General features: G+C 37.1%; 6 protein-coding genes and 1 long non-coding RNA gene across 15 annotated transcripts; 3 read left to right on the top strand and 4 right to left on the bottom strand.

Moving 5' to 3' along the window:
• Window positions 1–13,431: 13,431 nt before the first annotated feature.
• On the top strand, window positions 13,432–13,929 carry LOC147513819 (uncharacterized). The gene has a single exon (XM_086598964.1). The coding sequence runs from the start codon at window positions 13,432–13,434 to the stop codon at window positions 13,927–13,929; it is 498 nt and encodes a 165-aa protein (XP_086455090.1).
• A 15,966-nt stretch (window positions 13,930–29,895) lies between these two features.
• On the bottom strand, window positions 29,896–108,457 carry LOC147513820 (cell division control protein 2 homolog). Of its 4 annotated transcripts, none has more exons than XR_015215682.1 (14): window positions 108,336–108,453; window positions 38,011–38,050; window positions 36,166–36,296; window positions 35,924–36,097; window positions 34,244–34,283; window positions 33,435–33,587; window positions 32,769–32,856; window positions 32,650–32,703; window positions 32,450–32,520; window positions 31,657–31,789; window positions 31,171–31,261; window positions 31,044–31,098; window positions 30,613–30,879; window positions 29,896–30,490 (listed from the first exon to the last, which is right to left on the bottom strand). XR_015215682.1 is itself a non-coding variant. In XM_086597118.1 (14 exons), the coding sequence occupies exons 1-6, from the start codon at window positions 108,385–108,387 to the stop codon at window positions 33,538–33,540; spliced, it is 471 nt and encodes a 156-aa protein (XP_086453244.1). In that variant the 5' UTR covers window positions 108,388–108,457; the 3' UTR covers window positions 29,896–30,490; window positions 30,613–30,879; window positions 31,044–31,098; window positions 31,171–31,261; window positions 31,657–31,789; window positions 32,450–32,520; window positions 32,650–32,703; window positions 32,769–32,856; window positions 33,435–33,537. The 4 variants fall into 4 exon arrangements, 3 of the variants coding, with proteins under 3 accessions (XP_086453244.1, XP_086453243.1, XP_086453246.1); XM_086597118.1 differs by having other exon boundaries at window positions 36,166–36,280; window positions 108,336–108,457; XM_086597117.1 differs by lacking the exons at window positions 31,657–31,789; window positions 35,924–36,097; window positions 36,166–36,296; window positions 38,011–38,050; window positions 108,336–108,453 and having other exon boundaries at window positions 33,409–33,587; window positions 34,244–34,889.
• LOC147513821 (uncharacterized) lies at window positions 96,325–98,575 on the top strand. Its single transcript, XM_086597110.1, has 2 exons — window positions 96,325–96,474; window positions 96,973–98,575. Exons 1-2 carry the CDS (start codon window positions 96,419–96,421, stop codon window positions 98,468–98,470), a joined length of 1,554 nt encoding a protein of 517 aa, XP_086453236.1. The 5' UTR covers window positions 96,325–96,418; the 3' UTR covers window positions 98,471–98,575.
• On the bottom strand, window positions 99,153–108,916 carry LOC147513822 (uncharacterized). Of its 6 annotated transcripts, none has more exons than XM_086597111.1 (13): window positions 108,477–108,916; window positions 108,309–108,395; window positions 106,473–106,587; window positions 106,231–106,404; window positions 104,557–104,596; window positions 103,747–103,899; window positions 103,081–103,168; window positions 102,962–103,015; window positions 102,767–102,837; window positions 101,480–101,570; window positions 101,354–101,407; window positions 100,920–101,188; window positions 99,153–99,702 (listed from the first exon to the last, which is right to left on the bottom strand). In XM_086597111.1, exons 6-13 carry the CDS (start codon window positions 103,845–103,847, stop codon window positions 99,624–99,626), a joined length of 807 nt encoding a protein of 268 aa, XP_086453237.1. In that variant the 5' UTR covers window positions 103,848–103,899; window positions 104,557–104,596; window positions 106,231–106,404; window positions 106,473–106,587; window positions 108,309–108,395; window positions 108,477–108,916; the 3' UTR covers window positions 99,153–99,623. The 6 variants fall into 6 exon arrangements, with proteins under 6 accessions (XP_086453237.1, XP_086453239.1, XP_086453238.1 ...); XM_086597115.1 differs by lacking the exon at window positions 99,153–99,702 and adding an exon at window positions 100,203–100,797; XM_086597113.1 differs by lacking the exon at window positions 108,309–108,395 and having other exon boundaries at window positions 108,711–108,916.
• An 8,003-nt stretch (window positions 108,917–116,919) lies between these two features.
• On the top strand, window positions 116,920–120,321 carry LOC147513823 (uncharacterized). Its single transcript, XR_015215683.1, has 5 exons — window positions 116,920–117,001; window positions 117,083–117,168; window positions 117,803–118,693; window positions 118,788–118,931; window positions 119,997–120,321. It is a non-coding gene; the product is annotated as an uncharacterized LOC147513823 (long non-coding RNA).
• A 3,493-nt stretch (window positions 120,322–123,814) lies between these two features.
• Window positions 123,815–124,656, bottom strand: LOC147513824 (uncharacterized). The gene is made up of 2 exons (XM_086598965.1): window positions 124,183–124,656; window positions 123,815–123,889 (listed from the first exon to the last, which is right to left on the bottom strand). Exons 1-2 carry the CDS (start codon window positions 124,654–124,656, stop codon window positions 123,815–123,817), a joined length of 549 nt encoding a protein of 182 aa, XP_086455091.1.
• An 8,842-nt stretch (window positions 124,657–133,498) lies between these two features.
• LOC147513825 (cell division control protein 2 homolog) lies at window positions 133,499–136,933 on the bottom strand. Its single transcript, XM_086599573.1, has 9 exons — window positions 136,859–136,933; window positions 136,472–136,683; window positions 136,188–136,302; window positions 135,946–136,119; window positions 135,502–135,689; window positions 135,313–135,406; window positions 135,184–135,237; window positions 134,820–134,890; window positions 133,499–133,865 (listed from the first exon to the last, which is right to left on the bottom strand). Exons 2-9 carry the CDS (start codon window positions 136,657–136,659, stop codon window positions 133,859–133,861), a joined length of 891 nt encoding a protein of 296 aa, XP_086455699.1. The 5' UTR covers window positions 136,660–136,683; window positions 136,859–136,933; the 3' UTR covers window positions 133,499–133,858.
• Between the last annotated feature and the right edge of the window lie 4,251 nt (window positions 136,934–141,184).

Here is a 141,184-nt window from a genome sequence, read left to right on the forward strand (position 1 = left end):
TTGACATTCTTTCCATGAGACTACTTTCATCTAGAAGTCCATTTTTCAAGGTAGTATGTGGGATGTTCGTAATCATTATTCTTTTCTCCACATACATGAGATAAAATAGTAGACCATCTTCTGAGAGATTTTTTTCTGAGAGTATGACCGGTGAGGATTGAAAGTCGAGATTATCTTCCTGTGGTAAACTAGGGATTCTGTTTCTTAGATAGGATAGTATAGGAGATTGATTGAGTACACACATAAGCCTTGATTAAGAATTTTGTCAATTTTTACTATCTCCCATCATAATCTATGAGTCTTTTCACCAATGTAGTTAGTAATGGAGACCGTCTATTAGAGTAAGCACTAAGTGGGTATGGAATTTCTCTCTCTGAAAAATACTATCATTCTTGAACATGCTATTGATTGATTTGTGGGTATATCACCTAAAAACCCTCACGAGACTATAACTCGTCCTTTTTGGGAAACTTAAAGGTTTAAAGCCTTGTCGTATATGGTAAATGCAATCGCGATGCCTGCGAAAGTGAGTTAGGATTTTATTTTTGTTATTAGGATGTGATTTTGATCACTTATCTCTTTTTATCTTATTTACTAAGAGACTAGCAAAATGCTAGTTGGGGTTGTGATAAGTGCTCAAAAAGTATTTTTTAACCCTCGATTATACCTCTTGTTTAGCTATCTTAATGGACTAACAGTGCTTGTAAGTTATGTTTTATGATTCTACAAGTGAAAAAGAGAGTTTTGTAGAATATTAGAGAAAAAGGGGTAAAACGGAGCAATTCGGAGCATTAAGGATCACATGGGAAGACCGTGGACAATCATGGAGAAGGCTAAGGAATTGAAGCTATGAAAGATGCGACTTTGACTTGTTTTAAAGCTTATTTGGAAGCCCAAGGCAAAATGGTTTGTTGCTTGGACTAAAGCCTGCAAAAGAGGAAAGAAGGATGGAGCAAAAAAGGAAAAATAGACTCTTGCGTCTGAGACACAAGGCCTGTGCGTCCAAACGCGGGCATCTGGGACGCAAGGTCCATGCGTCAAGACGCATGAACTGACACTGTAGCCACCTCTTTTACTATTTCATAAACAAATTTGGACTCTGAAAGAAGTTGATTTATAATAGGAAACAAGTCACGATTAGGGATGTTTCTAGAACTCATTGTAACCCCTATAAATAGAGGACCTAAGTGCCTCATGAAAACCGCCAATTCACTTATATTCTTGTCTCCAGAACTTGAGGCAGAGAGAGATTAATAATAAAAGATTCGGTTTTAACTAGTCGAGTCTTGATAAGTAGTCTTTCTAGTTTATTTTATGTTCTTCGACTCTTCTTCTTCTCGTTCTTCGTGTTCTTCCTTCTTCATGGAAAACTAATCTTCTCTTTCAAGGGAGAAGATGAAGCCGGTGCTTAGGGTTCGGTGATTCTTCTAGTTCATGGTGTTCTCCAATCAGGTTAGTTCTTTATGTTTTTAGTTATTAGTTCCATTGCCCACACCAGGGGATGGAAGTACAGAATAGGGTTTATGTTTTGCAATATTAATATCATGCTAGTGTTCTTTACTTTTCTTCTAGTAGTGTAGTTCTTTTGAGTTAGGGAAGTATTCTTTGTGTTGCCCTAGAAGGAATAGCTCAGGGAGTGGCTGCCTAGGGGAAGTATTCTTTGTGTTTGCCTTAAGTGGTGATTCATTGAATGACCGCCCTATTAGGAAGTACTCCTTGATGTTGCTATCGGTAATACATTGAATGGCTGCCCGAGCTTACATAAAAGGAGAGAAGATACTAGTAACATAAACATAGGAACAATCTTAAGTAGAGTTAATTGTTAATAATGTTTCGTCCAAGAGGGCATCAGCACTCGCTCGATTGCCTAATTGTAGTACTTGTGATAACAACCATAAAATAGAAGGTCACAGATCAAAGGTAGTGGTGGATTCTAATCTCTTGAATTCACTCTCTTATAAATTCTCAATAGTTTAGTTTAGTTTAGTTTAGTTAAACAATTTACAATATCTATAATCATAGTTTTTAATCCCTCAAATCCTGTCCTTCATATAGCATACACTTAAAAGTGGAACGATATCCTACTCATATTTTACTCATTGAGGGATAATTAGGTTTTGATACGCTTCTGTTTTGTTCAACGACCATCATCCATCTACACATCCATATACCATCTCACACACACAAAAGGAGCGTGTGTCATATGTTTAACTTGGCCGACGAGGAGATTAATTCCCTGGTTCAAAAGAAACACTATTGGGATTCCAACTTCTAATTATTTATACTTACTTGAGAGAGGCATTGAAGACTTGAATAGTGTGAGGAATGAATGGAAAGAGTGTAAACCACGTTGTCTCATCTAGCTCCTCTTTAAAACTCATCCATCTCAAGAGCCGCATAGTAACAAAGGAAGTAACAACTTTCTCTTACTCGTAATTCTTGCAAGACCGACAAATTTTTTGTTACCACCTAACCTTGGCAAGCCCTTAGTCGATGCCTTAGACGAAGCTTTTAGCTAGTATCATTCATTTCATCGACCAGAGAATGGATTCCTTAGGTGTTCAGAACAAGTACAAAAGGAGGCTTGCTGAAGATTTGTGGATGGGTAGAGACATAAATAACCATTGGTTTGAAACGAAAGTTATCAACCACTTACGGATGAAGTATCCACGACTTGTCAAGATTTCCTTAGATGCAGATTTCCTAGAGTCTCAAGCGCAAGATGTCCCAAATAATGCACTAGGTATTATTGAAGAGTTTGGAACGTTATTGAATCTTTTTTTCCCTTCAAGTGAATGTCTAGTCATAAAAGATTTCATTGAGAATGTAAAGTGTAGGGGATTTTCCGAGTATCCTACAATCCTCCTCTGTGTCGTGTGATGAAGAACTTTGGGATTAATGATGGAAAGGGGACGAGATGTTTGAATGATCAGGGTTGAACCACCCTACGGCTACCTACGTATCTTCCTATCTGTTTAGAAGAATCAAACCCTATTGCACGTAGTTCCTAAGAGCGAATTCCTATTGTTTATATAGGAGGAGCCTTAGGAGTCCTAGGGTTAGGGTTAACCTCACCGCTTGTGAGTTTTCTTTCCTCTTTGGACTTTGCTTTCCTATTAGGAATCCTCTCTTCTTGGAAGTCTGAATCTGGACCATATCTTATCAGAGGTAAGTTTCCTTTTAGGTCATAATAACCCGTCATGTAAAGGAAGATTAGGCCCAAAAGGTAATTCTTAGAGATATGTCATTTTAATTCATTCCTTATCATCAAGGACCGTCCTCCTCAGTTTCCTTATGTTCAGGAACTGTCTATATCAGTTCTTAACAACTTAGAAAACTGTTATGTCCAGAGGCGGTTTGTCACGTGACTAGCACATGTTTATGAAACACTCGTAATAAACACAAGATTACTTATTCCCAGAACTAATCTGATGGTTCTCATCTCATTCTGGGTATTTATAGTTCCAGGTCATTTCCCGTCCACGTGTCATTTAGTTATTGACGGGAAATCCCCCTTACATAAAGCATGGACCATTCAAAGAGCTATATGAAGGAATGGAGCAACTATTAGTTAACAAGTTGTCTCTCTTTCTCATTGAACTCCCAAATGTCACACTAGAGTATGTTCTCCAGAGCCCCGCCAGGGAAGTTGAAGAGAGAACGAGGAATATTGCTCTACAATTCCTGTACAAATTTGAGCAATTGAAGTCACAAATCTCGTGGTTATCTCACTTATCTGTCAAGAATAACGTTAGAAATAAGAGATCAACGGACGCTCCTAGTCCTGCTACAAATACTCATGAAAGTGCACCAGTAGAAGGCAACGAGGCCACCATGGTCGCTCCTTCTGGCACTATAGTTGCCGATAAAACTGTTCTTGTAGCTCATGGTGTAGAAATTATTGAAGTACATCAATAGACAGGTCATGTTCAAATAAATGTAGAAATGGAGTGTGTTCTATTTTTTTCTTTTGTGAAAAAGAAAGATTCCGACTTTTTTGTACGTTGAAGGACCAGTTGGCAAAATCTATCGAAAAAAGAAAAAGAAAAAGAATCAGTTGGCGAAGTCAAAACGAGGGAGACGAATACAACCTTCCTAGCTAGTCAAGTTTCTGACTTTAACATTACTGAACTTCATGTCTTCATCTACGGTTGGGATCTATATTTTAAGTTGTAAATGGATGGTTTTACATGTCGTGTGTCAATGCCTCAACGGGGGATTGCAAATCACAAGCTTGGTCGTGAACGAAAAGTTGGACTAGACCCTTCACCTGCCCATCTTTTTTTAAGGTGTTTGTTACTGCCGGACCCATATTATGTTGGACAGACCCCAAAAATTAAAACACTTATTACAAATGTGCCATTGGTTCCAAAAGTTGTTTTGTATTGGGCAGACCCCAAGCCAAAGTGAATTTGACTTGTTGCAACCTTTTCAGCCCTTCTCTTCTATTCTCTTCTTTTCCACCATAAAAAACCATAAACCCTTAAACCCTTAAATCCTAACACTAAACACTAATGGAAGAGCCCCACCCCATTTTAGAACATGAAGATGACGAAGAAAATGTAATGCATCATGACCCCATTCAAGAAGAAAATATAGAACAAGTTCCAAGTGACCCCATTCAAGAAGAAAATGTAGAACAAGTTCAAAGTGAAGAAAATAGAGGAATGGATGATGATGCATTTAATAAGAATAAGGTAAATCTAAATTAAACGTAATTATGCATGTAGTAATTATGCATGTAATAATTATGCATGTAGGAATTATTGATGTGTACAGTGATTATACATGTAATAATTATGCATGTAGTAATTAAACGACGCGACTAGGTCGTTTGTATTTCACACCAACGAACCGGGTCACACCGTGCTCGATCGCGGTCCAAAACGATGTGGCTATGTCGCTTTGGGATTTGAATTTGGAAAAACGATTTGTCTGTTTTTGCGACTTGAAACGGTGTGGCCACACCGCTTATAGTTTAGTCTAAAAGCGACATGGCCACACCGTTTGGACTAGGTCCCAAACGGTGTGGTAATGTCGTTTTAGATTTGAACTTGAAAAAGACTTGTTTTTTGCGACTTGAGCGGTGTGGCCACACCGTTTGGACTTAGTCTCAAACGACATGGCCACACCGCTCAAGACTAAGTCCGAACGGTGTGGTCATGTCATTTGAGACTAAGTCCAAAACGGTGTGGCCACACCGTTCAAGTCGGAAAAAAACAGACAAGTCATTTTTCCAAGTTCAAATCTAAAATGACATGGCCACACCGTTTGGGACCTAGTCCAAACGGTGTGGCCATGTCGCTTTAATGGCATTTGGTACTTAAGCCAAACATCAATTAACAACTCTTCTTTATTTAGGATCCTTCGCGTTTAGAGAACTCGAAACTTCGAATGACGCGTGGATGATGTTCAACCGCTTTCAATGGATACAAATGTAAATATTTACTACGGAAGAGGTACATAGTAGGCATTGTTTTCACTTGTTTTATTTTCTAAATGAAATTATATTAGTTTATTGATTGTTGTTTTCTTTCATATCTTTAGGTATTTCATACACGTAGTGACGAATTGGTTGGGCAACCGCCGGGAAAACAATGTAATGTGGTTGTGGTAATTGGGAAGTCGCAGAATGCTAATCTGAACCGAAAGTACCAAGGCTGGATTTAGATTGCGAGTTCGGGCGTATCGCGTTCACACAAAAAGCAGAGAAAGTTAATAAGAGAAATACGGGAACCATGAAACGTGGATGTCCATTTAAGTTAAGATGTATTTTCCAACGCAAGACCGTCGATAGTTGGAAAATTGTCGCTCTTAATGGTGTTCACAACCATCCATTAGCGAAGACCCTTGAAGGACATGCATTTGCTACTCCGATCGCTGTTCCATAATTCGAAGTTCTTGTCGAGATGACTCAAAATGGAGTTAAGCCTAAAGAAGTTTTGAAGTCCATCGCATATATAGGTTTCGATAACCTATCTAGCATATATCAAGTCTACAATGCCAAGCACAAGGTGAGGACATTGGATATGAACGGTCGCTCGCAAATGTAGAGATTGCGTGAGTTGTTAGCAGAAAACCATTATTTCGAGGAGGTGAGAGAGGATATGAATACGGATGAGATAACGGGATTGTTATGGGCCCATCCGGACGGTGTTAAAATGGCTCGGACCAAAAGTTTTCATCATAGACGCGACCTACAAAACCAATAAGTATCGGTGGCCTTTTGTACAGTTTATGGGGGTGACTTCAACCTGGAAGTCTTTCACGGTCTGTCAAGTGTTGCTCCAGTTCGAAACAGCGATAGACTATGAGTGGGCTTTGCGTCAGTTTAACGGTTTGCTGGGTGAAGAAAGGCAATTTGTGATCGTGTCTGACAGGGACTTGGCCTTGATGAGTGCTGCTGATATTGTGTTTCCTGACGCGCACAAGCATTTTTGTAGATGGCATATCTCTATGTGCGTCCTTCAGAAATGCAATGATTTTTTCCCACCACGTAACTAGTAGATAAAGGCCGCCTCGTGGAACACCAGTGAGTGAAATCGAACCGAGGATATCTTCAACCGTAGAATTGCTTTGCTTTGGAAAAACACTATAGGATTGAGTACTCTAATTTTGTTAGTTATCTGCGAGAGACTTGGTTGCCTTACAAGGATCGATTCATATGTTGTTGGACGATCAACACATTCACTTTGGGGAGTACAAATCCACCAATAGAGTCGGGGTCTCATCTCATGCTCGTGAAACGTGTTCTAGGAAACACAAACGCATATGATTTTCTAAGTATGTTTTACTTGATCCAATCCGATTTTAGAGATCCAAATTGCCCGAGAGATTAGAGGTACGCTCGAAAGAGTCCGATTGTAACCCAAAGACCACCACCGGATTCCTTTATTTCGTGAACTCAAAACCTGATCTCAAGCAAATATTTGACTTGCTTTATGAAGAACTAGATACCCGTAAGTCGTGGCCGCTAAAGACTCGAAGTTCATTTGTGGGTGTTATTTGCGCACTATCATGGATTGTCATGTGCTCACGAAATCATTGAACTTCAAAAGCAAGAACGTTCCATATCTTTGAGTGTTATCGATCCCTTTTGGAAAACTCAATACGCTTTTCCAAGTGTGTCGGTGGGTGTTGGTCCCGATTATAGACCTTCGATGGATATGTTTATGAAAAGGTATGAAATGGCTTCAAGAAGAAAGAGAGGGTTATGGTTAGAAAACTTATGGAGATTGTTGTGCCGTAAAGTACATGGCTAGAACCACCTCATGAGGAGGCTAAAACCAAAGGTCGGCCTAAGGGGTAGCTGCAAGAGAAAGCTTCCAACCGAGGATGAGAACTCTTCAAAGCGATTCATCCGGTTTTGAACATTCCCAACGTGAGCATGAAGAGTGGGTCTCGTCGCAACAATCGGAATGTACGCCAAATTCCAAGCCTTCTCATAAAACACCCACACCATCGAAATATGCTACTCCAAACCCACCTGCAGAGAAGTCTTCTCCGAAACCACCTTTGCCACCAAAAAAAAACCACACCACGGAATAACTCTTCTCAAAAGTCACCTTTACCACCTAAAACAACCACACCACGGAATAACTCTTCTCAAAAATCACCTCAAAAGTTAGACATTGGCATCCTGAGGGAGCCGAGACATTACGGTTTGGACATTCCAAAAGAACTGCACAAATATATTGTTAAAGTCGATGACCCTGTGGGTGATGGCAATTGCGGGTATAGAGCAATGTGCATTGCACTAGGAAGAAGTCAGGAAGAGTGGCCGTGGATGAGAAATGAGTTGTTACAAGAACTTAATGACAACCTCCCCCTATACTGTACATTGTACACTCACAGTGAGATTAGGTACGTGAAACCTACAATTTCCCATGAATGCGGTTGGGCACCCCCTCGTAAGTGGATGAGCATGCCCTTTGCTGGATATATATTTGCTTCGAGATTTAATGTCGTCCTCGTACATTTAGGAAGTATGTACTACAATCTTATTTTGCCACTGAGAACCCAAGCAAATCCTGAGAGAGTAAAGAAAGTGTTGGGTACCGCTTACGTACAGGGATGTCATTTTGTCCATGTTGAACTTGTTGATGATTGTCTGGTTCCAAAACCGATCTAAAGATGGCGTAGAGCTCGACACTTTAATTGCAGATAGTTGGGATACTACATTACAAGCAAGACAAAGCACTAATTTACTGCATTGAACATTCCCAATTTAGTATTGGAAGACGAGCACACTAATGATGGGTCCGAAATACTAATAATAGATGTTGACTAGGAATAAGTCTATGTAATTAATGTTCATGTGGTTGGAATTGTAATTTGGTTTTTGATACAATTTTCTTAAATTTGATGGTATTTTTTTGTCGAATTAATTGTATGGATGTATGTATGTTTGTTTGATTTTGGAAAAAATGACTTTTGGAAAAAATGACTTTTGGCAAAGAGATTTATCTGTTTTTTTTGGCACTTGAACGGTGTGGCCACACCATTTGGACTTAGTCTCAAACGGTGTGGCCATGTCGTTTGAGACTAAAACTTCGGTGGACTTTTTTGTTTTGCCTCTTTGACGGTGTGGGCACACCGCTTTGGGACTAAGGCCAAACGGTGTGTCCACACCGGCCCAAGAGGCAAAAAAACAGCAAAATCATTTTTTGGCATTGATCCCAGGGAAGTTAATGTTCCAGCCGTTGGAGGTCATGCGGGAGTAACCATTTTACCTATTTTATCACAGGTTAGATAGAATAACTTTGTTTCAAACATGATAGTTAAAGGAAATTTGGAAATTGTGTGAAAAGATACACCGAAAGTGGAGATATACTTTGTCATACCTTCAAATCAAGTACATTTTTTATATATTTTTGCAATTTATAAATTCAAAATGCCTCAAGCCTTCGAAGACTTGAATTAGAGGGATAATGAATCAACCAAACGTGTCAATGGTCTCATCAACAAGATATGTCTTCAAGCCACGACCACCCTTAGATGGATGTGTTTGAACTCTCATTGACTAGTTATCCGCTTACGCAGTGAAACCTCCGTGCTCTTTCACTGCAGAAGAAATTAACTATCTAACGGACGATACGTAATGGTGGAAATGTGTTGTTGAGGTAAATGGTAAACCATATTTGAGACATGTACAATTGAGTGCTACATAGTAGTTGCTATAAATCATTTTTAGAACATTGAACAACATATTCTTCTTTATTGCTGTGGGTAACGTGGTGTTATACAACCTTATAAATTCTTTGTACAACTAAATGGCTATTGATTAGATGACTTCTTGCCTAAGTCGATCTGATCAGCTCTAGTTTTTGGTTTTTTTTTTCAGATAGAGATATCAATGTCATCATTTCTCTCCAACTCATCCTAATTGATTCTACATTTTTGTAATGCCTCACCTTATACCTCGCACAATAGCTTTGTGTTTCTCCAGAAAGTTGGTAACTCTACATGACTACCAGCTTTAGCACAAAATTGAACACCCTTGATGATCCTTCATGCCTCCTTCCACCCACCATTACCTGAATTATGAGCTACTGATCCCATTGCAGTTGATCTTAACCATAGGTAGGTTTCTGTGGATGGTCTTACCCAAGTTCCATAATATTGTTGGTTATGACTGAACTTGGCAAAAAGATTTCTCTGTTTTTTTGGCATTTGAACGGTGTGGCCACACCGTTTGGACTTAGTCTCAAACGGTGTGGCCATGTCGTTTGAGACTAAAACTTGGAAAAAAAAATGACTTTGCTATTTTTTTTGCCTCTTGGATGGTGTGGGCACACCGTTTGGGACTAAGTCCAAACGTTGTGGCCACACCATCCAAGAGGCAAAAAAACAGCAAAGTCATTTTTGGCAAAAAAACAGATGTTGCGTGTTGTTTCGTGTTTTGGCAAAAAAATAGATGTTTCGTGTTTTGGCAATTGATCAATGTTTTATACATGGCATAAGAGAAATGAGAGTGGAAAAAGTGAAGAAGATATTCCAAAAATTTGACAATAACAAAGACGGAGGACTCAACACAAGAAATGTCATATCTGGTAATCTCTGTAAACGGACTAACAAAACCTGCGAAGTCGAATATGAAAAAAATAACTTCTATTTGGTTGGCAATGTAACTCCATAGTGAGTAAAAGAAGCATTTAATGAACAAAATCTTATTAGAAATAATACTGCAGTTCTAAGTTACAAAACTTAGATTCAACAAGTATTCCACATATCCCACAAAAATCTCTGAGTTTCAGCAACAATAAAATGTTATCACTTGATTTTTCTCTATAAGCATCTTTGTTACAAAAGCATAAGTAAACATAACAATAACATAATTAAAACTTCAGAAAATGGTGTCAAGAAAGACACTCAATCTCTTAACCAACCCCAGACTCAAAAATTAGAACCTTACTCCTCTTCCTCTGGAGTAAGTTATCTTCCAACACAAGACTGCCAATGCTCTATAACACATTTCCAACAAGACTGCCAATGCTCAACACAGTAAACCCTAAACTAACCAAATTCAACATTGCTAAATCCAATGCTCCTTAACGATATCGTCCGCCAATGAACTTGCACCGGTCAAATTGTATGCCTCCATGAACTCGTTCCTGCATCGTCTGAATCGCAGCCCCACCCAATTGCGACCTTGATTGAGCAAACGAAATTTCATCAACGACGGGTGTCTTGTCAAAATTAAAACAAAAACTACATTAGTATATACATTTACATTTATAAAATACCAAAACAAAACAAAACAAAATAAAAAACAAAAAAAACTAACGTTGTAAAGTATTAACTCACCAGATTATGATATGGAAGACTCTGTAGGGAGTAGAGATTAAGATGATCAGGGTTTATCATTCGAATATGACTTTTGTTTTCGTACCAACTCATGTATCTACTAATACACTCCCATGGATAAGACGGAATGGGTCCTCGATGTTCAAGTTGTATCAAGTGATTCTGCCATTTACTCCAATAGGAAGCCGCAACATTAAATTTCACATCGTACCCGCGTCCGGAAGTAGTTCGCGTCGAGGTCTTTGGTCTTGGGGGATCTGAAGGTACAAACTGCATATGCCCAACTGACGCACAACCCTCGAAACATTGTAGATCGCTTTCGACATTATCAAGAAAGCATATAAATCCTCTCGAAAAATGTTATTTCATCCACCGGCCGATAGCTCGGACTTCAAAGATAGGGATACCATTCAACCTATCAAATAGCATATGATTGAGGAAATTAATCATTAACCACATACTAATAATATCAATTAATAAATAAAATTATTTATATACAAAAATGCTTACATTGATACAAGTCATATTATCAATCATCACTCGGGTATGCTTCAATGCAGCTGTTGTGCTAGCATAAAAAGACTAAGTAACTGAGTACTTATGAGTACGCGACATGCTCAACTGATAGTCATCGTTTGGGAATGGCCTAAACACCGGGAAGTACTCATAAATCCATGCCTAGATTAATATAGACACCCAGTTAATATTGTAATAGATAGATAAAATTGACATTAAAAAGAAAAAAACAAAAAAAAACTAATACCTGTAGGAGAGTGAAATAGCCTGAAATACCCTTCACCTTGGCACTTGTGGCAGTCCCAAGACCCCTGTACAAGTAAGCCAATAAGGCTGCACCCCACGCGTAATCTCTCGATCTCGCAAATTTCATAAGCGCCTCGTGTAACAAACGAGAACCTAGCCTGCACGTTGGTGAAGGCGGTACATCTAAAGAAAAACAACAAATAAACTCTCACAGCAAACCGCAACTCTTTTTGGGTTGACGCCTTCTTCACAACAACCCCATTTTCATCCCGTAAATCTTCATCCGTCACCTTCCCAGCAAACTGCTTCATCAAGAAATCCATCCTAACTTTGGAAGTGAACTTATTGGATTTCATCTCCGCATCTATCTTGTCCATGGGTATGCCAAGACCTTGGTGGAGGAGTATTTTTGTCTGTTCCAGGGTCAAATCAGTGTCCCCAGTCACTGCTTTGCCTCTGATCGGAACTCCTAAGAGTTGGGAAACATCGTCCAACGTGATTGTCATCTCACCCCACGGCATATGAAATGTGTTGGTCTCTGGATGCCACCTTTCCACAAACGCAGAGACCAACACAGGATCATGATGCCTATATACACCTAAGACCAGAGCACATAAGCCGGTCCTTTGAAGCTCCACATGAAAATTAGAACAGTCTGAACACTCTCCGACGATATCCCATTATACCAACTTGTTCAGGTGCCCATGACACTTCAACACCCCTCGCTCCGCCTAAAACAACAAAAACTTAGTATTAATGTATGCACAAGGTTTCAGTAATACAAAATTTAAATACTAATAGACAATATATAATAATATTACCTGCCCTCCCAAATATCATGAGCCACGTGCACCGTGATAGTCATATAACATATGTGTGACACACGAGGGCCACCTCCATAAACACCTCTCTGGAACTCCAAGTCATTGTTGGACTTTCTCACAATATTCACTGGAGGTACAGGTACAGGGACTTCCTCGTCATCATCATCCTCCTCCTCATCCTTCGTGTCCTCCTCATCCTCCGCGTCCTCCTCTTCTGCATCATCAACACCCTCTTCATCATCTTCTTCACCATCACCTACAGCTACACTCTTCCCACGATCCATATTTACATCATCTACATCTACATCTACATTTTCATCTTCATCTAAATCTAAATCTAAATCTACATCTACATCTACATCTACATCACTCAGAACTGTCTGCTTTCTTCTCTTTTGATTTCCTAACTCTATACCACTTACTACATTACCGATCATCCGCTTTCCGATCCCCTCTACTGACCGATGCCGAGGTAGTTGTTGCCACTTTCTCTCTTTTCTCGTGCTCCTCATGACCAACTACTACTCCCCCCACCTAACAACTTCTTAGCACCCGTGGAAAACACACTTTGCTACATTCTTCACATTCACATTCTTTGTTCGAGGCATTGCTACAAAATAAATAGGAGTTAAAAATAAGACATTCAACTAATTCAAATTGTTTATTAACAAGCAAATTCACAACTTCTAATACTAACAAGCAAATGCACAACTTCTAATACTAAGACATTCAACTTGTAAGTGTTTATTAACTTTGGAGTTCACTAACTAAAGTCTAAAAAAATGCATATCCATAGCTTCCTCTAATTCTATGGCCAAACATAGTCTACAAATACTGAAGCCTTCTCTTTAATTTTACTTGTTTGCTTCATCATCACCAACAATTAACAAAGAAAGTTTGTTGTGGTAGACCGGTAGTTCTTTTGAGAAAGTAGTCCAAACTTGCAACTTCTCCACTATATTAACACCCCTTTGGTGCCCCATTGTAAACAACATCTCCTTTTCATTCTAAACACACACTCGCAGAAAAAAGAGAGAAAATGGTTGTGATCACAGAAGAAATGAGAGCCAAGGCTGACCTTTGCTTTGGAGATGAGGAAGGAAAAGAGAGAAGCAAGTTCTTGCTCAAGGAAGTGGGACTGCCCACTGGCCTCCTTCCATTGAGAGACATACTAGAATATGGTTACATGGAAGATACTGGCTTTGTATGGCTAAAGCAAAAGAATAAAATAGAACACAAGTTTGAGAAGATTGGAAGACAGGCCATATATGGTACAGAGATCACTGCCTATGTTGATAAGTATAAGATCAGGAAATTGACTGGTGTCAAGATAAAGGAGATGTTAATCTGGGTTAGTTTGAATGAAATGTCTATCGACAATCCTGTCGATGGAAGGATTGATTTCAAGGGATTGGCCGGTCTTTACCGGACTTATCCATTTTCAGCATTCGACAACCCTGAAGTCAAGATACAACTCAAGTATAAGTTACCACCCAAGATAATTGACAATGTCGAGGTAGCCGAGGAAGTAAAATAAGCTATGGTAGCCGAGGAAGTAAAGGAAGCTATGGTAGCCAAGGAAGTGAAGGATCCCATAGTAGCCAAGGAAGTGAAGGAACCCATGGCAGTGATCAAGAAAGTAGAGGAACCCATAGTGGCCAAGGAAGTGATAAACTTGTAAGTGTTTATCAGTAAATTGCTTAGTTAACAAGGAACAAGAGAAGATAGGAGATGTCGAATGGAATGGTTAGAAAAAGGAGGTATGAAAGCCAATATCAAGTTTACAACGCCACTATTAAACAAAAATATTTTGTGAAAGGTAAAACTTACAGGAGTCAAAATCAAAATTGGACATATATACATTCTAACTTATGGACTAGAAGAACAAGCTCTATAAAGTTTTGTGTTTGACAAAATCATGAGAAACAATAATAACAATCATATAAATGAGTGAACATAATCAAATTTAAAGTCAACAACAAAGCCTCAACTTTCTTCTCCGTTTAGGAAGCGAGCAGTAATTGAAACCACTAATTGATCGAGATCGAGCAGTAATTAAAACCACCAATTGATCGAGATCGAGCAGTGATCGAAATCGAGCAGTAATTGAAAGATACCTAATTCGTGGGTTTGATCAGCTTACCAATAAAAAGATCGACCTAATTGGTGGGTTTGAAGGATAGCTAATTGGTGGGTTTGAAGGATACCAATAAAAAGATCGAGCTTACCAATAATAATTGAAAGATAATGAAATATTTTCTTAATTAACTAAATATAATGAAATACAGAAGAGATAAAGTGATAGTGAACGTAAAAGAAGAAAAAATATAGAAGCCAAAAAGTAGTGAATGCATGAAAATGATTCTTCATATTGCACCTGATATTCTCATATACTATGATAATAATGTCACCAAACCAAATGCGCCTAGGTAAATATACTACTTGTTACATGTATAAACTAGAAAGCAGCCATGTCAAATACGAATACGTAACATTATAATGTCAACATACACACACCATTCTTATGGTCTCTTAAATAATCAAATAATGAACATGGCTATGCAAACAGCATTTTAATTTCTCTAATGAAAGTGGTAATTGAGTGGCTTACCGATTCCGCATTCGGCTCGTAATCCGTAAAACCTTATTAGAAGAAATAAAAAATAAAAAAAACTAATGTTAGAAGCAAATGAAATTAGTAATTGAAAAAGCAAATGAAATGAGTATTGATAATACCAAAAAAAGATCGAGATCGAGATCGAGCTTGATCGAGATCGTGGGTTTGATTTTGGTGAGAGAAATTTGATTTTGGTGAGATCGTGGATTTTGGTGAGATCGAGCTTGATCGAGATCATGGGTTTGAAGGATCCGGTTTCTTGGATATTTGGTTGGGGGGTGTACGAGTCCAAGTTGTGCCCAACACAAATTGGAGTCTGGCAGTAACAGGACCCTTTTTTAATCACAAAGGCAATAATTTGAGCTTATTCATGACATCATGGGAGCATACAAGGGGATTTTTCACATATTTTCATTTGGGGGGGGGGGATTGTGGATATATATCAGTGTCCCCGAGTCTTTTCAATATATTAATAGAATTAACACTTCATATAAGTTCGGGTTTATAAAGAAATTGACAATTTAACTTAGTATCAGAGTCTCTCGTTTCTAAGAGGTTTTGGGTTCAACTCCTGCCAGGTAAAGATATCCAGTCCTTCTACTTGTGTATTTCCACTCCTGCTAGATGAAGATGGCAGAGTGTCCCCGAACATCATCTAATATATTAATATAATTGATTATTCACATAAGTTCGAGTTTATGGAGAAATTTACAATTTGACGAGGGGGTTGTTGATATATATATGAGTGTTCCTGAGTCTCTTTCAATATATTAATAGAATTAACCCTTCACATAAGTTTGAGTTTATAAAGAAATTGACAATTTAACATGGTATCAGAGCATCTAGTTTCTGAGAGGTCTTGGATTCAACTCCTACCAGGTGAAGATATCCAATCCTTCTACTTGTGTATTTCCACTCCTGCTAGGTGAAAATTGCAGAATGTCCCCGAACATCATCTAATATATTAATATAATTGATCATTCACATAAGTTTGCGTTTATGGACAAATTTGCAACCAGGGGGGGGGGGGGGTTTAAAAATTTTGATTAGCGAAAAAAATGTAGTTTGTAATTTTTTTTTGAAAAAAAAAAATACCTTAGCTTGTATGTAAGTTTTGTGATTCGAAGCTTTTTACTAGAAGACTAAGGTTATGGGAAAGTTGTAATGATTTCATATCAATGGTTTCGTTAGGGAGGTTGTCGTAATGAATTGTTGAGATTGTACCACAAAGGCTGCCTACATATCCAAATCGTTCTCTGGAATCAAGTCTCTCAAATGAACGTAGTTCTTTGTTTAAATGGAATTGGATATTTATAGGATAGCAAGAAGAAATATCATTTCTTTAATTGCTAGAATATTTTCCTTAATTATGTAAAATTTTAATATGGAAGCATATATTGACAAATATGTTTTTAAATATGAACCTGCCATATCTAGCTTATTGTGCCATAATAGTGGGCAGCGTTGACACGCCATAATAGTGGGCAGTGCACACATGCTATAATAGTGGGCAGCGCTGGCATGCCATACTAGTAGGCAGTGCAAGCACCCCATAAATAGTGGGCAGCGTTAGCACGCCATAATAGTGGGCAACGCTGGCATGCCATACTAGTGGGCAGTGCACACATGCCATAATAGTAGGCAGCTAGCACTGGCATGCCATAATAGTGGGCAGTGCAAGCATGCCATAATAGTGGTCAGCGTTGGCATGTCGTAATAGTGGGCAGCACTGGCATGTCATACTAGTGGGCAGCGCAAGTATGCCATAATAGTGGGCAGTGCCGGCATGCCATGATAGTGGGCAACACACATACTAGTGGGTGGCGCTATAATGGTACCCAACGATGGTCGTTTATAGGGGTGCATATACGGTGGTACATACACCGCCCATTCTTCGCTAGATGGAACTAGTTCCTTGTGGTGAAGAATAAAAAATCGGTTCGAAAAGAATGCGAAGGTGGAGAAATAGACGAAGGTGAATATTGTGAAACGAAAGCAACCAAAGGTATGAATGTTAGGGAGAACGAGTAAAGGAAACCCAAGGTTGAGAAAACTTAACATTCTGTCCCCATAGTTAAAGCTCACCTTGGTACCCATAGCAAACTCCATAACTTTTTTACGCGTGAAGTAAGGTATTGCAAATGCAAAGTCCACGATTTTGGATGCGTGGAGTAAGGTGTTGCAAACGCAAACTCCACGACTTTGTGATGCGTGGACTAAGGTATTGCAAACGCAAAATCGACGACTTTGGCTGCGTGGAGTAAGGTGTTGCAAACACAAACTCCATGACTTTTTGATGCGAGGACTAAGGTATTGCAAACGTAAAACCCACGACTTTGGATGCATTGAGTAAGGTGTTGCAAACGCAAACTCTACGACTTTTTGATGTGTGGAGTAAGGTGTTGCAAACGCAAACTCCACAACTTTGAATTTGTATAGGTTAAACACTCACATCACCTAAACTAAAGTAATGGTGACATTCCTGTTGAACGCTTTGGGGTTGTTCTATATGCCCATAGAACGGCTAGTAACTATGTTGTCCACTTGACTTTAGCTTGCTCGAGACGATGTTTAAGGATTGTTAAGATGGATTTATTTGTCGCTTCAGCTTACCCATTCGCTTGGGGGTGATAGGGTGCGGAAAAATTGTATTGAATATGAAGATTAGCACAAAGCCTGTGTATTTCTTCTACATCAAACTGCTTTCCATTATCTGATATTAACTCGGCGGGGATACCAAATCGGCAGACTATATCCTTCCATATGAAGCGCTTGAAGTTCGAAGCTTGTATGTGCACCAAGGGTTGTACTTCTGCCCATTTGGTAAAGTAATATGTAGTGATGAGCAAGAAACGAACATTCCCCCCAACTCTAGGTAGGGGCTCAATGATATCTAAACCCCATTTTGCAAATGGCCAGGGCGAGAAAATTGGGTGTAAATATGATTCTTTGGGAGTACCCATATGGTAATGTTTCTGACAAGGGATGCATGTCTAAGAAATGTGTTTCGCATCTAATTGCATTTGAGGCTACCAATATCCCTGTGTCATTGCCTTATGAGCCAAACTTCGACCGCCTAAGTGATTGCCGCATAACCCTGCATGGATTTCTTGTAGCACGGCTAACCCTTCCTGTAATGTGAGACGCCTCAGCATAGGAGATAACGAATTACCCTTCCTGTACAATTGCAGAGTTCCTGACGATGAAGATACGAGTATGAATTTCCATGCATCTCGTTTGATACTATTTGCAATGTTAGGCTCTGATGGGACTATTCCATTGCGTAGAAATGCTATAAACGGTTTTCGCCAATCGTCTACATCTACCATGACTATTGGAAGAGTGAAGAAGCCTGGCTCTTCTACAAATTCATCATCATCTTGATCGTGATTGGCAGGTACAAGGAAATATGTATCATTTTCTTAAAGAATCATGCTTCTATTTTTCTGGGAGGCTTCTGAGCTGGGGTTGTCTTGTAGGGGAGTATTGTACTTTCTTTTCCTTGTGTTGACAACATTAATGTTTGATGGTAGTTGTTCCACAACAACACTGAAAAAACAACACACATTGATGTAGATGTATGTGAGTTGTTCTATAGACAAGTCAATGCTTGGGTCTTGCTGGAAATCAACATTAACTTGTCTTGGTCCATCAATATCAACCGCTGCGGATAGATATGCCAAGGCATCTGTATGTCTATCGTCATTCTGAGGCCTATGTATAATCATGATGGTTTCAAACTGGTGAGCGAGTTTGTGAATTAGATCTAGGTATGTCGTCATTCTATCGTCTCGGGCTTCAAAGGAGCCAGAGAATTGCCCTGCCATCAATCGTGAGTCAGTGAAAATTTGTAATTTTTGAACTCCTAAGTCCAAAGCTGTGGGCATGGCGTAAAGAACTGCTTCATATTCTGCTACATTGTTGGAGGCCTTGAACCCAAAACGAACTGAGCGCTCAATGGCCAATTTATCTGGCTTGATAAAAACACATCCTAATCCAGAGCCAGATTTATTATGTGAGCCATTCGTGTAAACAATCCATTAATCGGATGAAGAGTCAGTATCGGATGAAGGTGCCTGTGGCGGGGTTTCCTCGCCCCCAACTGTGGCCAATTCACTAGAGATACCTTCGTCTTGGTTGATTTCGGGGACAAAATCATCGATAGGGAAATATGTCATTAGGGATGTGAGTGCATGACTCTTTTCTGAAATGCGAGGTTCGAAGGTAATGTTATAAGCACTCAAGTAGATGTCCCATTTGGCGAGTCTACTTGATACCTGAGTACTTCGAAAAACTTTGCGAAGAGGATATTCTATGTATACTTTGACCAGTCTTCCTTGGAAGTACAGCTTGAGGCGCCTGACAGCATGAACCAATGCTAGAGCGATTTTTTCAATTCTCGAATATTTGGTTTCCGCCCTTGTTAGTGTCTTACTAATGAAGAAGATCGGACAGCCGTCTTCTTTATCGACGAACAATACTGTACTTACTGCAGTATCTGTAGCGGCCAAATAAGCTCCAACAGGTTGCCCTGTAGCTGGGTTGGCCAAGATTGGTGGTGAGACTAGGTATTTCTTGATTGATTGGAAGGCATTTTCACGGTCATTATTCCACCCTTCTGAGTCTTTTAAAGTCTGAAAGAAAGGACGACATCTTTCTGATTACTTCAAGATGAAACGGTTTAGTACTGCTAAGCGCCCTGTGAGCTGCTGAATTTCTTTTTTCATTTTTGGAGAAGGCATGGCTTGAATGGATCGGATCTGTTCTGGGTTAGCTTCGATGCCTTGACGAGTCATCAAATACCCCAGAAATTTCCTTGATATTAGTCCGAAAGCGTATTTTGAAGGATGTAGCCGCATGTTGAATTCATCAATTATGTTAAAAACTAATTGCAAGTCAGAGCTGTGATCTCCACTGTGCTTGGATTTTACAACCATGTCATCGATATAAGCCTCCATTGTATTGCCCAACATATATCCAAATATGGTGTTGATCATCCTCTGATAAGTAGCCCCTGCATTTTTTCAATCGAAAGGCATAACTTGCATGATAACAAAAAATCCCTTGGTCAGTTATAAATGCAGTTGCTTCTTGATCCTTAACAACTAGTGGGATATGGTGGTATCCCGAATAAGCATCCATAAATGATAATCGTGAGTAGCCAGATGTGGCATCCACCAATTTCGATATTCGTGGAAGAGGGTAGGGATAAATCGGGCAAGCTTTGTTAAGGTTCTTGAAATCGATGCACACTCTCATTTTACCATCTTTCTTGGGTACTGCAACCATGTTAGACAACCATTGCGGATATGAAACTTGTTGTATAAACTTAGTTGAGAGTAAACGATCAATTTCTTCTTTGACTTTGAGTTTTCTATCCGGGGCCATATATGCGCCTAGGTTTCTGCCGCACTGGCTTGATGGTAAGATCAATGTCAAGTGTGTGGCATGCAACTTTTGGGCTAATTCCAGGCATCTGTTCAACTAACCAAGCAAAGATCTTTTTGTTCTTTTTGAGGAGTGCTACCATTTCCTTCTATTCATTTTCCGACAGTTCTGCTAATATGAAAGTTGTTTCTCCACTTAAATTCCCAATCTGTACTTCTAAGAGGCGGTCTACATAGTCGGTGGTCCTTCATTTCATGAACTAGCAATACAAATACTATGTGGGACCGATTTTGATTTAGACACCTCTCTTGCGAATTTTGAGAACTGTATTTCCCCGCATATCAGACTGACGATATTCCTCCAAGACCTTGTTGTGACAACTGTGGGAAGCCATCTTGTCGCCCCGCACTTTACAAATTTTGTCAAGAAATGGGAACTTTACTGCCTGATGAAAGGTAGAGACTACTGTGCCCATGTTGTGGAGCCAGTCCCTTCCTAGGATTGCATTGTAAGGGGATTTGTAGTTCATCAGAAGGAATTCAATGTTTATTGACTTGTCCATGAGCGTAACTGGTAAAGAGACTCTTCCTACTGGGGCTGTTGCCATTCCATCAAACCCAATTATTGGATTATTTTCTGCAACGATCAAATTTTCTGACAGCTGCATGTTCTTGTAGCAACCTGCAAAAATGACGCTGACAGAACTTCCAGTATCTATCATTATGCGCTGAACTCGCCATAATCCAATGAAAGGTGAGATGACGACCGCATCATAATGAGGATGATGGATGTCAATTAGGTTTCTATCACTAAAACATAGGGGGCAAGGCTCTGTAGTTTACGAATGAATTCCTTCAACAAAATCAATGCTATTGACGTGATAAAATTCATGCAAGAAACCAAACTTGGCTCTCTGTTCACATTTTTGCCTTGTTCGTGAAATTCATTGATTTTGGCATGATCAGCTAGTATGACACTGTAGCTAGTCATTGCTAAATTTTGCTTCACAGTTTTTGAAAGTAAAAACTCATCTAACTGTCCCTTTTCGATTAGCTTTTGTATTTTTCCCCTGAGGAATCTGCACTCTTTCATTTCATGACTAAAATCATTGTGAAAGTGACACCAAAGGTTTTTGACACGTTTAGACTTAGTGTTTTTAGGTAAGGGCATCGGAGGAAAAAGTAAGTTGCGTCCTTTGATCTTCTCATATACCACAGCATTCTTGAAATTTAATGGAGTGAGCTTCATTTCCTCACGAACCGTGTTTACCTTTTTGTAGTCCTATTTCTGTTGTTGCCCTTCCGACATGTTTTGCTTATGTTTTCCTTTACCATCGTTTGAATATTTACTCTGAAAATCTTTGTCTCTGGAGGCTTTTGATCTAACATCTTCCTCAACGTTAATGAATTGGTGCGTTCGTGCAAACAAATCAGACTTTGATTGTGGGGGTTCCCGTACAAGGGAGTTGTAAATTCCATTTTTATCGAAATGGACTCCTTCCTTGAATGCATGAATAATCATTATGTTGGGGACATCAGCAACCATTGCTTGCACTTGGCGTAAACAAATTAGGAACTTTGCCAGTGCTTCGTCTTTTTTTTGTTGATAAGTAGAAATTTGGTAGACACAATATCAATACGTGAACATTAATACCTAATCTAACAAACACGTGATTAGATCAATACCTCTCTCTCTCTCTCTCTCTCTCTCTCTCTCTCTCTCTCTCTCTCTCTCTCTCTCTCTCTCTCTCTCTCTCTCTCTCTCTCTCTCTCTCTCTCTCTCTCTCTCTCTCTCTCAAGTAATATAGGTCTAGTAAAGGTTCAAATCCACTCTTAAACTATCAAGACTAAATAGAATTTAACTAATTAAATCAAAAGTGACAATGGTGAGAGAGTAATATGTTGAGTGAAGAATTATACTACGATTATACTAATGATTCCACTTTATTCTAACTTAACTAAACAATATCAATATGAGAATCAAATATAGAAGAAAATAAAGGGAGTTTGAATCCACTTAAATGAATACTTAACATGCTAGCATAAAGTTTGTTGCATGCGAATTGACCTTAATCTTTACGTTCAAACACAAGGTTCAAACATAAAGATTAGACCTTTAATTATCCCTAATCAATTATGGTATCTCTAGTCATAACTAATTAGCATGAGAGAAAGTTTGTTTTCCATTCTCATGATAAAAATCACCATTCTCTAATTTAGATTAAACTCTTCTTATTTCTAAGTAAAAAAAAACCTAAACTTGAAGTTCTAACCAACAATTCTACACTACTATATCAAGTCCTTATCAAAGCTTCAATCAAAACCCCTCTAATGGAGGTTTGGCTATGATTCATTAAACTATCATGCAACTAAGAATGAGAAGAAGACATAGTAATAATAAGAAATTATATTAAACTAAGAACTTGAAGTGTTTTAATGATGGCTAAAGGCTAATAACATAAACCCTAAATTATTCTAAACTAAGGGGAAGAGGTAGGAGAGAAGGTGAAAAAAAGTTTAGCCTTCATCCTCTTTATATAAGAGAGGATTAGGTTTACAATTTCGTGCATGGGCTTTGGGTCGAGGCTTAGTTTATTAGAAAGCTCTTTCCGAGACGGTCGTTTTGACATATAATAGGCCCAATTCCGAGGTATGAATCCAAAGATACGGCCTGTTGAAGTTCTGTTGACTTTTCAGTTTTTTTCTGCCCGCGTTGACTTTGACTTTTCAGCTTTTACTAGGCTTTAAAAAGACTTTTTCTCCTTGAAACTTGGTCTTTAATCATAGAACTTCTCTAGCAAGCAATTCGACTCCTTTCTCTTTCAAAAGTGACGTATTTCTTCATATAATTGATTCCAAGACCTGAAATACACAAAAACACGTAAACATTACTAACTCTTATTTATTATAAACATAATTGGCCTAAATGTAATACTATTAAGGGGTTAAAACTACAGTTTTAAGCTCTTATCAAACCACTCCCAAACAATATTTTGCTTGTCCTCAAGCAAATATGTGAAATTAAAATAAGTGGCCAAAAATGTATTCCTAACTACTCTCTCTTTGTTGAGTGCGATTGCATTGACCATATGTAATAAGACCTTAAACCACTAAGAATTCTCTAGTGGACGAGCTAAAGCCTCGTGAGAGTTTTCCAGAGAAGATACTCACAAACTTCATTTATATTACAATGACTAAGAAATAAAAGTAATTGTCCCCTAATTTTATCTCAGAATCTATATATCTCACTAGTAGTTAAATTAGGATCATCAATCTAACTCTTAAATTAATACATACATAATAATCAAATTATCTTAAACTATTCTTATTTCTAAGTCAAGAAAAACCTAAACTTGAAGTTCTAACCAATAATTGTACACTACTATATCAAGTCCTAATCAAAGCTTCAATCAAAACTCCTCTAATAGAGGTTGAGCTATAATTTATTAGACTATCATGCAAATAAAATGAGAAGAAGACATAGTAATAATAAAAAAATATATATATTAAACTAAGAACTTGAAGTGTTTTAATGATGGCTAAATGCTAATAACATAAACCCTAAATTATTCTAAACTAAGGGGAAGAGGTAGGAGAGAAGGTGAAAAGATTAGACTATCATGCAAATAAAATGAAAAGAAGACATAGTAATAATAATAAAAAATTATATTAAACTAAGAACTTGAAGTGTTTTAATGATGGCTAAATGCTAATAACATAAACCCTAAATTATTCTAAACTAAGGGGAAGAGGTATGAGAGAATATGAAAAGAGTTTAGCATTCATCCTCTTTATATAAGAGAGGATTAGGTTTATAATTTCGTGCATGGGCTTTGGGGCTGTGTTGTGGGCCACTAAATCAATCCCAAAATCTAATTATGTAAGTCGATCTAAAAAGGGTTTTTCTGTTGAAATTTACTACAACACCCTTTTTTTACACTTTTACTGCTTTGATTGGGTCAATACTTGGACCATTAGAAAGCTATTTCCGATCCAGTTGTTTTGACATATAATAGGCCCAATTCCGAGATTTGAGTCCAAAGATACAACCTGTTGAAGTTATGTCGACTTTTCTATTTTTTTTCTGCCCGTGTTGACTTTGACTTTTCAGCTTTTACTAGGTTTTAAAAATGTTTTTTCTCCTTGAAACTTAAGTTTTAATCATAAAACTTCTCTAGCAAGCAATTCGACTCTTTTCTCTTGCAAAAGTGTTGTATTTCTTCACATAATTGATTTCAAAACCTGAAATACACAAAAATATATAAATATTACTAACTCTTATTTATTATAAACATAATTGCCCTAAATATAATACTATTAAGGAGTTAAAACTACAGTTTTGGGCTCTTATCAGTTAATTATTTGGTGTTTAGCAAGATATTGACACACTTAGGACGTATCCAATTATGGTTAAACCAATCTATGAACTGGTTTGCTAATTCTTGGAATGTCGTGATAGATTGAGCTGGCAAACCAGAAATCCAACGCGTTTTCGGTTTTACTCCTCCATTCTCAATGGATTGTGTCAAGTCTTTGCAATAGAGCAAGTCTTCCATTTTGGCTTTCTAAATAGTGTAGTTAGCTCTATTCAAACTAGTAATGCGAGTGTTTACAGAATGGTCCATTTCTACAAGCTATTTCAACTCAAACCTTCTCTCAGGAATTTTGTCAAACACCTTCCGAGCAAAATTTGGATAACAATCTAGATTAATCTAACCTAGCTCTTGATACTACTTGTTGGGGACAACGATACCAATCGATCCCCACTAAGATAACTTGCACTTTGACAAACTACTACTCCCGACAAAAAATCTAAACTTTCACTACAACCAACAACAAACCCAACCTTTTAAGCAATCAACAATTATCACAAACAAGTAATAATAATGCAAGAAAAGTAAAACATACCACAACACAAGATGTAACGTGGTTCGGCCAATGATGCATACTTCCATAAAAGATAATCATTTTATAAGTATGGGAAGGAAGATTACAATCACTCCTCTCAAGTCTCTCCACCTTACTAGATCACTCCTCTCTCCTTACAAACTTTTCTCTTTGCAAGGGTTATCTCTCAATTTTGATTGCTCTCAAAATTAGGTTTCTCTTTAAGACTTTGGTTTTCCAAAACCTTGTTTCTGCTTTATACTCAACCTTGCAATTTCGCAGTTACTGTAGAAATAGAAACTAACGAGTTTAGGCATGAGCGCGGGCACGCTCTCAGTAAGGCAAAATCAAGTGCACGCGCGCCCTTTTCGATTTTCTTCAGAATAGTCCAATAGACTTGTTTCGGAAAAAAGGTTGAAAAAAACTAACTTCTTTTTCTCTCCAAGGGAGCCTTGGGCAAGACCATTTCTGAGCGTGCACTCGCTCAAACCTCTTCACACAAACAACACCAGATTCTCTCATTCTTCCTACTGTGAGGGATAAATAAAAAATGAAACACACCACCAGGAAAAAAATTCTACCCTGGTTTTACGAACAAGCCGTTGCCATTCTTTTCAGCTTCTTTCATGGACTGTAGTACTTGACTACTTGAAAAGTGTGTTTAGTCAATTACCTGTTTGACTGGGAATTTGGCATATAAGTTTCTATTTTATAAGTGTTTGAACAAAAAACGTTATCTACAAGTCTACAACACGGTGTATGTCAAGGTCCCTAAGTCAAGCAAGATGACAGCTTAAAAGCCAAAGAAATAAACTGAAGAAGATGACGCTTGGTTGAATGCACATAACGCTAATGGAGAAACACCAGTGTGTAGGGGGGATATTAGATAACAGGTATGCTGCTCCACTGCCAGTTATTGGTCTGTATATCACCGCAGCCACTTTGGTATGTTTACTCTTAATCATTTCTGATGTATATCTTGGATATCGTCGAAAACAACCATGGTTACCTTGTAAATATTTCTCACTCAATTCATTGACACTCTCTCTTCTTGCAATTGCAACAAAAGTCCCATTTGATCTCACTACTCCAATGCCTAGTCCACAGGATCAACTATCTAAACTTTGTGGTACTACTTTAATATGCATTTCAATGGGATTTTTCCTGCCTTGCGTCGCCAATATGGAAGGTTCTGAGTTGTTTGTTAATATGGCCTCCTTGACCATCCTTGTGGTTACTGTTATTGTTAATACTTGCATACAAATGGCTACAGGCGTGATATTTTCCGTTTTTTTCGTAGAACATATCTTTATTTTGCTATTAATGCTGGTAATTCTTATCATAATGTGGTATTTTACTTTTTACTCTGGTTTAATTGCCGACGCATTCAGAGAGATTTGGAGAACAAAACGAAAATATGCATGTGGCCTAGAACTGGGGTATAGAGAACAACTTGAGCTGCATTTTACGGCTATTTCCTCTAATAACTCTCAATTGAGCGTGTGCTTCGTTGCACACTATCCTTCTGTAGGCCTGCTTTGCACAATTTCTCCGCTGGTTTTCCTAGAAGTTGCTTTTCGGACGTTTTTTCTCAAGCACTTGAGGTTTTGTGAAGGAGTTTCGGATTATAAATGGTCTGTTTGGGTTGTCGTGGTGTCACAAATTATCACCTTAGTGTTGGGTACGTTGGCCATCACTTTTAGGTGGTTTTCGTCGCAAATAATTGAATCCCTTCAAACCTGAAGAAGATTTATCATGGATCGAATGGAGTTGCGCCCAATTTCAGGCCTTTGAGGTGTTTTCCAAATTGCTATTAAATTGGAAAATGTACTCTGGTATCATGAAAAAATGCCAAGTAGAAGATACTGTCATTGGAGTATTGTTTGCAACAGAAATCGGTCTCAACCGGATGAATAAAGTGGTCATATTTTTAACTTGGGCTATGAAGAAACTAATTTCCTGGTTCAAAAGAAATGTCCTTGATTATCTTGGTGAGAATGCTACTGAAGACTTGACTAACTGGAGGACAAAATGCCAGAAGGATGAACCACGTTGCCTCGTTAATCTCCTATCCAGAACTCATCCATCTCAAGAATTACATAGTAACGAAGGAACTAACAATTGTCTCTTACTTGTAATCCTTGTAAGACTGTCAGATATTTTATTACCATCTGAATTTAGTAGACCCTTAGTTGACGCTTTAGATGAAGCTTTTAGTATCATTTATTTTGTCGACAAGAGATTGGATTATTACGGTGGTATTGTTAATATGTACAAAAGAAGGCTAGCAAAGGATTTGTGGATGAGTAGGGACATCAGTAATCATTGGTTTCAAAAGACAGTAATCAACCCTGTGCAAATGAAGTATCCCCAGGTTAAGAATATTTCCTTGAATACTGTAGAGTCTCATTCGCAATTTGTCCCAAATCATCCACTACAGGTTATTAAAGAGATCGGACAGTTATTGAATTGTACCCTTTTTATCGATTCAGATGAACGTCTTATCATAAAAGATTTTATTGAAGATGGAAGGCATGGAACATTCAAAGAGTTATATGAACGAATGGAGCAACTATTTGTTGACAGGGTGTCTCTCTTTCTGACTGAACTGCAAAGTGTGGCACTAGAGTATGTTCTCCAGAGCCCTGTCAGGAAACTAGAAAAGAGAATGAGAATTGCCTTACTGTTCATGTACAAATTTGAGCAGTTACAGTTAAAAGTTCAGTGGTTATCAGATGGAAGTAATGCTGCAAGCGAAAGATCAGCTGATGGAAGGGAACCCATGGATGACAATAATGCTGCCGTTGGCGCTCCTTCTGGCACTGCAGATGTCAGTACACATGTTCATGTAGCTAATAGCGATGAAATTATTGAAATTCATGAATAAACAAGAAACGTTCATTAAATGCTTCTTTATCGTCTTTTCTCTTTCTTCGGTGCCAAAGACGTGTTTCACTACTCACAAAATGCTAATGTCAAATTTTCCTTCAGTCTGATTGAACACCTATGGTCTGCCCATCTTTTTCTCACGAAGTCAAATAATCTGTTTTTCTCTGGTTAACATACTTTTAGTGAAAAATCTTCATGACATCATGGAAGCATACGAAAGAATTTTCACTGTAAATTTTGATAAAAATACCTTGTAAATTGCAAACTCTGTCTTTTGGAACTGTCTAGAAGACTGAGGTTATGGGAAAAGTATCCCTGTGCACTAAAACACCACCCATCTACCACGCTGCAAATTAGCATAGAAGACTCTTTTTTGAGAGTGGAAAAAGTATACCGGTGTCAACATTCTCAAAAGTCAGATAAGCTAATTAGCAGCTTCAATATCAAAGGAAACTGAAGAAGAGGCTTTGGTTGAGCGCACATAAGGCTAATGGAGAAACAGCAGTGTCTGGGGGGGGTGGTTCGTCAGGCACCTCCGGTTAAGGGAACTGTTTTTGAAACGTTGTGGCCGAGCAAAGAAAATTGAGATTTCTTGTATCAACCTCACTACATTGGATTTCTTCCGCAACCTGCACAAATTACATTTTATTGATGTTCCGTTACTCAAGGATGTATTTGTGTATCCATCTCTCAAAGATTCTATCTTCAATGGGGATGCAGACGATCTTCCTCATATTCGAAATCTCAAACAAGTTTGATGTGTTGCTCGGGTGAGAAATAAGTACACATACACACGCACGCACACACACACAAAAAGAAAGGTCTCCAACTTTAACTATTTGTTATGAATGATAGTAACATGTGCATTTCTTCTTTTGCTTTTAGGTACGGCCAATACCTGCAAAAGAAACTTCCCCTTAGCCGCATAAATCACCTCGCCTCGGTCATTCTATAGAGCTGCTGCCCATCCTCTTTGGCTTCCTTGAAGTGTGCCATCAGTATTGAGTGTGTAGTACCCATGCTCGGGTTTGGCCCAAGTGCAATATAGATCCTTTTTCTCTTCTATCTGGATGTGAATGTTCCACCTTTGCATTTGTTGCTCTCTCAGGTCCCTCTTGCATTTTGTAGTTGACTGAGTGAAGCTTAGTCCGAAACATCTTGAATAATCAAGTTCGCCAACTGTTGTAGTACAATTCTTACTACTGAAAATTCTTTGGTTCCTCTATGCCAAACACCCAATACATGATTAAAAAATAATAATAAAAAAAAACAAATAAGTAAATACATGTAACCATTAAAAATCAAACTGATCTCATACCCAAAAACAAGTTACAACCCTCGAAAATCATTACTAAGAATAATTGGGAGTGTAGACCTCGAAAAACATTACTAAGAATAATCGGGTGTGTAGACCTAATTCCGTCTCAATGTCTATCAAGTTGATGGCTTTGATTTGTACGCCAGATTTTGAATTTTGATTTTCGCTAATCTTTTTGTAAGAAAGTGCCTGATATCAAATATAGAACGAGACACTTCAAAAAGAACATTCACACATAGGAAACACCATACCATTGGTGATTGAAGAGGAGAACAATGCTACTTGATTTTCCATTCTCGTTTCTGACCCTTACCCATTTTATTTATCTTTCCACTTTTCTTAACAGAAATAATAAAAATAAATGCTTAAACTATGGTTTCAGTTGTTGGACCAATCAGCCTTGGATGTCCCCTGAACAGGTTTTGAGTGTCCAGAAATTCATTCTCTTTGTTTATATTGAAGCAACAAAGAAGATATGAAGTAATATTTCTCTTCCTACAAAATATTCAACACTACATTGCAAAACAAAAACAGCAATTTCATATCTAATGCAACCTAAGACAGTCAAAATTATATCAATAGCATATTCGCAAATGCAGAATCAAGTTCAAAACTATACAAGTATCTTCAAAAGTGAGAGTCAGTCAACCATCTTCAGAACAATCTACAGTATCTACTACTACCTACTACGAAAACAGCATCACAGATTCTCTTGTCTACTCCACAACATAGTAATCAAAATTCTTATGCCTCCACACGCAACAAACATCAAACCCTGCACTAGGTACTTGTTTTCATTTTTTAATATTTTACACAGGTATATAGACCTTACACGAAGTTTTTTCATTTTTGACTGAACCAATTCAGTAAAGGTAAATTTTGATAATCCACCTTTTTTTCATGTTACTTTGTTAGAAAAGTGCCCCAAATTCTTTCAGTTCATGTGATGCTGTTTCCGTAGTAGTAGATACTGTAGATTGTTCTGAAGATGCTGTTAAACCTGTTAACAGGTTAAGCAACTATTAGAACGCAGGTATAAGGTAACACAACAACAATGACTTAATTTATGTTCTATTCTTTTGTGCGTGCATGTGTGAAGATGTTAATGCCAGATTCACACACCCGTTGAAATATGGATGATTCAGAGCTGCTTCTGCAGTGATTCGATACCAAGATTGAGGCAGTGTGCATGTGTGAAGATGTCAATGCCAGATTCACACACCCGTTGAAATATGGATGATTCAGAGCTGCTTCTGCAGTGATTCGATACCAAGATTGAGGCAGTATGCGTGTGAAGATGCTAATGCCAGATTCACACCCGTTGAAATATGGATGATTCGAGCTACTTCTGCAGTGATTCGGTTTACCAAGATTGAGGCACAGCATCCTCTGTAAACAAGCAAAGTACTATCATATGATATGGTTCATACCCCTTCCTCGAACTGATAACCAGCATTCTCATTTCAAAACAAAGAATTATTATCTAATTCATGAATTATTATCTAAATCATGTCCTAATAATAGCTTTATAACAGTATATATAATTAACTTACAGATAGCAAATCGACTCCTACTTCACCGAGTGTCGGAAATTTATTCTAACAGTACCTACAAAATTCACTATGTTAGTTTAAACATATAGATAATTGAAAATTGAAAATCAAATCATTGGGTTTTTACCTGTCCATCAAAGTACCGAAGAAGGTAAGACGGATAAAATTTCCAAAGAATCACCCCAGGCCAACTCGTCTCGGTGTGAGAGCCCAACAAACTAATTTAAAGGACATGACATTGATTGTTAGTGTTTTATTATAGACATTAATGACCCAAAAAAACAAATTTCACTACTTTACATTAAAATTTTTTATCTGAAGAAGCTCCCATACCCTTTCAGTTTAATGACCCAAAAACAAACTTCACTGCTTTTTACATTAAATACAATTTACCACCCAACAAATTCTTTTATCTAAAGAAGCTCCCATACCCCCGTGTCAGCACTACCCGATTAATGGAACTAACCAATGCCCTCAACTCAAAACATAGAAATTAAAGATGAAATTGTTGAACATTTCAAAAGGTTGGGAAGAAAAAGGAAAAACTAATTTTATGATTTTTCCTTGGACATTTCAGTCATATTAGAAAAGAAGTGTCCAACTCATCACCAACCTGAAGACAGTCAAAATTATATCAATGGCAGAATCGCAAATGCCAAGTTCAAAACTATAAAAGTATCCACCGCTAAAGTGAGTCAGTCAATAATCAACAGTCCACACACAAATCAACAATGTACAGTCAAACCCTCATCACGGTGAGGAAACATAACTAGGTCAACAAAACCAAATTTCACAAGAATTGTTGCTATAAAATATAAACACTAGACTTAAAGAATAGGAGAAATTTGAGCTGATACTGCATTCGAAATTTGGACATCCTAAAAGGACCTGCAAGATGCCAAGATTCCCCAGTAACAAATTGAAACAATAGCCTCGATCTGTCCATCATTGCTTCCTTACACCAAAGGAGATCCGCAAGCATCAACGACAAATGCATAAAAAATACAAGTCCCCACTCATTACACTAGTTCCTTTTACTACAAATTGTTAAGATCAAATCTCTAATGTGACTCAGAAAAAGGATGCATTTTCCAACCCTCTCAAAAGATGTGCATGCATGACATGAACTGAAAGAATTTGGGGCACTTTTCTAACAAAGCAACATGAGTAAAAGGTGGATTATGAAATTTCACCCTTACTGAATTGGTTCAGTCAGAAATTTAAAAAAAAAACTTCGTGTATGGTCTATACCTGTGTAAATTATTAAAAAATGAAACTACTAGTTTAACAGGTTAAGCAACTATTAGAACGCAGGTGGAAGGTAAACACAAAACAACAATGACTTAATTTATGTTCTATTCTTTTGTGTGTACGTGTGTGAAGATGCTAATGCCAGATTCACACACCTGCTGAAATATGGATGATTCAGAGCTTCTACTGCAGTGATTCGGTTACCGGGATTGAGGCACAGCATCCTCTGTAAACAAGTAAAGTACTATCAAATGATATGGTTCATACCCCCTTCCTCGAACTGACAACCAGCATTCTCATTTCAAAATCAAAGAATTCCTATCTAATTCATGTCAGGTATATATAATTAACTTACAGATAGCAAATCGACTCCTACTTCACCAAGTGTCGGAAATGTATCTAGCAGTACCTGCAAAATTCACTATGTTAGTTTAAGCATATAGATAATTGGAAATCAAATCATCGGGTTTTTACCTTTCCATCAAAGTGCCGAAGGTAAGACGGATAATATCTCCAACGAATCACCCCAAGCCAACTCGCCTCGGTGGGAGAGCCCATCAAACTAATTTAAAGGACATGACATTGACTGTTAGTGTTTTATTAAAGTCATTAATGACCCAAAAAAACAAACTTCGCTACTTTTTACATTAAATACAATTTACCACCCAGCAAATTCTTTTATCTGAAAAAGCTCCAATACCCTTCAGTGGCAGCACTACCGTGATTAATGGAACTAACCAATGCCCTCAACTTAAAACATAGAAATTAAAGATGAAATTGTTGAACGTTTCAAAAGGTTGGGAAGAAAAAGGAAAAGCTAATTTTATGATTTTTCCTTGACATTTGAGTAGAAAAGAAGTGTCCAACTCATCACCAAAATCGGAGAAATGAGAGAGTGCAACACACATGATATTTTCTAACAACTAATTCGCGTACCATCCGAGCACAAACAAATTGTATTGATTTTAAAAAAATTGAAACTATCATGTATTTTTAGGCAAGAAGAAAAGTATATTGTATTTAATGTAATAAATAGCTAAGTTTGTTGTATTTTTAGGTCATCATGTCTCTATTAAAAAAAGAAAACACAAAGAAGAAAAATAAATTAAAAAACCTGTAAATCTCAGTTAGCACTTTCACCTCTTCAGCCCTGTCATTCTTGACAAATATTGGTAGGCAGTTCCAATTGGCCATTTCACCAAATATACATCCCAAGGCCCAGATATCAGCTGGGGTGCCATAATCAACAACCCCCAAAAGTAACTCGGGCGCTTTGTAGGCCCCGGTCCCAACCTACAATAATACTGTAAATAATTACAACTGATCATAAAAATAACAACATATGAAACAATACAAGACTTCTACCAGTAAGTTTAAACATCATTATTATACTAGTATACTGCATTGCAATAGGGGTGTGAGCGGAGCCCCTGCGTATGCTATGGTTATTCGACAAATTCACTTTCCCAACATTAGACTACATGCAAAGAAGCTTGATATCAAAGCATAACCAAATAAACAAGAAATTAGATATTGCATGCACAGCAGACTGAATATACCCAACAATAATGTCAACCAAGTTTAACACACCTAAATAAATTGTACGGTAAGATGTACTCAGTTTTTACTGACATGCTAACTAGTTCCAATATATATGCAACTTAACAAGTTCCAATATATGCAACTTTCACCCGGACTCAACTATAAAATACCAAACTTAACTTCACCACCTCCCAGGTATAACTTATTAACCCCATTACCAGTTACCACCAAGACTTAAATCGTAAGTCAAAGTCTTCAGTTCTCCCAGTGAGTAAGAATATATATATACACTATCCTATATGAGTAAGAACATACAAACTTTTCTTTGTTCACAAATTTTGTTAAACAAGAGGAGAACTATAGTAAAACTTTATAATTATAGAGAAACAAATAAGGATGAGAATTACCTTCATTGTGAGAGGAGAGATCATTATAACTAAAAAATCCCTACAAAACAAAATTTAATATAATCAGTTTTGAATAGACTTTGTGAGAAAAACATGTTAATATATGTTAATCTTACCGTGCTGCATGTTGAAGGGTAAACAGTTTCTGCTATTCTTTCTATAATAATAATATCTTAGTAAGAACAAAAAAAGTTGGTGAAGCAGTCAAATTTTTGGAAATTCTTGGGAGTTTGTGAAATGTGCTCAACTTTAGTCAACGCAAAACTAAAATAGACTTTTTTTTGTTCGAAAGTCGAAACGACTTGAAGGATGGAACAACATATCGATTCAATTGCTATTTTAATTTGAACAAAATTGGAAACCAAAGCTACAAAACCCTTAATTAGTGTTCTACTTTGAAAGAACAAATCAACTAAAATTCGGAATTAAAAAGTTATAAACACACGTGAATCATACGGGTTAAGAGAAGAAACTCGCCAATATTTGTTGCAAGATCCAAGGAACGAGATAATGTTGGGACCGAGTGAGAGGAGACCAAGAGAGAGATAGAGGAGTTGAGACTTGAGAAAGGAGAGTTTTGGCGGAGAGAAAAGCATACAGGCAGACATAAACCTTCCAAACGACATTTTGGGCCACATACCCCCACCCCACCCCCACCCCCCCCCAGAACGTTCGCTCCGCTCACTTGATTAAGTTTAAACATCATTATATATGAAAAGAAAATCAACGACTTAATAAACAACAATATCAAATAGTGCTATAACGAAATGTAATTTCAACATACTAATCATAAAAGAATCATCTCACATAATTGAGAGCACAGTCAATAATCCACACAAGGAACTAATTATCTAACAAAAACAAATTTGATGTCAAAGACACAAGGATAAGACCATAGTTCACATATTGGTATCACAAGTCATAGATGTACCATATAAATAAGTAAGACTTCAACTCAAATTACATCCAAATCATTATTTAATCAGGACCATGGTAATCCACACAAGGAACTAAATATCTAACAAAAACAAATTTGATATCATAGACACAAGGATAAAACCATAGTTCACATATTGGTATCACAAGTCATAGATGTACCATATAAATAAGTAAGACTTCAACTCAAATTACATCCAAATCATTATTTAATCAGGACCATGGTAATCCACACAAGGAACTAAATATCTAACAAAAACAAATTTGACATCATAGACACAAAGACAAGACCATAGTTCACAGATTGGTATCACAAGTCATAGATGTCCATATAAATAAGTAAGACTTCAACTCAAATTACATCCAAATCATTATTTAATCAAGACCACGGTATTTCAAAAGTAGATTTTCATCTTAACCATGGCAATACAGCAAGATAATACATATAATACGAAGTAAGGATTACACCCAAATTTCATCTTAACCATGGCAATATAGCAAGATGAGCCAACACCCTTTTTTGAACAAAAGAAAAAACAAGTTCTATCTAGGAGTTTCAACTTGAATTCGGATGAAGGTATTGTCACCTTAATCCCAAGTAATTGGGCTGTCCAATAGCCCAAAAATACACTAATGGACCTCCTCTTAGTAAAACCAACTCAATGCCCATCAATTAATTTAATGCCATGAAGCCAAAAATTTCCTTAACAGATCATTAATAACAAATAAAAAAAAAATACATACGAGGGGAGATAGGTTCAGATTCAATAGAATCTTAGCAGATCCAAAATCAGCAATCTTCACCCTATGCGGTGTAGAATCAGTGTCAACAAGTATATTTGACGCTTTGATGTTACGATGCATTCCTCTTTGGTCATGAATATGAGCAAGTCCAGCCGAGAGTTGTTTCATAAAAACCTGCCAAAAGAGACATGTATTTAGCTGATTTCAAGACAAATGGACACGAAACACCACCACCTCCTTACCTTCACCATATCAGGACATTCTATTTCAAATTTCATTATGTAAGCTGTCAGGTTCATGTTCATCAGCTCTGTAACAAAACAGAGAAAGTCCTCTTCGACAAATACATCTTCACACCTGAAATTCAATGGAACTGGTTACCATATTCTCTACATATTTAGATGTAGGTCCAAAGTCATCTGGTTCAATACATATTTAAATGTATTAAGGAGTGAAAATTAGATTAGTCTATTGTATAGTTACAACCTCTACGGTTCTGCCACAGCAGTATCTAGATGTATATTCTCCACTGTAATTGTGGCCTCTAAGCCCAGCAAAAAATAACTCATGACCTCCCACTTGAGTCTCGTGTCTTACACAAATACTTGGTGCATTTGCAAATCCTAAGGTCTTACTCAGCTTCAGAACAGGGCAGTAGCTCATGACATTGTTTTTCCTAGCCTTGACAGCTTCTACTTTTGCCAGTAAAACTTAATAACAAAAAGGATACCACTGTATGGACACAGCTTGACTATAGTATGAAAGTTTTCCATACACGTGATTGAACAAAAGCAGTTGGGGAAAAAACTAAAGAAGGGCAACTCTTTAACTGTAAACTCAAGTATCAATTTATGAGAAAATAATGTGCAAACGATGGCAATGAACGTACAGTTTCAATGAGCAAAGGACTGTTAAACCTTTCATGAACATAATTTTTCAAGTTCTCATTAAGGTTCTAACAATTTTCATCTTTTAGTAACTAAACATTATAATAAGTACAACAATTCATAACGTGAATATGTTGCCTATCAAAAGTCACCTAGAGCCTATTCTTCATGAATTTACCTCAGAATGTTTGGATGAATTAGTTATTAGTTCGCATATTATACAATTTAGGGGAAGGACCATATGGCATAGTTTATTCTACATGGGATACTAAGCAACAGAAGTTGGTAGCTGTGAAGAGAATGCCAATGGATGAGGGTGGGATTACAAAGTCTACAGTGTGCTAACTAATTCATCCAAACATTCTGAGCATAGACTTTGTAATTCCACCCTCATCCATTGACATTCTCTTCACAGCTACCAACTTCCGTTGCTTAATATCGCATGTAGAATAAACTATGCCATATGTTCCTTCCCCTATCGCCTATCCCTGTCTCAATTACCTTCCCATGTTCAAAAGCCTAGACAGTAAAACAAAATTTCATGAAAAAAAAAAAAAAAAAAATACTTGAAACATTATTATGATTACAGTAAAAAAACGAAGTATGACATTATTATGATTACAGTAAACGTCTGATAGTTATGTTCACAAAATAAATTTACTAGAAAAAGCAATGGAAAAAGCAATCTTAATTTTCGGCAGATTTTCTGTTTCTTTTGATCTATTTTCATTCAAAAAGCAAGCCCAACTCCTCACAACAGAAAAATAGCTTACGATTAAACATCAAAGGTTAGAATCACAACAATAACCAACTTATTTTCAATCTTAGCAAATAGTGAATCCCAATCCCATCCATCTCATTTACATTTACAAAAATTACATAAACTTCAATTTTCTACACACTTCTATATTATAACCCTACCACTATATCCAAACCTCCAATTTCAAAACCCACAAAAACATAACATTTAACAGGAAAAAAAAAACAAAAAACAAAATTCAAAAAAACTGCAAACAAAACAGAATTTCCACAACTGAAGTGCACTAGATCTTCAATTTCATTTAGCTTACAAGCATATTCCTCAATCATTGGTCCTTCTATTGTTTCACTAACACATAAATGTAGTGTTTTAAGGTACTTCTGCAACGCATCATAAACACCGGTACAAAAGAACAAAAGAAACAAGGCAAGGGCTCTTACAATTGGCCAATGCAATTTGATGAGTGCCCGATTAAATCACCTTCAATTTTGATGACATTAAGTGCATTTACAGAAGAAAAAGTAGCAATTTATAGTTTATAAATCTAGTTTCCTATGCTACTAGGTCGTGCGTTCCTGAGCCCTTACTGGCGTTACAGATTTATGTTGGGCCAGATCTTAGTCACACAAACCGTGGGAAGTGGTCCTCGCTCTCGCTCTCAAACCGCGCTCTAGCGATTTGAGAGATAAAGCTCCATAAAATCGCGATCTGTGAAACTAGAAACCGTGCTTCGAGATTTCCAAACCGCGCTCTAGAAAAAATGGGCAGAAAGCGTCTGTTTCTCAGCATAAAAGTTGCAAAACATAGTTTTTAACTTACTTCTTTCATCATCTGTTCATCTAATGAGCCCAAACCAAATAGTATTTGTGTTGAGAATTTGAGATGTTAGATATATTATAATAAAAGACTCTGAAATGGCTTCTTTAACTGGTTTTTAGGTTGCTGGAGTTGAGGACGAAGGAAGATGAAAAGTTGACCGAAGTACTGATAAAGCTTTAGAAAAGAGAAGATAAATTAAGCTTGGGCAGTGGGGAGTGAGCAGCTAAAGATAGAGTTTGCGGGGAGAAAAGGAGAAGATAAAAAAAAAAAAAATATTTTTTACTTTTTGGTTCTTGTGATTAATATTTTTTTTACTTTTTGGTTAAAAGTCACAAATCAGTACCTTACCAAGGATTTTACACGTAAACCATGAGATTGCTGCAATTGTATAAGTGGGTTTTGATTTTTGTTTGGACTCAATCTTAAACCAACCTAAATAAAGTATTATTCTTAATTATGCAACACCATAAGTCCGTGACAATATGGACATACTCATTACTCACGTCAATATAAATTTCCTTTTCATATGAAAAATTAAGATAATTCATATTTTTTTTTGTTTTTAATTCAAAATTTATTTGACTAATTCTTATGATAATATATACAAAACATATTGTATTCAACATTTATTGGCGCTCTGAAGACGCTCTAAAACATAGAGCTTCCCAACATAGGCGCTCTCACGATCCTGCTTCCGCTCTCGCTCTCGCTCCCGCTCTACGATCTGGTGACTAAGGGCCAGATATGAATGTGTGCATTTAAAAGTTACGTGGTCTAGTATTCTGGGCAGATAGTACGTGATTGTAAGAGCATCTTCAATGGGGGGTGTAAACCGTATAGAGTGGAAAGTTTACACCCCAAATGTCAAAAAATTATATCCAATGGAGGTGCTAAACCGTAGGTAATAGACTATTAGTTGATACTGAAAAGGGAAATTCCCCATCTCGCTATCACTTGATAAATAGCCGCGACACTAGAACATACGTCCCAACAAAGAAATGTTCGGACGCCACTTGAGCGTCGTCCCTATCTATTTCTAAAGTCATAATTTGAAATTTTTAAATTTAACGCCACTTCAAGTGTCATCCGAGTTTAAAATTGAATTTTTTCACATTTCTCCATTGGGAACAATAGAGAGTGGATATTTATGGGCTATACAATAATTTGCAATTGGAGTTGTAAAATCCTAATGGCACCTAGGTGGAGCCTATGTGGAAGTGTAATTTTACACCCCCCATTGGAGATGTCCTAATGAAATTATTTTAACTTTTAAATCTATATCCATGTATCACCTCTCTCTATATTAAAGTAGAGTATGTGGACAATCTCTATCCTAGGTGGCACTCTTCCAAGAGAAAGTAAAGCCACGTGGACATGGACAATCTCTTTAGTAGGTGGCACTCTCCCAAGAGAGAGTGAAACGACGTGGACACTCTTAATAATTATATCTTTGTGTATTTAGTTTCCTAATTAAACTATAACTTATACTAAAAAAAAGGGTAAAAAAATATAAGCACGAATAGAAATCAATTCTAATTTGGAAATAAATAGATAAATACATGTACAAAGATGTTCCATAATACACGTTCAAAGATGTTCAAAGATGTTCAAGTTGGACCTCACACCGAGAAGCAGCATACTGGAATGGAAGACGGTAGAGGGGGTGCTTGTGCTCCCTAATGCAATAAAAATTGTCGTCAGAGAGAAGAGGATATCCCGTATCTGCGGACAAACCGAGAAAAGGATATATTGAGCACTCCCTAGATCTCTTATATGTTGTAGCAATGAAGATATCCCCCCTGGTCTGCCTTTGGAGTCTACGTGCCAACCTATGAATCAAGAATAGCAAGTTAAGATGAGGGTAAACTATATATAACAAGGGGAGAATAGTTATAACTCACCCCCAAAACGGAATTTGGAATAGTTCAAACGAACTCAAGGTTCAACTTCTGTAGACTTCCAGCTGCTGGACAAATATAAAGGAAATAATTCCCAATCTTTATCAGAGCCAGGGAGATTTAGTATAAAAGATCGACTTCCTACCAGAACGAGAGCAGAAATAGTGGTAGCCGATGCCCTTGCCTTTGGTGGTTCTATTCAAGTAGAATTGGAAGATAGGCCGCGACAACTAATCTTAATAGAATTATGTTCATTGTAGAAGTTGGCCGTGAACAAGACTCTCCAGAAATTGCCAGTCCCTTGACTAGGAGATATACCGATAGAAATTGCACGCTTCACGCGAATCAAAGGTCGGGTTAAAGAAAGCGCAAGGCCGCAATATGTCCAACAAGCATACCAAAAAGGCGTCCCCATTTGAAAAGGGGCTAAGTGTGGAAATTGAGTTAATTTGGGCACAAACTTCGACTCCAACGCCGCCGAGATTCCAAACGCTACACAAACAGCCTCAAGGTCAGGCCATCTAAGGGTGGCAGCCGGTGGTTCGATGACAGATTGGTCTGAAGTAGATGGATTCGATCTCGAAAGGGAAGGGGGTGAAAGGTCAGCCATGAACTAATTAATTAACAGCCCTATTGATTGCAAAGGGACAAAATGAGACGGCGGATAGCAACTACAAAGCCAAATACTAAAGGGGCGGCAGCTAGTGGATAATGAGTTATTTGGAGAGAGAGATATATATACTTTGATAAAAACAAAATAGATGAAGCAACATTAAATTAAAACAATGAAAAAGGAGCAAGATGAACAAATATAACCTTGGAGCAACTAAGAAGACTTGAAAAACTTCATTCCCATGCCGGGAAAACAAGAGAGTTCACCCAATGGTTTGTTAGACGAAATAATAGGTGAGGTTGAAGAGGCTTAATGGAGTTTGAGAGGAGAAAAAGAATGAAGAGAGAAGAAAGGAAGAGGTGAAAAAGAATGAAGAGAGAAGCAGGGCAAAAGTGAAGAGGTAATGGAGGCGGGGGGTTCCCTAGAGGGTTTTTCAAAACAACCTAAGAAAAAGTGACACATAGCTTCAACATTAAAAAGAAAGTCATTTAGTTTGGTAGGAGCAGTCGGGTGTTGTTGGCACCGCAGCCCAACAGTGGTCTACGCACCTAAGAATGGGCAACTGTTATGGACCGATTTGGGATTAATGGACCCCAAATGTTTGGAAGAGCCCATGGATTGATGGATCGTCGCGGACTGGGAGTAGGCAGCAAGCATGAAGCAAAACTAGAGAGGAGAGCGCAAAAGGCGAGGGACAGGTGTGCAAAGTCAGAGAGAGCGCAGACTATATGGAGGAACCAAGTATGGAAATAAAGGGGAGAACCCTAAAGGAACCAAGTATAAATAAGAGGGGAAACCCTAAAAGAGAAGAAAGCACTAGAAAAAGAATCAAGTCACAACAATTAGCGCTTTGTGAATAAATTTGATCAATTTAGGCACACGTCACGATTGCCCAAAAAATAGATTGATATATGCCCAAACAATGTGAAGAACTCCACCACAAAATTAATGGATTTCTTCCTCGGTAAGTTTAGCGTACATCTTTGTATGTATTGGAAATAACAAGAGTTCAATTAATTGCATTAAGTGAAGGCATGTCTTAAGTGAATATATCTTCAAAACTATCATGAAGTCCTCTTTGTTGAACACAACATATTACAAAATTTGAGGCATACAACATATTTGATTTTTTGCTACAGTTACGTATTGATTATTTGACCGTATCCCTCTCTTACAGGATCTATGGAAGGCAGCCGCAATCACATGTTTGGTTGCTGTTTGGAGAAATATAAATGGGGTCTTATATGGCAGCAAGAAGTCGAGTATAAGTTCCGTCATGTTTCAAGTTCGAGGAGTGGTCAAAAGAGCATGTGAACGATCGAAGAAACACATGAATAATTCCACCAGAGACTTGGAAGTTCTGAAGGCCTGGAAGTTACCGGTCAAGCTAAGGAGGCCTCCACGCATCCTTGAATGCTATTGGGTAGCACCTCCCAGTACCATGATAAAAGTGAACATTGATGGCTATTCACGAGGTAATCCTGGAATTTCAGGTTTGAGCACGCTTCTTCAAGACAGTACCGACAAGGTTATTGGTGCATATATAGGAGGCCTGGGTATTACCACAAACTTTATAGCGGAGAGTTTCGCGATAGTGGAGGGCATCTCAAAAGCGGTGGAACTGGGATGGAAATATATCTTGGTGGAATCCGACTCTATTGCGGCTGTGAAATCTTTTCAGAATGATCAAGTACATTGGCAAATTCGAGCAGCTTGGGACAAAGTGAAAGGGCTCATGGATCCTGATCATTGTGACTAACACTTGGCGGAGGTTAACTTTGATGCGGACATTTGCTCCAAAGAAGCAGCTCACACTTGGCAAAGGGAGAGAAGAAGTGTGGGATGGCAGCCCCGCGATTCGTGCATAGAATTGAGGATATGAACACCACGCACTATAGATTTGTAACCGAGCTTTGAGATAGTGATTTACTATCAATCCTATCTATTATTTGTACTTTAAAAATTTCTTATTAATACAATTACCCCTAGCAAAAAAAAAATTATATGGTCGCCTCCATACACTTTCTCCTTAAAAACTGGATCACTATGATAGTTTTGTTGTTGCATTCAATATTAAAGACGCATTGTTGTGTTCTTACATCTTCGCTCATAGTTTTACAAGTCATTAGTTGTTTCCTCTGACTATCATGAACTTCTTCTAGCATGTGTGTTGCAAATGAACATCCTAAACCGAGTGTGTGTTGATGGAGCTTTGGTGTAGTTGATTCTAGCTACTACAACATAGGCAACAAATTTTCGGGATAAAGGTATGTATATGTTATGCATTTCCTATTAGCATGTGAGTCTTTATGTTATATTATTCGATATATAAGAATATTGCTCTTAGTGTTTTTTTAATTTTTTTAGCAAGTTGAGGAATAATGTTCTTAGTTGAATCCTCTTGCAACTCAACAACCTTACTAAACCATGATAGTAACCATTATTGTGTTAACCCTATTAACACGTTTCACCTAAAAAAAAACATTATTGTGTGTACTGATGTGTTGCATTAGTGTAATTAGTTGGAGTATTTTTTTTTCATTACAATTCATTAGATGATCGAACTATATATCAGTTATTCAAACAAAATATTGAATACTATTAACTCCTTATTAAACAATCAAACCTATATTAGAGTTTCTCTGTTAGCTTTTTCAAAGAGAAATATAAACATTGAGTAACACAACATGCATTGCCTTAAATATTTATAGTACATATGAGTTGGATGGTCTCTATCTTAAGTGGAGTATTCTCCAATCAATAGAGTTCCACGTAAGCACACTTATCCCACATGGATCAATACTATTCTCTCAATCTTATTGTTCGCAAGGAAACGAAAAGCTTCATCGAAAAAAAAAAGTTCTTACTACCAAATACCAACTCCATCTTTCCTCCAGCTGAGTGTATTTGCATGACGAATTTATGGCTATGTTTTAATTATTTATTTCGATTGACTTATCTCTCGAGTTGATTGATTGAACATGTCAAATCAAGTTCTCTAATTTTATATATGTGTTTCCGGCTCTAGCTTTTAAGGAATCTCTTACCAAAAAGAGCTCCAATCATAACAGATGATGTAGCTAAGCACTAATTGCAAGCCAATGTTTGCTTATGGCCGGCGCGCCAGGTGTTCTAGAATTAATATCGTAATCAATATGAAAATTCCTTACCTTGATTTGCTATTTTAGATTACTTGAATAAAGCAACACACACATAAAATAAATCTAAGTTACATTATTTGGATTCATATTAGAACATGTATGCAGTATGTAATAAGTATTTCACAAACAGAATTATAAGAAAATTGTTAGATGTAGCAGATTTAAAATTGTGTTTCTTTTCAGTTTTTTCTCAAAGAGATTCGCTTCTTAAGATGTAATTTGAAAATTCTATGGGATTCCATGTAATAAGTAGAACAATTTATACGAGTTATTTATTTGGCTTTGTTTCTCAATCGTCGTCTGACATATTCATTACATGCATGAATTACTCATGGATGAATATCTTTATAATAGAAATTACTTTATTGGTTTAAGATTATTTGTGATTATCCAATACATACAATATGATATTGGCTAATAATTTGTCTAACTGAAATATAATAGATCGAATGTATAATTAATGCCTTATTTCTCGCTTTGACTATTGAATTGAAGAAAAACAAAATTCATGGATGTATTATCCCCACATTTTGAAATGTATTATGGCTCAAGTCAGATATAATGGATATAGGCAGTACTAGTAATTATGGGTCAAGAAGTATTTTTGAATGTTTGATTCTCGATAACTAAAGAAGACCCTCTACTCAAATATGCATTACTACTTTCGAAAAATAGGTTTGGTTTGGCTTACTCAAAAGGATATTCTTATTATGCATAAAATCTATAAATATTCAAAATATATGATTGCAAATTTGCATAACAGAATGAAGACATGAATTATCAAAATTTTGTGTAAATACACAAATTATCAAAAAGAATCCGGCCATATATTTTGGGTCAAAACTTTGTTAATATTAAAGCTCCCACAAAGAGTATTTTTCTAGCTCTATTAAAATTCCACGTCATCAACTCCTATTAAAATGGAAAATTTTCTCCTATTAAAAAAAAAAAATACTAACACTTCTAATTAAAACGAGACTCCTACTCCTATTATAATAGGAATTATTCCTCCCTTATTGCAAAATAAATATAGCACTTCTAATTAAAATGAGAATCTCTCTCCTATTAAAAACGGGAATCACACTTCTAAATTAAAATGAGATCCCTCCCGGCCCCAATTAAAAAACAGATTTTTAAAACTTAATTAAAAGCGGGTTTTAAGACTTGATTAAAACAATTTTTGTTAGGAAATTAAAATGGGTTAGCTTGACGAAAACAAAAAATCAGGATTTGTTAAAAAAAATCCACATGTATATATAGTTATAAGCATTGAACAAGTTTTTAAAAGAGTCGGTCGATACACGGGTCTATTTTATAATATTAATATTAAAACTCTCACAATGGGTATTTTCTAGCTCTCTCAAAATTTCATGTCATCAAATCATATTAAAGCGGAATTCCTCTCCTATTGAAAAAAAATTATAGTACTTCTAATTTAAAATGAGAATCATTCTCCTATTATAATAGAAATTATATTCCTCCCTTATTGAAAAAAAAAATAAAAATCTAGCACTTCAATTAAAATGTGAATTATTCTCCTATTAAAATGAGAATCACACTTCTAAATTAAAATGGGATCCCTCTCCAAATTAAAAATAGATTTTAAAACTTAATTAAAACAATTTGTCAAGAAATTAAAATGGGTTTTAAGACTTTATTAAAACAATTTGTTAGGAAATTAAAACGCGGGTTAGCGGCAACAAAAAATCAGCTTTGTTAAAAATGTCTATATGTATAGTTATGATTGTTGGCAAACAAAAGTCCTTTTCATTACAAAAAATTTACAAATGAAAATGCAAATAACCTTGCCTCAACAAAAATCTATATACCACCCAAAGGAAAACAAAGCCTATCTTGAAATGCAACGCTTAACGAAAACCACCAAAGAAGAACCAATCTTCTTCAACACTAAACCTGTCAAGACTTATCAACTATGTTCATTTATCGAACACACCGATAAGCAAACATGCAAATCGGGTCAAGATTATAAAATGCTGGTGTGAGTAGCTTTAAAATACAACATATACTTATACATATACATACACAATCATTAAAATGTTAGTTCCTCCACCGAGGCTTTAACTTTTAACTACTAATACAACATCCTTAAGTATAATAAGTAAGGCAGGGTTCCTCCACCGAGGCTCTTTAACTTCCCACTAACCACACAACAAACATACGCGATAATAAAAGGCATGTAGTTCCTCCATCGAGCCTTCAGGTTCTAACTAAACAAATACTCAACCAAGCATATTATATCCGTGCATCGCGATTTCATGCTCAATTCTGAGTAGGTCGTCTCGCCAAGTAATTAGTTTGACCCACACTTCTGCAAAGCCATATACAATCATATATTTAAAGATATATAGTTAACCAACATATTACCATAATTATATTATTTACGGCTTTCTTTGCGTGTCCCTAAAATTACGTCGTATCTATGTCTTACCTAGTTTCCCTGGCTACCACAATCCCTTCCCAACGCCGAACATGTACATCCACATGCCTCCCCTTACATAATGAACCACTCCGTGTGTAACTACCCTGACCGGGATGCCGCACACCAGGTAACCCTCACACGAAAGCCATTATGCAAGTACTGCCACTATTCGGCATAAAATATTGCGCGTCTCGTTCTATTTTGCGAACGGAATAATCAAGCCACTATTCGGCTACGCTAGAAGGTCCATTCAGATTCACTGAAACGCCAGAAGGGCCAATCACATTACTTACGCCCGAAGGGCCATTCAGAGTCACTGAAACGCCAGAAGGGCCAATCATATCACATACGCCCACACAAGGCAAATCACATGAGTTGTGGTAGTCAGGTTCTAGGATTTTCGTTACGTAATTTATTCAGGTGTCATACATTTATGACTCATAAAAATTCCACTATATCACGTGCAGGTCAAATACCTTATTGCACTAAGCCACAATATTTACAAATATCTCCATTATATCTCATAACCACTTTCATTCTTTCACGTGCCAATATATTATTGCACTACGCCACACTCCCGTGAGAAAATATTCACCAATACTATACTACCTCATAGTAGCATCTCACATATATAATAATAGAGTGTTTATATAAATCTATGTCTCCAAAACTATTGCATTCAATATATATATCCCACATATTATATAGTGTCACAATTGTTTCAAACGTATCGCATACATTTTTATAGCGTTTTAGGAATATTATATCTCCTAAAGTTTCTATCTCGTCATGTGTCAAAATATACACAGCATCAACGCCAAATCTTTCCTAGATACTGACAACCAAATTTATACAAGCTTCCACAGCATTTTAGCGTTTGATTTGTCCATACAATTTACAACATAAAATGTAGCACAATTAAACAGTCCACAATCCACAATCAAATCCCAATACTAAAGTCCATAAATCTAAGTCCGTATATAAATTAATACTCATAAAAACATATATATCTAAGTCTTGTTATCAGAATTCCCCTCTGGTTACATGCCAATATTTATATGCTTTACACACTACTTACGTCAGATCTTAATTAGATAAAGACAAACAAAATTATACAAAGTTCGACAATATTTATTATTGCAATTGTCCATAAAATAAAATATGTAAAAAACCAGAAAAGTCAACATTCCACGGTCAACGGTCAAAATCAACGGTCAACGGTCAAAGTCAACACATCATGGTCAAAGTCAAACTATCATTGTCAAAGTCAAACTGTCACTTCTATGTTCAACAGGTTCATGGTCATAGCCATGGTTCATGGCTAAGGTCAAAGTACATGGCTCATGGGCTCATGACTAAGGTAATGGTTCGGACCCAATTGGCCAAACCCAAACCTTAGAACCCAAAAGTCTAAATGTTGAAAAACCCATTTGGATCTCTATTTTAAGTCTTATGGACTGGCCCCGAACAATATTAGAAACTGGCCCAAAAACACTTAAACTGAACTGGCCCAAAACTAAAATAGATTATTGGGCCCCAAACAAAACCAACTTAGTTATTCAGGCCAAGCCCAAGCAAAACATAAAATCAGTTCGGCCCAACCAACAAAACAAATCAATTTCGGCCCAACTAAACAATTAAACTTAGCTACGGCCCATGACCAAGCCCAAGCCCGAAATAGCCATCTTCCTCATCCCACTGTACCACCACCGCTTGAATTCGCCACCACTCCTCACTTCATCAAATCGGTTTTACCCCAAATAAAAAACCAACCAACTTTAACAAAAGCAAAAACCGAAAATCATAAAATCAACACTCTTCCTAAATCCAGATCTGAAATACTTCCCGCCGCCATTAATGGCTGGTTAAAGCGTTCCCCCACTTCACAACACTCAGTCCCATCCCCTACCATCAATTCTCAACCAACCAAGGCAACCACAAAATAAATGGTATCGAACCCTTCCTCCACCGTGAATCAGCATCTCGTCCGCCATTAACAGAGCTTCGACAGCTCCCATTTACACCCTTCAAAAACTCCCCACAGCACCAAACATAAATTCCCCCCAACGCCACAACATCCTAACCATCCCAACAACGAGTTCCAACCAAACAATCGGGACGTTTTTTCGGTTTGGTTTCGCGGACGCGCCATTATCTGGCTGGATACAAAGCGGCATGACCTCATCCAATTTCAACCTTCCAACCTCCAACTACAACCCAACATCATTTCACCAAAACAAACAACATAATAAAAGGCAGTACAGTTCATGGAGCTCGCGCCTCCATTAACAAAGCTCCGAAGCTTGAACCGTTCCAACAGTTTTAATGAAGGGCATCAACAGTTCAATAACTAAGCAAAACGATATACTAACCTTACCTAGTTTAACAGGACGCCAAAGATAATGAGCAAAAAACAATAGGCGTAAACCTTAGACAAGATATACCGATACACGGAAAACTATAAATCCCGTGAAATAGCAAAATAGCTACTCACCTTAGTTAGCGACCGACGAATCCTCAGTCCTAATAAATCGTTCCACCCTCCAAAGAACGAGTTTCTAGCTCGCCTCCATTTTTATTATTTTTTATTCTCCAAGAACCCTATTCTCGTATCAATATGATTATATACTTGGGTTTGAAACCCAAGCCCAACACTGAACTCGGGCCCAAAACCGGGCCAGCGTGATCCCAATCAATCCGGCCGATTTTTAAATAAATAATTTAATTAATTAATAAATAGAAAAATACGATTTTAAATCATGCAATTCTGAATCCAGTGGCGTGGGTGAGCGTTTACATTTTTTAGGCTTATTTCGGGCATTAGGCTTGATTTGGGCTTGGGAATTTTTTTGGGCCCAAACAAATCTCATATTCTCGGTCCATTTAAACCCGAGACAACCCACCACACGCGTCACCCTTACAACCTTCGTCTTCCCAAAAATCCGAATCTAGTCCCCCTCCGCTTTAGTCTTGCATGAGACAGGCCCACGTTATATCCATGTTTCGCGCGTGACTCCTACAGCTCCAAATCCAATTCCCTTCCGTCAGCAAGTCCCATTTCTCCCCCTCATCATAAATCAATAGGCAACCTCTTCCTAAGAGCACTAATAGCCGGAAACAGGCGAATTTGTGTGGAGAATTTTTTTGGAACTCTATTCAAAAATGGGATGTTTGCTCTATTCTTTGATAATGAAATACACTCTAGAGGATGGGAGTACTTGTTATATGCTAATGGCGGGCTATATTCTAAGGATTTGGTGATGAAGTTTTACGACAATGGGAGCTTTAATGGCGACCATTTTTGGGTACGCCGTCGGCGGTGCTTACGCGAAATCACACCCGTTTTGATCTCCGGGATCACGGGCATTCCTCTGGTCGACCACGTGCTGACTCAGCAGCAGTCCGTGTACCCACGGACTTACGATCTAATGCTCGACACGCTAATCGAGGGCGATTACAACATAGATGGGAAATGTGTATCGTTTCGGTCGCGACGGAACCACCGGGTGGTGTGTCTCAATAAGGACACCCGAGCGTCATTGGCACCTCGAAGCCCTCGGACATCAACAAGACTTTCCTCCACCTTCTCTGGATCCTCCAGGAGCGAAAGGGTAACTTCTGCATAGTTACCTTCCTTTTTGATATTATTACGCATGCTACTCTCAGGTCAGCCCCTCTTGCCGTTCTTGTAACGCAAGTTATGATTAATTTGGGTTTCCTGTCTGCCACCCCGCTACTCCCTATACCATTATATGAGAATATGCTTGTTTTCAAGAAATGCATACTGGCCCCTTGGGAATCCACAACACCAATGGTTGTTGAGCACGCTAACGTAGGCCCATCTCACCCACCCTACTTTGATGAGACTGTTATGAGTAAGATGAGCCACCCCATGGATGCCTTTACGTCTTTGTGAGCGATGGTTTGAGAGACATGTACACTCGCCAGGTATCGATGAAACATACCTTGGGCGAGTTAAGGACGATATGACCACTCACCACGAGTCGCTGACAGACAGCATGGGTGTATTCCAGCAGGAAATGCAAGCTTCCATGACTGCATTTCAGGACCATATGACTACTTCGCCGTAACCAGTTCGGCAAATGCTCATGGCAAACCAAAGATCGTTTCAATTTCGGGTGATGGATAATTGGTGACATCCAGAGCAGTTAGCCTCCACGGGAGCTCAGATCAGATGTCGCCGTCGCGGGACTCGGTTCTTCTTCTGCAGCCCGAGGATTCTTTGCCCCGCCCCTCGAGGACCATCGAGCCAGTTTATTTTTCCGGTCTTGTATAATATTTATGTCAAATATTTTATTTACGTGTTTGCATTTCCAACTTAATAGTCTGTTATTTCCTAAAAATTTATGCCTTGATATATTAGTTATCTCAGCTCCAATATTATATTATATAGGTAGAAACATATATAATAATATTAGTAATAATAATTTATATAGATATATATAAATATATATACATATATATTTTAGATGTCTCACTTAACAACAAATTTTACCGTAAACTAACGTTTTACAAAACGGTCAGAAAACGGTCATGAAAACGCACTAAAAACGGTCATGAAATCGCTTCTAAAAACGGTCAGAAAACGGCTCATTTTTCTTTCTATAAATAAGTTCAACACATCCTTCACATTCACTCATTTCATATTCTTCCCTCTACACTTCTTATTCTAAAAATAGTTTTTAGTCCGTTCCAAATTTCAAGCTTCATGGATGCACTAGAAAAGTTTGAGCAGTGGCAAATTGAATATGCTACTCAAGTCTTTATGCTCGTTTGTTTTATTATAATAATGTTGTTAATGTGGCATATATAGTTCTATCTAATATTTAGGTTTGTATTTTATTTCCCGTAGCTTTATGATGTGTTTCCACACCTTTGTACGTTCTTACATCTTATTGTAATATTATATTTACATCTTCCTTTGCCTTCTACTTCCGCAATTTATTTACGCTAAAAAAAAATGGCACTCCTTTTAGTCACATGCCCCATTCTTCTCATCCACACTACATCTTTTGTGCCAAAATTTAGAAGATACACGTGGTCTAACTACCCTGTGACACCTCGATCCGTATTTTCTACATCTTCGGATTGGTGCCTATTTATAACAAGGATAGATACCTCTAAAATCCAACTTCCCTTTTTCCACTAAAATTTCTTCACCACTCCATCTTTAATGGCCCTCATTCGAATTTTCGTGCCCGAGCAAAATTTTATGGAAAATTTCCAAAACGGTCTTTTTCATCCTTTTTTTGACACAGAAATTTTACGACGAGGATGGCACCCTCTTTTACATCATAAGCAGGCAATTTTTTCCAGAGAATTAGTCCTGTTGTTCTATAAAAGCGGTTATTTCCGAAACGGGCAATTCTTTGTCTGTGCAAACGGATGCGAGCGTGAATTGACTATGGAAATTATCTCCGAAGTACTTTAAATTCCCATTACAAACCAAGGAGTACACCTTCAGGATTCACCTTTCGACAATATCAGACATCTGATGTTTGCAACTATCCTTTACGGCGAATTCAACCAGAAAAACCGTATTATTTATCAGCGATCTTTGCAAAAGAACCAATTATCTGTGATCCAATGGCTAGCTCATAATGTGCTCGGCACGTCTAAGACTTTCGAAATAACAAAACCCTCCTCCATCTACTGCGGGTCTTGCGTAATAACTGCAATGATTTTTGCATTATTAAATTTCTCTGGAACGCGATCGCACGTGCCAGGAAAAAGGCAGCTCCTTTGCCAACCATTGTGACACTTATCATGATACGTTGGGGTTTTTCTAGTACTTCTCCTAATACACCTCTCATAACAGCTAACATTCTTACCATTCACTTAGTTTGTAGGAACGGATTCTGGAACCCTAACGTTGCAAGGAACCATGTCGGTGCAGAAACCGACGAAGCTTGTTCCATTGACAACATCTTCACTGAAAATGCATTATGCAACGTATTTAATCCCATGGAAGGCCTTCGTTTAATTCAACAAGGACTGATGACATTATACAAACATCAGAACATTATCATCACCAGTCTTCTTGAATTTCAGGACCTGCGGACAATACAAGAAGAGGAACAAGCACAATTTTTGCACAGCCACAACCAGTTCTTGGCAAATCACACTCTCATAATGGAGAACCACACCGAGATTTACCAGACACAGAACGAAATGTTGCAACGGGCTGTTGCACAGATTGACGACATCGAGAATCTTATAAATGGATTCCTCTCACAAAAGGATCCTCGCCGTTACTTGGGCCCATGACACAATTTAAATTTTGCAATTTTATGTTATTTGTCATTTTATTTTTAGTTTTTAATTATAGTGCAATTTTCCTATGTTAAATATATGTAATTTGTTTTAATTAGTCATTTCCATCGTATTCTCATTTTTGTTTATATTTGTCTACAGGTGGTATCTTTCTTCACACGTCTTCTATGATGGTAGCTCCAAAGATGATTCCAGAACAATCTTTCCATTCGTTGCTAAATTCTCCTGCATATAGACATCTCTTCAGAGATTTCATAACACGAGTTGGTTGGAACTCTCTTATTCTACACTTGGAGCAGACATACTCCCCAGGTTTGGCAACTTATTTTTACGATCATATGGAAGATCTACCTGATGTACAGGGTTTCCTTTTGAACGGATTTACAATCCGTATTAGTAACAACCGACACCTTTTTTACGAGCTAACAGTTGCTATGGCTTTGGACCTTCCTCCTCTTTAGCAAGACATCCCCATTCAATACATGATAGAAAACAACTTTAATGACTATTCTCAGGAAGATTTCGCCGCCCATTATGGCGATGGCCTTGCCCACGACAGTGAACGTGCAGAAGTTGGCCGATGGCCAAACATCACTATTCCACTAGCTAGTATGACCATGAATGTTGGAACTGCCATGTTATTTATTCTTCTGAACATCATAGGGGATTGGCATTTTTCCACTACATCAAAGTCAGCTTGTAAGACGTTCCATGCCCTGGCCCAGCAACATACCGCCTTCGACATCATAGACCTAGTAATTGAGAACCTTAAGAGGGCTCGGTCTTTTCGGCAGCACTATATCACCCTGCCAGTTACAACATGCAGGATAGTGAGAACGTACTTCCCACAGGTTCGCGGCCACCTTTCGTGATTTGGGTAAAGGTCGAATTCTATGTGTCCAACAAACAAGATAATTCGTTCTTTGCGATTTCGGACATGGCGACGCCCTGCAAGGTATCTAAGGAAAGTTCGTTCCTTCCCTGATGATGATAAAATGATAGCTCATCTGGACACTTCAAAGAAGAGGAAGTGGAGCGAAGTTTGGAAAGCTATGATAGATTGGCGTGACGCAAAGGAATGGCATTTCTACAGAGACGAAGCAAGGATGGATCATCCCCCAGTTCATAATTGGGGAAATGTGAGTTGATGCATGTACATATTTGTTTTATGTTTTGATGTGAAATAAATAAATAACCTAACAGTGTGCTAATATAACAGTGTGCTTTCACTTTTATGATGTATAATATATAGTGTGTTACAATAAATTTCTATGGAAGATGTCAGCTATATTTTTGCTCAAAGCCTCTCAGGTATGTTCTTTCTTTCTCTTGACACTTTGAGGACACAGCATCCGACTGTTTGGGGGGTGGTGAGAACCTTTCGCAAAAATTAAGCATGCATAGTTGTATATAGTTTTCCTTTATGTCTAAATAAACGTATTTAGTGACAAATTCTTGTTTCCTTTTCTGTGATGAAAAATATTTAGAAATCTCACCCTAGCATCAGAATTAGGACTTGTTCTTAGAAACTTAATTTAATACATATGCAATAGTTTTTACATATTTTCATGAGCATTCATGCGCTGACTATCATTAAATGTACACAGCAGTAAGTTTCTAGGACCCACGGTTAGACAACTTAGTTTTCATATCCTGTAAGAATCTAACCAAAAAGCGTCAAAATGTGTGATATGTGAGTAATGACACAGAGGAGTAGTTCTTCCGAATAGAGAAGTTCACACATCTATTTACTTGATCACTACTCGAATCCTAGGCGAGAATTTAGGCCTTCTTTGGATCGATATAGCCAAAAATTCACACCTGTATAAAATTTTACCGCTAGTCGCCCCATTGAACCTTTCATTAACCCTTTCTATTTCACCAAAAAAAAAATTCATTACCCATCTATTAACCACAAATAAATAAGCCTACCTAGATGATGAGTATGAGAAATAGGATGAACTGCGGAAAAATGAAGAGAAAAACTTGTCACAAATCAAAATCAGTTACCTGCTTCAAAAGAAAAGAAAAAGAAAGATAGAAATATGTTTCCAAAAATCAAAAGAAATATCAAAGTTAGAATTTCCCCCAAAATCAAATAAAAAGGGAATACAAAAGCTTAAAAAAGCCAAGTATGGAAACCCATGTTAGAAGCAGGAAAGAAAATAAGGATTTCTCTAGTATAAATATCTCGAAGACCTTATTCTCTCATACTTGTCATTTTTGAATTTTCCATTCCATTTTCTTCTACACTACCACCTAAGCCCCATAAAACCTAATAAGACCTCTAGCTCAATTAGGAGTGGGGTGGGGTGATAATAAGTAGTAGATGTGACGTCTCGACCTCGGCTCCTCTGACTGTCATTGAGTATGTGAGAAAACGTGTGCCCATTGCACACTAGAGTTAGCAAAACTTGAGTGGAAAAATAAGAGAGAAATTGTGTTTCGACACATACCTGTGAGAACCTACTTAAGGACGCTATCCAAAGAATCTTGAAACGGTCCTACTCGTACATTTCATTATAAGATCACTGCATACATGCTCATATATAGATGTTTTGATTATTTTATGTATATTAACTTGAATTTTGAAAGAATTAGTCCTTGTTTCCCCCGCTAGTGAGGTGTATAGATATCTGAGATTAATTAAGGAAACAAGTCTTTATTACTGAGTCGTTGTAGTATAAATAAAGTTTGTGAGTATCTTCTCTGGAAAACTCTTACGAGGCTATAACTCGTCCACTAGGGAATTCCTAGTGGTTCAAGACCTGTTGCAGATACGGTCAATCTGGCACTCTGCGAAATGAGACTTAGCTTAGGACAACACGTACATTTTTAGCCACTTATTATTTTAATGTCTCTTCTTTGCTTGAGGACAAGCAAAGTGCTGTTTGGGGGTGGTGTGATAAGCACCCAAAACTGTAATATTAAATCTCGAGAGACATAGTATTTTGGTCAATTATGTGTTTAATAATCATGTAATAATTATATTTTCGTACTTTTGCAGGTTTTCGCAGTTAACATAAATATAATGATAAAACATGCATCAAGCACGGAATCTTTGAAATATTTGAAAGTCTCCTTCCCAGCCATTGATGAAGCCCAACAAAGCCCGACTAGAGCGAAATTTCCAAAGGAACAAAACCCGGTCTTGAGCGGGTCCACATGTAAAGAAGTAGCAAAAACCGAAGCTCACATCTTATAAATCTGGACGCTGACGTTGGCTAGTGAACTGCCAAAGCGACCAGGGCGACGAACTCTATGCAAAGACAGAAAATTATAAAAAAATGCCAAAATCGGCGCTGCCACTAGACACACTAAGTGGACCCACTCTGCGAGCCCAAAAGACATGACAAGTCAGCATATGCGAGTGGCAAGTGATGGTCACAATTTTGTGCCACCTTGCAGAAGGAGAAGATACGTACCAATTCAAAGTTTGAATTGAATTTGGCATAAGGACAAAAATGAAAACATAAGGTACAAAAGACAAAGCATCAAATTAATTCACATGAAGACAAAACTTTGTTATTCAAAGTTTTGAAGGTCTCAATTGAGAAATGGACGAAACCCAATTAAAGGCTTCACGAGAGATCAGCCTATATATATGTAAGGGGGTCTTCAATATTTCCCTTTTAGCATTTTATGCTTTAGCATTGTTCAGTAGTTAGTTAGTTTCATTCCAGGACTTTACATTCTGTCATTTTCTCTTCCAGCAATTTAAATACTGTAAGCTATTTCTTCTTAATTCAAGTCATTTCTTTGCAAGTTTAATTTCTATCCTGCATTTACTTATTTATTATATACAATAAGTTTAATTATTCCTCCAATGACCATGAGCTAATCCCCTCCCTCAGGAGGAGGGTTATGCTGCTCGTGTGAGAATCTGAATTGACTCTTTAATATTCTAGAATCACTGCTTAGGAATTAGGTGTAGATTAGACATCCGGTCCCAAAATGATCGAGACTATACAAATTTAGATCCGATGCTCGAACGATCTCATGAGAAACCAAAAAATATCTCGTAGCGACTCTGCAGTGTCGACATCTCTCCAATTTGTCCAACTGATGTAAAATCGAACCAGGAGCTAAAATGATATTTCAGAGATGAAACGACATTAGTTCAACTCCTTATGCTAGTGCGATGCGACTCAGAGATGTGCGCATTTCACTAGGGATCGATACTCGACGTCGTCTCGGGTTTGTCTATGAACTCGAGACGAATTAGAGATGTAGTGATGTGATAATATAAACTGTTGAAAAATGATTCTTACATAAGTATGATTAACCTTCTCCCTGTTTCTCTATCTTGTTTATTTACGTCAATATCATCGTTATTAATTTACATTATTTGCATTACCGTTAATTTAATTAAACCAACTAAAAAACCTAAAATCTTACTCACCAAAAGTTGTAAATTCAGTTGTACACCTTGCCGAGCCCTAAGGTTTGGACGATCCCTTACTCGACCTATCCTACCAAACCCACGTGAGTAAGATAACTTGACTAAACGGACGACTATACAGACTTTGGACTTTGGACTTTGGTCTTCAGACTTCGGATTGTGGACCTCGGACTTAAGTATAAAAACCAATAACGTGAAAATATGCGTTTATCAGTGTTGATGGTTAACATTGTATTTCACAAGTTGTGACATGGCACTTTCAAGTGAGCTCAAGTAGTGTGCTGCATCTCTAAGCTGCAAACGGTTCCATTGTATCCATTTTCTCTAATTTAGGGTAAAGAGAGAAATTTCCATCGTTCTCCACTGAGATCAAATATGCTACCTCGCTCTCTCTTTTTCACTAACGTCTCAATCTTCCTTTTCTTAACACTATAAAGATTGTTTTTTTTTTATTTCACTTTAGGTGGTGTGCTGCTTTAATTTGTGCCTGAGTTTTATTTTCCTTCTTTGGTGTTTGTTTTTTTGTTTGTAGCAGAATATTTAATTCGACTGGCATTTTGGCAACTACTACGCATTCTTCCCCGATGGTAATTGTGTTGTATATCCTCACTAATTGAATTGTAAAGGTTATATTCATATTACTTTGTATTTTGTATTGTATATACTCTAAGAATGCTAAGTTATGCAGGTGTCAACTAGCAAAGTCGGTAAAACCTTTGGGCGATAATACTAGAGGTCTAGGGTGTAGGAATTGTTATGGTTTTATGTAATCGACTACAAACTGTAAAAACCCATGCGCAGCGGAATAAGGGGTGTTCACGATTTTGATTAGAAATCATACCTTTGATCAGCTGTGATATCTCTAAGAATCCAAGCTCTACAAATCAGCAACCTCTTGATCTTCTGTTGTATTCCTATCCTTATAATGGACGTTGTGTGGGTAACGATCTTCCAGCCCTTTCTTTCTCTATTGGCCTCTCTCACTCACAAAGTTGGAACCGAATTTTGGAACTCACTTTTCGTGAGCAATCAATCAGTATTTCGGCCAGAGAAGAAGGGTTTCTTTATATATGCTACAACAAGGACCATGAGGAGAAATTAGGGTTAGGTCTCCTGACGGGCTTGGGCTTCCCATGTTCGCCCAGAACACACGACCCAAGTCCGTCAACAAATGGCTTATTCCACTAAAGGTCATTGTTGCACTACCGCCCTAATCCCAAATTATGTGTATTACGTTTATGGGCTCCATATTATATGCTTGTTGATCTCCCCATGTTAAGATATCGAATGCCCGTTGATTAAGTCAAGTTACTGACAACTACATTAATTAATTTCTTATGTCCTTGAGTAGTACCACTCAACCTCATTGTCATGTCGGATTAAATCCACCTACAGGGTTTACATGACAATCTTTATGAGCTCCTCAAGGGGACATCATCAACCCGACTTCTTGCAGGTCACGGATTCCTTCTATAATCAACAATACACCTTACATACAATGTCATTACCCAATCCATCGAGTTTGTTGATTCACAAATGAATCTCACTCATTGATGATTTAAAGCAATGTACAATGCACGTAAGTGCCTATTATTATATCCGGATTAAGAGGACAAGCATCCATAATAACAGAAGTGTTTGTTCTCTTATATAGTCAGTATAAAGAGAAACAACCTCACTTGGTCCTGTTCAATACACACAAAGTATACTAGTGTAATAATGTAGTCAAGATAGACTAATACCAGATTATACTACAGCCATACCAATGGTTTGTCCAAATCCATCTAGGTTGTGAACGTTTACTTATACTTTATAAGCAACTAATGATATGATCTTCTGTGTGTCACCACACACCATATCATCTACAACATAAAGTATTAGACGCATGCATATAACTAATAACATATATAATATACATAACATTTACCCATATGATTCTCATTCAAAATATAAAGAATTATAGTTAATACAAAAGTAATGCTTTTAGTATATAACCCTATCAATCTCTCACTTATACTCAAAACATTGCTTTTTAGTATACTATTAACAAATCTCCCACTTATACTTAAAGCTATGCTGCCAAGCATTTGATTCCCATCCCTTCAACATGCTTGTCAAAAGACTTAGCCGGTAAGCTCTTTGGAAAGGGGTCAGCCAGGTTGTCTTCTGATGCTATCTTGGTAACAGTAACATCTCATCTTTTTACGATTGATCGTATTAGGTGGTACTTGTGCTCAATGTGTTTACTTGCTTTATGGGCTCGTGGTTCCTTCGAGTTAGATATCGCACCAGTGTTATCACAATAAAGTGTGATACTCATAGGTAAACCAGGTACCACTGTCAAGTCCAACAAGAAGTTTCTGAGCCAAACTGCCTCTTTGGTCGCCTCGATTGAAAACGCCACATATGCAGCTTACATGGTGGAGTCAGACATGCATTTCTGCTTGATACTCCTCCATACTATGGCTCCACCTCCTAAGGTAAACACACAACCCGAGATAGACTTACTCTTGTCCCTATCTGACTTAAAAATAGAATCTGTATACCCTAAGGGAACCAAACTATCTGCACGGTATACTAACATATAATCCTTAGCCCTTTTTAGTTACTTCAGAATATGTTTTACCGCAGTCCAGTGCCCTTGTCTTGGGTTCTTCTGATATCTGCTAACCATGTCAACAGCAAAGCATATGTCTGGCCTCGTGCATAGCATTGTGTACATTAAGCTTCCTACAGCCGAAGCATAATGAACCGCTTTCATGTCCTCTATCTCTTTTGGTGTCTTGGGACACATATCCTTTGATAGAGGAACTCCCAAGGACAAGAAATACCACTACATTTCCATCAAAAATCTTGTACACACAAGATTCGTCTGGGATTTGATCGAATCCATAAGATTAGATTACCTTATCAAAACAAATGTTCCAAGATCTAGAAGCTTGTTTTAAGTCCATAAATGGATTGTTTAAGCTTACAAACAAGATGCTCTTGACCCTTTTCAATGAATCCTTCTGGTTGTTTCATATAGATGGTTTCCTCCAGACTTCCATTAAGAAAAGCTGTCTTGACATCCATTAAGGAAAGCTTTATTTTCCTTAGAAAAATGCTTGTTACATGCCGGCAAAAAGGCAGTTTTCACCCTCGAACTTGTCACATTTTACCACTTACCCCCTTAAACTTCACTTTAGGCAATTTTAACCCTGGACTTGGAAAACGTATCCAGCTCCATTTTTCCAGTTCATTTCCGACACCTGAAGAGTGACGTGGAATTATATTTTCTGACGTGGAAAAATTAGAATTTGACACATAGCAAAATTAGAAATTCCACGTAATAAAACATAATTCCACGTCATAAAATATTCACATCACTCTTCAGGTGCCGGAAATGAACTTGAAAAATGGAGCTGGATACGTTTTCCAAGTCCAGGGTTAAAATTGTCTAAAGTGAAGTTTAGGGGGGTAAGTGGTAAAATGCGACAAGTTTGAGGGTGAAAACTACCTTTTTGCCTTACATGCCCATCATGCTTCCCTTACATATTTGACCAGATTTGACCAGAATATAAAAAGTAAAAATATAAAGAATTTATTTATATTACATACTTGAACAGAAAATACCTTGATTGAAATCTATAATTAATTATAGAAAAATATAATAAAAAAAAATATCTATAATTAATGAGGGGTGTACCGTGTACTTGAGCAGCCAATATTTATTTTGGTTTTACTTGGAGGAAAAACAAATAAAATATAGCAGACAACGCAGTTTTGTCAATTTAAAAAGAGGTAAAAAAATAGGTACGTTACAAAGTTACGTAGGTAGAGATAATCGACTAGTGAGTAGTGATGGATTTGTATGGTTGTGCGTTTGTTCTATATCATTTTCTGAATTTTATGTGTTTTCGTTTTTGTTTTCTCATTTGAAGCCGTTTTATTAGGTTACACTGATTTGTCAGGTTCAATTAGCATCATCATTAGGAGTTAGGACCTATAATTTACCCGCCCACCCCGAACTCTTTTGGCCCATGTAGCTATACCATTATTTATGAAATACAAAGAACAACATTTTGGAAAAATATAGATTTACAATGAACACATAACGGTATAAGAGCATCATTAACGTGCTGCCAAATGGTATATATGAGGATGATGCCAAAAGAGAAGGTATGTGACTATACTTTTAGAGAAGGTATGTATGATCAGGATGAGGTGATGAGGATGATGCCAAAAGAGAAGGTATGTGACTATACTCTTAGAGAAGGTATGTATGAGGATGATACCTCAGGAACTCCATATGTAACAAGTTTGATTATCAATAAAACAGGTGAGGGTCAGCTTTAATCCCAGCTTAACTTTTCAAAAAAAAATCATTAATATGCTGCTATTTCTGATTGCCAATGTGATAAGTAGCAATTTTTCTAGCAATATTGTTTACCAATGCACTGCCAAACACCTGTTTCTATCTCAGTAATTGTTAAATTCTCGACCAAAATACTTGAAAATTTAATAGTTACTCGCACGAGACAACTTTAGCTGTTCAGATGTTGGACGAGTCAATTTTTGCCGTCCAGAAGTTTTTCAATAGTTTTTTAATAAAAAATTAAAACAGTTGTAATAAAAATTTTCATCATCATTTTTTGAATGGGTCAAGTTTTGCCGTTTCAATGTTTGTTTGTTTTTTTAATAGAAAAAAATTGAAATGCATGGGACAAGTTCTGTGGTCCGAAGTAGAAACCAAAAATATCGAAAAAATGTGTTTGTCATAAACTGCTTTTAGCAATTTTGATCGAGCTAAAATGCTGATGTCGCCATTTTTTTTAGCAGCGCATTGATGATGCTCTAAAAATAAGTATACTATTGGACTAGGCAATTCCGGATATCTTAGGCTAAGTCCAATGGTGCGGAAAAACATCAAATATTACGAAAATTGTTATCCAATGATGCGTCAAAACGCTAACCCGCCAACGCTATCGGTATAAGTTTCGCCATGTATATAGCCAATTTTAACGATATAGCGTATGCTCTGCATACCAGAACGAGTGGCGGCCAGAGAAATAAATCAAAATAAATCTACACGCCTCTGTGTGTAGCGGCTAGAATTTCCAAATAAATCGATTTAATTTCCAAATAAATCTACATGCCTATCACAGTGGCGGCTAGAATCGAAAAAAGACAAAAAATAAAGTGTTTTGCACCTGCCATTGCCAATGGCGGCTAGAATCGAAAAAAATAAAATTGTTTTACTGTTTACGCTAAAACCCATTGGGCACCTAAACGCCATCCCTCTTAACCTATCTACTATACTATTGTGATTTGTTGTTTTCAGGCACCAAACCATTGGACTCAGCCTTAATGAATGTAAAACTGCTCTATTGTTCGGATTATGTTTTTTTTTTCCGATAACTGCCTGATTGTATTCATTCAAAGGTAAAAACATTACATTCAGGACAACAAGCTGAAAGCAAGATTATGTTTAGAAGTTGAAATTGTACAATCGGATCAACTTTCATCTGGGCTGGCTGATTCGCTAACTTGTGCTGATCATCCAATAAAATATAGGGTTAACGAATATTACCCCCCACTAGATGCTGCTATTTCTGATTGCCAATGTGATAGGTAGCAATTTTTCTAGCAATATTGTTTACCAATGCACTGCCAAACACCTGTTTCTATCTTAGTAATTGTTAAATTCTCGACCAAAATACTCGAAAATTTAATAGTCACTCGCACGAGACAACTTTAGCTGTTCAGATGTTGGACGAGTCAATTTTTGCCGTCCAGAAGTTTTTCAATAGTTTTTTAATAAAAAATTAAAACAGTTGTAATAAAAAATTTCATCATCATTTTTTGAATGGGTCAAGTTTTGCCGTTTCAATGTTTGTTTGTATTTTTAATAGAAAAAAATTGACATGCATGGGACAAGTTCTGTCGTCCGAAGTAGAAACCAAAAATATCGAAAAAATGCGTTTGTCATAAACTGGTTTTAGCAATTTTGACCGAGCTAAAATGCTGATGTCGCCATTTTTTTTAGCAGTGCATTGATGATGCTCTAAAAATAAGTATACTATTGGACTAGGCAATTCCGTATATCTTAGGCTAAGTCCAATGGTGCAGCAAAACATCAAATATTACGAAAATTGTTATCCAATGATGCGTAAAAATGCTAACCCGTCAACGCTATCGGTATAAGTTTCGCTGTGTATACAGCCAATTTTAACGATATAGCGTATGCTCTGCATACCAGAACGAGTGGCGGCCAGAGAAATAAATCAAAATAAATCTACACGCCTCTGTGTGTAGTGGCTAGAATTTCCAAATAAATCGATTTAATTTTCAAATAAATCTACATGCCTATCACAGTGGCGGCTAGAATCGAAAAAAGACAAAAAATAAAGTGTTTTGCACCTACCATTGCCAATGGCGGCTAGAATCGAAAAAAATAAAATTGTTTTACTGTTTACGCTAAAACCCATTGGGCACCTAAACGCCATCCCTCTTAACCTATCTACTGTACTATTGTGATTTGGTGTTTTCAGGCACTAAACCATTGGACTCAGCCTTAATGAATGTAAGACTGCTATATTGTTCGGATTATGTTTTTTTTTTTTCGATAACTGCCTGATTGTATTCATTCAAAGGTAAAAACATTACATTCAGGACAACAAGCTGAAAGCAAGATTATGTTTAGAAGTTGAAATTGTACAATCGGATCAACTTTCATCTGGGCCGGCTGATTCGCTAACTTGTGTTGATCATCCAATAAAATATAGGGTTAACAAATATTACCCCCCACTAGATGAGCCAATTAGGATTCCCCACTAGATGGGAAATTAGGGTCTCCCCCCAAATACACACAAAAAAAAACACGATCAACCCAAATTGACTTTTTTTTTGTGTACTTAGGGGAAAGACCCTAATTTCTCCATCTAGTAAGAGGGAAATCCCAATTGGCTCCTCTAGTAGGGGGGTAATACTAGTTAACCCTAAAATATATAATGATATAAATGAAAACAACCCAATTTAGTGACATTAAGCTTTAGTGTGTTGAGTCGGATTTGGCTGATGCAATTCATACTCATTAGTGGAGCTAAAGTTTCATGGTGCATGAAACAAAGATTAGAAAAATGCAACTATGCAATCTTAACTTGGAATATTGTAAGTTAAGCCCTGCTTGGAAGGAAGCAAACTTCACGGCAGGTCGGGTGGCCAAACATATTATGTGGAACTACATATGATATGCAAGTGGTGTACCATGAGAAAACCCGAGGATTACCAAAATGGGAGTGTCCCTAGTTTGGTTTAGATTTGATTAACAATCTATAGTGGTACACTGGTAGTCTGGTACTATTAGTGGATTACATTGTACCTTTTCTTTTCTGTTCAGTACAGACATTTTACTTAGGGTCCTACTAATACACTCTCCAGTTCCTAAAATCCTAAGAGGGCATTTCCTAACCCGAAACCGTTTAGGGTCATAAAAACCAGCCAGTTCAAGAAAAAAAATAGGTATTTGTTACTGACGGACCCCATATTGTGTTGGGCAGACCCCAAAAAAAACAATTATTATAGGTGTGCCATTGGTCCCAAAAAGTCCAAAAAAAACAATTATTACAAGTGTGTCATTGGTCCCAAAAAGTTGTTTTGTGTTGGACACCTTCCAAACCAACGTGAATTTCCCCTTCTCTTATATTCTCTTCTATTCTCTTCTTTTCTCTTCCACCACCCTAAATCTTAAACCATGAAAATTATATCCTAACACGAACATTAAACACTAGGGCTGAATATGCACGTGACTAGGGCTGAATATGCATGTGTACAGTGGCTGAATTAGAAAATTCGAAAACCCCAAGCTTAAACGACCGGCTAGTGGTCGATTTAGTACACACCAAACGGTGCGGTCACACCGTCCGATCGAGTCCAAAACGATGTGGCCATGTCGTTTGGGATTTGGACTTAGAAAAATCCCCAATGATATGGCCACACCGTTTGGCCATGTAGTTTGGGATTTGAACTTTGAAAAATCCCCAACGATATGGCCACACCGTTTGGACTAAGTCTCCAACGATATGGTCACACCGTTTGGACTAAGTCCCAAATGGTGTGGCCATGTCGTTTGGGATTTGAACTTTGAAAAAATATAAAGTTATGTTTTTTGACCTCTTGACCGGTGTGGGCACATCGTTTGAACTAAGTCCCAAACGGTGTGGCCATGTCGTTTGGGATTTGAACTTTGAAAAAAATATAAAGTTATGTTTTTTGGCCTCTTGACCGGTGTGGGCACATCATTTGGACTAAGTCTCAAACGGTGTGGCCAAGTCGTTTGGGACTAAGTCCAAACGGTGTGGCCGGGTCGTTTAAGCTTAGGGTTTTCGAATTCAACTTTTTGAGACCAATGGCACACTTATAATAATTGTTTTCTTTTAGACTTTTTGGGACCAATAGCACACTTATAATAATTGTTTTTTTTTTGGGGTCTGCCCAACACAATATGGGGTCCGTCAGTAACAGGACCCAAAAAATAAAATAAACAAATTATAATCTTAAAGTTTTAATTAACGTGGAATATCATTTGCAAAGGACTTGAATTTGGATTAGAAGACACCAACCACATGTTGGGTAGGAATCCAAAGACCAAGAGTTAGCATGGCAACTCAAAAGCAAGTCTTTACTGCCATTTCTCTTAAGCCAAAGCCAAGCTAGCCAAAAACATACTTTCATACCCACGTCATCTCTCTCACTAAGGGTGTGTTTGTTTAATGGCAAACCTCTAGTGGGAAAATATTTGATTTGCCAGCATTTTCCCACTAGAGTTTTGCCATGCTAATTTGTAGTGGGAAAATTTCAGTTTGCCAGTGTTTGTTTGCAAAAATTTATAGTGGGAAAATATGAGATTTGCCAGTTTTGCCAGTGTTTGTTTACATGGTTTTTTTCCCATGACAAATAATTTTTCAACTTTTTGGAAATATTTTTTTTTGTTTTCAAACTCAATAGTCTAAAAAAAAACTAAAAATAAAATACAAAATAAAGATAATTAAAAACAATACAACTCAACATTAATAGTAATAGTGTCTTTTGAAACAACCATAAAATAAAGTCAAAGTGCAATACACCTTAACAACCATTGTTATCCAAACACATATAAAATGTCATTGTGCCTTGGATAAATTTTATTTCTATACTTTCCCATACTCGGATCACATGCGATGGCTTGATCCCAAACCTCATTGTTAGCTATGATCTTCTGTTCTTTATAACTCCATTCAAACCCCTGTTGCATAGTTACACTAGTAATATCGCGTGCTATCCATCGTAAGGTCTTCACTCACTGAGTTACATGACTAATAGTCAAGTCGATACCAAATGTAAATGTGTTTTGGAGTGTTTCTCTTGCACGCTCTTTTGATATTGGAAGAAATCCGTTCTCATTCTTATGACCTAGAAGTAGCTCGTCATGAAATATATCGATAAGAACATTGTCCATCTCAATTGTCCATCGCATTGCCATATCTAATTAATAAGCATACAAATTTAGTTAATATACTTAAAACAATGACAAGTTAAGAAAGTGCATTAGGATAATTAGTAAAACAAACTTGGTCCAAATGTCGTTACAGCCACATAAACATAAATTTAATTAGAAGACTCCACAAACATATCAGACTAGTACAACTACAAGACGAATAGTAATTTGATCATTACAACAATTAAAATAACTAAAAACACCATGACCAAGTAGTGGACGTAGACCCAATCGTCGCATTGCTCAGCTACATGACCTCTCATATTTTCTATGTGAGGTACATATGGAACTTCTATATGAGGTGCATGCAGAATGTGAGAAGCTAGCACTTGGGGAGGTTGTGAATTTGTCAATTTGGTCTCTTCGATGGGTGCATATGGAACTTCTATGTGAGGTGCATGTGGAACGTGAGAAGCTAGCACTTGGGGAGGTCGTGTGCACCTACGAATAATGGATTCCGAAGACATCTTACGCTGAAGGTGAGTGGCCAATCTATGTTCAGCTTCTTCTATGGACTTACATCCATAGTAATCTGTGTTACTATAACCATTCACCTGGGCTTTACAGTCATCCCAATTTGTGTACACTCCGCGATTCTTTCCCTCGAGTACTACGTAACACATAGGTTTTTCCATTCCTGTGATCATATTAGAAAATGGCCATAGAACATACAATTATTTTTACAACATACAAAAGGCCATAGAAAACAATTATATATATAAAATAATGCAGGCCACATGCATAAAATAAATGAAAACACAACTATATATGATATTAGTGGTCACTTGCTAAATATGCTAAATATGATATCAGTGGTCACTTGCTATATACGCTAAATATGATTTTTACTAACAACATATAGGATACGTCCATAGAAATAGAGATGGCTTTGAAGAGAGCAGAGGAAGAGAGCATAGAAATCAAAGTGGCCGAGTATTCTTCTTTGGATTTAGAGAAAGAGATGGCTTTGAAGAGAGCAGAGGAAGCTGTGTCCGCATCCATAGAAATAGAGAAGACATTGGAGGAGCTAACTTTGTCAGAAAATTACTTCTGTCAGAAATTAAATTACTTCTATCAGCTTGGATGGTTGGGTAACTCAATTTCAGAATGGACAAGATTTGGAACCAAATGACCGAGTGATCTCTGAGTGTGTCTGTGGATCAAGCTGCTAGTGCCAAGACTAGTTCTCATGGATAAGGGTCATACTCAAAACCCAATTTGAAAAACTGTGTATGAACTATTTTGCATACATATCAACTAACGCTGTCAATGCATAAGGGTCATACTCAAAACCCAATTTAAAAAACTGTGTATGAACCATTTGCCCTTGTTGTCGTGACAAAAGGGAAGCACAAGCTGCAAAAAGGAAGGTAAAAAAACCCTCCCTGATAAAGAAACCAGCAGTAACAAGGTCCAAAGTTCTGTTTCAAACTGGTTCTGTCCTGACTGTAGGAGTTATCTCATGGATCAAATAACTCATGACTCAAGACACTCTCGCACTCAAAGACACTCTCAAGACTCAACACACTCGCACCTCGGCAAACAAGACACACAAACACACTTTCAACACTCAAGATACTTTCTCGACACTCAAGACATACAAAGACACGCTCTCAGACTCAAAGACACTCTCAACACACTCTACACACTCAGCACACATAGCACACTCAGCACACACAGCACACTCTCTACACTCAGCACACTCAGCACACATAGCACACTCAGCACACACAACACACTCAGTACTCTGCATACTCAGCACTCATCTACACTCAACACTCAGCACTCATCAATAACTCAGCACTCATTCCAACTCTGACAAACTCAAAACTACCAGAAAATCTATTGTTACTGATCTACAACTCTAACAAACTCCGACAAAATTTGTGTGTGGCATGTTCCAGCAGCAGCCACCACCGCCAGCACCAGCAGCAATTGACAACTACTAAACTACACCACACACCACCACCAGCAACACACCACTCCACCAGCAACAGCACACACACACACACACACACATTTCACCACTCCTCCACACTTCACACCACCACACACACACTTAACAATAATATATCATAGTAATAGTAATACCCAAAATATAGTTGCAAAAGACCTATATAGTTAACAACAAGTCCACTTAACATAAATCCAAAAAAAAACAAAGTAATAACCAAAATATAGTTGCAACTTGCCAACATAAAACCTTTTTAACAAGGTCGGCTCAAAGACCTGCTTGGTGTAGCTTCCTAAACAACCAAGCAGCCTTGATATCCTCTTCAAGGCCCAAGAAGACCTCCATTAGTGGCAAACCAACTGCCAGCAAGTCAAGTGACCTTAGGTAAAGTTCCGGATTCATATCCGAAAGAGAATGCAAAGCATCCTTCAACAATTCTATTGGCTTTGGGGCAACTACTACTGGTACAAGTTCTAGTGGTTTCAAGGCCTTGGCTAATTCAACTACCACATCAGTGAACACCTTAAACGAAGGGGGTTCGGGTATATCCTCAAAGAACCGAGACTTCCTAGATTTCTTGGCAGTAGGTGTAGTGGTATTCTGAACACTCTTAGTTTGAGAAGTAGCAGCACCATCAGCTTCGCTCTCAATAACTTCAGGTGCATCACCCCCACCTCCTTGGGTTTCCTCAATATTATCTAAACAAGTTATAGAAACAAAAAGTTAATTTCATAACAAGTTAGATGCACAAAAATCAACTCTATTTACTTCAAAATCAGCTAACCTCCCGAATCTGTTTCCATATCATCGAACCCAAGATACCCCTTTCTCCGGTTGCATGGTCATTCCCAAAAAGAATACAACATTCATCATAGAATGGAAACATCTTCTGCTTAAGACTACTTGCCCCAGGATGAGCCTATATCCCACAATATATCAATCAATATGACACCCCAAAAATTTACAAAGAAAATATATATAGAATATTTTATTACCTTTATGTAACTCTCCCATGCATTATCATCCGCATCAATTCTCTTGGTCTCTTTGTTGAAAGCTAAACCAAACCCACTAGCATCGACTGCATGTTTGACAACTACCCAAGCAGCCTTCATTGTTTTCAACTTTGATCTTACATTGTTAGATACAAGATTCATGTCAAGTCGTGAATTGATTTCATCAGCAGCACGCTTCAAGATTTCTTTCCTCCACCCATTATCAGCCCTCCTGCCCCCATTAGCTAACGCCTCTAACAATACCTCTACCAAAATGGTTTCCATGTTGGGAAACCATCTAATTTGGGCTAATCTCTTCCGTTTTCTATTGTCAACACCATTCAAAGGAGTACTCACACCACCTACCATACCTAGTTTGAAGCAATGAACCAACAATGAACATAGCAAACAAACATAACCAATAAACAATATTACATATCAATAAAAATACAAAGCCGTAGAAAAAGGCCGAGACAATAAATTATTATAAGTAGTTAAACCATTATCCAACAAAACAAGAACACCATAATAAAGTCATAATGTCTATTACAAAAACACCCTACTAAAATCATAATGTTTATTACACAATCTTAACCATGATTACTCCACATCGTTATCTTCCCACATTGCAATTGACAACTCATCCCTAAAATTAGTCCACCCAGTGGCTGGTTGCATATCAATATTCATATTTAGAGCATTAAGAGTGTTGTCATCCTCTTCCTCCTCATCATTGAGCTCCTCATCACTCAAAGTACTGTTAGGATCTCCTTCTCGCAAAAAATTGTGCAATGCACAACATGCAAGGATTACCTTTGTGTGTGTCGTGGGGTCGTGGAAAGCTAGATGCCTTAGATAAGCAAATCGCCTCTTCAAGATACCGATTGTCCTTTCAACAACAGTTTGCAAGGAAAAAGAGAAAAAAATAGTGTGTAAAATAACGTTGGCAAAATAACGGGTATAAAATGGAAAACGGATTCAGAACGTTAAAAACACAATAAAAACGGAGGGAAAAAAATAATAACGATAGACATTAGACATGAGAATTTTGTTTGTCTATGATTAAAAGAAATCACAAATGAAAATATAGTGAAAATGTAGCATACTTCAAACTAAAAGTTTTAAAAATCGTTATTCTACATATGATATTTAAGAATTTCTTGCCTCAACACTACAACAAATTGACAAGTACCAATTGATCGAAACAATTTTAGAGGATTTAAAATGGGTTTTAATCGTTAAATACTAGTTTTAAACGAAATCTCGGGTTTAAAACAGATATAAAACTTATCTTCATCTTCTCGGTTTTTAAACGAATCTTTTTAAAAAAAACACGGAATACTTGTGACAAACTGACAATAGCTTATATAGGAGTTCCATTGGTGATGCCCTAATGAAAAGACGACAAGTCCAATACACTCTCATCCCAGCCCTCAGTTAAAACTTAAAAGAGCACTTACAAAGTTGGAATGGAACAATGGAATGGGAATGGGTTAAGAATGATATAATAGGGACCTGGCTACGAGTGAAAGATCTGTTTTCTCTACTGTTGGGCACTACTTGGGTCTTCGGCCTAATTAGTTGGACCAAAGTCGATCAGGAAAAAATAGTGTGTAAAATAATGTTGGCAAAATAAACGGGTATAAAATGGAAAACGGATTCAGAACGTTAAAAATACAATAAAAACGGAGGAAAAAAAAATAATAACGATAGACATTAGAATAAGAATTTTGTTTGTCTATGATTAAAAGAAAATACAAATGAAAATATAGTGAAAATGTAGCATACTTCAAACTAAAAGTTTTAAAAATCGTTATTCTACATATGATGTTTAAGAATTTCTTGCCTCAACACTACAACAAAGTGACAAGTACCAATTGAAACAATTTTAGAGGATTTAAAATGGGTTTTAATCGTTAAATACTAGTTTTGAATCTCGGATTTTAAACAGATATAAAACTTATTTTCATCTTCTCGGATTTTAAACGAATCTTTTTCAAAAAAACACCGAATACTTGTGACAAACTGACCAATAGCTTATATAGGAGCTCCATTGGTGATGCCCTAATGAAAAGGCGACAAGTTCAATACACTCTCATCCCAGCCCTCAGTTAAAACTTAAAAGAGCACTTACAAAGTTGAAATGGAACAATGGAATGGACATGGGTTAAGAACGATATAATAGGGACCTGGCTACGAGTGAAAGATCTATTTTCTCTACTGTTGGGCACTACTTGGGTCTTCGGCCAAATTAGTTGAACCAAAGTTGATCGATGTTGCATGGTGCGCTCCCGTATTATGAGTTATGACACGTGCGCCTTCTTATTCCCAAATTCAAGTTCCACTTCCAAATCGCCAATATAATAAGAAACATAGGGATAGAGTTTAATATTATATATCTTGCTTGCTGATTTCTGTCTTTGGTATTGCTTTCCAGTTGTAGTATTTGCTTTGTAAAGATCAATGGAAATAACTTCTGGCACTTTGGGTGAAGATCAAGAGAGATGTTTAGAGTTAAGCTCACATATTTGGCTGTGGGAGAAGAAAGAGATAGCGCGTGCGCACTTCAGTTGCACATAATGAAGGCGCATGCGCGCTCAATCAGTTCATGACAAGTTCGATAGATATTGGTGTTTCTATTAAAGAGAAGACTCCATTCTTAGAAACAAGAGACGATTTTGTACACTTGTGTTGTGCCTATATATATCTCTGTAATGGAACCCTAAGAAATTAATCAAGCAATAAAACCCTTTCTTCTCCTGTGGACGTAAGCTGCCGCATTGGCACCGAACAACTATAAATCTTGTATTTTGTCTCTTTGATTGGTTATTTAATTCTACATGGTATCAGAGCGGAGCGCTTAATCTCTTCTCTACATTAATCTAAATAAACACAAAACACTATGTCAGATCCAAAACCAAACCCAAAGTCTGCTGTAACAACAGAGACTGATTCTAATCCCGGTTGGAAGCTGTCATCAATTCTCTTGAATGAAACAAACTATATACCTTAGTCTAGGGTTGTTTTGCTATCTCTGGGTGGCAAGAGGAAATTAGGGTTCATTAATGGTGCAAAGGTGTGTCCTGCCATTGATGATGTCGAATATGAGAATTGGGTTTCCAATGATCAGCTGGTTCGATCTTGGTTACTCAATTCTATAGAGTCAACTATTGCTGGAATTTTTACTTTCTCTGATTCTGCAAAGGAGATGTGGGATTCAATTAAAGATTTATATGGAAACCAGAACAATTATGCCCGTGTTTTTGAACTTCATCAACTCGCAATCGGTGTTTTGCAATAAGGTGAGAAGACTTTTACAGAACACCTTGGGAATTTGAAGAAATTGTGGGATGAGTTAAACATATATCGTCCACACACCACAGATGCTAAGACTCTTTTGAAATGGGCTGAAGAGGATAAAATCTTCACAGTATTTTGTAGTCTTAAACCAGAATATGAAAATTTGGAAAACAATATTCTAATGGAAAACACTCTTCCATCACTTGCTGCTGTTTGTGCAACTATTCAGAGAGAGTAAATAAGGAAGAAAACCATGAACTCTGAGGTGAAGTCCTCAATCTCTGAATCTACTTATTACTTGTAGAAAACGATTTTCGAAAGAAGTCACAGGGATTCGAAAAAGGTAAGGAAAAAAGGGAACCGTCTCACTGTGATCATTGTGGAAAGAACTGGCACACCAAGGACCGTTGTTGGGAATTATATCCACATCTTAAAAAGGAAAAGGAACTGATCAAGAAAGAGCATGCCGCAGTAACCGAGACATCAATGTCCAACTCAGATATTAGTCATCAATTGAGTCAAATTCTCCAACAACTCACTAAGTCCATGCCATCTAGGCATCTAGCAAAGGTCAGTATGTCTCAACTCATGTGTCAGGTAATTTACATGTCGATTTTACTATACTAGAAAATAGTAACTCATGGATAATTGATTCAAGGGCTACTGATTATATGGCTAATTGCCCTGTCTCTGTCCATAATTTTGTGTCCAAAAACGAAAAACATAATATTTCCATCGCTAATGGCTCCACCGTTCCCATTCTAGGTAGTGGTCAAGTGGATTTTTTTAATCAAAGTTTCAAAAGTGATGCTTTTGTTGTTCCTTCCTTCCGTGTCCAACTTCTATCTGTTGGCAAACTTATAAATTCTTTAAATTGTGATGTCATTTTTTCTCCTAACTCTGTCGTCTTTCAGGATCGAAAGTCAAAGAGAACGAATGGTGAAGGAATTTAATCCAATAGGCTCTATTTGTTGAAGTCGCATAAGAAGGCGTGTCAAGATAGTGGTTTACTTGAGAGTTGCATTTTGCATAAAAGATTTGGGCATCCATCTAGTCATGCCCTGTCAAATTTGTTTCCACATGTTTCTATAAACTCTGATGATGTTTGTGATGTTTGTCAATTTTCTAAACAAACTCGTTTACCTTTTCCAAACTCGCATTCTATGTCTAATAATTTGTTTGAGTTAATTCACTCTGATTTATGGGGACCTGCTCCCGTTAATTCTTATGATGACTATAAGTATTTTGTGTTGTTTATTGATGATAAATATCGTGCTACATGGTTATATTTGTTGAAATCGAAGACTGAGGCTGTGAATGTTTTCAAGGATTTTCATAATATGGTTACTAATCAGTTTGGTGGAAAAATCAAGACGTTTAAATTTGACAATGTCACTGAGTTTTGCAAAGGTTTGTTACGTGAGTACCTTCGTAGCCAGGGGATAATTCATCAAACTAGCTGTGTTGGCACACCTCAGCAGAATGGCGTGGCTGAAAGAAAAAATAGACACCTTTTGGAGACCACTCGTGCTCTTATGTTGGGCATGAATGTTCCTAAGCAATACTGGTCTCATGGCGTCTTAACTGCTGCTTATTTGATTAATCGTCTTCCCAGTCGAGTTCTTGGTTTTAAATCCCTATTGGAAGTGCTCAAATCTAGGCCTCTGGATCTCTCTCATCTGCGAGTTTTTAGGTGTGTTTGTTATGTGCATCAGCAAGCTATTCATCGAGATAAATTCGATACTCAGGCTACTCAATGTGTTTTTGTTGGTTATTCTACCACTCAGAAAGGCTACATATGTTACAATCCGGCAACAAGAAAACTGGTTGTCTCTCGTGATGTCCGATTTGTGGAATCTGAAACTTTCTTTCAAAATCCAGCTCTGCCTGGGAATCGGTCCCAGGGGGAGTGTTTGGCAGATTTGGCACCTCTCTCAGCAGTTGGTGAAGATATAGTTCCTATCCCAACAGTTGGTGAAGATATAAATCCTGCTACAAAAGTTATTAAACCCACTGAAGTTATGGGTTCTATCAAGAAAGAGCGCTGGCGGCCAATGATCGAAAGCAACTAACTAAAGTCTTGCGATGCCCTAGCTCCTCAGAAGCGACTTTCCAAGAATGGCGCGCGGGCGTGCTCACAGAATGAGCTAACAGAGGCGCAAAGCGGCGCTCGGTACTCTCGACTTTCCAAGAATCGGAGGCGCTTCGCGAATGAGCTAACAGAGCGTGAGGGCGTATTTCTAGTGCTCCTCCTCCTCGGTTTCTCGACAATCAGAACGAGAGAGACGACCTCCAGTAACTCTCAAGGATTACTATAAATCTGATAAAGAACTGCATCCTCCAATGATTCACAGGAATTTTTATTCATTGCATGAAATTTCATATCCGCTACAGGAGTATATAACGTATGCCAATATCACTTCATCTCATCATGCTTTCTTGAGTACAGTCGATGGCAGTTCAATCAGAGATAGAATTATTGGAAGCCACAAAATACAAATCAGATGAATTTTCCTCTAGGATTCCAGAATCAGTCTAATCAGTTCCAGAATAACCAGTAACAGTTGCAAGACTGCCAACAACCATACAGAAATCAGCAATCATATCAGAACTAGCAATACCAAGCCAACACAAACATAGAGTTAATACCATATCTTATGAGTGGATACATTGCCCCTACGCCTCAATCGGCAAAGCAGTTATCCCACATCTGGAAGAAGCTATCACCACCATTGTCAATGAGCTGAAACAGACAAATCAAAGAACCCAGAAGTTGGAGAATATCTTTAGTGTCATTCAAGGCCAGATAGGGCAAATCGCTGCCGCCTTGACTGAAAGATCGAAAGGAGCATTACCAAGCCAGCCGGAGCCAAATCCGAAAGGAAGAGGTGTCTTGTAAGTGGATAACCTAGAGATTACTCAGTCGAATGATCAAGTTAATGTTGTCACCACTCTGAGGTCAGGCAAGAAGGTTGATAACAAGATTATCTATGAACCAGGGAAAAATTTTGTAGAGCCTGAGGTAACTTATGTTCCCACCATCCCATCCAGTTCTAACATTCAAGATATATCTAATGTTATACCACCTGCTAAAGAACCTGTTGCAAAAGAAGCTGAAGGAACTACTGTGGAAGTAAGTAAGAAGAAGCCATCACGAGTGACTCCACATGTCACTCCACTATTTGTTACCAAGCCAACCAAAGCTAAAGGAAGAGAACCAATATTGAAGAATCTGCCAGCACCGTTTCTTTTGAAACTAGTGAATACCAGAAAGGATGACCAGTACAAGGAGATTTGTGATGTCTTTCAGAATTCACAGATTAATATCCCATTTCTGACCACCATCAAGCAAGTTTCCTCGTATGCCAAGTTCGTGAAAGATCTAGTGAAAAAGAATACCAACATTCCGAAAGAAGTTTTTATCGCTCAAAGATGTTCATCATTACCTCTACGAATCTAGCGGTTGTGGCTGAAAGATTCGGAAGTCCCATTATTACATCTGAGTGGAGATTCTTTGGAGGAGCAAGCTTTATTAGATTTGGGTGCAAGTGTGAATCTTCTACCATATTTCGTCTACGAGAAGTTGGGCTTGAAGGATCTTAAACCGACTGATGTTACTTTACAGTTGGCAGATAGATTAGTGAAGATACCTAGAGGAATCATTGAAGACGTCATAGTCAAGATCGAAGATTTCAATTATCCGGTTGATTTCATAGTACTCGACACATAACCTACATCTAGTAGGCAAATACCAATCATTCTAAGCAGACCATTCTTGGCTACTGCAAATGCACTCATCAACTGTCGAAAAGGTAATATGACATTATCCTTTGGTAACATGAGAGTCGAGACCAATGTTTTCCATATGTTACAGCAACCACAGGAGGTTGTGAACAAAGTATGCATGATTGAAGCGTTCACAGGATTATCTGACTCATTCATATCCTACTGACGAATTGTTGAAAGCTCTGATAAACTCAAACTGTGAGGAACTTAGTGTCCAGACAATCAATGCAATTTTGGATTTATCACCTATCATGGATAACAGCAAGTTCAAAGAAAAGTTTGAATCACATATGTCTGATGGACCATATAAAGAGCTTAAGAAAGAGCCGCCTAAGCTAGAATTGAAGCCTTTGCCATCTACACTCAAGTATGTTTTTTTTTTTGGAGATTTGGGAACCTACCCAGTAGTCATTGCATCAGATTTGACTGAGGAGTAGGAGTCCAAGTTAGTAGCACTTTTAAAGGAATATAAAACAACTATAGGTTGGATAATTGATGATATCAAAGGGATCAGCCCTATGATAGTTCAACATAGGATTCATTTGGAAGAGGATTCCAAGACTTCTAAGCAACCACAGAGGAGGCTTAATTCGAAGATAAAGGAAATAGTTCGAGAAGAGGTCATCAAACTCCTTGACGCCGGCATTATCTACCCTATTTCTGATAGTCAATGGGTTAGTCCAGTTTAAGTTGTGTCGAAGAAGTCCGGAACCACAGTGATCAATAATGAAAACAATGAGTTGATTCCAACCAGGATTCAGACTGGATGGAGAGTTTGCACCGATTACAGGAAGCTGAATAGTGCATCATGGAAATATCATTTTCCATTACCTTTCATCGATCAGATGTTAGAAAGATTAGCTGGACAAGCTTACTACTGCTTTCTTAATGGTTACTCAGGATATTTTTAGATCCATATTCACCCTGAGGACCAAGAGAAGACCACATTCACATGTCCATTTGGAACATTTGCCTACCGTCGTATGCCTTTTGGTCTATGCAATGCACCGACCACTTTTCAACGATGCATGATGAGTATTTTTGACAACATGGTGGAGAAATACATGGAAGTTTTTATGGACGATTTTTCAGTTTTTGGATCATCTTTTAAGGATTGCCGGCAAAATCTCTCCTTAGTCCTTAAACGTTGTTGCGATACCAACTTAGTTCTGAACTGGGAAAAGTGTCACTTCATGGTAAAGGAAGGGATAGTGCTGGGTCACCAAGTTTCAAGGGAAGAAATTCTAGTAGATCGAGCGAAGATTGATATTATAAAGGATCTACCCAAGCCGAGAACTGTCAAATATATCCGTGCCTTCCTAGGTCACGCGAGATTCTACCGTCGATTTATCAAGGATTTCAGCAGAATTGCAAGACCGCTGTCACATCTGTTATGGAAAGATGTTGTCTTTGATTTTGATGACTCATGTGTCAAAGCTTTTATGAAATTAAAGGAAACACTCACTTCAGCACCAATCATTCATACGCCCGATTGGAGCCAGCCGTTTGAGATCATGTGTGATGCATCTGATTATGCTATAGGAGCCATTCTAGGACAAACAGACAAGAAAGTGCCGTACGCAATCTATTATGCTAGCAAGACTCTAAATGGAGCTCAGATTAATTATTCTACAATTGAGAATGAGCTTTTAGTCGTCGTCTGTTCTCTTGACAAATTCCGTCAATATCTGATAGGTTCAAAAGTAATAGTCTATACTAACCATGCTGCCTTGCGTCATTTACTCGCTAAGTAGGATGCCAAGCCTAGGTTGATCCGATGGATACCACTTTTACAAGAATTTGATTTGGAGATACGTGATAAGAAAGAAACAGAGAATGTCGTTGCTGATCACCTTTCTAGATTGCTAGTGGAGAATACGAAAGACAACTTATAAATCTGTGAGACTTTTCCTAATGAATAGTTGCTAAGTATATTAGAAGTACCATGGTACGGCCACATCGCAAATTATCTTGTGACCGACAAGGTACCATCACATTGGAGCAAGCAAGAAAAAAAAAATTATTCTACTCAAAGGCCAAATATTATTTTTGGGATGATCCCTACTTATTCAAGAAGTGTTTGGATCATATTATTTGAAGATGCATCCTAGAATCGGAACAGGAATCCATTCTATCATTCTATCACGATCAGCCTTGCGGAGGACACTTTGGCCCGCAACGTACTGCAGACAAGGTATGACAAGCTGGATTCTATTGGCCTACTCTTTTTAAAGATGCAAATGTTTATTGCAAAGCATGTCAGAGATGCCAATTTTTGGGTAAGACCTCGAAAAGGTCCGAGTGGCCTCAACAATCGATCCTTATCTCAGAAATTTTTTATGTATGGGGTATTGATTTCATGGGACCATTTCCGCCTTCTTTTGGTTACACCTACATTCTACTGGCTGTGGACTATGTTTCAAAGTGGATTAAAGTAGTTCCTACAAAGACCGTCGATCATAAAGTCGTCATGGACTTTCTGAAGAAGAACATTCTACCAAGATTTGGAGCACCGAGAGCCATCATCAGTGATAACGTTTCTCACTTCTGTAACAGTATATTTAGGAATCTTATGGCAAAGTATGGAGTAATTCACAAGCTAGCTTTACCATATCATCCTCAGACTAATGGTCAAGCAGAAGTCTCGAATAAGGAAATCAAGAGTATTCTAGAGAAGACAGTTAATCCTTCTAGGAAAGACTGGTCTCTTAGACTCCAAGACGCACTATGGGCATACAGAACATCATTCAAAACACCCATAGGGATGTCACCCTATCGCTTGGTATATGGAAAAGCGTGTCATCTACCTGTAGAGTTAGAACATAAAGCCTATTGGGCAGTGAAAGAGGTGAATTTCAGCCTAGATCAAGCAGGAGAAAGGAGGAAGCTTCAGATCAGTGAATTAGAGGAATTGAGAAGTGATGCTTATGATAATTCAAGGATTTACAAGGATAAGACTAAAGCATTACATGACAGAAGAATTCTGAAGAGAGAATTTGAACCTGGACAGAAGGTTCTGGTCTACAACTTTCGTCTAAAAAAAATTCCTGGAAAGTTAAGATCTAGATGGACTGGACCATTTGTGGTAAGACATGACACACCTTTTGGAGCTATTAAAGTAAAAGACATAAAGAGAAGGACTCGTTTCAAAATTAATGTTCATCGACTGAAGCCTTTTTTAGAGTTACCTACTGGAGACGTGGAGGCCGTTTTTCTCAAAGATCCAATTTATCAGACCACTGTTGAAGCAGAAACTTGGGGTAAGTTACCTACACACCTTAAAAATTACATTTTATGTCTTGCTGAACCTGTTACTATGTCCACTTTAAGTTTTTTGCATGAGGAAACCAAGCGTCGTAAGCTTGACTCCTTAGGATCTCATTAGTATAAGTGCCACTGATAGTCGGGCCCTCAGATATTCATAACTTTATCCTTTACTGAGAGGAGTTGCAAGCGCCAGAGTCAAAGTCTCATCACTCTAGTAGACCGAGTATAAAATGTCTATAGGAAGTAAGCATGTTGTCGAGAGATCAGTTTTGAGATGGGAATACTAGTCTTAAGGATCTGACTATAAAGAACTCAAAAGTCTGGATAATTTGACTTTAAAAGACTCACATTACGACTTGGGGATCTAACGTAAAAAGACCTAAAAAAAATAAATAAATAAAAATACTGATACATGATTATGAGGACTAATGCTGATTATGAGGATTAATTTTGATTTGAACTAATTGTATTTGATTTTCTCTAGTTTGTGAGCTTAACATTTATATAACAGAGAATTAAAGATCAAAATATTGATATTCGGCATTAATGGTAATATCCTACCTTTTTCTCATCCATTTCATTTACTTCTTTATACATTGAGGTCAATGCATGCAAAAGTAAAGGGAGGGTGTACTTGAGAAATGAATTTTGAAAATTAGTTTTCAAAAATAAAAATATTTTTATTTCTATATCAGTAGCATGAGAAAAATGAATTTTAATGATGAGTCTGGGATATAGATTTTATACTGCTTAGTGTTGAGTTTGATAGATAGTTGATATTATTGATTTCATTACCACTTAAACTATTTATTATGCTCCGACATAGTTCTTGTTGATAGAATTCTTTATCAAGGCACCACCATAGTACTTTGTTAGTTTTGTGTACTTTTGCTAAAAGAGAGATTTAACCCCTAGTAAATTGGAAGTAGATTTTTTAGACTTAACCCGTGAGACTTGAGCTTTATACCCATTCTTTGGAGAGTTCTTACGAAAAATCCGAGTCTTAGTGACTCAACATCTTTCAGTTCTTTATGTCGTTGTAATATAGTCTCATTATTCGTTAATTTGGTTAATCACGAAGTGACATCAGCTGGGGAGATAGCCATTAGGTCTTGTAATCTATTCGAAACAGAGTATCATACTGATAAGTCAAGTAGTGAACCCATTCAGCCTTTATCGGCTAGTAGGACCATCATGTTAAACCCTTTTGAGCCTTACAATAAGCCATTTTCTTTCATAAAACCATTTACCCTTTACCCAACTCTAGACAAGGAGTATAGCCAAAATCTTTATCAGCCATACCCATATGTTTTTGAGAATACAAGGGGCACAAGGAGGAAGAAAGAGCACAAAAGGAAGATTACAAGGAAATATCAGAGAGATACAATGAAGACCATCATTCTGTTCTAAGTGAAAAAAGCTAGTGGAAAACAAGCATATCCAGTACTAATCAAGGATATACCATCGTTAAAGCTAAAAAAAAAAAAAAGTTGAACAGAATGGATGGAAAAGCTAAGACAAAGGAAGAATTTTCTCTGCAATACAGAATTTTAAGAAATCTTCCAAAGAAAGAAGCAAAACCCTTAGTGTTTTCAGAAACAACTTTTGAATCCTTTTTATCTTTCCTTCATAAACCAATACCCAAGCCAAGTTACAACCTATGACTTATCACTATAGTATGGTACGAAGTCTAGAATAGGTGAGAGGATGCTAAAGCGAAGGACCCGACACTTCATATGTGATTGACATTCTTTCCATGAGACTACTTTCATCCAGAAGTCCGTTTTTCAAGGTAGTATGTGGGATGTTCGTAATCATTATTCTTTTCTCCACATACATGAGATAAAATAGTAGACCATCTTCTGAAAGATTCTTTTATGAGAGTATGACCGGTGAGGATTGAAAGTCGAGATTATCTGCCTGTGGTAAACTAGGGATTCTGTTTCTTGGATAGGATAGTATAGGAGATTGATTGAGTACACACATAAGCCTTGATTAAGAATTTTGTCAATTTTTACTATCTCCCATCATAATCTATGAGTCTTTGCACCAATATAGTTAGTAATGGAGACCGTCTATTATAGTAAGCACTAAGTAGGTAAGGAATTTCTCTCTCTGAAAAATACTATCATTCTTGAATATGCTATTGATTGATTTTGTGGGTATATTACCTGAAAACCCTCACGAGACTATAACTTGTCCTTTTTGGGAAACTTAAAGGTTTAAAACCTTGTTGCATATGGTAAATGCAATCGCGATGCCTGCGAAAGTGAGTTAGGATTTTATTTTTGTTATTAGGATGTGATTTTGATCACTTATCTCTTTTTATCTTATTTGCTAAGAGACTAGCAAAATGCTAGTTGGGGGTTGTGATAAGTGCTCAAAAAGTTTTTTTTAACCCTTGATTATACCTCTTGTTTAGCCATCTTAATGGACTAACAGTGCTTGTAAGTCATGTTTTATGATTCTACAGGTGAAAAGGAGAGTTTTGTAGAATATTAGAGAAAAAGGGGTAAAACGGAGCAATTCAGAGCATTAAGGATCACATGGGAAGCCCGTGGACAATCATGGAGAAGGCTAAGGAATTGAAGCTATGAAAGATGCGACTTGGAATTGTTTTAAAGCCTATTTGGAAGCCCAAGACAAAATGATTTGTTGCTTGGACTAAAGCCCACAAAAAAGGAAATAAGGATGGAGCAAAAAAGGAAAAATAGACAGGTCCGATGCAGGTCCGTAAGGTCCGTCATCGCATGAACATGAAGCCATCTTGTAGTCACCTCTTTTACTATTTCGGAAATGAATTTGGACTCTGGAAGAAGTCGATTTGTAATAGGAAACAAGTCACGATTAGGGATGTTTCTAGAACTCATTGTAACCCCTATAAATAGAGGACCTAAGTGCCTCATGAAAACCGCCAATTCACTTACATTCTTGTCTCCAGAACTTGAGGCAGAGAGAGATTAATAATAAAATATTCGGTTTTAACTAGTCGAGTCTTGATAAGTAGTCTTTCTAGTTTTATGTTCTTCAACTCTTCTTCTTCTCGTTCTTCGTGTTCTTCCTTCTTCATGGAAGGCTAATCTTCTCTTTCAAGGGAGAAGATGAAGCCGGTGCTTAGGGTTCGGTGATTCTTCTGGTTCATGGTGTCCTCCAATCAGGTTAGTTATTTATGTTTTTAGTTATTAGTTCCATTGCCCACAACAGGGGATGGAAGTATAAAATAGGGTTTATGTTTTGCAATATTAATATCATGATAGTGTTCTTTACTTTTCTTCTAGTAGTGTAGTTCTTTTGAGCTAGGAAAGTATTCTTTGTGTTGCCCTAGAAGGAATAGCTCAGGGAGTGGCTGCCTAGGGGAAGTATTCTTTGTGTTTGCCTTAAGTGGTGATTCATTGAATGGCCGCCCTATTAGGAAGTACTCCTTGATGTTGCTATCGGTAATACATTGAATGGTTGTCCGAGCTTACATAAAAGGAGAGAAGATACTAGTAACATAAACATAGAAACAATCTTAAGTAAAGTTAATTGTTAACAATGTTTCGTCCAAGAGGGCATCAGCACTCGCTCGATTGCCTAATTGTAATACTTGTGAGAACAACCATAAAACATAAGGTCACAGATCAAAGGTAGCGGTGGATTCTAATCTCTTGAATTCACTCTCTTATAAATTCTCAATAGTTTAGTTTAGTTTAGTTTAGTTAAGCAATTTACAATATCTATAATCATAGTTTTTAATCCCTCAAATCATGTCCTTCATATAACATACACTTAAAAGTGGAACAATATCCTACTCATCTTTTACTCATTGAGGGATAATTAGGTTTTGATACCCTTCTGTTTTATTCAACGACCATCAACCATCATCCATCTACACATCCATATACCATCTCACACACACAAAAGGAGCGCGTGTCATATGTTTAACTTGGCCGACGAGGAGATTAATTCCCTAGTTCAAAAGAAACACTATTGGGATTCCAACTTCTAATTATTTATACTTACTTGAGAGAGGCATTGAAGACTTAAATAGTGTGAGGAATGAATGGAAAAAGCATAAACCACGTTGTCTCATCCAGCTCCTCTTTAAAACTCATCCATCTCAAGAACCGCATAGTAACGAAGGAAGTAACAACTTTCTCTTACTCGTAATTCTTGCAAGCTCAGCAGATTTTTTGTTACCACCTAACCTTGGCAAGCCCTTAGTCGATGCCTTAGACGAAGCTTTTAGCTAGTATCATTCATTTCATCGACCAGAGAATGGATTCCTTGGGTGTTCAGAACAAGTACAAAAGGAGGCTTGCTAAAGATTTGTGGATGGGTAGAGACATAAATAACCATTGGTTTGGAACAAAAGTTATCAACCACTTACGGATGAAGTATCCATGACTTGTCAAGATTTCCTTAGATGCAGATTTCCTAGAATCTCAAGCGCAAGGTGTCCCAAATAATGCACTAGGTATTATTGAAAAGTTTGGAACGTTATTGAATCTTTTTTTCCCTTCAAGTGAATGTCTAGTCATAAAAGATTTCATCGAGAATGTAAAGTGTAGGGGATTTTCTGAGTATCCTACGATCCTCCTCTGTGCCGTGTGATGAAGAACTTTGGGATTAATGATGGAAAAGGGACGAGATGAGTGAATGATCAGGGTTGAACCACCCTACAGCTGCCTACGTATCTTCCTATCTGTTTAGAAGAATCAAACCCTATTGCACGTAGTTCCTAAAAGCGAATTCCTATTGTTTATATAGGAGGAGCCTTAGGAGTCCTAGGGTTAGGGTTAACCTCACCGCTTGTGAGTTTTCTTCCCTCTTTAGAGTCTATTTTCCTATTAGGAATCCTCTCTTCTTGGAAGTCTAAATCTGGACCATATCTTATCAGAGATAAGTTTCCTTTTAGGTCATAATAACCCGTCATGTAAAGGAAGATTAGGCCCAAAAGGTAACTCTTAGAGATATGTCATTTTGATTCCTTCCTTATCATCAAATACCGTCCTCCTCAGTTTCCTTATGTTCAGGAACTGTCTATATCAGTTCTTAACAACTTGGAAAACTGTTATGTCCAGAGGCGGTTCGTCACGTGACTAGCACATGTTTATGAAACACTCGTGATAAACACGAGATTACTTATTCCCAGAACTAATCTGATGGTTCTCGTCTCATTCTAGGTATCTATAGCTCTTTGAATGTTCCATGCTTTATGTAAGGGGGATTTCCCGTCAATAATTAAATGACATGTGGACGAGAAATGACCTGGAAGTTGAAGAGAGAACGAGGAATATTGCTCTACAATTCTTGTACAAATTTGAGCAATTGAAGTCACAAATCTCGTGGTTATCTCACTTATCTGTCAAGAATAACATTAGAAATAAGAGATCAGCGGACGCTCCTAGTCCTGCTACAAATACTCATGAAAGTGCACCAGTAGAAGGCAATGAGGCCACCATGGTCGCTCCTTCTGGCGCTATAGTTACCGATAAAACTGTTCTTGTAGCTCATGGTGTAGAAATTATTGAAGTACATCAATAGACAGGTCATGTTCAAATAACTGTAGAAATGGAGTGTGTTCTATTTTTTTTCTTTTGTGAAAAAGAAAGATTCCGACTTTTTTGTACGTTGAAGGACCAGTTGGCAAAATCTATCGAAAAAAGAAAAAGAAAAAGAATCAGTTGGCGAAGTCAAGACGAGGGAGACAAATACAACCTTCCTAGCTAGTCAAGTTCTGACTTTAACATTACTGAACTTCATGTCTTCATCTACGGTTGGGATCTATATTTTAAGTTGTAAATGGATGGTTTTACATGTCGTGTGTCAATGCCTCAACGGCGGATTGCAAATCATAAGCTTGGTCGTGAACGAAAAGTTGGACTAGACCCATGACCTGCCCATCTTTTTTTAATCACAAAGGCAATAATTTGTGTTTATTCATGACATCATGGGAGCATACAAGGGGATTTTTCACATATTTTCACGATGTTGGGGGGGGGGAGGATTGTAGATATATATCAGTGTCCCGAGTCTTTTCAATATATTAATAGAATTAACACTTCAGATAAGTTCGGGTTTATAAAGAAATTGACAATTTAACTTAGTATCAGAGCCTCTCATTTCTAAGAGGTTTTGGGTTCAACTCCTGCCAGGTGAAGATATCCAGTCCTTCTGTCCTTCTACTTGTGTATTTCCACTTCTAGATAAAGATGGCAGAGTGTCCCCGAGCATCACATAAGTTCGAGTTTATAGAGAAATTTACAATTTGACAAGGGGGTTGTTGATATATATGTGAGTGTTCCCGAGTCTCTTTCAATATATTAATAGAATTAACCATTTACATAAGTTTGAGTTTATAAAGAAATTGACAATTTAACATGGTATCAGAGCATCTAGTTTCTGAGAGGTATTGGATTCAACTCTTGCCAGGTGAAGATATCCAATCCTTCTACTTGTGTATTTCTACTCCTGCTAGATGAAAATTGCAGAATGTCCCCGAACATCATCTAATATATTAATATAATTGATCATTCACATAAGTTCGCGTTTATGGACAAATTTACAATTTGACCGGGGGGGTTTAAAAAAATTTATTAGTGAAAAAAATGTAATTTGTAATTCTTTTTTGAAAAAAAAAAAAATACCTTAACTTGTATGTAAGTTTTGTGATTCGGAGCTTTTTACTAGAAGACTAAGGTTATGGGAAAGTTGTAATGATTTCGTATCAATGGTTTTGTTAGGGAGGTTGTTGTAATGAATTGTTGAGATTGTACCACAAAGGCTGCCTACATATCCAAATCGTTCTCTGGAATCAAGTCTCTCAAATGAACGTAGTTCTTTGTTTAAATGGAATTGGGTATTTATAGGATAGCAAGAAGAAATATCATTTCCTTAATTGCTAGAATATTTTCCTTAATTATGTAAAATCATAATATGGAAGCATATATTGACAAATATGTTTTTAAATATGAACCTGCCATATCTAGCTTATTGTGCCATAATAGTGGGCAGCGTTGACACGCCATAATAGTGGGCAGTGCACACATGCCATAATAGTGGGTAGCGTTGGCATGCCATACTAGTGGGCAGTGCAAGCACCCCATAATAGTGGGCAGCGTTGGCACGTCATAATAGTGGGCATTGCTGGCATGCCATACCAGTGGGCAGTGCACACATGCCATAATAGTGGGCAGCTAGCACTGGCATGCCATACTATTGGACAATGCAAGCATGCCATAATAGTGGTCAGCATTGGCATGTTGTAATAGTAGGCAGCACTGGCATGTCATACTAGTGGCCAGTGCAAGTATGCCATAATAGTGGGCAGTGCCAGCATGTCATGATAGTGGGCAACACACATACTAGTGGATGGCGCTATAATGGTACCCAACGATGGTCGTTTATAGGGGTGCATATACAGTGGTACATACACCACCCCTTCTTCGCTGGATGGAACTAGTTCCTTGTGGTGAAGAATAAAAAATCGATTCAAAAAGAATGCGAAGGTGGAGAAATAGACGGAGGTGAATATTGTGAAACGAAAGAAACCAAAGATATGAATGTTGGGGAGAACGAGTAAAGGAAACCTAAGGTTGAGAAAACTCAACATTCTGTCCCCATAGTTAAAGCTCACCTTGGTACCCATAGCAAACTCCATGACTTTTTTACGCGTGGAGTAAGGTATTGCAAACGCAAAGTCCATGAGTTTGGATGCGTGGAGTAAGGTGTTACAAACGCAAACTCCACGACTTTTTGATGCGTGGACTAAGGTATTGCAAATGCAAAATCGAAGACTTTGGCTGCGTTGAGTAAGGTGTTGCAAACACAAACTCCATGACTTTTTGATGCGTGGACTAAGGTATTGCAAACGCAAACCCACGACTTTGGATGCATTGAGTAAGGTGTTGCAAACGCAAACTCCACGACTTTGAATTTGTATAGGTTAAACACTCACATCACCTAAACTAAAGTAATGGTGACATTCCTGTTGAACGCTTTGGGGTTGTTCTATAAGCCCATAGAACGGCTGGTAACTCTGTTGTCCACTTGACTTTAGCTTGCTCGAGACGATGTTTAAGGATTGTTAAGATGGATTTATTTGTCGCTTCAGCTTGCCCATTCGCTTGGGGTGATAGGGTGCGGAAAAATTGTGTTGAATATGAAGATTAGCACAGAGCTTGTGTATCTTCTACATCAAACTGCTTTCTGTTATCTGATATTAACTCGGCGGGGATACCAAATCGGCAGACTATATCCTTCCATATGAAGCGCTTGACGTTCGAAGCTTGTATGTGCACCAAGGGTTGTACTTCTGCCCATTTGGTAAAGTAATATGTAGTGACGAGCAAGAAACGAACATTCCCCCCGAGCTCTAGGTAGGGGCCCAATGATATCTAAACCCCATTTTGCAAATGGCCAGGGCGAGAAAATTGGGTGTAGCGCAGTTGTTGGGAGAGTACCCATATGGTAATGTTTCTGACAAGGGATGCATGTCTGAGAAATATGTTTTGCATCTAATTGCATTTAAGGCTACCAATATCCCTGTGTCATTGCCTTATGAGCCAAACTTCGACCTCCTGAGTGATTGTCGTATAACCCTACATGGATTTCTTGAAGCACGGCTAACCCTTCCTGTGTTGTGAGACACCTCAGCATAGGAGATGACGAATTACCCTTCCTGTACAATTGCAGAGTTCCTGACGATGAAGATACGAGTATGAATTTCCATGCGTCTCGTTTGATACTATTTGCGATGTTAGGCTCTGATGGGACTATTCCATTGCGTAGAAATGCTATAAACGGTTTTCGCCAATCATCTACATCTACCACGACTATTGGAAGAGTGAAGACGCCTGGCTCTTCTGCAAATTCATCGCCATCTTGATCGTGATTGGCAGGTACAAGGAAATCTGTATCATTTTCTTAAAGAATCATGCTTCTATTTTTCTGGGAGGCTTCTGAGCTAGGGTTGTCTTGTAGGGGAGTATTGTACTTTCTTTTCCTTGTGTTGACAACATTAATGTTTGATGGTAGTTGTTCCACAACAACACTGAAAAAAACAGCACGCATTGATGTAGATGTATGTGAGTTGTTCTATAGACAAGTCAATGCTCGGGTCTTGCTGGAAATCAACATTAACTTGTCTTGGTCCATCAATATCAATCGCTGCGGATAGATATGCCAAGGCATATGTATGTCTATCATCATTCTGAAGCCTCTGTATAATCATGATGGTTTCAAACTGGTGAGCGAGTTTGTGAATTAGATCTAAGTATGCCGCCATTCTATCGTCTCGGGATTCAAAGGAGCCAGAGAATTGCCCCACCATCAATCGTGAGTCAGTGAAAATTTGTAATTTTTGAACTCCTAAGTCCAAAGCTGTGGGCATGGCGTAAAGGATTGCTTCATATTCTGCTACATTGTTAGAGGCCTTGAACCCAAAATGAACTGAGCACTCAATGGCCGATTTATTTGGCTTGATAAAAACACATCCTAATCCAGAGCCAGATTTGTTATGTGAGCCATTCGTGTAAACAATCCATTAATCGGATGAAGAGTCAGTATCTGATGAAGGTGGCTGTGGCGGGGTTTCCTCGCCCCCAACTGTGGCCAATTCACTAGAGATACCTTCGTCTTGGTTGATTTCGGGGACGAAATCATCGATAGGGAAATATGTCATTAGGGATGCGAGTGCATGACCCTTTTCTGAAATGTGAGGTTCAAAGGTAATGTTATAAGCACTCAAGTAGATGTCCCATTCGGCGAGTCTACTTGATACCTGAGCACTTCGAAAAACTTTGCAAAGAGGATATTCCGTGTATACTTTGACCAGTCTTCCTTGGAAGTACGGCTTGAGGCGCCTGACAGCATGAACCAATGCTAGAGCGATTTTTTCAATTCTCGAATATTTGGTTTTTGCCCTTGTTAGTGTCTTACTAATGAAGAAGATCGGATGGCCGTCTTCTTCGTCGACGAACAATACTGTACTTACTGCAATATCTGTACACTCGTTGCAGAACAATACTGTACGTAAGCACACTTATCTCGCGTGGATCAATACTATTCTCTCAACCTTATTGTTTGCAAGGAAACGAAAAGCTTCATCGAAAAAAAACTCTTCTTACTACCAAATACCAACTCCATCTTTCCTTCAGCGAATGTATTTAGTATTTAGTTAACGAGCATTCAGTATTTAGCTGCTACGTAGTGTTGTTATTAGTGATGGAACTTGAATATATGGTTGGCTGTAATTTAACTTTGATGCTTCTTTCTTGAGAGATATAAGCTCATCAATGATTGTTGCGCGTTGCAAGGGGGACGAAGGATATCACAATGTTGGCAACAGATTTTTGCAATGGAAATGGCAGTTCGAACTTCAAATGCGCCAAAAGAGGGATTATCCCCTGTTGGGGACAACGATACCAATCGATCCCCACTAAGATAACTTGCACTTGGACAAACTACTACTCTAGACAAAAAATCTAAACTTTCGCTACTACAACCAACAACAAACCCAACCTTCCAAGCAATCAACAACTATCACAAACAAGTAATAATAATGCAAGAAAAGTGAAGCATACCACAGCATAAGATGTAACGTGGTTCGGCCAATGATGACTACTTCCACAAGAGCTAATCCTTTTATAAGTATAGAAAGGGAGATTATAATCACTCCTCTCAAGTCTCTCCACTTTACTAGATCACTCTTCTCTCTTTACAAGCTTTTCTCTTTGCAAGAGTTCTCTCTCAATTTTGATTGCTCTCAAAATTAGGTTTCGCTTTAAGACTTTGGTTTTCCAAAACCTTGTTTCTGTTTTATACTCAACCTTGCAAATTTTGCGGTTACAGTAGAAATAGAAATTGACAAGTTTAGGCATGAGCGCGGGCGCGCTCTCAGTAAGGAAAAATCTAGTGCGCGCGCGCCCTCTTCGATTTTCCTCAGAAAAGTCCAGTAAACTTGTTTTGGAAAAAGAACTGAAAAAAACTATCTTCTTTTTTCTGTCCAAGGGAGCCTTGGGCAATACCATTTCTGAGCGTGCACTCGCTCAAACCTCTTCACACAAACAACACCGGATTGTCTCCTTCTTCCTCATGTGAGGGATAACTCCAACAATCTCCCCCTCCCGAACAGTGAGGGGGGATACCTCCATGTATTCACAAATCAATAGGAGGAGTATGCTACCATATATTCTGGCGGTGGCACAACAAACATCAAACTTACCTTTCGGTAAGACTTTGGTCATCATATTTGACCCGTTCTTGTCGGTATGGATCTTCTCAATACACAAATGCTTGTCTTCGAGAACTTCTCTAATCCAATGATAACACACATGTATGTGATTGGATCTAGAATGAAAACTCAAGTTCTTGCTCAAATGGATGGCGCTCTGACTGTCACATAGAACTACAAACTGTTTCTGTTTTAGCCCTAGTTCATCGAATAACCTCTTCATCCATAGCATCTTTTTGCAACACTCAGTGGCTGCAATATACTCGGCTTCTGTAGTGGAGAAGGCAACACACTTTTGCAACTTAGATTGCCAAGAAACTGCTTTCCCTGCAAAAGTAAACAAATAACCGGAGGTAGACTTCATAGAGTCAACATCACCTGTCATGTCTGCATCTGTGTAGCCTTCAAGCAAGGTCTTACTTCCACCAAAACACAAACACACCTTAGAAGTGCCCTTGAGATATCTCAATATCCACTTAACACTTTCCCAATGTTCCTTACCCAAATTTGACAGAAAACATATTACAATACCAACGGCGAAAGCAATATCCGGTCTTGTACACACCATTGCATACATCAAGCTGCCCACTGCGGATGCATAAAAAATCTTTTCTATTTGACTCTGCTTATGTTCACCCTTTGGACACATATCTTTGGTCATGCTAAACAGGCGACCAAGTGGACAACTGACTGGCTTCACTTGATCCATGTTGAATCTCTTTAACACCTTCTCAATGTAGCTTTCTTGAGAAAGCCACAACTTCCCACTCTTTCTGTCACGAGTGATCCGCATACTAAGTATCTGCTTTGTTTGACCCAAATCCTTCATCTCAAAGGACTTACTCAAGTCTTTCTTCAGCTTGGATATCTTGTTGATATTCTGGCCAACTATCAATATATCATCCACATACAACAAGAGCACTATGAAATCCCCATCTGGAAATTTCTGAACAAACACACAATGGTCGGAAGCAGACTTCTTGTATTTATGCTTCACCATAAAGGAATCAAAATTTATGTATCATTGTCTCGGTGCCTGCTTTAACCCATACAAACTCTTTATCAGCTTGCATACTAGGTGCTCCTTGCCTTTGACCTCAAACCCCTCTGGCTGGTCCATGTAGACATCTTCTTCAAGGTCTCCATGAAGAAAAGTTGTCTTGACATCTAGTTGCTCAACCTCTAGGTTCATACTTGCGGTCAGACCCAATACCACCCTGATAGAAGTCATCTTAACTATAGGAGAGAAAATTTCATCAAAGTCAATACATTTCCTTTGACCGAATCCCTTCACAACAAGATGAGCTTTGTGTCTTGGGTGTAGATTATTCTCCTCATGCTTGACTTTGAAGATCTACTTATTCTTGAGAACTTTTCTTCCTTTCAGTTTCTCAACTAAGTCATAAGTATGATTCTAATGCAAAGAATACATCTCATCATGCATGACCTTCAACCACTTCTCTTTGTCTGTACCATCAAGAGTCTCTTGATAGTACATAGGTTCTCCACCATCAGATAGTAAAACATACGTATATGGTAGATACCTGGTTGAAGTTTGTCTCTCTCTCTCAGACCTCCTTGCCCCATTTTTTTGTGGCTTAGGAGGATGCACTTCTGCTTGCTCAGGTGGTGGTTCATGCACTTCATCTACATCTTCTATATCAATAGGTTTTATCCCATCATGAGCTATAGGATCATCATCATGAGCTTCAAACCCATGGTTCTCTGCATTCTGAATACCTTCTGTATGTTCCACAGTAGGAACTTCTAGTTCTAAGTCAACAAGATCATCAATGAAAGCTTCTAGCTTCTCACAATTCTCAAAGTCTAATATGGTTTGGTCTTCCAAGAACACAACATCTCGACTTCGGATTACCTTCTTGTTGATCGGATCATAAAGTTTGTAGCCAAACTTCTCATCCCCATTACCCAGAAAAATGCATTGCTTAGCTTTGTCATCAAGCTTGGATCTCTCATCCTTGGAAATATGAACAAATTCCATGCACCCAAATACCCTCAAGTATCCATAATCAACATCTCTGCTTGACCATACTCTCTCTGGATAGTCACTATTCAGAGGCTTCAAAGGCAATAGGTTGATCACATGTACGGCTATGCGCATTGCTTCTACCTAGTAACTTTTCGGTAACTTAGAGTGAGACAACATGCATCTCATCCTCTCTACAATGGTCTAGTTCATCCTCTCAGCTATACCATTGTGTTGCAGAGTCTTAGGAACAATCTGCTCATGACGATTCAAACGGCCCAATGTACTCACCCTCATTATCTGAGCGAATACACTTCAAAGGCTTCCCTGTCTCTCTTTCCACCATGCTATAGAAAGTCTTGAACACATCAAGTACTTCATCCTTGGTCTTCAGACTATATGCCTATATCTTTCTTGTCGCATCATCAATGAAAGTCAAGAAGTACCAAGCTCCCCCATGGGACTTCACTTTCATAGGACCACATAAATCTGTGTGCACTAGCTCAAGGACATTGTCCTTTCTGTGAGACAGGAATCTTTGGAAAGACACCCTGTGTTGCTTTCCTACTAAACAGTGAGTACATCTATTTAAATGCGTACCTTTGATGTTTGGCAAGGCCTTTTGCTTGGCAAGAACTTTCATGCCTTTTTCTCCTATATGACACAGTCTCTTATGCCATAGTTCGGAGGAAGCTTCTTCTTGTGCCGCATTTACTTCTGCTTTACACAAATTAGCTTGTGTCTTGTAAAGCGAGCAAGTTTTCTTCCCTTTGGCTACTACAATGGAACCTCTGCTCAGTTCCATACCCCGTTACCAAACAAGTTTAGAAAGTCATCATCATCTAACTTCCCAGCATAAATTAGGCTTAGCCGAATGTCAAGGACATGTCTTACATCATTAAGTGTCAAGGTGTAGCCGACATTGGTTTTTACCTGAACATCCCTAATGCCTACAATCTTTGAGACTACACTGTTACCCATCTTTCCCTCACCAAATTCATCACAGCTGTAGGTAGTGAAGAATCCCTTGTGCAGTGTGACATGATAGGATGCTCCTGTATCTATCACCCACCCTGTATCCTGGCATGAGGTACTAACATAGCACTCACCACAATCTGACACAATTCACACTAGTTCATCGTCTACTAGTGCGGTAGTATCTCGGCATGTGTTTCCATTCCTCTTTACCATGTCTTCATGTACATAGTTATTCTTCTCATCCCTCTTCAGTGTTCTACACTTATACCTGAAGTGACCCCTTGGTGGCACAATAGTAACATTGTCTCTCTGCCTTAGGAGTTATAGTTTCACCCCCTAGATTTGCTTCTGTCATCATCTCTAGAATGAGATGGTTTTCTGCTCTTACCTCTCCCCCGTTTCTCTGTGACAAGGATCTCTGAGTGAGAGGAGATGCTTCGTGAACCCTTTCTTGTCTCCTCATTCAACAATGCCCTAGTAGCCATCTCCATGGAAATAACTCCATCCTTAGTGGCTCCGTTAAGAGAATCTGCTAACGTCTCCCAATTGTCGGGTAGAGAGTTTAATAGGAACAAAGCCTCAACTTTGTCACTCATATTAATCTTCATCAAGTGCAACTGATTGATGGTATTTTGTACTTCATTAAGACGCTCAGACATTGACTAACCTTCTTTGTACTTCGTGTTAGCAAACTTCTTAATGAGCAGTACCTTGTTTCCGGCCGACTTCCTCTCATAGAAGTCTTCGAGTTTCTTCCACAAGCCAAAAGCGGTAGTCTCTTGGGATACATGGTGGAAGACACTGTCGCCAATCCACTGTCGAATGTACCCAATTGTTTTTTTGTCAAGCTTGCTCCACTCAGCCACGACAGTCGTTTCCGGTTTTACTCCTCCATTCTCAATGGGTTGTGTCAAGTCCTTGCAATAGAGCAAGTCTTCCATCTTGGCTTTTCAAATAGTGTAGTTAGCTCTATTCAAACTAGTAATACGAGTGTTTACAGAATGGTCCATCTCTACAAGCTATTTCAACTCAAACCTTCTCTCAGGAATTTTGTCAAACACCTTCCGAGCAAAATTTGGATAACAACCTAGATTAATCTAACCTAGCTCTTGATATCACTTGTTGGGGACAACGATACCAATCGATCCCCACTAAGATAACTTGCACTTGGACAAACTACTACTCTAGACAAAAAATCTAAACTTTCACTACAACCAACAACAAACCGAACCTTCCAAGCAATCAACAACTATCACAAACAAGTAATAATAATGCAAGAAAAGTAAAGCATACCACAACACAAGATGTAACGTGGTTCGGCCAATGATGCATACTTTCGAAAGAGCTAATCTTTTTATAAATATGGGAAGGAAGATTACAATCACTCCTCTCAAGTCTCTCCACCTTACTAGATCACTCATCTCTCCTTACAAGTTTTTCTCTTTGCAAGGGTTCTCTTTCAATTTTGATTGCTCTCAAAATTGGGTTTCTCTTTAAGACTTTGGTTTTCCAAAACCTTGTTTATGTTTTATACTCAACCTTGCAATTTTGCGGTTACTGTAGAGATAGAAACTTACAAGTTTAGGCATGAGCGCAGGCGCGCTCTCAGTAAAACAAAATCAAGCGCACACGCGCCCTTTTTGATTTTTCTCAGAAAAGTCTAGTAGACTTGTTTCGGAAAAAAGGTTGAAAAAAACTAACTTTTTTTTCTCAACAGGGAGCCTTGGGCAAGACCATTTCCGAGCGTGGATTCTCTCATTCTTCCTACTGTGAGGAATAAATAAAAAATGAAACACACCACCAGGAAAAAAATTCTACCCTGATTTTACGAACAAGCCGTTGCCATTCTTTTCAGCTTCTTTCATGGACTGTAGTACTTGACTTGACTACTTGAAAAGTGTGTTTAGTCAATCACCTGTTTGACTGGGAATTTGGCATATAAGTTTCTATTTTTTAAGAGCATGTGTTCAGTGCGCAGGTCGTATGGGCCTTTGGATTCAGTACTTCTGCCACTAAATACACACGCACCTTTTGGATGAGTGGCCGAGATGTAATGGCGCACCATACATCTCGCGCACCATAGATTTAGCCATTTTTTAAGTGTTTGAACAAAAAACGTTATCTACAAGTCTACAACAGGATGCATGTCAAGGTCCCTAAGTCAAGCGAGATGACAGCTTAAAAGCCAAAGAAATAAACTGAAGAAGATGAGGCTTGGTTGAATGCACATAACGCTAATGGAGAAACACCAGTGTGTAGGGGGGATATTAGATAACAGGTATGCTGCTCCACTGCCAGTTATTGGTCTATATATCACCACAGCCACTTTGGTATGTTTACTCTTAATCATTTCTGATGTATATCTTGGATATCGTCGAAAACAACCATGGTTACCTTGTAAATATTTCTCACTCAATTCATTGACACTCTCTCTTCTTGCAATTGCAACAAAAGTCCCATTTGATCTCACTACTCCAATGCCTAGTCCACAGGATCAACTATCTAAACTTTGTGGTACTACTTTAATATGCATTTCAATGGGATTTTTCCTGCCTTGCGTCGCCAATATGGAAGGTTCTGAGTTGTTTGTTAATATGGCCTCCTTGACCATCCTTGTAGTTACTGTTATTGTTAATACTTGCATACAAATGGCTACAGGCGTGATATTTTCTGTTTTTTTCGTAGAACATATCTTTATTTTGCTATTAATGCTGGTAATTCTTATCATAATGTGGTATTTTACTTTCTACTCTGGTTTCATTGCCGACGCATTCAGAGAGATTTGGAGAAAACAACGAAAATATGCATGTGGCCTAGAACTGGGGTATAGAGAACAACTTGAGCTGCATTTTACGACTATTTCCTCTAATAACTCTCAATTGAGCGTGTGCTTCGTTGCACACTATCCTTCTGTAGGCCTGCTTTGCACAATTTCTCCGCTGGTTTTCCTAGAAGTTGCTTTTCGGACGTTTTTTCTCAAGCACTTGAGGTTTTGTGAAGGAGTTTCGGATTATAAATGGTCTGTTTGGGTTGTCGTGGTGTCACAAATTATCACCTTAGTGTTGGGTACGTTGGCCATCACTTTTAGGTGGTTTTTCGTCGCAAGCCAATTGAATCCCTTCAAACCTGAAGGAGATTTATCATGGATCGAATGGAGTTGCGCCCAATTTCAGGCCTTTGAGGTGTTTTCCAAATTGCTATTAAATTGGAAAATGTACTCTGGTATCATGAAAAAATGCCAAGTAGAAGATACTGTCATTCGAGTATTGTTTGCAACAGAAATAGGTCTCAACCGGATGAATGAAGTGATCATATTTTTAACTTGGGCTATTAAGAAACTAATTTCCTGGTTCAAAAGAAATATCCTTGATTATCTTGGTGAGAATGCTACTGAAGACTTGACTAACTGGAGGACAAAATGCCAGAAGGATGAACCACGTCACCTCTTCAATCTCCTATCCAGAACTCATCCATCTCAAGAATTACATAGTAACGAAGGAACTAACAATTGTCTCTTACTTGTAATCCTTGTACGACTGTCAGATATTTTATTACCATCTGAATTTAGTAGACCCTTAGTTGACGCTTTAGATGAAGCTTTTAGTATCATTTATTTTGTCGACAAGAGATTGGATTACGACGGTGCTATGGTTAATATGTACAAAAGAAGGCTAGCAAAGGATTTGTGGATGAGTAGGGACATCAGTAATCATTGGTTTCAAAAGACAGTAATCAACCCTGTGCAAATGAAGTATCCCCAGGTTAAGAATATTTCCTTGAATACTGTAGAGTCTCATTCGCAATTTGTCCCAAATCATCCACTACAGGTTATTAAAGAGATCGGACAGTTATTGAATTGTACCCTTTTTATCGATTCAGATGAACGTCTTATCATAAAAGATTTTATTGAAGATGGAAGGCATGGAACATTCAAAGAGTTATATGAACGAATGGAGCAACTATTTGTTGACAGGGTGTCTCTCTTTCTGGCTGAACTGCAAAGTGTGGCACTAGAGTATGTTCTCCAGAGCCCTGTCAGGAAACTAGAAAAGAGAATGAGAATTGCCTTACTGTTCATGTACAAATTTGAGCAGTTACAGTTAAAAGTTCAGTGGTTATCAGATGGAAGTAATGCTGCGAGCGAAAGATCAGCTGATGGAAGGGAACCCATGGATGACAATAATGCTGCCGTTGGCGCTCCTTCTGGCACTGCAGATGTCAGTACACATGTTCATGTAGCTAATAGCGATGAAATTATTGAAATTCATGAATAAACAAGAAACGTTCATTAAATGCTTATTTATCGTCTTTTCTCTTTCTTCGGTGCCAAAGACGTGTTTCACTACTCACAAAATGCTAATGTCAAATTTTCCTTCAGTCTGATTGAACACCTATGGTCTGCCCATCTTTTTCTCACGAAGTCAAATAATCTGTTTTTCTCTGGTTAACATACTTTTAGTGAAAAATCTTCATGACATCATGGCAGCATACGAAAGAATTGTCACTGTAAATTTTGATAAAAATACCTTGTAAATTGCAAACTCTGTCTTTTGGAACTGTCTAGAAGACTGAGGTTATGGGAAAAGTATCCCTGTGCACTAAAACACCACCCATCTACCACGCTGCAAATTAGCATAGAAGACTCTTTTTTGAGAGTGGAAAAAGTATACCGGTGTCAACATTCTCAAAAGTCAGATAAGCTAATTAGCAGCTTCAATATCAAAGGAAACTGAAGAAGAGGCTTTGGTTGAGCGCACATAAGGCTAATGGAGAAACAGCAGTGTCTGGGGTGGGGGGGGGGGGGGGTCGTCAGGCACCTCCGGTTAAGGGAACTGTTTTTGAAACGTTGTGGCCGAGCAAAGAAAATTGAGATTTCTTGTATCAACCTCACTACATTGGATTTCTTCGGCAAGCTGCACAAATTACATTTTATTGATGTTCCGTTACTAAAGGATGTATTTGTGTATCCATCTCTCAAAGATTCTATCTTCAATGGGGATGCGGACGATCTTCCTCATATTCGAAATCTCAAACAAGTTTGATGTGTTGCTCGGGTGAGAAATAAGTACACATACACACGCACGCACACACACACAAAAAGAAAGGTCTCCAACTTTAACTATTTGTTATGAATGATAGTAACATGTGCATTTCTTCTTTTGCTTTTAGGTACGGCCAATACCTGCAAAAGAAACTTCCCCTTAGCCGCATAAATCACCTCGCCTCGGTCATTCTATAGAGCTGCTGCCCATCCTCTTTGGTTTCCTTGAAGTGTGCCATCAGTATTGAGTGCGTAGTACCCATGCTCGGGTTTGGCCCAAGTGCAATATAGATCCTTTTTCTCTTCTATCTGGATGTGAATGTTCCACCTTTGCATTTGTTGCTCTCTCAGGTCCCTCTTGCATTTTGTAGTTGACTGAGTGAAGCTTAGTCCGAAACATCTTGAATAATCAAGTTCGCCAACTGTTGTAGTACAATTCTTACTACTGAAAATTCTTTGGTTCCTCTATGCCAAACACCCAATACATGATTAAAAAATAATAATAAAAAAAAACAAATAAGTAAATACATGTAACCATTAAAAATCAAACTGATATCATACCCAAAAACAAGTTACAACCCTCGAAAATCATTACTAAGAATAATTGGGAGTGTAGACCTCGAAAAACATTACTAAGAATAATCGGGTGTGTAGACCTAATTCCGTCTCAATGTCTATCAAGTTGATGGCTTTGATTTGTACGCCAGATTTTGAATTTTGATTTTCGCTAATCTTTTTGTAAGAAAGTGCCTGATATCAAATATAGAACGAGACACTTCAAAGAGAACATTCACACATAGGAAACACCATACCATTGGTGATTGAAGAGGAGAACAATGCTACTTGATTTTCCATTCTCGTTTCTGACCCTTACCCATTTTATTTATCTTTCCACTTTTCTTAACAGAATAATAAAAATAAATGCTTAAACTATGGTTTCAGTTGTTGGACCAATCAGCCTTGGATGTCCCCTGAACAGGTTTTGAGTGTCCAGAAATTCATTCTCTTTGTTTATATTGAAGCAACAAAGAAGATATGAAGTAATATTTCTCTTCCTACAAAATATTCAACACTACATTGCAAAACAAAAACAGCAATTTCATATCTAATGCAACCTAAGACAGTCAAAATTATATCAATAGCATATTCGCAAATGCAGAATCAAGTTCAAAACTATACAAGTATCTTCAAAAGTGAGAGTCAGTCAACCATCTTCAGAACAATCTACAGTATCTACTACTACCTACTACGAAAACAGCATCACAGATTCTCTTGTCTACTCCACAACATAGTAATCAAAATTCTTATGCCTCCACACGCAACAAACATCAAACCCTGCACTAGGTACTTGTTTTCATTTTTTAATATTTTACACAGGTATATAGACCTTACACGAAGTTTTTTCATTTTTGACTGAACCAATTCAGTAAAGGTAAATTTTGATAATCCACCTTTTTTTCATGTTACTTTGTTAGAAAAGTGCCCCAAATTCTTTCAGTTCATGTGATGCTGTTTCCGTAGTAGTAGATACTGTAGATTGTTCTGAAGATGCTGTTAAACCTGTTAACAGGTTAAGCAACTATTAGAACGCAGGTATAAGGTAACACAACAACAATGACTTAATTTATGTTCTATTCTTTTGTGCGTGCATGTGTGAAGATGTTAATGCCAGATTCACACACCCGTTGAAATATGGATGATTCAGAGCTGCTTCTGCAGTGATTCGGATACCAAGATTGAGGCAGTGTGCATGTGTGAAGATGCCAATGCCAGATTCACACACCCGTTGAAATATGGATGATTCAGAGCTGCTTCTGCAGTGATTCGGATACCAAGATTGAGGCAGTATGCGTGTGAAGATGCTAATGCCAGATTCACACCCGTTGAAATATGGATGATTCGGAGCTACTTCTGCAGTGATTCGGTTACCAAGATTGAGGCACAGCATCCTCTGTAAACAAGCAAAGTACTATCATATGATATGGTTCATACCCCCTTCCTCGAACTGATAACCAGCATTCTCATTTCAAAACAAAGAATTATTATCTAATTCATGAATTATTATCTAAATCATGTCCTAATAATAGCTTTATAACAGTATATATAATTAACTTACAGATAGCAAATCGACTCCTACTTCACCGAGTGTCGGAAATTTATCTAACAGTACCTACAAAATTCACTATGTTAGTTTAAACATATAGATAATTGAAAATTGAAAATCAAATCATTGGGTTTTTACCTGTCCATCAAAGTACCGAAGAAGGTAAGACGGATAAAATTTCCAAAGAATCACCCCAGGCCAACTCGTCTCGGTGTGAGAGCCCAACAAACTAATTTAAAGGACATGACATTGATTGTTAGTGTTTTATTATAGACATTAATGACCCAAAAAAACAAATTTCACTGCTTTTTACATTAAAATTTTTTTATCTGAAGAAGCTCCCATACCCTTCAGTTTAATGACCCAAAAAAACAAACTTCACTGCTTTTTACATTAAATACAATTTACCACCCAACAAATTCTTTTATCTAAAGAAGCTCCCATACCCTTCAGTGTCAGCACTACCCTGATTAATGGAACTAACCAATGCCCTCAACTCAAAACATAGAAATTAAAGATGAAATTGTTGAACATTTCAAAAGGTTGGGAAGAAAAAAGAAAAGCTAATTTTATGATTTTTCCTTGGACATTTCAGTCATATTAGAAAAGAAGTGTCCAACTCATCACCAACCTGAAGACAGTCAAAATTATATCAATGGCAGAATCGCAAATGCCAAGTTCAAAACTATAAAAGTATCCACCGCTAAAGTGAGTCAGTCAACAATCAACAGTCCACACACAGTCAACAATGTACAGTCAAACCCTGCATCACGGTGAGGAAACATAACTAGGTCAACAAAACCAAATTTCACAAGAATTGTTGCTATAAAATATAAACACTAGACTTAAAGAATAGGAGAAATTTGAGCTGATACTGCATTCGGAAATTTGGACATCCTAAAAGGACTTGCAAGATGCCAAGATTCCCCAGTAACAAATTGAAACAATAGCCTCGATCTGTCCATCATTGCTTCCTTACACCAAAGGAGATCCGCAAGCATCAACGACAAATGCATAAAAAATACAAGTCCCCACTCATTACACTAGTTCCTTTTACTACAAATTGTTAAGATCAAATCTCTAATGTGACTCAGAAAAAGGATGCATTTTCCAACCCTCTCAAAAGATGTGCATGCATGACATGAACTGAAAGAATTTGGGGCACTTTTCTAACAAAGCAACACGAGTAAAAGGTGGATTATGAAATTTCACCCTTACTGAATTGGTTCAGCCAGAAATTAAAAAAAAAAACTTCGTGTATGGTCTATACCTGTGTAAAATATTAAAAAATGAAACTACTAGTTTAACAGGTTAAGCAACTATTAGAACGCAGGTGGAAGGTAAACACAAAACAACAATGACTTAATTTATGTTCTATTCTTTTGTGTGTACGTGTGTGAAGATGCTAATGCCATATTCACACACCTGCTGAAATATGGATGATTCAGAGCTTCTACTGCAGTGATTCGGTTACCGGGATTGAGGCACAGCATCCTCTGTAAACAAGTACTATCAAATGATATGGTTCATACCCCCTTCCTCGAACTGACAACCAGCATTCTCATTTCAAAATCAAAGAATTCCTATCTAATTCATGTCAGGTATATATAATTAACTTACAGATAGCAAATCGACTCCTACTTCACCAAGTGTCGGAAATGTATCTAGCAGTACCTGCAAAATTCACTATGTTAGTTTAAACATATAGATAATTGGAAATCAAATCATCGGGTTTTTACCTTTCCATCAAAGTGCCGAAGGTAAGACGGATAATATCTCCAACGAATCACCCCAAGCCAACTCGCCTCGGTGGGAGAGCCCATCAAACTAATTTAAAGGACATGACATTGACTGTTAGTGTTTTATTAAAGTCATTAATGACCCAAAAAAACAAACTTCGCTACTTTTTACATTAAATACAATTTACCACCCAGCAAATTCTTTTATCTGAAAAAGCTCCAATACCCTTCAGTGGCAGCACTACCGTGATTAATGGAACTAACCAATGCCCTCAACTTAAAACATAGAAATTAAAGATGAAATTGTTGAACGTTTCAAAAGGTTGGGAAGAAAAAGGAAAAGCTAATTTTATGATTTTTCCTTGACATTTGAGTAGAAAAGAAGTGTCCAACTCATCACCAAAATCGGAGAAATGAGAGAGTGCAACACACATGATATTTTCTAACAACTAATTCGCGTACCATCCGAGCACAAACAAATTGTATTGATTTTAAAAAAATTGAAACTATCATGTATTTTTAGGCAAGAAGAAAAGTATATTGTATTTAATGTAATAAATAGCTAAGTTTGTTGTATTTTTAGGTCATCATGTCTCTATTAAAAAAAGAAAACACAAAGAAGAAAAATAAATTAAAAAACCTGTAAATCTCAGTTAGCACTTTCACCTCTTCAGTCCTGTCATTCTTGACAAATATTGGTAGGCAGTTCCAATTGGCCATTTCACCAAATATACATCCCAAGGCCCAGATATCAGCTGGGGTGCCATAATCAACAACCCCCAAAAGTAACTCGGGCGCTTTGTAGGCCCCGGTCCCAACCTACAATAATACTGTAAATAATTACAACTGATCATAAAAATAACAACATATGAAACAATACAAGACTTCTACCAGTAAGTTTAAACATCATTATTATACTAGTATACTGCATTGCAATAGGGGTGTGAGCGGAGCCCCTGCGTATGCTATGGTTATTCGACAAATTCACTTTCCCAACATTAGACTACATGCAAAGAAGCTTGATATCAAAGCATAACCAAATAAACAAGAAATTAGATATTGCATGCACAGCAGACTGAATATACCCAACAATAATGTCAACCAAGTTTAACACACCTAAATAAATTGTACGGTAAGATGTACTCAGTTTTTACTGACATGCTAACTAGTTCCAATATATATGCAACTTAACAAGTTCCAATATATGCAACTTTCACCAGCTCAACTATAAAATACCAAACTTAACTTCACCACCTCCGGAGGTATAACGCCTATTAACCCCATTACCAGTTACCACCAAGACTTAAATCGTAAGTCAAAGTCTTCAGTTCTCCCAGTGAGTAAGAATATATATATACACTATCCTATATGAGTAAGAACATACAAACTTTTCTTTGTTCACAAATTTTGTTAAACAAGAGGAGAACTATAGTAAAACTTTATAATTATAGAGAAACAAATAAGGATGAGAATTACCTTCATTGTGAGAGGAGAGATCATTATAACTAAAAAATCCCTACAAAACAAAATTTAATATAATCAGTTTTGAATAGACTTTGTGAGAAAAACATGTTAATATATGTTAATCTTACCGTGCTGCATGTTGAAGGGTAAACAGTTTCTGCTATTCTTTCTATAATAATAATATCTTAGTAAGAACAAAAAAAGTTGGTGAAGCAGTCAAATTTTTGGAAATTCTTGGGAGTTTGTGAAATGTGCTCAACTTTAGTCAACGCAAAACTAAAATAGACTTTTTTTTGTTCGAAAGTCGAAACGACTTGAAGGATGGAACAACATATCGATTCAATTGCTATTTTAATTTGAACAAAATTGGAAACCAAAGCTACAAAACCCTTAATTAGTGTTCTACTTTGAAAGAACAAATCAACTAAAATTCGGAATTAAAAAGTTATAAACACACGTGAATCATACGGGTTAAGAGAAGAAACTCGCCAATATTTGTTGCAAGATCCAAGGAACGAGATAATGTTGGGACCGAGTGAGAGGAGACCAAGAGAGAGATAGAGGAGTTGAGACTTGAGAAAGGAGAGTTTGGCGGAGAGAAAAGCATCTGAGGCGGACATAAACCTTCAAAGCGACATTTTGGGCCACATACCCCCACCCCACCTTTGATCGAGCGTTAAGCTCCGCTCACTTGATTAAGTTTAAACATCATTATATATGAAAAGAAAATCAACGACTTAATAAACAACAATATCAAATAGTGCTATAACGAAATGTAATTTCAACATACTAATCATAAAAGAATCATCTCACATAATTGAGAGCACAGTCAATAATCCACACAAGGAACTAATTATCTAACAAAAACAAATTTGATATCAGAGACACAAGGATAAGACCATAGTTCACATATTGGTATCACAAGTCATAGATGTACCATATAAATAAGTAAGACTTCAACTCAAATTACATCCAAATCATTATTTAATCAGGACCATGGTAATCCACACAAGGAACTAAATATCTAACAAAAACAAATTTGATATCATAGACACAAGGATAAAACCATAGTTCACATATTGGTATCACAAGTCATAGATGTACCATATAAATAAGTAAGACTTCAACTCAAATTACATCCAAATCATTATTTAATCAGGACCATGGTAATCCACACAAGGAACTAAATATCTAACAAAAACAAATTTGACATCATAGACACAAAGACAAGACCATAGTTCACAGATTGGTATCACAAGTCATAGATGTCCATATAAATAAGTAAGACTTCAACTCAAATTACATCCAAATCATTATTTAATCAAGACCACGGTATTTCAACTAGTAGATTTTCATCTTAACCATGGCAATACAGCAAGATAATACAGATAATACGAAGTAAGGATTACACCCAAATTTCATCTTAACCATGGCAATATAGCAAGATGAGCCAACACCCTTTTTTGAACAAAAGAAAAAACAAGTTCTATCTAGGAGTTTCAACTTGAATTCGGATGAAGGTATTGTCACCTTAATCCCAAGTAATTGGGCTGTCCAATAGCCCAAAAATACACTAATGGACCTCCTCTTAGTAAAACCAACTCAATGCCCATCAATTAATTTAATGCCATGAAGCCAAAAATTTCCTTAACAGATCATTAATAACAAATAAAAAAAAATACATACGAGGGGAGATAGGTTCAGATTCAATAGAATCTTAGCAGATCCAAAATCAGCAATCTTCACCCTATGCGGTGTAGAATCAGTGTCAACAAGTATATTTGACGCTTTGATGTTACGATGCATTCCTCTTTGGTCATGAATATGAGCAAGTCCAGCCAAGAGTTGTTTCATAAAAACCTGCCAAAAGAGACATGTATTTAGCTGATTTCAAGACAAATGGACACGAAACACCACCACCTCCTTACCTTCACCATATCAGGACATTCTATTTCAAATTTCATTATGTAAGCTGTCAGGTTCATGTTCATCAGCTCTGTAACAAAACAGAGAAAGTCCTCTTCGACAAATACATCTTCACACCTGAAATTCAATGGAACTGGTTACCATATTCTCTACATATTTAGATGTAGGTCCAAAGTCATCTGGTTCAATACATATTTAAATGTATTAAGGAGTGAAAATTAGATTAGTCTATTGTATAGTTACAACCTCTACGGTTCTGCCACAGCAGTATCTAGATGTATATTCTCCACTGTAATTGTGGCCTCTAAGCCCAGCAAAAAATAACTCATGACCTCCCACTTGAGTCTCGTGTCTTACACATACTTGGTGCATTTGCAAATCCTAAGGTCTTACTCAGCTTCAGAACAGGGCAGTAGCTCATGACATTGTTTTTCCTAGCCTTGACAGCTTCTACTTTTGCCAGTAAAACTTAATAACAAAAAGGATACCACTGTATGGACACAGCTTGACTATAGTATGAAAGTTTTCCATACACTTGATTGAACAAAAGCAGTTGGGGAAAAAACTAAAGAAGGGCAACTCTTTAACTGTAAACTCAAGTATCAATTTATGAGAAAATAATGTGCAAACGATGGCAATGAACATTACAGTTTCAATGAGCAAAGGACTGTTAAACCTTTCATGAACATAATTTTTCAAGTTCTCATTAAGGTTCTAACAATTTTCATCTTTTAGTAACTAAACATTATAATAAGTACAACAATTCATAACGTGAATATGTTGCCTATCAAAAGTCACCTAGAGCCTATTCTTCATGAATTTACCTCAGAATGTTTGGATGAATTAGTTATTAGTTCGCATATTATACAATTTAGGGGAAGGACCATATGGCATAGTTTATTCTACATGGGATACTAAGCAACAGAAGTTGGTAGCTGTGAAGAGAATGCCAATGGATGAGGGTGGGATTACAAAGTCTACAGTGTGCTAACTAATTCATCCAAACATTCTGAGCATAGACTTTGTAATTCCACCCTCATCCATTGACATTCTCTTCACAGCTACCAACTTCCGTTGCTTAATATCGCATGTAGAATAAACTATGCCATATGTTCCTTCCCCTATCGGCCTATCCCTGTCTCGTACCTTCCCATGTTCAAAAGCCTAGACAGTAAACAAAATTTCATGAAAAAAAAAAAAAAACTTGAAACATTATTATGATTACAGTAAAAAAACGAAGTATGACATTATTATGATTACAGTAAACGTCTGATAGTTATGTTCACAAAATAAATTTACTAGAAAAAGCAATGGAAAAAGCAATCTTAATTTTCGGCAGATTTTCTGTTTCTTTTGATCTATTTTCATTCAAAAAGCAAGCCCAACTCCTCACAACAGAAAAATAGCTTACGATTAAACATCAAAGGTTAGAATCACAACAATAACCAACTTATTTTCAATCTTAGCAAATAGTGAATCCCAATCCCATCCATCTCATTTACATTTACAAAAATTACATAAACTTCAATTTTCTACACACTTCTATATTATAACCCTACCACTATATCCAAACCTCCAATTTCAAAACCCACAAAAACATAACATTTAACAGGAAAAAAAAAACAAAATTCAAAATTCAAAAAAACTGCAAACAAAACAGAATTTCCACAACTGAAGTGCACTAGATCTTCAATTTCATTTAGCTTACAAGCATATTCCTCAATCATTGGTCCTTCTATTGTTTCACTAACACATAAATGTAGTGTTTTAAGGTACTTCTGCAACGCATCATAAACACCGGTACAAAAGAACAAAAGAAACAAGGCAAGGGCTCTTACAATTTGATGAGTGCCCGATTAAATCACCTTCAATTTTGATGAAAGATTCGAAATCGACGATGTTGGGCATTAAGTGCATTTACAGTACTGCACATTGAAGAAAAAGTAGCAATTTATAGTTTATAAATCTAGTTTCCTATGCTACTAGGTCGTGCGTTCGTGCCCTACCTGAGCGTTACAGATTTATGTTGGGCCAGATCTTAGTCACACAAACCGTGGGAAGTGGTCCTCGCTCTGGCTCTCAAACCGCGCTCTAGCGATTTGAGAGATAAAGCTCCATAAAATCGCGATCTGTGAAACTAGAAACCGTGCTTCGAGATTTCCAAACCGCGCTCTAGAAAAAATGGGCAGAAAGCGTCTGTTTCTCAGCATAAAAGTTGCAAAACATAGTTTTTAACTTACTTCTTTCATCATCTGTTCATCTAATGAGCCCAAACCAAATAGTATTTGTGTTGAGAATTTGAGATGTTAGATATATTATAATAAAAGACTCTGAAATGGCTTCTTTAACTGGTTTTTAGGTTGCTGGAGTTGAGGACGAAGGAAGATGAAAAGTTGACCGAAGTACTAATAAAGCTTGGGTCCCATAAAGCTTTAGAGAAAGAGAAGATAAAAATACTGCGTTTGAAGGAGCTGCGGCGGAAAGATAGAGATAAATTATTTGGGCAAAAAAAAAAATAAGAAGATAATAGTTGGTTTTTTTTTCCCTTAAAACGATTAATATTTTTACTTTTTGGTTCTTGTGTCTGATTAAAGTCACAAATCAGTACCTTACCAAGGATTTTACACGTAAACCATGAGATTGCTGCAATTGTATAAGTGGGTTTTGATTTTTGTTTGGACTCAATCTTAAACCAACCTAAATAAAGTATTATTCTTAATTATGCAACACCATAAGTCCGTGACAATATGGACATACTCATTACTCACATCAATATAAATTTCCTTTTCATATGAAAAATTAAGATAATTCATTTTTTTTTTTGTTTTTAATTCAAAATTTATTTGACTAATTCTTATGATAATATATACAAAACATATTATATTCAACATTTATTGGCTCGAAGACGGCTCTAAAACATAGAGCTTCCCAACATAGCGCTCACGATCGATCCTTCGCTTCCTCTCCGCCTCCGCTCTACGATCTGGTGACTAAGGGCCAGATATGAATGTGTGCATTTAAAAGTTACGTGGTCTAATATTCTGGGCAGATAGTACTTGATTGTAAGAGCATCTTCAATGGGGGGTGTAAACCGTATAGAGTGGAAAGTTTACACCCCAAATGTCAAAAAATTATATCCAATGGAGGTGCTAAACCGTAGGTAATAGACTAGGGGTGGGAAATTCCCCATCTCGCTATCAGTTGATAAATAGCCCGGGCGACACTAGAACATACGTCTGAACAAAAGAAATGTTCGGACGTCACTTGGAGTGTCGTCCCTATCTATTTCTAAAGTCATAATTTGAAATTTTTAAATTCGAACGTCACTTCAAGTGTCATCCGAGTTTAAAATTGAATTTTTTCACATTTCTCCATTGGGAACAATAGAGAGTGGATATTTATGGGCTATACAATAATTTGCAATTGGAGTTGTAAAATCCTAATGGCACCTAGGTGGAGCCTATGTGGAAGTGTAATTTTACACCCCCCATTGGAGATGTCCTAATGAAATTATTTTAACTTTTAAATCTATATCCATATATCACCTCTCTCTATATTAAAGTAGAGTATGTGGACAATCTCTATCCTAGGTGACACTCTTCCAAGAGAAAGTAAAGCCACGTGGACATGGACAATCTCTTTAGTAGGTGGCACTCTCCCAAGAGAGAGTGAAACCACGTGGACACTCTTAATAATTATATCTTTGTGTATTTAGTTTCCTAATTAAACTATAACTTATACTAAAAAAAAGGGTAAAAAAATATAAGCACAAATAGAAATCAATTCTAATTTGGAAATAAATAGATAAATACATGTACAAAGATGTTCCATAATACACGTTCAAAGATGTTCAAGTTGGACCTCACACCGAGAAGCAGCATACTGGAATGGAAGACGGTAGAGGGGTGCTTGTGCTCCTAATGCAATAAAAATTGTCGTCAGAGAGAAGAGGATATCCCGTATCTGCGGACAAACCGAGAAAAGGATATATTGAGCACTCCCTAGATCTCTTATATGTTGCAGCAATGAAGATATCCCCCCTGGTCTGCCTTTGGAGTCTACGTGCCAACCTATGAATCAAGAATAGCAAGTTAAGATGAGGGTAAACTATATATAACAAGGGGAGAATAGTTATAACTCACCCCCAAAACGGAATTTGGAATAGTTCAAACGAACTCAAGGTTCAACTTCTGTAGACTTCCAGCTGCTGGACAAATATAAAGGAAATAATTCCCAATCTTTATCAGAGCCAGGGAGATTTAGTATAAAAGATCGACTTCCTACCAGAACGAGAGCAGAAATAGTGGTAGCCGATGCCCTTGCCTTTGGTGGTTCTATTCAAGTAGAATTGGAAGATAGGCCGCGACAACTAATCTTAATAGAATTATGTTCATTGTAGAAGTTGGCCGTGAACAAGACTCTCCAGAAATTGCCAGTCCCTTGACTAGGAGATATACCGTAGAAATTGCACAGTTCACGATCAAGGTCAGTTAAGGGAAAGCGCAAGCCGGCCGCAATATGTCCAACAGTGGCTACCAGGCGTCGTCCCATTTGAAAAGGGGCTAAGTGTGGAAATTGAGTTAATTTGGGCACAAACTCGACTCCAACGTCGTCAGAGATTCCAAACGCTACACAAACAGCCTCAAGGTCAGGCCATCTAAGGGTGGCAGCCGGTGGTTCGATGACAGATTGGTCTGAAGTAGATGGGTTCGATCTCGAAAGGGAAGGGGGTGAAAGGTCAGCCATGAACTAATTAATTAACAGCCCTATTGATTGCAAAGGGACAAAAATGAGACGGCGGATAGCAACTACAAAGCCAAATACTAAAGGGGCGGCAGCTAGTGGATAATGAGTTATTTGGAGAGAGAGATATATACTTTGATAAAAACAAAATAGATGAAGCAACATTAAATTAAAACAATGAAAAAGGAGCAAGATGAACAAATATAACCTTGGAGCAACTAAGAAGACTTGAAAAACTTCATTCCCATGCCGGAAAACAAAGAGAGTTCACCCAATGGTTTGTTAGACAGAAATAGGTCGGAGGTTGAAGAGGCTTAATGGAGTTTGAGAGGAGAAAAAAGAATGAAGAGAGAAGCAGGGCAAAAGTGAAGAGGTGAAAAAAGAATGAAGAGAGAAGCAGGGCAAAAGTGAAGAGGTAATGGAGGCGGTGGGGTTCCCTAGAGGGTTTTTCAAAACAACCTAAGAAAAAGTGACACATAGCTTCAACATTAAAAAGAAAGTCATTTAGTTTGGTAGGAGCAGTCGGGTGTTGTTGGCACCGCAGCCCAACAGTGGTCTACGCACCTAAGAATGGGCAACTGTTATGGACCGATTTGGGATTAATGGACCCCAAATGTTTGGAAGAGCCCATGGACTGATGGATCATCGCGGACTGGGAGTAGGCAGCAAGCATGAAGCAAAACTAGAGAGGAGAGCGCAAAAGGCGAGGGACAGGTGTGCAAAGTCAGAGAGGACACGTGGGTTCATCATAACAGATGGATGGAAGGAAACCAAGTATAAATGGAGGAAAAGTATAAAAAGAGGGAAACCCTAAAGAGAGTAAGAGGGGAAGCACTAGAAAAAGAATCAGGTCACAATTAGCGCTTTGTGAATAAATTTGATCAATTTAGGCACACGTACGATTGCCCCAAAAAATAGATTGATATATGCCCAAACAATGTGAAGAACTCCACCACAAAATTAATGGATTTCTTCCTCGGTAAGTTTAGCGTACATCTTTGTATGTATTGGAAATAACAAGAGTTCAATTAATTGCATTAAGTGAAGGCATGTCTTAAGTGAATATATCTTCAAAACTATCATGAAGTCCTCTTTGTTGAACACAACATATTACAAAATTTGAGGCATACAACATATTTGATTTTTTGCTACAGTTACGTATTGATTATTTGACCGTAGCCCTCTCTTACAGGATCTATGGAAGGCAGCCGCAATCACATGTTTGGTTGCTGTTTGGAGAAATATAAATGGGGTCTTATATGGCAGCAAGAAGTCGAGTATAAGTTCCGTCATGTTTCAAGTTCGAGGAGTGGTCAAAAGAGCATATGAACGATCGAAGAAACACATGAATAATTCCACCAGAGACTTGGAAGTTCTGAAGGCCTAGAAGTTATCAGTCAAGCTAAGGAGGCCTCCACGCATCCTTGAATGCTATTGGGTAGCACCTCCCAGTACTATGATAAAAGTGAACATTGATGGCTATTCACGAGGTAATCCTGGAATTTCAGGTTTGAGCACGCTTCTTCAAGACAGTACCGACAAGGTTATTGGTGCATATATAGGAGGCCTGGGTATTACCACAAACTTTATAGCGGAGAGTTTCGCGATAGTGGAGGGCATCTCAAAAGCGGTGGAACTGGGATGGAAATATATCTTGGTGGAATCCGACTCTATTGCGGCTGTGAAATCTTTTCAGAATGATCAAGTACATTGGCAAATTCGAGCAGCTTGGGACAAAGTGAAAGGGCTCGCGGACTGGATCATTGTGACTAACACTTGGCGTGAGGTTAACTTTGATGCGGACATTTGCTCCAAAGAAGCAGCTCACTTGGCAAAGGGAGAGAAGAAGTGGTGGGATGGCAGGCCTGCATTCGTGCATAGAATTGAGGATATGAACACCACGTACTATAGATTTGTAAACTGAGCTTTGAGATAGTGATTTACTATCAATCCTATCTATTATTTGTACTTTAAAAAATTTCTTATTAATACAATTACCCCTAGCAAAAAAAAAAATTATATGGTCGTCTCCATACACTTTCTCCTTAAAAATCTGGATCACTATGATAGTTTTTGTTGTTGCATTCAATATTAAAGACGTATTGTTGTGTTCTTACATCTTCGTTCATAGTTTTACAAGTCATTAGTTGTTTCGACTATCATGAACTTCTTCTAGCATGTGTGTTGCAATGAACATCCGAAACTGAGTGTGTGTTGATGGAGCTTTGGTGTAGTTGATTCTAGCTACTACAACATAGGCAACAAATTTTCGGGATAAAGGTATGTATATGTTATGCATTTCCTATTAGCATGTGAGTCTTTATGTTATATTATTCGATATATAAGAATATTGCTCTTAGTGTTTTTTTAATTTTTTTAGCAAGTTGAGGAATAATGTTCTTAGTTGAATCCTCTTGCAACTCAACAACCTTACTAAACCATGATAGTAACCATTATTGTGTTAACCCTATTAACACGTTTCACCTAAAAAAAAGCATTATTGTGTGTACTGATGTGTTGCATTAGTGTAATTAGTTGGAGTATTTTTTTTTTCATTACAATTCATTAGATGATCGAACTATATATCAGTTATTCAAACAAAATATTGAATACTATTAACTCCTTATTAAACAATCAAACCTATATTGGAGTTTCTCTGTTAGCTTTTTCAAAGAGAAATATAAACATTGAGTAACACAATATACAGTGCCTTAAATATTTATAGTACATATGAGTTGGATGGTCTCTATCTTAAGTGGAGTATTCTCCAATCAATAGAGTTCCACGTAAGCACACTTATCCCGCGTGGATCAATACTATTCTCTCAACCTTATTGTTCGCAAGGAAACGAAAAGCTTCATCGAAAAAAAAAGTCTTCTTACTACCAAATACCAACTCCATCTTTCCTCCAGCGAGTGTATTTGCATGACGAATTTATGGCTATGTTTTAATTATTTCATTTCTGATTGGACTTATCTCTCGAGTTGATTGATTGAACATGTAAAATCAAGTTCTCTAATTTTATATATGTTTCCGGCTCTAGCTTTTAAGGAATCTCTTACCAAAAGAGCTCCAATCATAACAGATGATGTAGCTAAGCACTAATTGCAAGCCAATGTTTGCTTATGGCCGGCGTTGTAGTGTTCTAGAATTAATATCGTAATCAATATGAAAATTCTTTACCTTGATTTGCTATTTTAGATTACTTGAATAAAGCAATACACACATAAAATAAATCTAAGTTACATTATTTGGATTCATATTAGAACATGTGGCGTGTATGTAATAAGTATTTCACAAACAGAATTATAAGAAAATTGTTAGATGTAGCAGATTTAAAATTGTGTTTCTTTTCAGTTTTTTCTGAAAGAGAGATTCGTTCTTACTGATGTAATTTGAAAATTCTATGGGATTCCATGTAATAAGTAGAACAATTTATACGAGTTATTTATTTGGCTTTGTTTCTCAATCGTCGTCTGACATATTCATTACATGCATGAATTACTCATGGATGAATATCTTTATAATAGAAATTACTTTATTGGTTTAAGATTACGTTGTGATTATCCAATACATACAATATGATATTGGCTAATAATTTGTCTAACTGAAATATAATAGATCGAATGTATAATTAATGCCTTATTTCTCGCTTTGACTATTGAATTTAAGAAAAACAAAATTCATGCATGTATTATCCCCACATTTTGAAATGTATTATGGCTCAAGTCAGATATAATGGATATAGGCAGTACTAGTAATTATGGGTCAAGAAGTATTTTTGAATGTTTGATTCTCGATAACTAAAGAAGACCCTTCTACTCAAATATGCATTACTACTCGAGAAAATAGGTCGGTTTGGCTTACTCAAAAAGGATATTCTTATTATGCATAAAATCTATAAATATTCAAAATATATGTTTGCAAATTTGCATAACGGGAATGAAGACATGAATTATCAAAATTTTGTGTAACACACAAATTATCAAAAAGAATCCGGCCATATGGCTGGGTCAAAAACTTTGTTAATATTAAAGCTCCCACAAGGAGTATTTTTCTAGCTCTATTAAAATTCCACGTCATCAACTCCTATTAAAATGGAAATTTTTTTCCTATTGAAAAAAAAAATACTAACACTTCTAATTAAAATGAGACTCCTACTCCTATTATAATAGGAATTATTCCTCCCTTATTGCAAAATAAATATAGCACTTCTAATTAAAATGATAATCTCTCTCATATTAAAAACGGGAATCACACTTCTAAATTAAAATGAGATCCCTCCCGGCCCCAATTAAAAAACAGATTTTTAAAACTTAATTAAAACGGGTTTTAAGACTTGATTAAAACAATTTGTTAGGAAATTAAAATGGGTTAGCGACGAAAACAAAAATCAGGATTTGTTAAAAAAAATCCACATGTATATATAGTTATAACTGTTGAACAAGTTTTTAAAAGAGCGGGTCGTATACACGGGTCTATTTTATAATATTAATATTAAAACTCTCACAATGGGTATTTTTCTAGCTCTCTCAAAATTTCATGTCATCAAATCATATTAAAACGGGAATTCCTCTCCTATTGAAAAAAAAAATTATAGCACTTCTAATTTAAATGAGAATCATTCTCCTATTATAATAGAAATTATATTCCTCCCTTATTGAAAAAAAAAAAAAAATCTAGCACTTCTAATTAAAATGTGAATTATTCTCCTATTAAAAATGAGAATCACACTTCTAAATTAAAATGGGATCCCTCTCCTAATTAAAAAATAGGTTTTTAAAACTTAATTAAAACAATTTGTCAAGAAATTAAAACGGGTTTTTAAGACTTTATTAAAACAATTTGTTAGGAAATTAAAACGGGTTAGCGACGAAAACAGGAATCACGCTTTATTAAAAAATGTCTATATGTATAGTTATGATTGTTGGCACGAGTCTACTTTCTAGTACATAAATATATGTCCCAACGTTTTAGAAAATAAAATCAACCCATCATAAATAAAGAAGTCCAAACTAGGGCTGGGAATGGTATGGGATCAACCGAATCCGACCCATATCCGAATTCATTTTTATCCGAATAAACTATATATGAATCTAAATTATCCTACTCGAATATCCAAAAAACCCGAACTATTTTAACAAGATTCATATTTTAATGCCTAAAAATAATTTATATCTTACATTTATATATGAAAATCATTAAAATAGTGTATTTTTTTGTGTGTTTTTAGTGGATATAGATATCCGAAGTCCGACCCGAATCCGGATATGGTAAAAGTTTTGAGTGAAAATCCGATCCGAACCCACTCCATTTCCTGTCCTAGTGGCTAGGGCTAACCACACATTTTATCTTCTTTCAAGACAGGGCACATTTTGAGAAAAGAGAAGAGGACATCTTGAGTGTGTTGCATATCCCGTGACTTTTCTTGAAACCATTTTGCAGTCCTGTCCGAATACCCTGATTAAGGTGTCGTATCCCACATATGTTAGCCCGAACCGGATCAAACCCAAATGCGTTGAATATGATGTCGTGCCCTAATGGCTGGGCTGGGCTGGGCTTAAACGAAACTAGAAGCCCAAACAATGAGCTCTTTTATTGGATTCTAAGTTGGGTGAGGAGAGTCCACGGCCCACTTGTACTACTCTCGGGTTTGGCCCAAGATTGTATATTGATGTTGATTCATTGATTTCATTCCCAGCAAGTCAGCAACCGATCGAACTCTTCCATTCAAACGACAAAATCGAAAGCTTCCAAAAAGAGATAAAAAAAAAACAAAGTTAATTATGTGAGTTACAGGCTTTTACTTTTTATGTGATTAGAGATGCAAATATCATACTGATTTCTGTCTTAGTTTTTGCATTTCCAGTTTTGGCACGAACCATACTCTCTTTGTAAAGATCAATGGAAATAACTTCCGGGACTTTGGAGGAAGATCAAGAGAGATGTTTAGAGGCAAGCGCACATACTTTGCTCCATTGAAGTAGAAATTTAAAGTCTTTTTGCATGTGGTATTGTGATGCTTTGGGATGATGGGTTTTTTATGCGGGATGGATATGATTATACTTTTGTGGTATTTATCCCTTCGGCGGGAGATCTTATAGGGTACTAATAAGGTTCCAGGCAACATCTTTCTTTCTTCATACTGCATGTTTTTTTGTTCTTTGCGCTGTAGTCAGCATGAAGTAAAAGGTTATTTAGATACTCATCTTGTTAAGGACTTAACTAAAGAAGGAAACTTGAAACTGACAGACAGGAAATATGGAGTCATAGTATAGATTTGCTAAGAGTTTTAGACAGTAAATCGGACAAACGAATGTAATCCTTTGTTCCATGCCAATAGTCTTTTATACGAATATGGAGCAATAACCTTTAAATTTCTCATTCCTTATAAGTATCTAAAGTTGCCCATAAGATGCCTCATCTTCAATTTGAGGGTAAGCTGAACTATGGTCTTTATCAGATAGGATAAGTTGAGATTATATGTATTTCAGTATCAGATTTCTCTCGATAAGTCGAACTATATTATTTACTATAATGCTTGAAAGATTGATATATTGCTAAGAAACTGCAGTCTTCTCTTTGTCAGGTAGATAATACTTTAACAAAGGATCATATTAGTGAATTGCCAGCCGACATCCTCTCTTCTATTCTCTCTCTTTTGACTATGAGGGATGCTGTTAAGGCAAGGGTGTTGTCTCCGAGATGGAGATTTCTATACACAGCCCCATCCAACCTCCACTTTGATCTACTATCTATATTTGGAATAACCTATGACCGAACAGACTGGGTTAAAAATTCAAATAATCTATGGGAAGGTAAGTTAAAATTTGTAAGGGCAGTGGATCAGTGTTTGGAGCTCTGCACAAGTCCTAAAATATATTCCTTCAAAGTCCGTTATTGCTTAGAGTTTTGCAGTTAGAAAGCAGACTGAAGAACTTTATCTAAACTTTTCATTCGTTCCCCAAAGTTGTGAACTATACAGTTTCCCTTGTCATCTACTTCCTCAAGGTAAAGCTTCTCAGCTAAAGCATTTGAGTCTAAAATCATGCATGATGAAGCCTTCTCCCGATTTCGCAAAACTGTTTCAACTCCTTGACAAAGCTTCAGTTGAATAATGTACCCTTGGATCAGAGTGATTTTTGTGACATCCTTTTGGGGTGTGTGAACCTAGAATTTTTGAAACTTAAAAATTGTAGCCTACCAGCAACTTTTTTCATTGCTGGGCACCTCAGGTTAAGGGAATTGTTTTTGAAACATTGTGGCCGAGCAAATAAAATTGAGATTTCTTGTATTGATTTCTTGTATCAATCTCAGTACACTAGATTTCTTTGGTGAGTTGAACAAATTACATTTAATTGATGTTGCCTCCCTCAAGGATGTATTTGTGTATCCATCAATGAGAGATTCAATCTTCAATGAACCTGCAGAAGATCTTCCTCAGCTTAAGAATCTCAAACAAGTTTTATTTGTTAACAAGGTGGGCAATAAGCAAAAACAAATACTTCTCTAACTTTTACTATTTTCTGTTTATGAATGATAGTAACATTTGTTTTGTCTTCTTCTGCTTTTAGGTAAGGCCAATACCTGCAAACTTGACTAGGTTCTGCCATCTGATAAAGCTTGATTTGATGGTCTTTTTAGTAAGCCATTTTAATCTCCTCTCTGTTGCTTTCATTCTAAATGCTGCGCCTCAGCTGCAGAAGTTTCATCTGGCAGTGAGTCATCTAAATCTCCCTTCACTGTTTTTTATCACTCGACTTGAGTCCCTTAGTGTTATTTTCTCAGTCGTTTTCCTTGTGTATGCGGTGCATGTGTTTTTTCAATGTCCATAGAGTCCATTTGTACATCTCCTAGTGTATAACAGAAACAGTGTATATTGTAAGTAAACACAACTAATAACTAAGATTACCTTGATGTGCAAACAGCTTAAGTTTTTACATAGAAACTTCTAGTTGCTAGCTTCTTACGTTTTGATCAACGGACCGTTTTTTTTTACAACAATTGTGTCTTTGGAAATGACTTGAAGGCCGCTTTTTCTTGGTGGGAGATGATCTAAACAAAGAAATGTTCCCATTTGAATATGTTTAACCTGTCCAAGAGTTGTGTTCAAGTTTAGGATTGTTAAGGATATGATTTATCTGCCAGTCCAAAAGTTTCCACTTTTGCAATACAATTTTGACAAGGTTATATATATCCAGATGAGCTAATGTTTAATGAGATCTTTATAGTGACAAGTTAAGAACTGGTTTTATGGGAAGATCTTCTCTTCACCATGGGTAAAATTATGTGTACAAAACAATGGGTACATGGAATCCAAACATTGCCACACAGACATATGACATTAGCTTCTACTTCCTTACTTCTAAAACATTGAAATGCCAAAAACTTTAATTTCATAGTCATTTTATTTCAATTTTGATACAACCTCAAAGGAATGTTCAAGACCTTTCAATTGAAATTAATGGTGACTAATTTTAGCATCTGCTTCATAGCTTTTTACATTTTAACTTTTAAGAGTTTGAATTTTTAATTGTTTCGCATGGCGGTTTTGGTAATATCTTTAGCTAGCATGCACATGTATGTTTTTGGTAACTTAAAATCATTTTAAGTCGAGTTAAATTTAAGCCATGGATGCATTAGTAATTCTTATTGTTTAGGTCCCGTGGAGAATTACCCATATAGGTTGCGAAAAGCATAAGCTATTCTACGCACCTAGCATGTGGAATGCAAAACTTCATCTTTCTTTATGATAATTGACATATCCTTTGTTTCGGTGACAGTTACAAAGAGTGGTTCACTATGGTAAAGTGACATGGGAATATACTGAGCAGCTCTATCCTCAACTTAAGGAAGTTGAAATAAGTGGGTTTCGACACCGATGCAATTCATTGGGGTTAGCGATATATTTGCTTAAGAATGCAGTTGGGCTTTGAGCGAATGATTTTAAGCTCCAAAGTGAAAATGTATCGTGGAGCTGGCAGGTGGACATATTGCAGCGTTGATTTGATGAGTAAATCAGAGAAGGATCGGGTTCACGCTCTGCTCTCAAAAGAAAAAGTGAAAGAAAATGTGGAATTAGTTGTTCAATAATTTTCTTGTGTATGTGAGATATCAACAGGGGATACGATGCATATATCTATATATCTGCATAATATGTGGATCATGTACTGGTTTGTACATTTAACTTATTTTTAATTATCGATTTTTTTTTTAAACTTATTCGTCCTGGCTGTGGAATCACTTAATCAGGGTCCCAAAGTTGTGTATCCCCCTACTTCTGTACTTGGGGTTTGTCATTGTTATTATTTGTTAATAAAATGTTTCCTTATCAAAGGAAAAAATTGACAATTTGATCATGCAATTTTCACAGATAAACCACTTCTCGACCATTGTGCTATCCTGCAATTTATCTTTTTATTTTATCATCATCCAAATTCTGCAAGTGTAGTTTCGGAAAACCTTCCTTCTCTTTCAAGAGTCAGTGACTAAAGCTAAGCAATTTTTCAGGGGTCCTGTATTGGGCAGCCTCCAGTCCAAGCCCAACAACGAAGTCCAAAGCAAACCCAATACACCCCCTACCTAAAACGGGCATGACGGGAACAACTTTTCTAACCGGTATCTTGTTGTTAAGAAAGTGAGTCATTACATCAAAACACGTCTGTTCTCTTGTGTAACCGCCATTGTTAGTTTTCTCTCTTGTGCTCTCATCAAATACCAAATACTACAGGTTTGTTTTCTATTCTATTCGTTTTAATTCATTTTATTCAATTTGCCAATAATTCGAGTTTGCCAACAATAAGTTTGCCCACAGTGATGACACCAACTATTATAACTACAAACTTGTATAACAAAAACTAGGCAAACTCAACAATGCATTGAAGAACTTACAATTTGATACATGTGGCTATCCAATTCATCGACAGTGTCATCGAGTGGCATCAAATTAGATTGTAACACCTCATGGCCATATTCGAGGCACTTCATCATAGCATAACAACTGTCTTTCCTGCCACTAACTAGTCCAACTACCTTCATTTTTTAACCGTTAAAAATAACTTTTGAGGAAGAAGCTTAAGGAGAGTTTGACTTGTTTCAAAGCTTTGGAAAGAACTTGTATGGGCTTGGGCCTTCGTATAAAATGGGTTGTGAGTAATTGGGCCCAGGATTAGAAGTTGGAATATTCGCAATCCAAAGTGATTATGCCCAATGCATGATTACTACTTAGGTGACTGTAGAATGTTTGTAGTGATTGTAGTGTTTGTAAGAAGTTGAGTGTTCAAGTTTCTCATTTAGAATGACTTAAAGTTGAGTGATTGTAGGGTTTGAGTGTTTGTGTTATTAAAATATGTAGTCATTTTGTTGGTTAGTTTTAGAATCATCGGTTACTTGATTTGTCGAGAAATGAGTTTTATGGAAGTATACCTCGTGCATTGTTAAAGAATTGTTTTAAGATTACGTTAATTTGTATTAAACGTAGCAATTTATTTGGTTCGATTCCATTATCTATTGAAAATTATTTAAATTTAATGATGTTTGATTTTTGTTTTAATAATCTTAGTGGTATACCAATTATGGCATTTGTTTCATCGCGAAATAATCCTTGTTAGAATTTTTGAATGTCTTGGAACTGTAATAGTAATGTTAAAAATTATAATATGATTTAGATTTGATTAAACTTATTATAGTTACTAAGAGCATCTTTATGAGAGACATTATCCTAGCACCAAACACCATATCTTCAATAATTTGGTGTTTTTTCATCTTTAGGAGAGACACATTTTGATACAAACACTAAAACAAATACCAAATCGGCCAAAATTTGGTATTTGTTTTGGTGCTGTATCAAATCTCTATCGCGGTTTTGGAAAAACCGCATGGGCTTGGGCTAGAGTGTGGGCTTCAATTACACGGTTTTGTGAATACCGCGTGGTTTTTACAGCACCACATGCTATAAATTAAAAAACGGGTAAAAAACGGCTATATTTTTCTTTCACTATAAATTGAAGCACTCACACAATAGGTTTTACACTTACTTCTATTCTCCACTTTCTACTCTCTACTCTAAACCACAATGACTAGTCAAACAAAATCTAGAGGGGCTTCATGGATACAAGAAAAAGATGTTGCTCTTACCAATAGTTAGCTACAAGTTAGTCAAGATGGTGTAGTAGGAAATGCGCAAAAGTCAAATGAATTTTAGAGTAAGATTCTAAATACATTTCATGCAAATCTAGGAAGAGTGACCGAATGCAACTTCATGGGCATGAAACACCGTTAGACTCTCATTCAAGCTAATATCAACAAGCTCCATGTTATTCTTTCTAAGATTCAAACATCTCCTCCAAGTGGCTATAATGAAAATATGATTGTAAGTATTATTTACTTTATATTGGTTATTTTGATTCACAAATACATTTTTCAATTCTAATTTAGTTTTTTCTTAATTTGTAGGTTGAGGAAGCAATAAGTGTATATCGGATACATAATGGGGTTTGGAAGTTGATGCAATGTTATAATATGGTGAAAGACTCACCCAAATGGAAGATACTACAATTGAGAAATGAAATACGACCTACCAAAAAGTCGAAATCAAGCAGTGGGGAAAGAGGTTCATTAGTTCCAATATCAACCGCGACAACTCAACCAATATATTATAATCCACACTAAGTTGTTGGGCCTACGGATAGGCCTACTGGAAAGAAAGAAGAAAAGAGAAGAAAGCAAAAAGATAAAGAAGAAGGTGATTCTAAAGTGGAGGAATCCACTAAGAAACTTGATGATTTTCTTGTGAAACTTTCTAAAACCACCAAAGAAGGCAATGAATTGGAAGCTCAAAGACAATTGAAGAAAGATGATCGAGATGGAATCCGAAAAACTTCAATTGAAGAAAAATGCGAGGGATTGGAAGCTCCAAATATAAAAAGAGAAACTTCAATTGAAGAAAGATGCGCTCCAAGTTTAAAAAGATGAAATTGATGCTAAAATACTAGGAATGAAATTAGAAGAATTACCAGAAGATGAGCTCGAAATTTGGCAACTCAAAAAGGCAAAATTTTTACAAAAAATGAATAATCGACTTGTCAATATCACTGGTAGTAGTCAAAGTAGTATATAGTCTAAATGATTTACTTCCTACTTATGTATTTTAATTTATGACGTACTTTAATTTGAGTTTGTATCTTGATTTTAATTATAATTTACTTTAATTGGAATATTTTCTTTTAATTTGAGTTACCTTAATTAAGTTAATACTTTTTATCATTCTAATTTTTTTTTGGCAGAGTCTACTTTGTATTTTCAAAATTCTCATATACACAAATCTTTTCATAAAACCACAAATACATAGAAATAAATTTGGAACACAAATACATAGTCTAAATGAAGCCCAAATAGAAATAGAAATATAAATCAACGCCAACCACGCCTACTCCACAAATGCTCGACCAAGTCATTCTTCAATCTATCATGAACAACTTGTGAACAAACCGTCTCGACGCCAGATGCCCAAAGAGATAGAACAAAGTGACATTCTTCAGATGCGCCTTCTCTACTTGGCGTTTCATAATCAGGAATATACTGCGGGATATCCATTTCGCGTTCATATTCCACAATCACATTGTGTAAAATGATGCAAGCCTTCAAAACAGTAGCCATAGTCTCCAATTACCATAACCTGCACATATTCGCTAAAATAGCCCAACGCGACTGCAATATACCAAACGCCCGCTCTATGTCTTTTCTAGCAGCTTCTTGCTTCTTTGCAAAATATTTATCTTGTGCAACAGTCGGCTTAGAAATCGTTTGAATCAATGTAGCATAATTAGGATATATACCTTCAGCCAAGTAATAACCCATATCATAATGATGCCCATTCACAGTGTAGTTACGAGGAATAGCTTCATCATTGACTATATCATCAAATATTAGTGAGCAGTCAAGCACATTAAGATCATTGTGAGAACACACCATTCCAAAAAACACATGCCAAATCCACGTGTCACTAGAAGCAACCGCCTCCATAATCACTGTTGGTTTATGCACATGGCCAGTGTGAGACCCTTGCCATGCGGATGAGTAATTCTTCCATTGCCAGTGCATGCAATCAATGCTTCCTAGCATTCCAGGCCATCCGAGTTGCTTAGACTCTTCAAGCAAACGCTGAATATCTACAGCATTTGGTTTGCGCAAATATTCACCTCCAAAAATTCTAATAATTCCATCACAGAAATAGCACATGTTTTCATGAACAGTTGGCTCAGCAATATGTAACATGTCATCTACTAGATCAGCTGGAGACCTATAAGCAAGCATTCGTATAGCAGCAATTACTTTAATTTTTGGGTGAATCCCAAACTTACCCGCATTATTAACTTTTTGTTGAAAATATGGTACATGATGGTTAAGATTATTGAAAATATGAATAAACAATGACTCACCCATACGAAATCGGCGTCAAAAGTCGTGGTCATTGAATATAGAATTTGCACCGAAGTAGTTAACATTTATACGAGCTAGTGTTCCCTCGCACTGACGATTCTTGCATTTTCTTCCTTTCTTCGAACCACCATGTGGGTTATAAGAATTCTCCGCTTCTTGCTAACGCAATAAACCCAGATGATGTCGGACCAAAGATAGAGCAATAGCCACTACTTTTTTATAATGCTTAAATCCAGTGTTATCATTTGAAGAGCTCGAGCTCGATGAATCAGAAGAAGATGAATGATTCATTGAAAAAATTTCAAGAGTTTCGGTAGTTTTTTTTTTTTTTTTTTTTTGCTAAGGAGATGAGTTTAGGATTAGAGGGAACATGAAAAATGAAGAGAGTCACGCAAGAAACACGGGTTTTAATATGATAGCATGGTTTTTGGAAAATCACTTAGGCTTGGGCTTCTGTTGTAGGCGTCTATGGCTCGGTTTTGAGAAAGCCACGTGGACTATATGGCGCAGTTTACCCAAAACCGCGGCATTTGATGCCAACTTTTTGATATCGCTCCTGAAATTGGCTGGTGTAAGTTTGGTTTGGTATTTGGTTTGGTTAAAAAATTTGGTGTTTTTTTGGTATCTCTCCTAAAAATGCTCTAATACTTGTTTTATTTTTCTTTGTAGTAATGGGTCCTCAATCAAAGAATGTCAAGAATGTTGTTAAATCTACATTCAAGGGTGTACAAAAGTTGTTTGGTGGCGGCGGTGCATCTTCGGGTTGCAGTGATGCGCCTAAGCCTAAGAAGAAGAAAGTTAGGAAGTTGAGAACATCAGCTTCAATCCGTAGAGGCGATAGAAAAGCGGATGATCCTACTAGTGTAGGTGATGTATAAGAAGAGAAGAAGATAAAAAGGAGAGCGTGCACTGAGAGTGATAGTGAAACTGAAAGTGAGGGTGATATTAATGTGGAAGATTTAGATGTAGATAAAGATTTAGATGTAAATGTAAATGTAGCAATGAATAGTGGGAAAAGTGTAGTTGAAAGTGATGGGGATGATGATGAGGAAGAGTCTGGTGATAAGGAGGGTGATGAGGAAGATGATGATTTAGAAGAATTGATGGAAGTTGAAGCACTGGTGGAAGTCCACCTCCAGTGGGAAATTATGTGAGAAAATTCAAAGATGATTTGGAGTACACATGATGTGTATATAATGGTGGCCCTACTGAGTCAGAGCTTCTATATGACTATGCGGTACATGTGGCTCGCAATGTTTGGGATAAGAAGGTATTATCATAGACTTAGTATCTTGATTTTCCTTTGACTTTACAAAACGTTTTGCTTCTCCTCATTGAGTCTTTGTTATTTCAGGCGGAGCGAGGAGTGTTGAAAGTGTGTTCCACAACTATCCAAGTTAAGCCAATAGGATGTCAGGAACGAGTTCAAAAACTCTCCCAGATTTGAAAGAGAGCTTAAGAAGACTGGGTTTTATGATCTCGTATTTGGGTATTACAAGCATCACGATCTGCCATTGATCTCTGCGTTTGTGGAGAGGTGGCATATCCAAAGACCAACACCTTCCATATGTCGTGGGGGGAGATGACTGTGACTTTGGATGATGTCTCCCAAATCCTAGGCATCTCGATTAGAGGCGAAAGCTTGATCTTGAGGGAACACGGAGTTGAAATGCGGAACAATGGAGAATCTCCTACATCGTGCTCACGGGTATCTCACGCCTCCGATTAAAGTAGATGGAAGCAAACCGGTTCATTTCAAAGGTAAGGTTAGAATTCCTACGGAGCCAGTTTGCTAGGAAGGTCCACGATAAGGATAAAGATGGGAAGGCAAAGAGGAAGGTGTCGACTTTGACGAAGAAACAGCGGGCTGTAAGAGCTTATCTAATGTTTTTCTTTGATGTACCCTCTTCACCGACAAGTCTGGGACTAGAGTGACTATTTATTATTTGAGGTTGTTGCTGAATTTCAATGAGATCAGTGATTATGTGTGTGGTGTAGCAATTTTGGCCTTTTTGTATAGAGGACTTGGGACTACCGCGTGTGCAAAGGTGAAAGGTGTTTCAGGCTTCCTGACTCTTCTATAGGTAAAACTTAAGTATTTTGCAGATTCTTTTTTAATGTTAATGGTAGGTAATTATATTTTTTTTATAAGAATATTAATTGTGTGTGTGTATATCTAGGCATGGATCTATGAGTACTTCCCGTTATTCAGGCCTATCTCAAACTTGGAGTATAAGGTGTCTGAGTCGCGTGTACTTAGACACACAGTTACCGCTCTGTACTATGAAAACATATGTCATGCATTGCAGTATTATCAAGCGATACTTGATGATATGATGGTGTTCAATGTAAGTATTTCAGTTTGTTTCAAAAAAAAATAGTAATTAATTAATTGGAGTATGTGCTTAGACACATTTTATTTTGTTTAAGGTTGACTGGCGTCCATACGATAATGTCAGAGCAACACGCCCAATCGATAACATTGCCTTTTTTGAGGAAGTGATATGCTTTTTTGACATTGTGGAGATTTACGATATTGCAAGGGTCATGCGTCGATCAGTTGGGTCATGTGCAATTTATACATACAGATCCTCCAACACCAAATTAGACGACCATGACTGTAGCCAAAGTGAATGTGTTGGTCAGACCAACAACATACGAATTGATCCCTGTGAGGAAACTAAGTCTCTCACAAATAACTAACAAAATAGGAATACTCAACTCTATAATATTTTTCCAAAACATCCCATCTATGCTGGAAAATAACATCTGTCTTCGATTTGACTACAGTGTTCCACGAGAACTGGGCCTTCTCTACAAGTTTTGTCCTTGGAAAAATATTGTAACATTTTGAAAAGACGCACGTAGCGATATGTCATCTACATAGATGCTTGTGTGCGTTAGGGAAAACTTTATCAGCAGCACTTATCAAGGCCAAGTCCATGTCAGACACGATCACGGATGGGCTTTTGTCACCAAGCAAGCCACTAAACTGACACAGGGCCCACTCATAATCGATTGTTGTTTGAGACTGAAGCAGCACCTGACACACGATGAAAGACTTCCACGTTGAACTCACCCCAACAAAATGTACGAAAGGCCACCGATGCCTGTTAGTTTTGTAGATAGCGTCTAACATGGAAACTGTTAGAAAAGTTTGAGTCAACTTAACGCCTTCTGGATGGGCCCATAACAACCCCGTTATCTCCTCGATATTCTCATCCTCTCTCAACTCCTCAAAATAATGTTCTTTTAATTTGCTAACAACCACGCAATCTCTGCAATTGTGTGAGACCGTTCATATCCAATCTCCTCACTTTCTGCCTTGTTGTATAGACTTGGGATATACTAGATATATTTTCATGATACCTATTCTTGATGGAATCCAAAATTTGTTTAGGCTTTATTCCACACTTACTCATCTTTAACAAGTACTCGAACTCTGGAACGGTTAGACGAGTAGCAAATGCATGTCTTTCAAGGGTTTTCACCAATACATGGTTGTGAATACCATTTCTAACTTCTATTTTCCAACTATCGACAGTGCCGCGTTAGAAAACACCTTTTAACTTAAATGGACATCTTGATTTTTTGCTTCCCGATTTTCTCTTATTAGCCCTCCCTTCGCCTTTCTTCTTGTGTGACTGATACACACCCAAGCACTCGCAAGCCAAATTCAACCTTGCTACTCGGTTTCCTTTAGCATACTCCGACTTTTCAATTACCACAACCACATTAACTTGTTTTCCTCTAGCGGTTGCCCAACCAATTGCCTCACTACGTGTATGAAAGACCTAAACACATAAAAAAATAACAACTATTATTAATACACTAATAAAATTACATTTAGAAAATTTTAAAAAAAAAATGAAATCAATGCATACTCCATCATACCTCTTCCGTAGTAAATATTTTTGTTGTATCACTTAAAATTGGTTGACAATCCACGTCATTCGAGTTTGTAGAGGATCGGTTCTCGGATCGCGGCAAAGGATCCTACATATAGAATAAAACAAGAGTCTAAAACAATTTGTGTAATGAGGGATTTCAAAGTCACCAAAAAAAAATTGAACTTCTCACTAACCACATCAGCCAATAGGATCCCTAAACAACCCAGTCATCAGCCAATAGAGTCCCTAAACGACCCAGTCATGTCGTTCCATAGAGGGTCCTAAACGACCCAGTCATGTCATTCCATAAAGGGTCCAAACAACTCATCCATGTCGGCTACTAGAGTCCCCAAATGATCCAGTAGTGTCGTTTAGGCTCGGGTTCTAAATGTTGTTGATTAATTCATTCATTCATTCAAGTGTTTTGCATTCATTCATTCAATCAATCAATTAAGTGTTTTGCATTCATTATAATCAATGCTCTCTTGTATATTCATTCATTAATTCAATCAATCAAGTGTTTGTATTCATGCATTCTAATCAAGTGCTACCTCATTATTTAGGTTTGGTTGTCATTGTCGTCGATGATTTCTCGGCGTCTCATTTGCTCGACTAGTCACATCTTCTATTTCTTCATTTTCTATTGCCACTTCTTCACCTTCTATTGGTTGTTCTTCACCTTTAACATTTCTTCTCTTTTCTCCTTCTCTAATTTGTTGTTGCACCTCAAACATTACCTCAATTTGTTCTTCTTCATCTTCGTGTTCCATTTAGAATTTTGATTGGTTTTTGATTGAGTATGAAATTAGTAAGGAGTAAATGAGAAACTTGAGTATTTGATTGAGTATGAAAAAAAAAATAAGGAGTAAATGAGAAACTTGAGTATTCTATGTAAAGATATTTGAAATTTTGATATATTTCGAATAATTGAGTGAAATATGCTTGTAAACCCTAAACCCCAAACCCCAAACTAGTTTATGATTCATAGTTGAAAATAAAAATGAAAATTAACAAGTTTAGATATAAAACAAATTATTATTTCGAATAATTGAGTGAAATATGTTGGTACGAAATTTGTAAACCCTAAACCCCAAACCCCAAACTAGTTTATGATTCACAGTTGAGAAAAAAATGAAAAATAACAAGTTTAGATATAAAACAAATTATTATTTCAAATAATTGAGTGAAATATGTTGGTACGAAATTTGTAAAACCCGAATCCTAAACCCTAAACCCCAAAACTCAAATCCCAAACTAGTTTATGATTCACAATTGAAAAAAAAAATGAAAAATAACAAGTTTAGATATAAAACAAATTATTATTTCGAATAATTGAGTGAAATATTGGTACAAAATTTGTAAACCCTGAACCCTAAACCCTAAATCCCAAACCCCAAACTAGTTTATGATTCACAATTGAAAAAAAAAATGAAAAATAATAAGTTTAGATATAAAACAAATTATTATTTCGAATAATTGAGTGAAATATGTTGGTACAAAATTTGTAAACCCTGAACCCTAAACCCTAAACCTCAAACCCCAAACTAGTTTATGATTCACAATTGAAAAAATATATAAAAATAACAAGTTTAGATAACAAGTGCACACAAACTAGTTTAGATATAAATCAAATTATTATTTCAGATTTTGGCATGTTTGATTACATTATTTTAGATTTTGGCATATTTGATTACATGTTTTAACTTGATTATATAGATACTATGTCATAACAGATAAAGAGTGTATGTAATTGTGTTTGTGCAACTAATTGTGTTGTTCCTAACCTAATTTTTTTAATCGGATTTCAATTTCGCTAATTCAATTGGGGTGTGTTGATCATTGATCATTACTAATTCAATTTTGTATATCATTGTTTAAATAAATTATTGTACAATTATGATAGATTAATGATTTGTATTATAAGAAAAGTGTAATTGGTGTTTATGTAATCAATTTTCATTGGTTAATCGGGATAATCATTGATTAATCAGGAATTTCCTTGGTTTAGAACTTCTCAATTATTTTAGTCCAAACGACTCCCACATGTCGCCCCATAGAAGCCCCAAACGACCCAGCGGTACCGCTTGCATCTGATACCAAACGACATGAGCAGACCGCTCCATGGAAGAACCCGAGAGCTTTGTCTCAAACGACATATGTAGACCGCTTTTGTGTGCACTCAAACAATATGAATATGTCGTTTTAGTGTATGCCCAAACGATATGATGGTACCGTTCAAGTGTACACTCAAACGGCACATGCAGACCGTTCCATGGAGAAACCAGAGAGCCAATTATCAAACGACTTATGTGGACCGCGTGCGTAGGTGTACAATGGAACGACACCAAGATATCATTTGAGTGTATACTCAAACGACATAGTGAGACTGTTTGAGTGTACACTCAAACGACCCGAGGGTTTTGTTATGGCGAGACCGGTTGAATTGGTTGTTGGGCCTGGGTTTTGATGGCAAACTTGTAATATCTATATCTATATCTTAATATTAAAGCTCCCACGAGGGTAGTTTTCAAGCTCTATTAAAATTCCACATCATCTCTTATTAAAATCGGAATTTCTCTCATATTTGAAAAACAGAAATCTTTTTTTACAACGGGAATTCATCTCCTATTATAATGGGAATTCTTCTCCTATTAAAACAAATTCTAGCACTTCTAAATAAAGTGGGAATCATTCTCCTATTAAAATGGGAATTCATCTCTATTGAAAATTAAAGGAAAATCTAGCATATCTAATTAAAACTGGAATTATTCTCCTATTAAAATAGAATTTCACTCCCAATTGAAAAAACGGGTTTTTAAAACTTAATTTAAAACAATTTGTTAGAAAATTAAAATGGGTTAGTGACTATAACGGTAGCCTTAATTTTCTAAAAAAAATCTAAATGTTTTCAAAATAGCCGGTGCGTATGCACGGGCCTACAAGCTAGTCTTAATATTAAAGCTCCCACATGGGATATTTTTCGAGCTCGATCTATTAAAATTCCACGTCATCTCCTATTAAAACGAGAATTTCTCTCCTATTTGAAAAACGAGAATTTCTTTTCTATTATAACGAGAATTCTTCTCCTATTAAAACAAATTCTAACACTTTTAATTAAAGTGAGAATCCTTCTCCTATTAAAATGAGAATTCCTCCCCTTATTGAAAATTAAGCGAAAATCTAGCATATCTAATTAAAACGGGAATCATTCTTCTACTAAAACAGAATCTCTCTCTCAATTGAAAAAATGGGTTTTTAAAACTTAATTTAAAACAATTTATTAAAAAATTAAAACGGGTTAGCGACTAAAACGGTAGTCCCAATTTTCTAAAAAAAGTATAAATGTTTTCAAAAGAGCCGGTGTGTATGCACGGGCCTACAAGCTAGTCTTAATATTAAAGCTCTCACAAGGGGTATTTTTCGAGCTCTATTAAAATTCCATGTCATCTCCTATTAAAACAGGAATTTCTCTCCTATTTAAAAAACGAGATTTTTTTTTTTTACAATGGGAATTCATCTCATATTAGAGGTCTCCTCATATTAAAACAAATTCTAACACTTCTAATTAAAGCAGAAATCATTCTCCTATTAAAATAGGAATTTCTTCCCTATTGAAAAGAGAAAATCTAGCATATCTAATTAAAACGGGAATTATTCTCCTATTAAAACAGGATCTCTCTCCCAATTGAAAAAACAGATTTTTAAAATTTAATTAAAACTTCATTTAAAACAATTTATTAGAAAATTAAAACGGATTAGCGACTAAAACGGTAGTCCCAATTTTCTAAAAAAAATCTAAATATTTTCAAAAGAAGCCGGTGCGTATGCACGGGCCTACAAGTTAATATATATATCGGGCGGGCTACGACGACTTACAGAAATGATATACGGAATTGACATACGCAATCCTACCTACATAATGAACTAAAAGCTGATTTTATAGGGATGTGATCTCCACAACATGGAGATCATCTCCACAAAAAATCAGCTCCTTTGAACATGTCTAACCCTACTAAAAATTGAGTTCAAATTAGAAATTTATCTGACGGTCCAGAATTTTAACACTCTTTTGACAAGACTAGACACATCCGATTGAGTTGATTTTTTGTGGAGATACTATCCATGATAGGGAGATAATATCTACAAAAAATCAGCCCTTAGAGCAATGTGGGAGTCCGCTTTTGGATTGCGTATGTCAATTATATATGTTATTTTTGTATGTCGACGTAGCCAGCCCGTATTTTTTTTTTGTTTTTTGGTGTTGCCCAATCCAATTTGACGAGTGCCCAATTAAACTACCTTTTTCGGTAACAAAGAAACTAAAAATGAATTAATTAGTATTCCCACCGGATGCACTGGAGAATTCATGTCGAAGTGTTGTCTTTGTGGTGTCTCTGGCGTGTCACTAACGTAAAAGGACAATTTTGAAGAGAAAAAGAAAAGGTGAAAATGGTGGCATGGTAGGGCTTCTTTCTTTCCCTTTCCATGCATATTTGTTACTACAAAACGGCCATGCTACCAACAGAAGCATGCTAAAAGGCGAGGTACAAATATGAAAGAATTATCTCCTCTTATAAAGTTTGCGGTTGGATTTTCAGAGTTCTAATTGCAAGTCCAGTCCAAGAACATATCGTGTGATCTAATTGCAAGTCCAGTCCAAGAACATATAGTGAGATCTAATTGGAAAGCACTAGATATAATTGGACAATGGACATTCCTATTTTTCATACTAGATCTAATTGCATCTAATTGAGAGTAACTTAAACTTTACATAAATAAAACATAAAATAAGCCGAATCACTATCAAATTATATTATCTTTCTCTTTTCTCTTTTTGATACGAAATACTGAAATACCAACACATGTTTGGCAACAAAGAAGATAGGAAGTAATTTTTCTTGCTGCAAAATATAAAACATTACATTTCAAAACAAAAACAGCATTTTCAGATCCAGTGCAACCTAAGACTGCCAAAATTATATTCAAAAGCAGAATAGCAATTGCAGATCCAGTTCAAAACTGCAAAAGAAAAAGAGTTGGGATATCCCTGAGATCATCACTAGCCAGACTCATTAGACCTATCATATTGACAACCATTAATGGTACTTGCCCAAAAATCGATTACCTAAAGTGAGAGTAACTCAATCATCGTTGGAACAATCTCCATGTCCAACTAACCAAATTAAAGTCAGAAAAGTTATCTACAGTATCTACTACCAAAGCAGCATCATAGGGAGTACATCACTATATCCACTTTTCTTGTCTGCTCCACAACAAAGTGTATCTTACAGATATGCCTCCGCATATAACGTACATCAAACCCTGCATCAACAGTGAAGAAACTTAACTAGGTCAACAAAACCAAATTTTAACAGAAATGTTGCTGTAAATGCTAGACTTAAATATTATGAGTTTTCCATAACACATTTGAGCTGATAAAGCATTCGGAAATTTGGACATCCTAAAAGGACCTACAAGATTCCCCAGAAACCAATTGAAACAATAGCCTCGATCTGTCCATCATTACCTCCTTACATCTAACAAGATGGGCAAGCATCAACTACAAATGTATAAAAATACAAGTCCAAATCATTACATTTCTTATGTGACCCAGAAAAAGATGACACTTTCCAACCCTTAGAGAATGTGCATGCATATAACCTGATCTGAAAGAAATTGGGAAACTTTTCTAACAAAGAACAAGAAAAAGGTCAGTTACCAAACTTCACCCTTGCTGTATTGGTAAAATAATAATAGAGAAGATGTAGTGCAAGGTCTATACTTTTCGACGTGGGATGAAATCTTTTGTGAACTTGGACCAAACATGCTATTAGTTAACACTTAACAGTTAAGTAACTATAAAAGCCAGGTGTTAGGGCAAAGAGTGAAGAGTAAAAACAAAACAACAATGGCTAAGATTGGTGTGGGGGGGGGGGTTATATATTTGAGGAATAATATATAAGTAGCAATTGATTGACTGTCACAAATTACAATGAGAAAAGCAATTTCAAATGAAAAAAGTAGTCTAGTACAGACCACAGAGCAATAAAAACAGGTAGCAGCAGTAACTGAGAGAGAGAAAAGAGTGGACTGCAATGAACCAAGCTTGAGTTGCATGCTCTGTGCACTGCTGGTAGCATAGATAGCAAGTAACAAGTCGAAGCTTCTATGCCACCTAGCTGAGTTACAGGCATCCACAAAAATCCATTGCTTGGGCAGTGCCTGTACACGTTAAAGAAGCTAAAAAGGTAGTCCTTTCAACCCAAAGTCACTCACCCGTTAAAATATTCATGCTTGAGGGCAGCTTCTGCGGTGATCCGCTCACTGGGGTTCAGGCACAGCATCCTCTATAACACACAAACCAAGCAGATACATAACAGATAACATGCTGGCTCAAGTGATGCTTCTCAATTGTAAAAAGTAGGAATAACAGCAACAGACGTGACAAAATCATTGAGCCTTTCAAAAGAATGGTTCAGTCAAATCAGCCTATTACTGGTCTACAGTAAATTCCTACTGCCTGTAAGCCACTATTTACAACAAGCTTTAGACATCAACTTAAATACTTCATTCTCCTCATTTAGGTGACGTCTACTAAACACTTACTCCCCCAGCCAAAGATTTTAACCAATGAACTTACTTTTAGCAAATCAATTCCCACACCATCAAGCTTCAAAAATCGAGCATTCAAATCCTGTAAAGGTTCATAAACTCAGTTTAGTTTCGCAGCATCAAGATAAACTTATACATTAGATCATCCAGTTTGTACCTTTGGAGCAAAGCCCAGGGACTCCATGCCATTTATCCATTTGGGTAACTCTGTCACCCCAGGCCAACTGGCCTCTGTAGGAGCACCCAACAGCCTAAATAGAGAAACACAATTGTGATGGACTAGAGTTTAAAAACCAAAATAATAATAACAAAAGAAAAATACAAAGAAAGGAGAAAGATGCACAACCCAAATATGTCAAACAAAAGGTCCACATCAGTCTCCGCATCCTTTCCAAACACCATTGACCCCTCTTCATCAGCACCCCACTCGGACATCTCTCCAAATATGCATCCTGCAGCCCAAATATCGACTGGCATACCATAGTCAACTGCCCCGAGAAGAAACTCGGGTGCATTGTATGCCATAGTCCCCATCTGAAAAGCAATCATGCTTTATTATTTATTTAAATCAAAATGAGTTTAACTTCATCAATACAAATCAACCTATAAACTAATACTTGAACAAAAACAATTCGAAGAAACATGTACAATGTGACTGATCTCTTTCATAAGGCTCATGTTATTTGGAAAATGAGAATGCTATTGGGGCAACCGACAACTGAACCATGGAGCTGCAAGCACTTTCAGAGGCATATAAAAGATGAAAACAAGAAAAAACAAATGTCTTTACCTTGGGTGATAGAGTAGGATTTAAAGCGATTGCTGCATGCCCAAAGTCAGTAATCTTCAATGTTGGTGGGGTGCTATCTGTGTCAACCAACAAATTTGTTGTTTTGAGGTCCCGGTGAATAATGAACTTTCCGTGCATATGAGCAAGTCCCTCCAAAAGATGCTTGAGAAATATCTGCCAAAACAGATAAACATTATGCATAACTTTATACAAAAGGACACAAAACAACATTATTTCCTTACCTTCACAATGGCAGGATAAGCGCTATTGAACTTCGAGCTATGAGCTTGCAAGTCCATATTTAGTAGCTCCATCACGATGCACAAGGATTCACCTTCAACAAACACGTTTTCACACCTAAAATACAATGGAATTGATTAACAATAAAGCAATAGTTTATTAACTTCATTCTGGTGTTTAGGAGTTGATTAACCTACCTCAGGCAACCAACTCACTTAACTGAAAATAAATAAATAAAAAAATCGGAGGAAAACAGCATATTGAAAGATGCAACCATTAAGATTACCTGACAATATTCGGATGCCTAATATTTTGCATCAAGAAGGTCTCTCGCGTAAACGCCGCAGTGATCACATTCATTTCCATGTTGACCTTCTTAATTGCCACCCACTTCCCTTCCTTATTATCATAGGCAGAAAATACAGTCCCATAACCTCCAAAACCCAGCTCCGTAGAATCAGTGTATCGTACCATTGGATTCTGATATTGTTATGTTTTCTGCAAAAATCAAGATCAAAATCATGTAATTAGTACGTTTCTAGATTCTAAGCAGTTCAAGAAAATTACAACTATGATCTAATACAAAATTTATTGAACTGTAAAGCAATTCTTGATAGCCTAATTTTCTTAAACAAATAAACAATTAATCCTATTACAAGAACTAACTACTTACATTTAAATTTTTTAAACTAAAAAATGAGGAAGAAGAAAAATGTTAAGGAGAGAGAGAGAGTGGAATGGAATGGGTTTTGATGTTTGGGAAAAACGGTCTCTACTTTTTTAAGATTTTTCTAAGTCGGTTCTATCTTCTATGTATACGATTGTGATATATATCATTTTTTCTAGTCGGTTCTATCTTCTGCCCAAAATATCACCGATATGTCACTGATGCTCTAAGAAAATAACTCATGGGATCAAGACCATACTTAAGGGGTGTCAAAATGGCCCTCAAACCCTTAGCCCGCCCGCCCCGACCTGGCCCATGGGCCGAAAAAGCCCTCAAAATGAGTTTGGGCCGAGTTTATTTAAGCCTTTAAGGGAGGGTGTTTGGGTCTAGATTTAAAAAACTTAAGCCCTCTTAAAGCCCCCTCAACATTTAAAAATATTTATTTTAAAAAAAATTTTTGAATAAACATTTTAACATTAATATATTTTTTCTTAAAAACGCGTTTTATTTAATTAAGTCAGCCAACCTTATAATTTCATTATAATATTTCGCATAAATGAATTTAAAATCTTAAAGTCTAAAACAACTTTAATTCATTTTTTAGTAGTATGAAGTGTTTAAGAAAAATAGTCTTTTAATTTGAAAATCATTTTTAACTAATTTTCATAAATTTAGTTTTTGGTAAAAAAATGTATTTTGGATAAAATCTATTTTTTTAAATAGAGACCAAACGCATCTATTTTTTCAACAAATATTTTTTCACTAATAAACACTTTTTAGCAATAAATAAATGTGGCCCGACCGACAATGTCTATCCACAAATAAATGATAGGTAAGACAATGTCTATCCACAAATGTGGTGCCCTAAATCTTTATAAAAAATATATAAATACTAAGAAAATAACTCATGGGATCAAGACCATATTTAATCCATATATTAAAAATGGCAACTAGAAGTGGCAACATTTTTAATAATAAAAGCTTGCAATTGGCCTTCCTGATAAGAAGTATGGTTTTGCTATCTCAAAATTGTGTATCCCACTATCCTTAGAAACCTAGTTAACCATCATACAAATTAGGTGTACCTGTATAATCTCGAAGCCCAACATGGATGTACGTAACTACTATTTTGGGATAGCTAAATACACAATTTTGGGATAGAAATGTTCAATTCCTTGATAAGTATGGCTATGGTATTAAACATGGTTGACCCTAGGGTTTTGGGGGCACAAGTCAAACTCCACAAGCAGGCCCTATATGACAGCTTTATATTGTAAAATATATGTGAGGATAATGTGATTTAGAGGAGAAGATATGATTATTGAATGCACAAAGACACTAATAGTATACTAATTTTTGTAAGACGGGGCCCTAATTTTGGGTGAAACTTTGGGGTGCCACTCGCATGTGCCCAGGGCCACTCTTGGTATTGAACTCTTATGGTGTTTATCAAAAAAATAAATAAATAATAATAATAATAATAATAATTTTATGGCATCCAACTATCCAAAGTAGAAATCGCGTCTTATAGCGAAAATTTTATTGATAATGATAACGAATTTTACAAATGATTAAGACAAATGTGCAACAATATGTGCTACAAATCATTTATTTATTTATTATTATTATTATTATTATTATTATTATTATTAAAAATAATATATTTTAAGGTTTTAACATAATTTTCTTATTAGATTTCATCAAGAGGACTAAGACTTTGCATTGTAATTTTTCTTCTTCTTTTGCTAATCATATCATTCATATGACAAATAAGTTATATGTTTAATTAGCATAATTAAAATTATCAACCAACACATAAGATTTATCACATAGTAGTATGTTTTCTTTTTTTTTTTTTCATATTTGCCAAAAAAAAAAAACAAAAAAACAACAACAACATAGTAACTTTGATCATACCACCTTTTTACTTTTTATCAATGTTATTTTGCATTGATTGTCAAAAAGATTGCAAGTCGTGAAAGACGTTAGTATGCATGCCTGTTGCCAACTTACCAAATGTCCATATCTTTGCTTCAACAGTTTAAATATATGATGCTGATTGCCAATAAGCTAATTAATTGCCAACTGAATTTGGTATATTGGTGAAATATTCATTTACTTATTGTAAGGGACATCTTATCTCTCAAGTAGCACGTGATGAGCACGCAGTCCACATCACACACAACGACCCCGCTAGCTTGACTCGACTCCAAAGACACAAACACTCGCTTAATCATCAAGATTAGTTCAACATCAATGACTTGTCACTCGACTTCGTCTTGTGACATCATCGCTTATCACTCTCATCATTGCTATCATTAGCATCATACATTTATCCACTGTAACACTCAAATCATTACCATCATCATGTCCTTAACCACGCTTTCATCGTCATTACATCTTTAACCACACCAGCTCAAACAATATATATAATACATGTACCTACCTCACACGTGTGACCCGTGAGGATGTGTTCTCATCCTAGCAACACACTGTCCATACCACCACATATGTCATACCAATTACTTGCTCGCAACCTCTATAAAAGCCACCCCTAGCAGAACTACATTGGCTTGATTCCAACATACTTGATTTCAATCTCACTCCAAAGTGCTAGATACATAGGCATCTCTTACTCATGAAGAACATCCATTTCCCTCCTCCAACACCATCCCATTTCTTCAGCTAAATTAGAGCTAAGTTATAAACACTTGGTGTGATATGGTCGTTGATTAATCGGGATAAAATAGACATTTACAATTTGGCTACAATCACTTGGTAGATTTCTTGAATTTAGAACCAACTCACATTCTTCGACTACAATTTTCAAAATGGACGGCAATCTACCAACATCCACAAATACGAACCGATAGAATAGTTGTATGAACACATCAATCACTCAGAAAGAGGTATGATGCATTTAGAACAAGCGCCAGATTAGGTTGTCTTTTTAGAAAATCTATCGCCCCTTCAATTGGCGGTTGCGATAACATCTTTCACACAAGATCAATGGTTTACAATAACATCCATGAACAAACTATCGAAAGGCGGTATAACTCTCTCGGGCGGCTAACAATAAGAAGAGAAGAAGAACATCACCCTGGCTTGGGTTTTAGAAGTGCTAGATGTGGTTCTCATAAACAAAGATGTGTGTTAAGTTGCCTCCAAACACTGCAAAAATTCAATAACTCCCCCCTCACCAAAGAAATACAAGAAACAATTGCACCACTATATTTTTAGCAACCAGAATTCTTAATGTACGATGGCTCCACCTGCCTTTCAAACACATCAAAAGTTTCCGCAACGTTGACAATGTACGCTCATCTCGATAGATTGCTATGACATCTTTTCCCATCTACCTTCAAGGGACCCACACTCAAATGGTTCTTCAACCTACCCGTTTTCAAGTTGGTGATCTTGTTCTCAAGTGAACACTAGACGATGAGTCCAAACTCTTGCCCAAATGGGAAGGGTCTTATATCATCCACAAAATCATAGACAATGACTTATACTGGCTCCAACATTCCATAGGTGAACTCTTACTACAACCTTGGAATATTTCCATACTCAAAAAGTTTTATGCTTAACTTCCTTGTCATATTTTCACCTATATTGTCGTATTTTCATCAATCATTAATACAAGACTACTTTACTAACCATGTATTGCAACACAATTGTTCACTGACAAAAGAGCATCTTTGTATGCTAGCCTAAGAGTGATTCCACGTCCTACACATGGGTTCGACATCCCCACATTAAAACTGTCATACGGGTTTGACATTCCCACAATAAATTGTCACACGGGTTCGACATCCCCACATTAAAACTATCATACGGGGTGGGACATTCCCATAGTAAATTGTCATATGGTTTGACATTCCCATAGTAAACTGTCATACATGTTCAACATCCCACATTAAAAACTATCACAACAAATTGTTTGACATTCCCATATTAAATTGTCAAACGAGTTTGACATCCCCACATTAAAATTGTCATATGGGTTTGATACTCCTTACAAACTATCGTACGGGTTGGACACCCCCCTAAATTATTAGCTAATTCTCGAGTGCTTACTCACAGCGCCTCGACCAATTATTCGTTGGCAAAAAACACACTTGTATGCTAACCTACAAAGCGATTTCTCTACCAGTTCGCGCCTTCAGATCATTGCTCAACCACAATATCTTAGATGCTTCAAATATGACACGACTCTCAACGATATCTTCAATCTGATAAAGATGATACACTCTTTACAATGACTACAACGCATTTATACATGCTGGTTGGCTACTTCCTCATATTTCTCTCAAATCAACCGCATAATCGGTA

The sequence above is a fragment of the Coptis chinensis genome, chromosome 3 (assembly GCF_015680905.1).
Source record: "Coptis chinensis isolate HL-2020 chromosome 3, ASM1568090v1, whole genome shotgun sequence".
Lineage (NCBI taxonomy): Eukaryota > Viridiplantae > Streptophyta > Magnoliopsida > Ranunculales > Ranunculaceae > Coptis > Coptis chinensis.

Excerpts from the sequence above, each read along its gene's own strand:
- LOC147513819 (XM_086598964.1), top strand. The coding sequence starts at position 13,432 with ATGGTTGTGATCACAGAAGAAATGAGAGCCAAGGCTGACCTTTGCTTT.
- LOC147513825 (XM_086599573.1), bottom strand. The coding sequence starts at position 136,659 with ATGGTACGATACACTGATTCTACGGAGCTGGGTTTTGGAGGTTATGGG. Across the intron at positions 135,690-135,945 it reads ATCCTACTCTATCACCCAAG|ATGGGGACTATGGCATACAA; the intron begins GTAAAGACATTT and ends ATTGCTTTTCAG. Across the intron at positions 134,891-135,183 it reads TGGGAATTGATTTGCTAAAA|AGGATGCTGTGCCTGAACCC; the intron begins GTAAGTTCATTG and ends TGTGTGTTATAG.
- LOC147513824 (XM_086598965.1), bottom strand. The coding sequence starts at position 124,656 with ATGGGTGAGTCATTGTTTATTCATATTTTCAATAATCTTAACCATCAT. Across the intron at positions 123,890-124,182 it reads GGCATGTGTTTTTTGGAATG|GTTATGGTAATTGGAGACTA; the intron begins GTGTGTTCTCAC and ends GAATATGTGCAG.
- LOC147513822 (XM_086597113.1), bottom strand. The coding sequence starts at position 103,847 with ATGGCACCCCAGCTGATATCTGGGCCTTGGGATGTATATTTGGTGAAA. Across the intron at positions 103,016-103,080 it reads TTCGGCACTTTGATGGAAAG|GTACTGCTAGATACATTTCC; the intron begins GTAAAAACCCGA and ends TGAATTTTGCAG. Across the intron at positions 102,838-102,961 it reads TAGGAGTCGATTTGCTATCT|AGGATGCTGTGCCTCAATCC; the intron begins GTAAGTTAATTA and ends ACTTGTTTACAG.
- LOC147513821 (XM_086597110.1), top strand. The coding sequence starts at position 96,419 with ATGCACATAACGCTAATGGAGAAACACCAGTGTGTAGGGGGGATATTA. Across the intron at positions 96,475-96,972 it reads GGGGGGATATTAGATAACAG|AGAGATTTGGAGAAAACAAC; the intron begins GTATGCTGCTCC and ends CGACGCATTCAG.
- LOC147513820 (XM_086597117.1), bottom strand. The coding sequence starts at position 34,267 with ATGATCTCTCCTCTCACAATGAAG. Across the intron at positions 32,704-32,768 it reads TTCGGCACTTTGATGGAAAG|GTACTGCTAGATACATTTCC; the intron begins GTAAAAACCCGA and ends TGAATTTTGCAG. Across the intron at positions 32,521-32,649 it reads TAGGAGTCGATTTGCTATCT|AGGATGCTGTGCCTCAATCC; the intron begins GTAAGTTAATTA and ends ACTTGTTTACAG.